The 133,184-nt window shown below is 58.6% G+C and overlaps 9 protein-coding genes and 1 long non-coding RNA gene across 30 annotated transcripts; 5 read left to right on the forward strand and 5 right to left on the reverse strand.

Annotated features, from left to right (window-relative positions):
• The first annotated feature begins 27,085 nt into the window (after window positions 1–27,085).
• On the forward strand, window positions 27,086–29,597 carry LOC125621967 (uncharacterized). 2 transcript variants are annotated; one of them, XR_012664753.1, is made up of 3 exons: window positions 27,086–27,846; window positions 27,943–28,347; window positions 28,927–29,597. It is a non-coding gene; the product is annotated as an uncharacterized LOC125621967 (long non-coding RNA). The 2 variants fall into 2 exon arrangements; XR_012664752.1 differs by having other exon boundaries at window positions 27,086–28,347.
• Window positions 29,598–37,067: 7,470 nt separating this feature from the next.
• Window positions 37,068–48,686, reverse strand: PNP (purine nucleoside phosphorylase). Of its 3 annotated transcripts, none has more exons than XM_075118892.1 (6): window positions 48,425–48,686; window positions 44,873–45,045; window positions 44,510–44,613; window positions 39,128–39,303; window positions 38,556–38,746; window positions 37,068–38,168 (listed from the first exon to the last, which is right to left on the reverse strand). In XM_075118892.1, exons 2-6 carry the CDS (start codon window positions 44,916–44,918, stop codon window positions 37,954–37,956), a joined length of 732 nt encoding a protein of 243 aa, XP_074974993.1. In that variant the 5' UTR covers window positions 44,919–45,045; window positions 48,425–48,686; the 3' UTR covers window positions 37,068–37,953. The 3 variants fall into 3 exon arrangements, with proteins under 3 accessions (XP_074974993.1, XP_048675384.2, XP_048675385.2); XM_048819427.2 differs by lacking the exon at window positions 48,425–48,686 and adding an exon at window positions 47,462–47,571; XM_048819428.2 differs by lacking the exon at window positions 48,425–48,686 and adding an exon at window positions 47,462–47,569 and having other exon boundaries at window positions 44,873–45,042.
• Window positions 48,687–49,291: 605 nt separating this feature from the next.
• On the forward strand, window positions 49,292–54,309 carry PIP4P1 (phosphatidylinositol-4,5-bisphosphate 4-phosphatase 1). Of its 2 annotated transcripts, none has more exons than XM_048819430.2 (7): window positions 49,292–49,521; window positions 49,860–50,050; window positions 50,468–50,574; window positions 50,943–51,048; window positions 51,425–51,477; window positions 51,865–51,955; window positions 52,712–54,309. In XM_048819430.2, exons 1-7 carry the CDS (start codon window positions 49,359–49,361, stop codon window positions 52,718–52,720), a joined length of 720 nt encoding a protein of 239 aa, XP_048675387.1. In that variant the 5' UTR covers window positions 49,292–49,358; the 3' UTR covers window positions 52,721–54,309. The 2 variants fall into 2 exon arrangements, with proteins under 2 accessions (XP_048675387.1, XP_048675386.1); XM_048819429.2 differs by having other exon boundaries at window positions 49,293–49,521; window positions 52,198–54,309.
• Window positions 54,310–55,588: 1,279 nt separating this feature from the next.
• APEX1 (apurinic/apyrimidinic endodeoxyribonuclease 1) lies at window positions 55,589–60,932 on the reverse strand. 2 transcript variants are annotated; one of them, XM_048819421.2, is made up of 5 exons: window positions 60,790–60,932; window positions 60,150–60,273; window positions 59,682–59,869; window positions 57,115–57,307; window positions 55,589–56,852 (listed from the first exon to the last, which is right to left on the reverse strand). In XM_048819421.2, the coding sequence occupies exons 2-5, from the start codon at window positions 60,208–60,210 to the stop codon at window positions 56,338–56,340; spliced, it is 957 nt and encodes a 318-aa protein (XP_048675378.1). In that variant the 5' UTR covers window positions 60,211–60,273; window positions 60,790–60,932; the 3' UTR covers window positions 55,589–56,337. The 2 variants fall into 2 exon arrangements, with proteins under 2 accessions (XP_048675378.1, XP_048675380.1); XM_048819423.2 differs by lacking the exon at window positions 60,790–60,932 and adding an exon at window positions 60,399–60,518.
• Window positions 60,933–61,062: 130 nt separating this feature from the next.
• Window positions 61,063–68,412, forward strand: OSGEP (O-sialoglycoprotein endopeptidase). Of its 4 annotated transcripts, XM_048819417.2 has the most exons (11): window positions 61,063–61,281; window positions 63,103–63,222; window positions 63,383–63,558; window positions 63,661–63,756; window positions 65,162–65,211; window positions 65,425–65,503; window positions 65,617–65,682; window positions 66,057–66,147; window positions 66,558–66,633; window positions 68,054–68,152; window positions 68,235–68,412. In XM_048819417.2, the coding sequence occupies exons 1-11, from the start codon at window positions 61,161–61,163 to the stop codon at window positions 68,272–68,274; spliced, it is 1,014 nt and encodes a 337-aa protein (XP_048675374.1). In that variant the 5' UTR covers window positions 61,063–61,160; the 3' UTR covers window positions 68,275–68,412. The 4 variants fall into 4 exon arrangements, with proteins under 4 accessions (XP_048675374.1, XP_048675375.1, XP_048675377.1 ...); XM_048819418.2 differs by lacking the exon at window positions 68,054–68,152; XM_048819420.2 differs by lacking the exons at window positions 65,162–65,211; window positions 66,057–66,147.
• Window positions 68,413–69,159: 747 nt separating this feature from the next.
• Window positions 69,160–81,295, reverse strand: LOC125622066 (solute carrier family 12 member 3-like). Its single transcript, XM_048819634.2, has 26 exons — window positions 80,989–81,295; window positions 80,652–80,783; window positions 80,372–80,447; window positions 80,062–80,157; window positions 79,148–79,287; window positions 77,563–77,673; window positions 77,309–77,420; window positions 77,095–77,225; window positions 76,923–77,007; window positions 76,587–76,747; window positions 76,200–76,307; window positions 75,662–75,785; window positions 75,449–75,550; window positions 74,406–74,561; window positions 74,200–74,299; window positions 73,875–73,986; window positions 73,652–73,780; window positions 72,526–72,632; window positions 72,252–72,334; window positions 71,952–72,023; window positions 71,618–71,722; window positions 71,110–71,221; window positions 70,734–70,820; window positions 70,212–70,347; window positions 69,989–70,056; window positions 69,160–69,622 (listed from the first exon to the last, which is right to left on the reverse strand). Exons 1-26 carry the CDS (start codon window positions 81,277–81,279, stop codon window positions 69,481–69,483), a joined length of 3,078 nt encoding a protein of 1,025 aa, XP_048675591.1. The 5' UTR covers window positions 81,280–81,295; the 3' UTR covers window positions 69,160–69,480.
• Window positions 71,058–88,454, forward strand: KLHL33 (kelch like family member 33). Of its 2 annotated transcripts, none has more exons than XM_048819620.2 (5): window positions 71,058–71,214; window positions 84,669–85,223; window positions 85,596–86,517; window positions 87,062–87,232; window positions 87,525–88,454. In XM_048819620.2, exons 2-5 carry the CDS (start codon window positions 84,683–84,685, stop codon window positions 88,168–88,170), a joined length of 2,280 nt encoding a protein of 759 aa, XP_048675577.1. In that variant the 5' UTR covers window positions 71,058–71,214; window positions 84,669–84,682; the 3' UTR covers window positions 88,171–88,454. The 2 variants fall into 2 exon arrangements, with proteins under 2 accessions (XP_048675577.1, XP_074975003.1); XM_075118902.1 differs by lacking the exon at window positions 71,058–71,214 and adding an exon at window positions 83,333–83,476.
• Window positions 88,455–88,540: 86 nt separating this feature from the next.
• On the forward strand, window positions 88,541–112,402 carry TEP1 (telomerase associated protein 1). Of its 9 annotated transcripts, XM_075118899.1 has the most exons (53): window positions 88,810–89,445; window positions 89,724–89,879; window positions 90,018–90,152; window positions 90,362–90,523; window positions 90,613–90,909; window positions 91,065–91,186; window positions 91,323–91,480; window positions 92,038–92,147; window positions 92,390–92,480; window positions 94,204–94,390; window positions 94,724–94,916; window positions 95,148–95,300; window positions 95,414–95,488; window positions 95,706–95,830; window positions 96,165–96,224; window positions 96,310–96,447; window positions 96,979–97,155; window positions 97,324–97,444; window positions 98,578–98,702; window positions 99,065–99,181; window positions 99,265–99,382; window positions 99,503–99,715; window positions 99,968–100,155; window positions 100,407–100,560; window positions 100,647–100,826; window positions 101,082–101,174; window positions 101,551–101,683; window positions 101,992–102,142; window positions 102,484–102,623; window positions 102,758–102,846; window positions 103,083–103,197; window positions 103,588–103,804; window positions 104,320–104,437; window positions 104,720–104,844; window positions 104,977–105,076; window positions 105,208–105,363; window positions 105,636–105,848; window positions 107,196–107,349; window positions 107,565–107,777; window positions 107,973–108,133; window positions 108,584–108,700; window positions 108,798–108,905; window positions 109,011–109,137; window positions 109,246–109,310; window positions 109,416–109,548; window positions 109,718–109,857; window positions 110,039–110,160; window positions 110,343–110,489; window positions 110,603–110,723; window positions 111,017–111,128; window positions 111,302–111,414; window positions 111,827–111,931; window positions 112,166–112,402. In XM_075118899.1, the coding sequence occupies exons 1-53, from the start codon at window positions 89,170–89,172 to the stop codon at window positions 112,358–112,360; spliced, it is 7,614 nt and encodes a 2,537-aa protein (XP_074975000.1). In that variant the 5' UTR covers window positions 88,810–89,169; the 3' UTR covers window positions 112,361–112,402. The 9 variants fall into 9 exon arrangements, with proteins under 9 accessions (XP_074974994.1, XP_074975002.1, XP_074975001.1 ...); XM_075118893.1 differs by adding an exon at window positions 88,541–88,700 and having other exon boundaries at window positions 89,155–89,445; window positions 108,798–109,310; window positions 109,715–109,857; XM_075118896.1 differs by having other exon boundaries at window positions 88,808–89,445; window positions 108,798–109,137; window positions 109,715–109,857.
• PARP2 (poly(ADP-ribose) polymerase 2) lies at window positions 112,155–121,414 on the reverse strand. 4 transcript variants are annotated; one of them, XM_075118903.1, is made up of 20 exons: window positions 121,293–121,393; window positions 119,430–119,567; window positions 119,228–119,346; window positions 118,688–118,900; window positions 118,202–118,336; window positions 117,183–117,253; window positions 116,894–116,944; window positions 116,659–116,755; window positions 116,427–116,502; window positions 116,256–116,352; window positions 115,680–115,833; window positions 115,232–115,370; window positions 115,013–115,076; window positions 114,795–114,929; window positions 114,494–114,618; window positions 114,098–114,197; window positions 113,873–113,971; window positions 113,573–113,697; window positions 112,799–112,954; window positions 112,155–112,288 (listed from the first exon to the last, which is right to left on the reverse strand). In XM_075118903.1, coding segments are annotated over exons 2-20 (2,094 nt in total). In that variant the 5' UTR covers window position 119,567; window positions 121,293–121,393; the 3' UTR covers window positions 112,155–112,287. The 4 variants fall into 4 exon arrangements, with proteins under 4 accessions (XP_074975004.1, XP_048675587.2, XP_074975006.1 ...); XM_048819630.2 differs by lacking the exon at window positions 112,155–112,288 and having other exon boundaries at window positions 112,728–112,954; window positions 121,293–121,414; XM_075118905.1 differs by lacking the exons at window positions 112,155–112,288; window positions 113,873–113,971 and having other exon boundaries at window positions 112,728–112,954.
• A 1,935-nt stretch (window positions 121,415–123,349) lies between these two features.
• LOC125622064 (uncharacterized) lies at window positions 123,350–125,923 on the reverse strand. Its single transcript, XM_048819631.2, has 2 exons — window positions 125,839–125,923; window positions 123,350–125,241 (listed from the first exon to the last, which is right to left on the reverse strand). Exon 2 carries the CDS (start codon window positions 125,219–125,221, stop codon window positions 123,848–123,850), a length of 1,374 nt encoding a protein of 457 aa, XP_048675588.2. The 5' UTR covers window positions 125,222–125,241; window positions 125,839–125,923; the 3' UTR covers window positions 123,350–123,847.
• Window positions 125,924–133,184: the final 7,261 nt, after the last annotated feature.

The raw sequence follows: 133,184 nt of genomic DNA on the forward strand, positions 1-133,184 counted from the left end.
ACAATTGTGCAAAGGGACCAAGGGATGGATTTAGACCTTCAAAATTGTTTTGCAGACAGCCTCTGCAGCCTGTTGAGGTTACAGGGACAAACCATCCCGATGAGTCGAAAGAATAGTGGCAGGCGACCAGCTTGGCTTAATGGTGAAATCCTAGCGTATCTTAAACATAAAAAAGAAGCTTACAAGAAGTGGAAGGTTGGACATATGACCAGGGAAGAGTATAAAAATATTGCTCGGGCATGTAGGAATGATATCAGGAGGGCCAAATCGCACCTGGAGCTGCAGCTAGCCAGAGATGTCAAGAGTAACAAGAAGGGTTTCTTCAGGTATGTTGGCAACAAGAAGAAAGCCAAGGAATGTGTGGTCCCCTTACTGAATGAGGGAGGCAACCTAGTGACAGAGGATGTGGAAAAAGCTAATGTACTCAATGCTTTTTTTGCCTCTGTTTTCACTAACAAGGTCAGCTCCCAGACTGCTGCGCTGGGCATCACAAAATGGGGAAGAGATGGCCAGCCCTCTGTGGAGATAGAGGTGGTTAGGGACTATTTAGAAAAGCTGGACGTGCACAAGTCCATGGGGCCGGACGAGGTGCATCCGAGAGTGCTGAAGGAATTGGCGGCTGTGATTGCAGAGCCATTGGCCATTATCTTTGAAAACTCGTGGCGAACCGGGGAAGTCCCGGATGACTGGAAAAAGGCTAATGTAGTGCCAATCTTTAAAAAAGGGAAGAAGGAGGATCCTGGGAACTACAGGCCAGTCAGCCTCACCTCAGTCCCTGGAAAAATCATGGAGCAGGTCCTCAAAGAATCAATCCTGAAGCACTTGCATGAGAGGAAGGTGATCAGGAACAGCCAGCATGGATTCACCAAGGGAAGTTAATGCCTGACTAATCTAATCGCCTTTTACGATGAGATTACTGGTTCTGTGGATGAAGGGAAAGCAGTGGATGTATTGTTTCTTGACTTTAGCAAAGCTTTTGACACGGTCTCCCACAGTATTCTTGTCAGCAAGTTAAGGAAGTATGGGCTGGATGAATGCACTATAAGGTGGGTAGAAAGCTGGCTAGATTGTCGGGCTCAACGGGTAGTGATCAATGGCTCCATGTCTAGTTGGCAGCCGGTATCAAGTGAAGTGCCCCAAGGGTCGGTCCTGGGGCCGGTTTTGTTCAATATCTTCATAAATGATCTGGAGGATGGTGTGGATTGCACTCTCAGCAAATTTGCGGATGATACTAAACTGGGAGGAGTGGTAGATACGCTGGAGGGGAGGGATAGGATACAGAAGGACCTAGACAAATTGGAGGATTGGGCCAAAAGAAATCTGATGAGGTTCAATAAGGATAAGTGCAGGGTCCTGCACTTAGGACGGAAGAATCCAATGCACCGCTACAGACTAGGGACCGAATGGCTAAGCAGCAGTTCTGCGGAAAAGGACCTAGGGGTGACAGTGGACGAGAAGCTGGATATGAGTCAGCAGTGTGCCCTTGTTGCCAAGAAGGCCAATGGCATTTTGGGATGTATAAGTAGGGGCATAGCGAGCAGATCGAGGGACGTGATCGTTCCCCTCTATTCGACATTGGTGAGGCCTCATCTGGAGTACTGTGTCCAGTTTTGGGCCCCACACTACAAGAAGGATGTGGATAAATTGGAGAGAGTCCAGCGAAGGGCAACAAAAATGATTAGGGGTCTAGAACACATGACTTATGAGGAGAGGCTGAGGGAGCTGGGATTGTTTAGTCTGCAGAAGAGAAGAATGAGGGGGGATTTGATAGCTGCTTTCAACTACCTGAAAGGGGGTTCCAAAGAGGATGGCTCTAGACTGTTCTCAATGGTAGCAGATGACAGAACGAGGAGTAATGGTCTCAAGTTGCAGGGGGGGAGGTTTAGATTGGATATTAGGAAAAACTTTTTCACTAAGAGGGTGGTGAAACACTGGAATGCGTTACCTAGGGAGGTGGTAGAATCTCCTTCCTTAGAGGTTTTTAAGGTCAGGCTTGACAAAGCCCTGGCTGGGATGATTTAACTGGGAATTGGTCCTGCTTCGAGCAGGGGGTTGGACTAGATGACCTTCAGGGGTCCCTTCCAACCCTGATATTCTATGATTCTATGATTTCTATGATTCTCAAGAAGTTAGGTACTCAGTATAGTCATCAGTAGAGCAGCCTTTTCTAACCCACCCTCAGCCACTCCTGCCCCCTCTCCAGAGCTCGTTAGCTCCCCTTAGCAAATATAGTGGCCTATCTGCTCCTCTTTGCAAGCTTTAGCTGTTTTCTAAATGCAATTTGCAAAACTAGAACCTGCTATAAACCCAGGCCTGCTCTCACCCAAAATGAGAATCCCCTAGATCAATGAACTGGAGAGCAAAGCTACAGCGAAGGGTTAGCACCATTATCCAAGGCACTGGTGAGCTCTCATCTGGAATACTGTGTGCAATTCTGGTCTCCCATGTGTAAGAAAGAGGACTTCAGACTGGAACAGGTGCAGAGAAAGGCTACTAGAATGATCAGAGGAATGGAAAATCTGCCTTATGAGAGGAGACTCAAAGAGCTTGGCTTGTTTAACCTAACCAAAAGAAGGCTGAGGGAGATACGATCACTCTCTATAAATACATCCAAGGGATAAACACCAGGGAGGGAGAGAAGATATTTAAGTTAAGTGCCAATGTTGACACAAGAACTAATGGATATAAACTGGCCATCAACAAGTTTAGGCTTGAAATTAGGTGGAGGTTTCTAACCAACAGAGGAGTGAGGTTCTGGAGTAGCCTCCCAAGGAGACCACTGGGGTAAAAAAAAAAAACTGGCTCCGGTTTGTTACGCAGAGATCAGGAGATGGGAAAGCCCCAATCCAGTTCCCTCGGGCTAGTGTAAGGGTTTTATTACTGTCTTAACAGGGTTATTTTTCACAAAGGAATAATCTCTGATTACAAACAGACAGGGCTCAGAGACAAGGCAATGGGATGGGACGGATGTCTGCATGAAGAGAGATGGAAAAGGAGACGAACGAGAAGGGATGTGTTAGGGTATGTCTACACAGGGGTAAAAGCCCCTCAGCATCGCCATGGCTGGCCTGGGTCAGCTGACTCGAGTATGCAGGTCTCCTAAGGTTTTCCTTCTGTCCACCTTTGATCTAGAGAAGTACGATTTCCATGACCTGGTGGACACTTTGGATCATGAACTTACCAATCACAAGAGACGGGCTTTCCTGCTCAGCCTGCCGAACGTTTCTCTACAGATCTTACAAAAGAAGAAGGAAGCCCTAAGACAGTAGATGTGGAAATTAGCCCTTTTATCGGGAGCTGCCTTTGGAGACGTGGCTGCAATTCCTGGTCCTCATGTCAAAAGCCTCTCTCTTACTTTTAATGTTCCCATCTTGCTGAAACGCATGCACGATTATTCCAAGAGCTTCGGCCTGGAGGACGACTCCCTTGCAAAACTCGTTCAGCATTCTGGAAAGTCTGTCAACGACCTGAAAGCCATGGTAAAGACCCCACTGGACGAAGATCTAACAGTCAAATATGCGTGGGAATTACTAAACCATTATTGTCTTCAATGGGAGCTAAATTGGAGGCCATGACTGAGACTTGGATGCTGGTACCAGATTTTAGTGAGTATTGTGGGAAAGTCCAACCTGTGTTATATGCCCTCACAGCGAAGGGTAATTATTTTAGTACTTCCCCAAATATGACCAACTGTTCCAGAGCTTAGATTGTATCTTGCAGGTTTTTTGGATTTCAGAGTAAGGAGTTTCAACAAAGAAGATAAATTGTCCCATTTGCTGTCTAAACAACTAAACATTTCCTACATAAACTTCTTCCCAGGTAGAGAAACTTGCTATTTTTAGGAACATATAATTACAAGAACACTGATATTCTTTGGGAGCGTAGATATTAAGTCTTCCTCTGACCATCCCCCATCATGAAGAGGAGGTGGTGAGACGGTTGAAGCTTGCTGGTTCCTGTCATAAATATAAAGGGAAGGGTAAACACCTTTAAAATCCCTCCTGGCCAGAGGAAAAATCCTTTCACCTGTAAAGGGTTAAGAAGCTAGGATAACCTTGCTGGCACCTGACCAAAATGACCAATGAGGAGACAAGATGCTTTCAAAAGCTGGGGGGAGGGAAAAGCAAAAGCTCTCTCTCTCTCTGTCTGTGTGATGCTTTTGCCGGGGACAGAACAGGAATGGAGTCTTAGAACTTAGTAAGTAATCTAGCTAGATATGCGTTAGATTCTGTTTGTTTAAAAGGCTGAGAAAATAAGCAGTGCTGAATAGAATGGATGTTCCTGTCTTTGTATCTTTTTGTAACTTAAGGTTTTGCCTAGAGGGATTCTCTATGTTTTGAATCTAATTACCCTGTAAGGTATTTATCATCCTGATTTTACAGAGGTGATTCTTTTTACTTCTATTAAAATTCTTCTTTTAAGAAACTGAATGTTTTTTCATTGTTCTTAAGATCCAAGAGTTTGGGTCTGTGGTCACCTATGCAAATTGGTGAGGATTTTTATCAAACCTTCCCCAGGAAGTGGGGTGCAAGGTTTTGGGGAGGATTTTGGGGGGAAAGACGTTTCCAAACAGCTCTTTCCCAATAATAAACCCGGTTAGACGTTTGGTGGTGACAGTGAAAGTCCAAGGGCAACAGGTAAAATAGTTTATACCTTGGGGAAGTTTTAACCTAAGCTGGTAAAAGTAAGCTTGGGAGGTTTTCATGCAGGTCCCCACATCTGTACCCTAGAGTTCAGAGTGAGGAAGGAACCTTGACAGTTTTGTTTTAAAGTTTCCAGTCCAAAGAACTGTGTACGCAGAACCAGACCCTATGTGTTAAGACACAAAATCAATGTGATGTGTGTCAATACACTATATGCGCTATACACAATATACCTAACACAAAGCCAAGAAAGGAAAAGTGAAGGCAACCAGACAGTACGTGCCCTACTCTGCCACCCAGAGACACACATCTCACCAGGCAGTTGCTCCCAGAATATTCTCTTTCCCCCTACATGTCCCAGTTATTGCTCATACTCTCGGCTGTAGTTTGAGTTGTTATTAATGATTTTGTAGTTTAAATTGCCTAGGGCCAAATCCTTGTCCCCTCAAAGTCAATTGATTTGGTAGAGACGGAAGTGGTTGGGCCTTTTTATTTTATGCTGCTTTCGGGTTTACTTGTTTGTAATTGCTAGGAATTTGGGACATGATCAACATTCGTTATTCAGCAGTCAGCGTATTCACATGTACCTGATCTCAATAATCTCGGCATGTATTGCTTCTGGTTTTTATCATTGTTGCTTATTGCAGAAAGAGCTTTGTAGTTCAATAGAGGCCCACAGAATCAGAACATTTGACTCCAACCACCATTCAAAGAACTCCAGTCAGGGGCCCTAAATGGAATCCAGCCCCACCTACATCTCAGATTAGTGGGAAAAGAAAGAAAGAAAGAAAGAAAGAAAGAAAGAAAGAAAGAAAGAAAGAAAGAAAGAAAGAAAGAAATGGTTCCTAACTTTCAGATAAGCTGGCTGAGTACGATAAAGCTACCCTGGGTTGTGTCTACATTAGGGTTATGATCTCAAGTTAGCTACCTTGTTGTAAACAAGGCTTCCTCCTTCATGCCCACCCCTTCCCTGCTGCCATTGAAGACACAGCCAGAGACAGGAGAGGTTTGCATCAAAATGGAAGCAAAGCCTGACTCGCCAGCCAGGAAACATGATGCATTTTCAGGGGGAAGAGGTTGCACAAGAGAAGCCAAAAGGGCACTTTTCACAGGCCTAGGTGTCAGTGCCTGGGGGTGGGGCTCTGCTGTCACACACCCCTCAAGAGGCCTCATCTTCTATTCAGAAAAGTTCCAGTTAAAGACAGCAAATTGAACTCTTGTCTCTGAGCTGGGTTGTTTGCATTAGGATGAGAAATTGAGGAGGTAAAATGGGTCTGTTCTGGGTGTGGTTTTGTATATTGCAAAGAATGCACACACAGTCCGGTTCTCTGAACACAGTGGGAGCAAACAGCAGCAGGCAGGTTCCTTGCTCAGAAATCCCCACGTCTGCACCTCCAGGTGGTTCTGTGCTCAAGAAATGCTGTCTTTCTGCTTCCTCTTCAACACACTCACAGTTCTCCTCGGGAATTTTTTACTCCAACACACCCAGCTGGCAAATCAGTATCCCAGCCCCTGTGTTTGCAATCAGCACTTGCAATATTCACACACCAGGTGAGAACCTAACCTTCAGACTCAAAACATAGGGCAGTTAAAAGTGAATAAAACCATGCCCCAATGATAACTCCATATAGTCATAGATAGAGAGATGGGTTTATACAGTTCTGTATAGAGAGAGAGATGGGAGTGCTTGGGGGTAGATAGACTACTGTATGTAGATAGACAGATGGCAGTGTGTGTGGGGACAGATAAACGGCTGTATGTAGATAGACAGATGGGAGTGTATGGGGATGGATAGTAGGCTGTATTTGGATAGACAGATGGGAGTGTATGGGGACGGATAGTTGGTTGTATGTAGTGTGATGGGGCAAGGCCAGATGGCAAAAGGAAAGTAGTGAGAAACAGGTATATTTGCCCCAGGCTAAATAAACCCCTGTTAACATGATAACCAAATAGCAGTTGCTCCAGGTCAATTAAGACACTTGGGGCCAATTAAGATCCTTCTAGAAAGCAGTGGAGACAGCTAGGTTGATTGGGACACCTGAAGCCAATCAAGGGCTGGCTGGAACTAGTTAAAAGCCTCACAGTCAGTCAGTTAGGGGCCTGTGTCAGGAGCTTTAGGAGGAAGCCGCGCTGCTCAAGAAACTGGGTAGGACAAATCCTATCAGGCACAAGGAAGGAGGCCCTGAGGTAAGGGTGAAGTAGATGTTGAGGAAGTGGGGGCTGCTGTGGGGAAGTGGCCCAGGGAATTGTGCTCGTCCTGTTTCAAAAAATCAGCTACCAATAGCTGCTACTATTAGGGTCCCTGGGCTGGAGCCCGGAGTAGAGGGTGGGCCCGGGCTTCTCCACCCCCATCCCCAATTAATCACAGAGACTGTGAGACAACAGAGACTGTGTGAGGGAGAGATGCTTCTTCCCACCTCCCTTGCTGTCTTATGATGAAAATGGCTCAGTAGGCTGTGACCCTTGCCTCTAGAGAGAAAACGGCTATGTTGAGGGTCACAGTGAGCCCCTGAGGCTAGCATAATCCACCTGGAAGTGTGGGACCCACTGAGACAAGGTCGGAGCTTTGTCACAGTAGATGGACAGATGGGAGTGTGTGGAGAGGGATAGATGACTGTATGTGTATAGAGAGATGGGAGTGTATTGGGGATGGATAGACGGCGGTATTTGGATAGACAAATGGGAGTGTGTGGGGATGAACAGACAGCTATATGTAGATAGATGGGCGTGTATGCGGATGGATCGAAGTCTGTATGTAGATAGACAGATGGGAGTGTGTGGAGAGGGCAAGACGGCTGTATTTGGATAGAGAGACGAGAGTGTATGGGGATGGATAGATGGCTGTATTTGGATAGACAGATGGTAGTGTGTGGAGATGAACAGACGGCTGTATGTAGATAGATGGGAGTGTATGGGGATGGATAGATGGCTGTATGTAGATAGATGGGAGTGTATGGGGATGGATAGACAGCTGTAGTTGGATAGACAGATGGGAGTGTGTGGGGATGGATAAATGGCTGCATGTAGTGTGACGGGACAAGGCCAGATGGCTAAAGAAAAGTAGTGGGAGATAGATATATTAGCTCCAGGCTAAACAAATCCCTGGTACCAGGATAAGTTAAATGGCTGCTGCTCCAGGTCAATTAAGACACCTGGGGCCAATTAAGAACTTTCCAGAAGGCAGGGAGAAAGCTAGGTTGATTGGGACACCTGAAGCCAATCAAGGGCTGGCTGGAACTAGTTAAAAGCCTCCCAGTTAGTCAGGTGGGTGCGGATGTCAGGAGCTGTGGAAGGAAGTTGCGCTGTTGGAGAGACTGAGCAGTACACACCATATCAGGCACAAGGAAGGAGGCCCTGAGGTAAGGGTGAAGTGGAGCTTGAGGAAGTGGGGGCTGCTGTGGGGAAGTAGCCCAGGGAATTGTACGTGTCATGTTTCTAAAAGGTCAGCTACCATAGCTGATACTATTAGCATCCCTGGGCTGGAGCCCAGAGTAGAGGGTGGGCCTGGGCTCCCCCTTGCCACCCCCCACCCCCCCGATTAATCACTGAGACTGGGAGACAACAGAGACTGTGCAAGGGAGGATTGCTTCTCCTCACCTCCCTCGCTGGCTTATGATGAAAATGGCTCAGTAGACTGTGACCCTTGTCTCTAGAGAGAGAAGAGTTATGTGGAGGGTCACAGTGAGCCTCTGAGGCTAGCGAACTCTGCCAGGAAATGCGGGGCCCACGGAGTCAAGGACAGAGCTTTGTCACAATAGATAGACAGATGGGAGTGTATGGAGACAGATAGACAGCTTTTTGTAGATAGGAATCATAGAATCATAGAATCATAGAATATAAGGGTTGGAAGGGACCCCAGAAGGTCATCTAGTCCAACCCCCTGCTCGAAGCAGGACCAATTCCCAGTTAAATCATCCCAGCCAGGGCTTTGTCAATCAATGATAAGACATAAAGAATCCTATTGGTTTGGAGTGTATGGGGATGGATAGATGGCTGGATGTAGATAAGACAGATGGGAGTGTGGGGATGGATAGATGGCTGGATGTAAATAGATAGATGGGAGTGTGTGGGGATGGATAGACAACTGTATGTAAATAGATCAGCGGGCGCCATGGTGCCTGCTGGGGCATTTATGTGCACCCACTTAGTGACATGGTGTGAAAAATAGTGCTCAGCACCTGCTGGGAACAGAGAACTCCGGGGCTAAAGGCTGCGGGCACCGGTGTTCTCTGTCCCTGGCAGGCGCGGGGCTGTGGCTTCTCTCCGGCTTCTCTCCGCGCTGCCCAGAACTGCAAAAAAAAATAAATAAAAAAAAAGCGGCTCGGACTGCCGCCGCCCGAACTTCCAAAGTGCAAAAAAAAACCAAAAAACAAACTGCTCGGACGCTGCCGCCAAAAGAATGGATGGAATGCCGCCCCTTAGCATGTGACACCCCAGGCATGTGCTTGCTCCGCTGGTGTCTGGAGCCGGCCCTGTAAGTGAGTGTTCTTCCGCTGCACTGATACTGCTGTTTTCTTGTGCTTTGCAATTTATTATTTTTTTAACATTTTGCCCCAAAATGAGTGGTTCAAATAAAAGACAACATACATAGTATATCAATGCAGACTGGGAAGAATCCTATTGGTTTATTGAAAATAAAGGGAAATGTGTTTGCTTATTGTGCGATGGAACTGTTGCAGCGCTGAAAAAACATAATGTCGAACGCCATTTCCAAACTAATCATGGCTCTTTTGACATTAGCCATCCACTTAAATCTGAGTTGAGAAAGAAGAAAATTAATCAACTCAAATCAAACCTACCTGCCCAGCAACCTGTTTTCACCAGACAAGTGGTAAAGTCTAAAAATGCTACTATTGCTTCCTTTAAAATTGCTCATCTGCTCGCAAAGAAGAAAAATCCCTTCCAAGATGGCGAATTGCTGAAGGAAGCATGTTCGACTGGTGCAGATTGCCTGTTTCAAGGATTTCCTAACAAGCATGAGATTTTGTCGGCAATACAAGACTTGCAGTTATCAGACAACACAGTTACGAGGAGGATACATGCAATTTCAAGCGACATGCAAACTCAGCTAAAGGATGACTCGGAAATATGTGACTGGTTTTCACTGCAGTTCGATGAGTCGACAGATATATCGGATACAGCGCAGTTGGCAGTTATGGTGAGGAAGGTATTCAGTGACTTCCCCGTAAAAGAAGAGCTACTAAAAGTATTGCCTATGAAAGGGCGAACAAAGGGTGAGGACATCTGTAATTTATTCAAATCATACGCAACATCAATTAGCATGCCACTACACAAGCTGTCTGCAGTCACCACTGATGGGGCACCAGCAATGATGGACAGCGCCTATGGATTCATTGCACCCTGCAAGAAGAATGAATCCTTTCTGAACTTTATGTCTTATCATTGCATTATCCACCAAGAAGCTTTGTGCGTCAAAGTTCTTTCTTTTCAACAAGTCATGAATATCGTTATTAAAATAATTAATTCTATTCAAGCAAAACCTTTGCAACACCGACTTTTTAAGGCCCTGTTGGAAGATGTTGATGATAAACAATCTGACCTTATCTTGCACACAGAAGTACGATGGCTGAGCAAAGGTAAAGTTCTTGCATGTTTTTTTAAGCCAAATTGAAGAGATCAAAGAATTTCTGAAGTCCACAAATCAGAACTTCGAGCAACTAGAAGACTCCAGCTGGTTAATAGATTTGGCTTTTCTTGCCGACATCACTGACAAATTGAACATTTTAAATCTTGAGCTCCAGGAAAAGACAAACATGTGGCTCAAATGATAGGTTCTGTAAAATCATTCAAAGCAAAACTGATCTTGTGAATGTCACATATGAAGACGAAGTCTCTCATACATTTCCCAAGTATGAAGAAAATGGTATGTGACAGTGATTTTAACCCATCACCATTTGTTATCCACATTCAAACGCTTCTGGAACAATTTGAAAAGAGATTTCAACAGTTCACCATCACTGAGCCTCTAGTTGCCTTTCTTGTGAATCCTTTTACTTGCCAAATAGAGGTAACACAAATGGCTACATCAGCCTGCAGCCCCGGAGTTCTCTGTTCCCGGCAGGTCCAGGGCCACGGCTTCTCTCCCGTGCTGGGCATTACTTTTCACACCGTGTCACTAGGCAGGCACACATAAATGCCCCGGTGGGCGCCATGGCACCTGTGGGCACTGTGTTGGGGACCACTGGTTTAGACAGTCAGGAGTGTATGGGGATAGTTTCCATTAACCTGAAATTTTCAACCAAAAAAAATTTCGTTTTTTTCAAAGGAACTGAAACATTTTCCTGACAAAGTTTAGTTTTCACCCCACAAACCAGAAAGCACAATCCTGGCTTTTGGGGGGGGGGTTCATTCTATCAACGACACCCTGAAAAAATTGCAATACATTTATTTTGCACAAAACGAAAAACATTTTTCAGGCAATTCTTTTGTCAGAAGAATTATCCTTTGCTCCTAAGCTGCTGGCGACATTGCAGACAAACCCCAGAAGTTTCAAGAACGAGATGAAGAAATTTGGTTTAAAAAATTCCTTTTACATTTAGAATAACTCTGGCTCTTTCGAAACTCTTGACATGTGAGAAGAGAATGGTGCCCACTTTTACCAGGCACACGAAGCCAAGTTGACTTCTTTAATAGCCGCCTCCGCCCTGCAGGCTCCGCCTCTCATGGGTGTGTCCAGTGTTGGTTTCAGCCCATGGAGCTTCCTGCCACTGGATGTTACTCAGGCTGACACCTCAGCCTCAGGCTGTCTCTAGTTATCCACAGGGTCCTGCTCGGCTCTCTCAGGATGGTTCACCAGCTGTACTAAGGCTGTGGAGGGTTTCCCTGCCTCTGTTCAGGGCTGGCTTCTTGCCAGTCACTCTGCAAAGCGAGGTTGTTCCATAAGTGGCAAATTGAACAATATCATCCTGTCACTGGGGCAACCTGTGGGCTTATCTTGCCTTCATTTGAACCTTTACATGTAATTAACCATTTTATTATTCATTAACCTTTGATACCGGGCTAAAATTGAGACTCAGAGTTCATATGGTTACTTTTGTGTAATCAACAGATCATATCACTCCTTTAGTTACCTCAGTTTGTACCATGGAATCACTGTCTTGCTTCTTTACAGTTCACATCAATGTATAGAGGCCCTGGGGGTTTTTCACCTTCCTCTGCAGTGTGGGGAACGGGTCACTTGCTGAAGGATTCTCTGCACCTTGAAGTCTTTAAACCACGATTTGAGGACTTCAATAGCTCAGACATAAGTTAGGGGTTTGTTACAGGAGTTGGTGGGTGAGATTCCCTGGCCTGCGTTGTGCAGGAGGTCAGACTAGATGATCATAATGGTCCCTTCTGACCTTAAAGTCTATGATTCTATGATTTGGTTTCATTCAGTTTCATTTTCCTCCCATAGCATTTGAATTAAACAGTTTTTATCTATTTCAAAGGAAAGGACTGGACTGGACCCTCTAGGGGGAGAACGAACCAGGCACAGAAATTAACCAATAACCCCAGTTCCAGCCTTTGTTCTTGTTTGTCGGATGAGACGCAATGAATTAATAATTCCGTCGGACAGACTGTGGTTTCTGCCTGTTAGCAATTTGGAAAATTTGGGTTTGGTTTTTCGTTTGCTACGTTCATTTTGAATGTTAAAATTCCCAGGGACTCACCAGTTTGAAGCACCCCCTTTTACCCCTCAAGGCAGGAAAGGGGAATACAAACCCACAGCCTGTGACAGCTATAACACCATCCAGCCATGTGCTGGACCAAGCTAATGGAATAAAGACAGCCATCACTGTTTTATTCCTTTGGGGGCCTCTATATGAACAATGCAATTGCGGGGGTGATTGCACGTCGTCTTGGCTACACTGAAAATACGAGAGGGTCACAGCTGTGCACACCTACGCCGCCCAGAGCGGTTCTCCCAGCAGCGTGGTTAACCACCTCCCCGAGAGCTGGGAGCTAGGTTGAGGGAAGAATTCTAACCCACCCCCAGCCTCGCCAGCACCCTTCAGTTCTGGGCCCTTCTCAAGCTCTTTATCCCACCTTTGCAACTGTGCTCACCCACACCTGTCTGCTGCTTGCCCCAGCACTAGCTGCTTCCTAAAGCCCATTTGCAAAAGGGCAATCCGTGGGCTTGTCCAGGATTTGAACCCAGGGCCTCTCACACCTGAAGCAAGAATCATACCCCTAGACCAACAAGCCCTGCCTAAAAAGGCAGTGCAGGTGCCTCACTAAGCTAGAATATGTCAGCATCTTTGCTTCTTTAATAGCTGCCTCTGCCTTGCAGGCTCCACCGACCATGGGTGTGTTTGTTCTTGGCATCAGCCCATGGAACTCCCAGCCACTGGATGTTACTCAGGCTGACATCTCACCTTCAAGTCATCACAGGGCTCCTTCCTGTATTTAGTTACCCAGTCCTGCTTGACTCTCTCAGGATGATGCATCAGCTGTAATAAGGCTGTGGAGAGTTTTCCTGCATCTGTCCAGGGCTGGCTTTCCAGTCATTCTTCCAAGTGAGATTGTTTCGTAAGTGGTGTATTAAACAGCATCCACCTGTCATTGGGGTGACCTGTGGACTTAGACTGACTTTGTGACACTGTTTCTTTAGCCTCAGTTAATCATTTTATCATACTTGATACTGGGCTGGACTTGATGCTCAGTGTTACTGCAGGTACTTTGTGTTATCTACAGATCATATCACTCCTTTTGTTACCTGCTACACTGTCTAATTCAGCTCTTTGCTCCTTTTCATCTACAGTATCCTACCAATGGCCTGTGCTCAGGTCTGATACTCAGAGACTCAGAGGATGGAAAAGCCCCAGCCCAGCTCCCTCGGTCTAATGATAGATTCTCATTAAAGAACTAACCGAGTTATTTGTCACTAAGGGTAATCTCTAACTGCAAGCAGAGAGGGCTCCGAGACAAGGCACCAGGACGGGAGAGGTCTCTATGAAGAGAGATGGGAAAGGCTGGTACTGTCATAAATATAAAGGGAAGGGTAACAACCTTCCTGTATACAGTATTATAAAATCCCTCCTTTACCTGTAAAGGGTTAAGAAACTCAGGTAACCTGGTTGGCACCTGACCAAAAGGACCAATGAGAGGAGAAGATACTTTCAAAATCTGTGGGGGCAGGGGTTTGCTTTTGTTCTCTTGGTTGTTCGCTCCGGGGTCAGCAAGGAACCAGGACAGGGAAAATACATCTCCCTAAGCCATATCATAGAATCATAGAATCATAGAATATCAGGGTTGGAAGGGACCCCTGAAGGTCATCTAGTCCAACCCCCTGCTCGAAGCAGGACCAATTCCCAGTTAAATCATCCCAGCCAGGGCTTTGTCAAGCCTGACCTTAAAAACCTCTAAGGAAGGAGATTCTACCACCTCCCTAGGTAACGCATTCCAGTGTTTCACCACCCTCTTAGTGAAAAAGTTTTTCCTAATATCCAATCTAAACCTCCCCCACTGCAACTTGAGACCATTACTCCTCGTTCTGTCATCTGCTACCATTGAGAACAGTCTAGAGCCATCCTCTTTGGAACCCCCTTTCAGGTAGTTGAAAGCAGCTATCAAATCCCCCCTCATTCTTCTCTTCTGCAGGCTAAACAATCCCAGCTCCCTCAGCCTCTCCTCATAACTCATGTGTTCCAGACCCCTAATCATTTTTGTTGCCCTTCGCTGGACTCTCTCCAATTTATCCACATCCTTCTTGAAGTGTGGGGCCCAAAACTGGACACAGTACTCCAGATGAGGCCTCACCAATGTCGAATAGAGGGGAACGATCACATCCCTCGATCTGCTCGCTATGCCCCTACTTATACATCCCAAAATGCCATTGGCCTTCTTGGCAACAAGGGCACACTGCTGACTCATATCCAGCTTCTCGTCCACTGTCACCCCTAGGTCCTTTTCTGCAGAACTGCTGCCTAGCCATTCGGTCCCTAGTCTGTAGCTGTGCATTGGGTTCTTCCGTCCTAAGTGCAGGACCCTGCACTTATCCTTATTGAACCTCATCAGATTTCTTTTGGCCCAATCCTCCAATTTGTCTAGGTCCTTCTGTATCCTATCCCTCCCCTCCAGCGTATCTACCACTCCTCCCAGTTTAGTATCATCCGCAAATTTGCTGAGAGTGCAATCCACACCATCCTCCAGATCATTTATGAAGATATTGAACAAAACCGGCCCCAGGACCGACCCTTGGGGCACTCCACTTGATACCGGCTGCCAACTAGACATGGAGCCATTGATCACTACCCGTTGAGCCCGACAATCTAGCCAGCTTTCTACCCACCTTGTAGTGCATTCATCCAGCCCATACTTCCTTAACTTGCTGACAAGAATACTGTGGGAGACCGTGTCAAAAGCTTTGCTAAAGTCAAGAAACAATACATCCACTGCTTTCCCTTCATCCACAGAACCAGTAATCTCATCATAGAAGGCGATTAGATTAGTCAGGCATGACCTTCCCTTGGTGAATCCATGCTGGCTGTTCCTGATCACTTTCCTCTCATGCAAGTGCTTCAGGATTGATTCTTTGAGGACCTGCTCCATGATTTTTCCAGGGACTGAAGTGAGGCTGACTGGCCTGTAGTTCCCAGGATCCTCCTTCTTCCCTTTTTTAAAGATTGGCACTACATTAGCCTTTTTCCAGTCATCCGGGACTTCCCCGGTTCGCCACGAGTTTTCAAAGATAATGGCCAATGGCTCTGCAATCACAGCCGCCAATTCCTTCAGCACTCTCGGATGCAACTCGTCTGGCCCCACCAATGTCGAATAGAGGGGAACGATCACGTCCCTCGATCTGCTCGCTATGCCCCTACTTATACATCCCAAAATGCCATTGGCCTTCTTGGCAACAAGGGCACACTGCTGACTCATATCCAGCTTCTCGTCCACTGTCACCCCTAGGTCCTTTTCCGCAGAACTGCTGCCTAGCCATTCGGTCCCTAGTCTGTAGCGGTGCATTGGATTCTTCCGTCCTAAGTGCAGGACCCTGCACTTATCCTTATTGAACCTCATCAGATTTCTTTTGGCCCAATCCTCCAATTTGTCTAGGTCCTTCTGTATCCTATCCCTCCCCTCCAGCGTATCTACCACTCCTCCCAGTTTAGTATCATCCGCAAATTTGCTGAGAGTGCAATCCACACCATCCTCCAGATCATTTATGAAGATATTGAACAAAACCGGCCCCAGGACCGACCCTTGGGGCACTTCACTTGATACCGGCTGCCAACTAGACATGGAGCCATTGATCACTACCCGTTGAGCCCGACAATCTAGCCAGCTTTCTACCCACCTTATAGTGCATTCATCCAGCCCATACTTCCTTAACTTGCTGACAAGAATACTGTGGGAGACCGTGTCAAAAGCTTTGCTAAAGTCAAGAAACAATACATCCACTGCTTTCCCTTCATCCACAGAACCAGTAATCTCATCGTAAAAGGCGATTAGATTAGTCAGGCATTAACTTCCCTTGGTGAATCCATGCTGGCTGTTCCTGATCACCTTCCTCTCATGCAAGTGCTTCAGGATTGATTCTTTGAGGACCTGCTCCATGATTTTTCCAGGGACTGAGGTGAGGCTGACTGGCCTGTAGTTCCCAGGATCCTCCTTCTTCCCTTTTTTAAAGATTGGCACTACATTAGCCTTTTTCCAGTCATCCGGGACTTCCCCGGTTCGCCACGAGTTTTCAAAGATAATGGCCAATGGCTCTGCAATCACAGCCGCCAATTCCTTCAGCACTCTCGGATGCACCTCGTCCGGCCCCATGGACTTGTGCACGTCCAGCTTTTCTAAATAGTCCCTAACCACCTCTATCTCCACAGAGGGCTGGCCATCTCTTCCCCATTTTGTGATGCCCAGCGCAGCAGTCTGGGAGCTGACCTTGTTAGTGAAAACAGAGGCAAAAAAAGCATTGAGTACATTAGCTTTTTCCACATCCTCTGTCACTAGGTTGCCTCCCTCATTCAGTAAGGGGACCACACATTCCTTGGCTTTCTTCTTGTTGCCAACATACCTGAAGAAACCCTTCTTGTTACTCTTGACATCTCTGGCTAGCTGCAGCTCCAGGTGCGATTTGGCCCTCCTGATATCATTCCTACATGCCCGAGCAATATTTTTATACTCTTCCCTGGTCATATGTCCAACCTTCCACTTCTTGTAAGCTTCTTTTTTATGTTTAAGATACGCTAGGATTTCACCATTAAGCCAAGCTGGTCGCCTGCCATATTTACTATTCTTTCGACTCATCGGGATGGTTTGTCCCTGTAACCTCAACAGGGATTCCTTGAAATACAGCCAGCTCTCCTGGACTCCTTTCCCCTTCAAGTTAGTCCCCCAGGGGATCCTGGCCATCCGTTCCCTGAGGGAGTCGAAGTCTGCTTTCCTGAAGTCCAGGGTCCGTATCCTGCTGCTTACCTTTCTTCCCTGCATCAGGATCCTGAACTCAACCAACTCATGGTCACTGCCTCCCAGATTCCCATCCACTTTTGCTTCCCCCACTAATTCTACCTGGTTTGTGAGCAGCAGGTCAAGAAAAGCGCCCCCCCTAGTTGGCTCCTCTAGCACTTGCACCAGGAAATTGTCCCCTACGCTTTCCAAAAACTTCCTGGATTGTCTATGCACCGCTGTATTGCTCTCCCAGCAGATATCAGGAAAATTAAAGTCACCCATGAGAATCAGGGCATGCGATCTAGTAGCTTCCGTGAGTTGCTGAAAGAAAGCCTCATCTACCTCATCCCCCTGGTCCGGTGGTCTATAGCAGACTCCCACCACTACATCACTCTTGTTGCACACACTTCTAAACTTAATCCAGAGACACTCAGGTTTTTCTACAGTTTCGTACCGGAGCTCTGAGCAGTCATACTGCTCCCTTACATACAGTGCTACTCCCCCACCTTTTCTGCCCTGCCTGTCCTTCCTGAACAGTTTATATCCATCCATGACAGTACTCCAGTCATGTGAGTTATCCCACCAAGTCTCTGTTATTCCAATCACGTCATAGTTCCTTGACATCACCAGGACCTCCAGTTCTCCCTGCTTGTTTCCAAGGCTTTGTGCATTCGTATATAAGCACTTGAGATAACCTGTTGATCGCCCCTCATTCCCAGTATGAGGCAGGAGCCCTCCCCTCACAGACATTCCTGCCTGTGCTTCCTCCCGGTATCCCGCTTTCCCACTTACCTCAGGACTTTGGTCTCCTTCCCCCGGTGAAGCTAGTTTAAAGCCCTCCTCACTAGGTTAGCCAGCCTGCTCGCAAAGATGCTCTTCCCTCTCTTCGTAAGATGGAGCCCGTCTCTGCCCAGCACTCCTCCTTCATGGAACACCATCCCATGGTCAAAGAATCCAAAGCCTTTTCTCCGACACCACCTGCGTAGCCATTCGTTGACTTCCATGATTCGACGGTCCCTACCCAGGCCTTTTCCTTCCACGGGGAGGATGGACGAGAACACCACTTGCGCCTCCAACTCCTTTATCCTTCTTCCCAGAGCCACGTAGTCCGCAGTGATCCGCTCAAGGTCATTCTTGGCAGTATCATTGGTGCCCACATGGAGAAGCAGGAAGGGGTAGCGATCTGAGGGCTTGATGAGTCTCGGCAGTCTCTCCGTCACATCGCAAATCTTAGCCCCCGGCAAGCAGCAGACTTCTCGGTTTTCCCGTTCAGGGCGGCAGATAGATGACTCAGTCCCCCGGAGGAGAGAGTCCCCGACCACCACCACCCGCCTTCTCCTCTTGGGAGTGGTGGTCGTGGAACCCCCAACCTCAGGACATCGCATCTCATGCCTTCCAACCAGCGGAGTCTCCTTCTGCTTTCTCGCCCCAGACATATCATCTGGTCCACTCTCCGCAACGGTACCTGTGGAGAGAACATGAAAGCGGTTAGTTACCTGTGTCTGTGTTACTGGAACCCGGACATTCCGCTTACCTCTTCTGGAGGTCACATGTTGCCAAGCTTCTTCACTGGCCTCTTGGCTCCTCTGTGCAACCTGCTCTATATCTCTAGAGCTTTGTACCCCTAGAAGCCTATCCTGAGTTTTGTCTAGAAAATCCTCAGTTTCTCGTATGCAACGCAGGGTCGTTATCTGTTGCTCCAGACCTTCAATCTTCTCTTCCAATATGGAGACCAGCTTGCACTTTGTACAGACAAAGTCGCTTCTGTCCTGTGGAAGAAAGACAAACATGGCACATCCAGTGCAGGTCACAACAGCTGAACCCCCCCCTTCCATATCACCTTCCTACTATGAGCTTCCTCAGAGAAGTTTGCAAGACGTAAGCCTCACTGGGCTCACTCCAGGCGAACTCCCAGGCAAACTCCTGCTGTGAGCTGCTCTGCTCACTAAGGTTTATTTATGATTTATTAGACCTCACATATATGCACTAAGCATCTAATCTTACAGAAATAGTAAGTAATAGCAAGGAAATGCGTTAGATTATCATTTGTTTCATCTTGTGAATTTTCCCTGTGCTAAGAGGGAGGTTTATCCCTGTTTTTGTAACCTTAAAGTTTTGCCTAGAGGAGAAATCCTCTGTGTTTTAAATCTGATTACCCTGTGAGATTAGCTTCTCTTCTAATTTTACAGAGGCACATCTTTTACCTTTTTTCTTTCTAATAAAGTTCTGTTTTCTTTAAGAATCTGATTGGGGTTTTTAGTGTCCTAAAAACCCAAGGTTGGTCTGTGCTCATCTTGTTCATTCTCAAGCCTCCCCAGGAAAGAGGGTGTAGGACTTGGGGGGATATTAGGTGGGGAGTAGGAACTCCAAGTGGTCCTTTCCCTGAGTTTTGTCTAATCATTTGGTGGTGGCAGCATTACCTAATCCAAGGTACAAGGGAGAATTTGTGCCTTGGGGAGTTTTTAACCTAAACTGGTAGAAATAAGCTTAGGGGGTCTTTCATGTGGGTCCCCACATCTGTACCCTAGAGTTCAGAGTGGGGAGGGAACCCTGACAGGCTGGTACTGCAAAAGGAGACGAATGAGAGGGGATGTGTTAGAACGGGACCTTCCCTTTGTAACCCCAGACACGGTGGGACTGAAAGGAGCCCTGGATTCCCACTGTACTATACACACTAGTGTGATGATCTTTGTACAAAATGTGCCTTGTGCAGTATCATTTGAAAACAAATAATTGCTGGTCCTGGTGAAACGTCTGCAGCAACATTCGATGTGCAGTTCTGCACATTGTTCCTGACAATATTAGAGCAGCTGCCTATGATAGAGAACCTGATTCAGTCTTGAGGGCCACAGAAATTGTGGATGCTTATGTGCAAAATAGGGTTTGGGAAGGATATAAGTCCCATGGAAAGAGTAATCACTTTTCACCCTAATTTAAAAGGAGGGAAGGATTTAAAAATAAACCTACCCCCAACTTTGATAAAAGAACTCATGGGAGTCCAGAGTTCATAATCTCTTGCCCTAAAGCAGGGGTCTCAAACACATCTTCCTTTTATTTGTATTAAACCTTCTGCCTATTAATTTCATTTGGTGACCCCTAGTTCTTGTGTTATGAGAAGTAGTAAACAACACTTCCTTATCTACTTTCTCTATACCAGTCATGATTTATTAGACCTCAATCCTATCTCCCCTTAGCCATCTCTTTTCCAAGCTGAAAAGTCCCAGTCTTATTCATCTCTCCTCATATGGAAGCTGTTCCATATCCCTAATCATTTTTGTTGCCCTTTTCTGAACCCTTTCCAATTCCAGTATATCTTTTTTGAGAACAAATGACCACATCTGCATGCAGTATTCAAGATGTGGGTGTACCATGGATTTATATAGAGGCAACATGATATTTTTTGTCCTATTATCGATCCCTTTCTTAATTATTCCAAGCATTATGTTTGCTTTGTTGACTACCGCAGTGAGTGGATGTTTTCAGAGAATTATCCACAATGATTCCAAAGTCTCTTTCTTGAGTAGTAACAGCTAATTTAGACCCCATCATTTTATACGTGTAGTTGGGATTATGCATTCCAATGTGCATTACTTTGCATTTATCAACATTAAATTTCATCTACCATTTTGTTGCCCAGTCACCCAGTTTTCAGAGATCCTTTTGTAGCTCTTCGCAGTCTGCCTGGGTCTTAACTATCTTGAATAATTTTGTATCATCTGCAAATTTTGCCACCTCACTGTTTAGCCCTTTTTCCAGATCATTTATGAATATGTTTGTCAAAGTTCCTTTCCAACTCTGAACTCTAGGGTACAGATGTTGGGACCTGCATGAAAACCCCCTAAGCTTATGTCATAAAAATAAAGGGAAGGGTAAAACCCCTTTAAAATCCCTCCTGGCCAGAGGAAAAATCCTCTCACCTCTAAAGGGTTAAGAAGCTAAAGGTAACCTCGCTGGCACCTGACCAAAATGACTAATGAGGAGACAAGATACTTTCAAAAGCTGGGAGGAGGGAGAAAAACAAAGGGTCTGTGTCTCTCTGTGTGATGCTTTTGCCGGAGACAGAACGGGAATGGAGTCTTAGAACTTAGTAAGTAATCTAGCTAGGTATGTGTTAGATTATGATTTCTTTAAATGGTTGAGAAAATAGCTGTGCTGAATAGAATGAATATTCCTGTCTGTGTGTCTTTTTTGTAACTTAAGGTTTTGCCTAGAGGGCTTCTCTATGTTTTGAATCTAATTACCCTGTAAGGTATTCACCATCCTGATTTTACAGAGGTGATTCTTTTTTTTTACTTCTATTAAAAGTCTTCTTGTAAGGAAACTGAATGCTTTTTCATTGTTCTAAGATCCAAGGGTGAGGATTTTTACCAAATTGGTGAGGATTTTTACCAAACCTTCCCCACGAAGTGGGGTGCAAGGGTTGGGAGGATTTTGGGGGGAAAGACGTGTCCAAACTACGTTTTTTCAGGAACTCAGATAAAGTTTGGTGGTGGCAGTGGAAATCCAAGAGCAAAGGGTAAAATAATTTGTACCTTGGAGAAGTTTTAACCTAAGCTGGTAAAAGTAAGCTTAGGAGGTTTTCATGCAGGTCTCCACATTTGTACCCTAGAGTTCAGAGTGGGGAAGGAACCTTAACAGCTTATTTTTACTAGCTTAGGTTAAAACGTCCCCAAGGTACAAACTATTTTACCTTTTGCCCTTGTACTTTATCCCTGCCACCACCAAGCGTCTAACAGATATATAACCGGGAAAGAGCCCACTTGGAAATGTCTTTCCCCAAAAAATCCTCCCCAAACCCTACACCCCCTTTCCTGGGGAAGTCTTGATAAAAATCCTCATCAATTTGCATAGGTGAACACAGACCCAAACTCTTGGATCTTAAGAACAATGAAAAAGCAATCAGGTTCTTAAAAGAAGGATTTTAATAGAAGAAAAAGTAAAAAGAATCACCTTTGTAAAATCAGGATGGTAAATACCTTACAGGGTAATCAGATTCAAAACACAGAGAATCCCTCTAGGCAAAACCTTAAGTTACAAGAAGATACAAAAACAGGAATATACATTCCATTCAGCACAACTTATTTTATCAGCCATTTAAAGAAATCAGAATCTAACGCATCTCTAGCTAGATTACTTACTAAATTCTCAGACTCCATTCCTGTTCTGTTCCCGGCAAAAGCATCACAAAGACAGAGTGAGCCTTTGTTTCTCCCCCCCCCCCCTCCAGCTTTTGAAAGTATCTTGTCTCCTCATTGGTCATTTTGGTCAGGTGCCAGCGAGGTTATCCTAGCTTCTTAACCCTTTACAGGTGAAAGGATTTTTCCTCTGGCCAGGAGGGATTTTAAAGGTGTTTACCCTTCCCTTTATATTTATCACAATGTTGAATAGGACTGGTCCCAGAACAGACCCTGCGGGACACCACTATTTACCTCTCTCCATTCTGAAAACTGACCATTTATACCTGCCCTTTGTTTCCTATCTTTTAACCAGTTACCAATCCATGAGAGGACCTTCCTTCTTATCCCGTGGCAGCTTACTTTGCATAAGAGCCTTTGGTGAGGGACCTTGTCAAAGGCTTTCTGAAAATCTAAGTACACTATTTCTGCTGAATCTCCTTGGTCCATGTGCTTGTTGACCCCCTCAAAGAATTCTAGTAGATTGGTGAGGCATGATTTCCCTTTACTAAAACCATGTTGACTCTTCCTCAGCAAATTATGTTCATCTATATATGTTCATCACTCCTTTTAGTTACCTGCTACACTGTCTAATCCAGCTCTTTGCTCCTTTTCAACTTCAGCATCCCGCCAAGGGCCTGTGCTCAGGTTTGTTACTCAGAGATTTGGGAGTTGGGAGAGTCCCAGCTCAGCTCCCTTGGACTAGTGCCAGATTCTCGTTAAAGACCTAACAGTGTTATTTGTCACTAAGGCACAATCTCTAACTGCCAAAAGAGAGGGCTCTGAGACAAGGCAGCAGGGCGGGAGAGGTCTGTATGAAGGGAGATGGAAAAGGCTGGGACTGCAAAAGGAGATGAATGAGAGAGGATGTGCTAGAGGCTAGATATGAACGACTGCTGAGGAAAGATAGAACAGGACCTTCCCTTTGTAACCCCAGATCCAGGTGGGATCGAAAGCAGCCCTGGGTTCACACCCACACCCTGACGTGTGGTTGAAGTGTGGTTACCAGCTGAGTCCGAGGACGGGGTAAATCTGTGTCTCAAAGACATAGGACAGGCTAACTCCTCTTGTCAGGTGTGATCAAAGCTGATGGGCAATGGGGCTGGTCTTTGGCAGCAGATGTGGGGGGTGGGAAGGTGGGAACAGAGCAATCTGTGTTTTGGCTAACCACAGCATGCAATGTCTGTCACCTCAAGACCCCGTGTCTCTGTCCTCGCAGCAGGAACCAACTTTATCTAGGGGTGACCCTCTGGAAACTGCATATCAAAGGGTGACCGAACTATACGAGTGAGGGCCACAAACACCCCTCTTTCTTTCTCCCTGTCTGTCTCCCTCATTTTCACCTGAGACAAAGGAACCAGCTGTCGGGCTCTGACCTGAGCATGTGGTCAGCCCCTTTGCTGGGACCATGTGGGAAGAATTTTCCCTTAAACTAAGTTTAGCTTGTTAAGATTTAGCTGCTGGGAAGCATTTTATCTTCATTTCTCTTGTGCCCATTCCTGACATTAATGCCCGATGCTCAAGCTCGCTTGAAATCTCTCTCATTGTAGTTAAATGAATGTCTTTGATTTTTTAAGCTAAACCCATACAGGGCTGTGTTTAAACCGAATCATTTGGTAACTCCAGTTAAAGTAGCAAACTGGTACATATTGAACCCTGACAGGGACAATGGCCCTCTGATGGGCCGGTCAGTGCAGAACAACCGTTCTGGGGGAATTCGGGACTGGGAATGTGCTGGGGTCACCCTGCAGGCAGTAACCAAGGCTGGTGGGGGCCAGAGCACGGCTGGTGTGTCGCTGGCAGGCTGCTGACACAGGGCTGTGGCTAGACACACTCAGGGTGTGACTTGCAGGCTTGTAGCTGGTTGTGAGCAGCCGAGGTGGGAGCCACACCAGCAAAGCATGGGGAGGCACCCAAGGTTAGAGGGCAGGTGGTGACAGCCTCTTGCTGGTTGAGATGCCACCCCGCCTCCCCCCCCCCCCCGGGCATTGAACATGGGCATCCAATTTAACTCTCTCAGGATTCGAGCCTTTGATCATTTGCATCTAAAGCACAATCCCCCCCCCACAGACCGTCCAAGAGGGAGCAGACCCATCCTGCCAATTAAAGTGATGCCGAGTGGTCTCTGGAGCTGGATTTGGGCGCCAAGATCTTTGGTGACCTCAATTCAAATCCAGCCACTGCCCCCGGCCCCCTTTCAGAGAGATTCCACAGAGCTTCACACAAATGAAATGGGCGCTGGGTTTAGACATTCAGGGCTAGACTCACAACAGCCTAAGGGAATTAAGAGCTGGCAGAGCAGGACCCGCAGCCCCTCTGGAACTCTTTAACCAGCTGTGGCCACCCAGCCTGGTTTGCTCCTGTCTTTGGCTCTAGCCTTTTTCTCCAGGCCATTTGCAAAACTCTAATGATGGGGCTTATCCGGAATTTGAACCCAGGACCTCTTGCACCCAAAGTGAGAATCATACCCCTAGACCAACAAGCCAGACACATAATATTGTTGCAGTGCCCTCTCTTAGTCAGGATGTGTCACTCTGCCCTCAGGCACATCTGGCTCTTCAATGACTGTCTCCAATCTGCAGGATCCTCCTCTCATTAGTGTCTCTGGCGTTGGCATCAGCCCGTGGAACTCTCTGCCACTGGATGTTACTCAGGCTGACACCTCAGCTCCAGGCATCACAGGGCTCCTTCCTGTCTCTAGTGCTCCTGCTTGGCTCTGTCAGGATTGGGCGCCAGCTGTACTAAGGCTGTGGTGAGTTCCCCAGGGCTGGCTTCATTCTTCCAAATGAGATTGTTCTATAAGTGGCAAATTGAACAACATTGTCATGTCATTGGGGGTGACCTGTGGATTTAGACTGACTTTGTGACACTGTTTCTCTAGCCTCAGTTAATCATTTTATCGTACGTGATGCTGGGCTAGACTTGATGCTTAGTTTTAGTGCGGGTAATTCTATGTAATCAACAGATTGCATCATTCCTTTAGTTACCTGCTACACTGTCTAACCCAGCTCTTTACTCCTTTTCATCTCCAGCATCCCTCCAATGGCCTGTGCTCAGGTTTGTTACTCAGAGACTCAGAGGATGGGAAAGCCCCAGCCCAGCTCCCTCAGTCTAATGCCAGATTCTCATTAAAGAACTAACCGTGTTATTTGTCACTAAGGGTAATCTCTAACTACAAGCAGAGAGGGTTCCGAGACAAGGCAGCAGGACAGGTGCGAGTGCCATGTCCAGAAGATGGAGAAGGCTGGGCCTGTGAATGGAAATGAATGAGAGGGGATGTGACAGAGGATAGAGATGAACGGCAGCCTGGAGAAGGGAAAACGGGACCTTCCCTGGGAGGACACCAGAACAAGGGGATGTGGAACAAGTGCAGCAGACTCAAGTCATGCAGGATTTGAGTCTGCCCCTTCTTATGGTGAAAGCAACCAGCTCACCGCAAGATCTCCCAATGGTGGAGAGACAGGGCTTGGAGCCAGTGAAGTAGCTGAGTGGTACAAGTGACTGGATTTAGGCTCGAGTGGATTTGGAGATGAGAGCTCGAATCCTGCCAATGCCATGGGCCCCTCATCAGATGGATTTCACAAACCCTTGTGCCAAGGGGCGGAGGGCTGCATTTAGACATTGAGAGCTTGTTTTCACAACAGCCAAAGGGAATTAGGCACTCACTGGTGCAGGACTTTCTAACCCCTTTGCCTGCACCCGTCAGTTCTGGGCCCTTGTAGCGCTCGTTAACCCACAGTAGTGCCTGGGGCTTCCCCAGCCTGCCGGCACCTCTCCATGGCTGGAGCCGCTTTCTAAAGGTAACTTGCAAAACTAAAACCTACAGACTTCTCAGGGATCTGAACCCAGAATCTCTCGCACCCAAAGAGTCATACCCCAGGCTAGGGAGCAATGTTCAGCCATCTTTACTAGCTGCTTTCCACTCTCATGGGTATCCCATGGAACTCCCTACCACTTGATGTTACTCCAGCTGACGATTCAGTCTGTGAAAGTGCTTTTCTACATCTGTCACAGCTCAGGGCAACTGCCCTGTCTTCTCCTACCATGGCAGGGCAGGGACCTCCACATGCAGGCTTCTCCTCTCTTGGGTGGAGACCCACGTCTCTCCCCCGTCTCCCCGGGGCCTCTCCCAGCTGCATATGAGCTCTCCCTGGCTCATTCCCAGCAAAAGACATGCTGCCCAAGCCGGTTTCTCTTGCCTTTTCCTCTGAGACTAACCCCAGAGTCATTGCCAGTGGGTCGAGTTACCACCCAGCTCAGCCTAGTCCTGCCCATGTGTTCCTAGATAAAAGCTTCACAAAGAAAACCCCACTAGTCCAGCCCTCCAAAGGCCTGGGGCAGGAATCGGCCTGCCAAGCCCCACCCCAGAACTTTCCCTGTGGTCAAAAGTTCATCATAGCTCTAGCTTGGAACAACTGGGAGGGGGCTTGAGATGGGGGGCCTGAGTCCTTCCAACCCTCTCCTATGCCCTGGGACCCTCCATGGGTCCAGCCCGTTTGCTGGCCCAGGCCCTGCGCTGGTTTAAAACCAGGCTATTGTGCTGTGGCCAGTGGTCCCTGGAGAAGCCAGTCTGCACCAGCATAGCACAATGTGGAGGAAAAATTCAGTGGACCCAAGTAGGCCTAAACTTCCCAAGTAGGCCTAAACTTTGGTCAAGCTAACTGCATATATGAAGCATAAGAAAAGAGTGTGGAAAATTCCATGGTAAGGCAATTGCAGCAGCACAGCTTAAGAAACATTAACCGCAAAAGAACACCTGTCAATAACAGGAAAAGCTTGTTTTGCTATATTCCAAATAAGGTAATTAAGACAAAAGTATGTGTAATTTGTCTGAGGTTTTAAGCTTTAAAAAACTGTGTGTGCTTTGCATCGGGGGGCAGCTACTTAGAGCTGTTACCCCTGCGCTTGTAACCAATAAAGGAGCCTCAGGCTTGGTTCTGATCCAAACACAATGTGCAGTTAATTTTTCCACCACAATAGGCACCTCGCCAAGGGGCTGGTAACTGATGGGATGACACTGGAGATGCTACGGACCATGCCGCAGCCCCGGCTGCATGTTTAATCCAACGGCCCCCAAAGGCACTCTCATAAATATAAAGGGAAGGGTAAACACCTTTAAAATCCCTCCTGGCCAGAGGAAACACCCTTTCACCTGTAAAGGGTTAAGAAGCTAGGCCCTGGTCTACAATAGGAGTTTAGGTCGAATTTAGCAGCGTTAAATCGATGTAAACCTGCACCCGTCCACACGATGAAGCCCTTTTTTTCAACTTAAAGGGCTCTTAAAATCAATTTCCTTACTCCACCCCTGACAAGTGGATTAGCACTTAAATCGGCCTTGCCGGGTCGAATTTGGGGTACTGTGAATGCAATTAGACAGTATTGGCCTCCGGGAGCTATCCCAGAGTGCTCTATTGTGACCGCTCTGGACAGCACTCTCAACTCAGATGCACTGGCCAGGTAGACAGGAAAAGGCCCGCAAACTTTTGAATTTCAATTTCCTGTTTGCATGGTCACCTGCAGCTTGCCACGCTGGTCAGAAGTCATCAGCAGAGATGACCATGCTGAACTCATCAGCAGAGGTGACCATGATGGAGTCCCAGAATCACAAAAGAGCTCCAGCATGGAACGAACGGGAGGTATGGGATCTGATCGCTTTATGGGGAGAGAAATCCGTGCTATCAGAACTCCGTTCCAGTTTTTGAAATGCCAAAACATTTGTCAAAATCTCCTAGGGCATGAAGGACAGAGGCCATAACAGGGACCCGAAGCAATGCCACGTGAAACTTAAGGAGCTGAGGCAAGCCTACCAGAAAACCAGAGAGGCAAACGGCCACTCCAGGTCAGAGCCCCAAACATGCCGCTTCTATGATGAGCTGCATGCCATTTTAGGGGGTTCAGCCACCACTACCCCAGCCGTGTTGTTTGACTCCTTCAGTGGAGATGGAGGCAACACAGAAGCAGGTTTTGGGGACGAGGAAGATGATGATGATGAAGTTGTAGATAGCTCACAGCAAGCAAGCGGAGAAACCGGTTTTCCCGACAGCCAGGAACTGTTTCTCACCCTGGACCTGGAGCCAGTACCCCCGAACCCACCCAAGGCTTCCTCCCGGACCCGCCAGGCAGAGAAGGGACCTCTGGTGAGTGTACCTTTTAAAATACTATACATGGTTTAAAAGCAAGCATGTTTAATGATTAATTTGCCCTGGCATTTGTGGCTCTCCTGGATGTACTCCCAAAGCCTTTGCAAAAGGTTTCTGGGGAAGGAAGCCTTATTCCGTCCACCATGGTAGGACACTTTACCACACCAGGCCAGTAGCACGTACTTGGGAATCATTGTAGAACAAAGCATTGCAGTGTATGTTTGCTGGCATTCAAACAACATCTGTTCTTTATCTCTCTGTGTTATCCTCAGGAGAGTGATATCATTCATGGTCACCTGGTTGAAATAGGGTGCTTTTCTTAAGGGGACATTCAGAGGTGCCCGTTCCTGCTGGGCTGTTTGCCTATGGCTGAACAGAAATCTTCCCCGCTGTTAGCCACAGGAAGGGGAGAGGGGCTAGCCACGTGGTGAGGGGAGGCAAAATGCCACCTTGGAACGAAAGCACATGTGCTGTGTATGTAACGTTAACAGCAAGGTTTACCATAAAAGAGTGTAGCCATTGTTCTAGAAAATGTGTCTTTTTAAATACCACTGCCTCTTTTTTTTTCTCCACCAGCTGCATGTGTTTCAAGGATCACAGGATCTTCTCCTTCCCAGAGGCTAGTGAAGATTAGAAGGCAAAAAAAATGCACTCGTGATGAAATGTTCTCTGAGCTCATGCTGTCCTCCCACACTGACAGAGCACAGACGAATGCGTGGAGGCAGACAATGTCAGAGTGCAGGAAAGCACAAAATGACTGGGAGGAGATGTGGCGGACTGAAGAGAGTAAGTGGCGGGCTGAAGAGAGGGCTGAAGCTGAAAGGTGGTGGCAGCGTGATGAGAGGAGGCAGCATTCAATGCTGAGGCTGCTGGAGGATCAAACCAATATGCTCCAGCATATGGTTGAGCTGCAGGAAAGGCAGCAGGAGCACAGACTGCCGCTACAGCCCCTGTGTAACCAACTGCCCTCCTCCCCAAGTTCCATAGCCTCCTCACCCAGGCGCCCAAGAACGTGGTGGGGGGGCCTCCGGCCACTCCACCCCAGAGGATTGCCCAAGCAACAGAAGGCTGGCATTCAATAAGTTTTAAAGTTTTAAACTTTTAAAGTGCTGTGTGGCCTTGTCCTTCCCTCCTCCACCACCCCTCCTGGTGCTTCTCTCCTCCACCACCCCTCCTGGGCTACCTTGGTAGTTATCCCCCTATTTGTGTGATGAATGAATAAAGAATGCATGAATGTGAAGCAACAATGACTTTATTGCCTCTGCAAGCGGTGATCGAAGGGAGGAGGGGAGGGTGGTTAGCTTACAGGGAAGTAGAGTGAACCAAGGGGCGGGGGGGTTAATCAAGGAGAAACAAACAGAACTTTCACACCGTAGCCTGGCCAGTCATGAAACTGGTTTTCAAAGATTCTCTGATGCGCACCGCGCCCTCCTGTGCTCTTCTAACTGCTCTGGTGTCTGGCTGTGCGAAACCAGCAGCCAGGCGATTTGCCTCAACCTCCCACCCTGCCATAAACGTCTCCCCCTTACTCTCACAGATATTGTGGAGCGCACAGCAAGCAGTAATAACAGTGGGAATATTGGTTTCGCTGAGGTCTAACCGAGTCAGTAAACTGCGCCAGCGCGCTTTTAAACATTCAAATACACATTCTACCACCATTCTGCACTTGCTCAGCTTGTAGTTGAACAGCTCCTGACTACTGTCCAGGCTGCCTGTGTACGGCTTCATGAGCCATGGCATTAAGGGGTAGGCTGGGTCCCCAAGGATACATATAGACATTTCAACATCCCCAACGGTTATTTTCTGGTCTGGGAATAAAGTCCCTTCTTGCAGCTTTTGAAACAGACCAGAGTTCCTGAAGATGCGAGTGTCATGTACCTTTCCCGGCCATCCCACGTTGATGTTGGTGAAACGTCCCTTGTGATCCACCAGTGCTTGCAGCACTATTGAAAAGTACCCCTTGCGGTTTATGTACTCGCCAGCTTGGTGCTCTGGTGCCAAGATAGGGATATGGGTTCCGTCTATGGCCCAACCACAGTTAGGGAATCCCATTGCAGCAAAGCCATCCACTATGACCTGCTCATTTCCCAGGGTCACTACCCTTGATATCAGCAGATCTTTGATTGAGTTGGCTACTTGCATCACAGCAGCCCCCACAGTAGATTTGCACACTCCAAATTGATTCCCGACTGATCGGTAGCTGTCTGGCATTGCAAGCTTCCATAGGGCTATTGCCACTCACTTCTCAACTGTGAGGGCTGCTCTCATCTTGGTATTCTTGCGCCTCAGGGCAGGGGAAAGCAAGTCACAAAGTTCCATGAAAAAGTGCCCTTACGCATGCGAAAGTTTCACAACCACTGGGAATCGTCCCTGACCTGCAACACTATGCGGTCCCACCAGGCTGTGCTTGTTTCCCGAGCCCAGAATCAGCGTTCCACTGCATGAACCTGCCCCACTAGCACCATGATGCCCACATTGCCAGGGCCCGTGCTTTGAGAGAAGTCTGTGTCCATGTCCTCATCACTCACGTCACCGCGCTGACGTTGCCTACTCGCCCGGTATCACTTTGCCAGGTTCTGGTGCTGCATATACTGCTGGATAATGTGTGTGGTGTTTAATGTGCTCCTAATTGCCAAAGTGATCTGAGCGGGCTCCATGCTTGCCGTGGTATGGCGTCTGCACAGAAAAAAGGCGCGGAACGATTGTCTGCCGTTGCCCTGACGGAGGGAGGGGCAACTGACGACATGGTTTACAGGTTTGGCTTACAGGGAATTAAAATCAACAAAGGGGGTGGCTTTGCGAGAAACTGAATGGCTCCCTCAAGGATAGAACTCAAAACCTCAAGGATAGAACTCAAAACTTGGTTTAGCAAGCCATTGATTTCACAGAGGGAGGGAGGGAGGAGAAAATGAATACAAAACAAATCTGGTCTATTTCTTGTTTTGAGCCACTTCATCTATCTTTATATATCTTGCTGGCAGCAGACTGTGCAGTACGACCACTAGCCATCATCAACACCTGGGTGCTCGGCAGAAGACGGTGCAGTAGGACGACTAGCCATTATCTTCTGCTGGCTGCAGGTTAAAAGACAGTGCACTGCCGGTAGGACTGAATCGCCACGAGATGAAACTTAAAAGGGAAATGACCTGGCTGAGTCACTCCCATGTTTGCCCAGGAGCCCTATTAAAAGAGCACCCAGGACTACGTTGATGACGGCTACCAGTCACACTGTACTGTCTGCTGCCAAAAGGCAATAAACTGCTGCTGTGTAGCAATGCAGTACGGCGTCTGCCAGCACCCAGGAGACATACGGTGACGGTTTGCTGAGCGGGCTCCATGCTTGCCGTGGTATGGCGTCTGCACAGGTAACTCAAGAAAAAAGGCGCAAAACTATTGTCTGCCCTTGATTTCACAGAGGGAGGGAGGGATGGAAGGGGGGCCTGATGATATGTACCCAGAACCACCCGCGACAATGTTTTAGCCCCATCAGGCACTGGGATTTCTACCCAGAATTCAAATGGGCGGCGGAGACTGTGGGAACTGTGGGATAGCCACCCACAGTGCAACACTCCAGAAGTCGATGGTTGCATCGGTACTGTGGACACACTCCACCGACTACATGCACTTAGAGCATTTGTGTGGGGACACACACAATCAACTGTAAAAATGCTTTCTACAAAACCGACTTCTATAAATTCGACCTAATTTTGTAGCGTAGACATACCCTAGGATAACCTCGCTGGCACTTGACCAAAATGACCAATGAGGAGACAAGATACTTTCAAAAGCTGGAGAGGGGGAGAAACAAAGGTCTGTGTGATGCTTTTGCCAGGGACAGAACAGGAATGGAGTCTTAGAACTTAGTAAGTAATCTAGCTAGATATGCGTTAGAGTCTGATTCCTTTAAATGGCTGAGAAAATAAGCTGTGCTGAATGGAATGTAGATTCCTGTTTTTGTGTCTTTTTGTAACTTAAGGCTTTGCCTAGAGGGATTCTCTATGTTTTGAATCTGATTACCCTGTAAGGTATTTACCATCCTGATTTTACAAAGGTGATTCTTTTTACTTTTTTTTCTATTAAAATTCTTTTTAAGAATCTGAATGCTTTTTTTCATTGTTCTTAAGATCCAAGGGTTTGGGTCTGTGTTCACCTATGCAAATTGATGAGGATTTTTATCAAACCTTCCCCAGGAAAGGGGGTGTAAGATTTGGGAGGATTTTGGGGGGAAAGACGTTTTCAAATGGACTCTTTCCCAGTAACCAGTTTTAGACGTTTGGTGGTGGCAATGATAAAGTACAAGGGCAAAAGGTAAAATAGTTTGTACCTTGGGGAAGTTTTAACCTAAGCTGGTAAATGTAAGCTTAGGAGTTTTCATGCAGGTCCCCACATCTGTACCCTAGAGTTCAGAGTAGGGAAGGAACCTTGACAGGCACTAACCCTGCTGCCATTTGAAAGCGAACAGTGAAATGGTCTTGGGCTGGTTTATGAATCCGGGAAAGGTGAAGCCGTCACAATTACAGGTGCCGGGAGCTGCAGATGAGCCAGCACGCTGCCTGGTGGAAAGGTGTCATTGTCCCAGCGCTCTCCAGCTGGGCTCCAGCATGCTTAAACAGCCAACAAATGCATCAGACATTAAATGGGGACCCATTTTCTGCCTTGGGAGCCTGTTTTACATTTGGGCTGAGACTTGGGGGAAAAGGAGTGGGGCAAATTAGCTAGCGAGCGGGTGCATCTGGGGACAGCTAGGTGGATTGATTAGCAGATCAATGCAAGAGCCAAGGTGTGTGACGCTGGCAGACCAGGTGGCAGCTCATGCCAAGGCCCCACTGACCCCTGGCAAATGCATGGCTGGCACCAGGCCGGCTCATTGGCATTAGCCGTGTTAAAATAGATGCTATATTTCTAAGGCTGCGTTCAGTGTTTGGCCTTTATGAAACGCTTGGGAGCTGCTGCCTGAATTCATCTCATGCACACCAGCTGCATCCTGTGTTATGTCCCAGTGTTTGCTCTGTAACTACAGATGTGTCTGCTAGGAAAGTGGACAGCCCCCCAGACAGGAGAGAAGGAACACCAAGAGTGAGCTGCTAGTTCACCACGAGAGGCGTCAGCTTGTGCCCAGCAAAAAAAGACCCATAGACTCCAGACGAACCATCGTGGGACACCAGTGGATGGAAGACATGGTTGATTCTTTTCCCCACCCCTTTGAAGAGGGACCTGCACAGACGCTCAAGCTCTGCAGGAAGGGCGTAAAACTCCCTTTAAAGAAGAAATTGTCATCACTTTGCTGCTGGGAGAGGGCCAGGGATCTCCAGGCTGCTTAGCCAGTGTTAGCTCTAAAGGACGTTACAGCTGCTCCTGTTACTGTCTGGACCCACAGACGAACTCATGTGTGTGTGTACTTGTTACCTGCTTTAACTGCAAATCACTTGCTTGTTCTCTTTCCCTCGTTAATAAATCTTTAGTTAGTTAATTACAGGGTTAGCTGCAGGTACTGGTTTGAGGTGAGATCTGCGGTGCACTCGACCTCAGATCAGTGACTGGCACTGGATCTTGTGTGATCTTTGGTACAATGGACCAGCTCTCGCAAAGGGGTGTCGGCCTGGGCTCTCCACATGGTAAGGTATGAAGAGTTCACACGTGATTGGTGAAATCGAATTCTAGGACCTACCATCAGTTTGGGGCTTGTGCCATCTGTCCTGAGGCTGGTGCCCCAAAGCCCTCAAATTCCCCCTCCCCCCTGCCCATCCCAGCCCCTGGGGCCGCGCTCACACAGCCTGTCCCTGTGGATCTGTTCTGCTCGGCATCAGTAATGTACTAGGAGAAGCCAGAACTCCCAGGGGAGCCTCCAAACTCCCGGCCTGCTCTTGCTGGTCCTGCTCACCGCTGGAACGGAGCCTTCTCCTAGCCATCCCAGGGATTAGCTCTGTGAGGCTGATGCCCCTTCCTGTGGTCACACGTATCTCACCGCTGTGGACACTCCGTGCCTTGGCCCCCCAGCCCGGTCCATCTGCACTGCCATTTTCCATGCAGCATCCTTCCAAATCTCTTCTGTTGGAGGGGCAGCCGGCCAGCCTCACACCTGGTGCCTTGACCCGGTCACTCCTGCAGCAACCCCGTTCACTGCTCCACCAGTGCCCCTTACTCACTAGCGGTAGGGGAACCTGGGCCCACCCACTACTCAGGGTTCCAGCCCAAGTACTCTGCAACACGCAGCCAAGGTCTGCTCAGTCCCCAACCTTGCTGCTTCCCACAAGCTCTCTTCTTCCTCCCTCCAGGCCAGACCCCCAGGATCCCCCATACTCCCAGCGTTCCCTCCTGCCCTCTCTACTACGCCAACTTTCTCCTAGCAGCCTTTGCTGCTGCCAGCTCCCTGGGTTTAGACTAGCCCAGCCCACCCCTGCTCAGCTGTGCTAATTAGGGCTTTTCCTTCCACCCTGAATTGTCCCAATTTATTGCCTGGCCCACCTCTGTGCTCTCACAGCCGGCATGGGGAGCGCACCCCATCATGCCGGCCTCCTATGTAATCCCGGGAGGTGGGAAACCCACCTGAGCATCTCTGCTCTAAACCAGAGCCCTGGAATCAGGTTTCACATGGCCCCCATAGCGTGCCCAAGCCACTGGGTGCCCAGGGGGCATCTCTCCCTGCCTGCTGAGGCTGAGCTGGCGCCAAACTCCAGGGGAGGGCTCGTGGCTGAGATCCCTGAGCGGCCTGGCAGTCGGGGGTTTAGAGGCCCCTTGCCAGTCCCATCCTGGCTGCCCCACTGCCACGCTCCTGGGCCAATCGCCCCACTGGCTTATGCACTGGCTCCTTCTGCCCCATCTTGGCTCAGTGCCAGTCAGTCTAATATTTTTCCAGCTAGGCTGATGCCCAGGGAGGTTATTAGTGGAGCTAAAGAGCTCCCTTCTTCCCTCTGCCCCCCGATAGACATGAACGAACCACGCTTTCTTCATCAGCCCCTGATGGGCACTGAGGCAGAGCTAATTGGCAGGCCCATTCCCACCAGGACCCTAAAGCCCTCCCAGAGGTCATTAACGCCAGGAAAGATTTCCTCTGCCTGGAGGCCCCTGAGACATATGTGAGGGACCTGTATCAGACCCACAGCTCCACTGCGGAGCAAGGGAGCAAGTCATGGCGCGGTCCCAGGTTGGGCCACCCTCATAGGGTGGCTGGGCCTGGGGTCAGTCACAGTGGGCCACAGAGAGGAGTGGAGCAGCCAGTGGCTCCTGGGCCTCTTTGACTCTCTCAGTTCTGGGAAACAAACCCAGTCGCCTGAGAAAGGGACTGAAATTCTGCTGACACTGGGGGCTGGGCATGGTGCCCCCACTGCCTTTGGAAACCCTTCGGGCCGGGGGTTTCAGAGCACAGCTCGAACCAGGCCCATAAGGAACTGGAGAGACCAGCCGGAGGCCTCTTGTGAGGACAGCTTGTCCCTCATCTGCTACCGCAGTGGGCCAGTGCCTTCCCCTGACTTGGCTAGCACTCTCCCAGAGGGGCCGTGGGGACCGATCCAGGCGGGCAGTTCCCCAGCGCGATGGGCTTGGCTGCATCGTGGCAGCCCCATCCAAGCACCCAAATACCCGGTCTTGGCTGACGCTTTATCATGCCAAGCTCTCCTCAGCGCCCGCCAGCCCTCTCCCCATGACTGTCTCTCTTCCGCCTACTCGGCCAAGGTCGTTGTCCCCAGGACCGGGTGCCGAGCCAGGATGCAACCCCAGGGGATAGCCACTCCCCACTCCCCACCCCAGGGACAGGCCTGGCCAGAACGGGGCTGGCCAAGGGGCCTGGGTCAGCCTGGTTTGGTTCCCATCCAGGACTCCTTTAGTAAGGCAAGGGAAAATCCGTGAGGGGTTCAGGACCAGATCTGCCAGGCTCCGCAGGGCAGGATTCGAGGACCCAGCAGCTAAATGACGTGGGTCCACTGGGCAAAGAGCACCAAAAGCACCTGGGGTTTGCAGTCAGGCCCTTCTGGCGTAGGACGTGGGGTGCTCTGCTGAGCTGGAGAGAGCTGGGTCCACCCACTCAGTGGCAGGAGCTGCTGGGTCCATGCGCCGAGAGAGGATGTGCACGGGGTGGGTCAAAGGAGATGAGAGGGGTTCAGATACTCTCAGAGGGGGCTGGCTGGGGTCTTGTAATCACAGACACAGCGGGCTGGAAGGGACCTCGCACGGTATCTAGTCCAGCCCCTGCACTGAGGCAGGGCCAAGTGACCCTAGACCAGTCCTGATGGTGGTTTGTCCAACCCTGTCTGCCACACAACGCTCCCATTAATCCAGCCATGACTCCTGCCATGACTCCTGCCCAGACTGGGAGTGGCCCAAGGAGTTCAGATACTCAGAGGGGAGGGCTAAAGGGGTTCACATGGGGATGGATGGACAGGTAACTTGGGGGACAGAGATGGGGGATGTCATGTGACAGCTGATTGGCGATAGGGCCTTCCCCCCGCCAGCCCGGATTCTGGAGGACCCCACTCAGGGGGTTTCACCCAACAGTAGCCAAGGGGGCAGGCGGCCCAGCACTGTCGCAACTGGCACTAACCGGCCAAAGACTCAACCCCTCCCTCCAGTATACAGTGGTGGAGGGTCACTGTGGAGTGGGGGAAAGACAGGAAGGGATGCAGAAATAGACCACACCCCTCACAAGCCAAGCCCCGCCCCTACAAGACAACACATCAGCCCGCCTCAAAATGCTTTCAAAGAAACTGAGCCGTGAGACCCCCTTGTTCTGTCATTGCTGTATTGTTAGCAAGGTGCAGCCGTGGAGTGGTCCTATGATAAAATGCAGCAGGGCAGGGAGGGGCAGAGCCGCCTGGTGTGGAGGGGAGCCAAACCCCCAGTTCACTGGGGGCTCCCCATTTCTGTGGCAGCTCTCAATCATCCCAGCTGCAAACTGAGCATTGGTAACAAAACACATCACTGCAGAAGAGCCAGAATGGTCCAACGTGGGAATGTGAAGAGGGGGCCGGCTCCTGCCTGCACCAAACATGGCTTGGTGCCTGGACAGGGTTGGGCAGCCATCCCCGCCTCCTCGGCGCTGAGCCGAGGGTTGGTCCCTTCCCAGCTGTGAGAAAGGGGGTTCGGATAACACCCCCGAGACGTTCCCCCGCCTGTGAGCAGGCGGCACAGGCTCAGGCGAACCGCCCAGGGGATTTAAGAGTGGCGTTCGCCATATCTCAGTCTACGCGGCCGAATGCAGGGTCTTTTGTGGGGTCACTAGCCAGGTGACACTCCCCAGTAGCACCAGCAATTGAGGCAGGTGCTTTCGGGTGGAGCATCCCAGGCTGCATCCCTGGAGGGGGGCATTAGTGGGGGTTGGAGCTGAGACATGGGCTTGGGCAGGCATCCCATGGTCTGCGGGACTCCAGCAGCCACGCTGTGAGCACCACAGGACACCAGGCTCGGACGCCCCCCCATGGGGGAAGGGATGGGGTCAGGGGCTGCCTGAGGGGGGCTCTGAGCTGGGATCAGCGTACATGGGAGCTGGGAGCAGCGGCCACAAAAATCAAGAGTGGGGAGCAGGCTGGCAGAGCAAGCCGTGGGGGAGCGGGCAGGGCAGCAGTTTGCAGTGGAGGCAGGTGCCAGGGGAGGGGCCCCTCCCCCGGCCGGCTACACCAGGCCATTGCCCTTCATGCGCTCCACCAGCATGGAGACCAGGCGCTCCAGCTTGAGAGCAGCTTGGCGCCCGGCCTCCAGCACCTCGGCATGGTTGGCCTTCTCCCGGGTCCCGTACTCCAGCACTGCCTTGTTGGTGATCAGAGAGAAGCCGAAGACGCGCAGGCCGCAGTGCCGGGCCACAAGCACCTCGGGCACCGTGCTCATCCCTGGGGGCAGAGCCTGTGTCAGTCTGCAGGGGGCGACAGAGAGCCGGCGATGCCCAGCCCCCGCCCGCAGCTGCTTGCCCTTCCCGTTCCCTCCTAAGCTCTGTTTGCCTCTTTCCCTCCCTCTCCTCCCTCCTATCCCTTCCTTTGCTACCTCCCTCCCTGTTCCTTCCCTCCCCGTTCCCTCCTCTGTCCCGTCCTTCCTCCCTCCCTTCTTTCCCTCCCTCCCTGTTCCCTATGCTGCCCCATTCCTTCCCGTCCCTCCCTCCCTGTTCCTTCCTCTGCCCCATTCCCTTCCTTCCCTCCCTCCCTGTTCCCTCCTCTGCCCTGTTCCTTCCTTCCTGTCCCTCCCCATTCCCTCCTCCTTTCCACTGCCCTCCCTCGGCTCACCTACGGCATCGGCCCCAAGCTGCTGCAGGAAGCGGCACTCAGCGATGGTCTCGTAGTTGGGCCCCCCCACGGTGCAGTAGACACCCTCATGCAGGCTGGGGCCATAGCCCAGCTCCCTGCCCACTGCCAGCGCCAGGCCCCGTAGCTGCTCGTCGTAGGAGTCCGACATGGCTGGGAAGCGGGGCCCGAACCTATGCAGGCAGGGGAGGGGAGAGAGCTCGTGGGGGGGAAGGAGACGGAGGCGCACCCCCATCCCTTCCCAGAGCAGGGAATGGCCCTGGGGTCCCTTGTGCTGGGCTCTGGCCAGGACTCAGGGTCCTGTCCCCACCCAGGGGCGCCCACCCATTTCCCGGGCTTTACACTGCTGCCACTACTGGCCATGGCAAGGGAGGAGCTGTAGGAAAATACTGGGGGGTAGGGGGCAGCAGGGAGGGAGGGCACTGGGTGCCCAGGGCAGCAGGAGGGGGCCGGGTGCCTGGCAGTGCAGGGCAGCGGGGGGGCAGAGCAGCACGGGGGGCAGGGACGGGAGGTGCAGGGTGCCCAGCGGGGGGGGTGGGAGGGGCAGCTCCTACCTCTCATCATAGGGGCCGCTCAGCGGGTTGGTGCCTGCCAGTCCGGGCATGTTGATGTGGTCCCGGATCACCATGATGTCACCCACCTGATACCCGCGGTTGAGGCCACCAGCCGCGTTGGTGACAATCAGGGTCCCTGCGCCCAGCAGGCGGAAGATCCGCACCGGGAACGTCACCTGTAGGGGGGGAGGGGCATCCAATGCCAGACGCTACCCAGCCCTGGGTACCCCAATACAGCTCTGCTGGTGCCCCTCACCCCCAACCCGCAGCCCCCCTCCTCTCCCCTTTCCCCATGCCCCCCATTCCTGAATCGCAGCCCCCCTTCCCTCCTCCCATGCCCCTCACTCCTGAACCACAGCCCCCGCGTGTCCCTCACTCCTGAACTGCAGCTCCCTTTCCCTTCCCCCATGCCCCTCACTTCTGAACTGCAGCCCCCTGTGTCCCTCAGGGCCGGCCGTAAGGAAAATGGCACCCTAGGTGAATTTATATTTTGGTGCCCCATGAGTTTAAGGATGTAGTACTTTCACGACAGCGTGTTGGGGGGTGGGGCTGTAGTGAAAACTCTACGGTTTTTTTGCGGATAACTTAGAAATTAGCTGTTGATTTCACTGTACACACACAAATATTTCCATCAGTAATAAATTTACAAATAGGGAAAGCAAGAAAAATGCTGCTTGAAAACTTGTTAGAGTCAAAATTCAGTGATCTAAACTTCTGAATTGGGCTTGTTACAAATGGACTAGTGAATGAATAGTTAAATCAACAAATCCTTTCTGGTTTTCGGATAGTTATTTTGTATATTTTGACATGTGATACTGACACTTAGTGGGTTTTGCTGTTTTGTTGTAGTCATGTTGGCACCTGGATATGAGAGCCACAAGGTGGGTGAGGTAATATCTTTAATTGGACTGACTTCAGCTGGTGAAAGAGACAAGATTTCAAACCCCACAGAGCTCTTCTCCAGGTCTGTGAAGCTCAAAAGGGCTTCTCTCTTTCACCAACCAAAGTTGGTCCAAACAAAGATATTACCTCAGCCACCTTGTCTCTCTGTGTTTTAACAGCTTTAAAGCCTGAACTCTTTGAATCTCAAGTTCTACTGTTATTAAAAAGTTATCTGACCTGCCCCCGATAATTTCCCACAACTGTGAAAATTACAAACTATAAAAAGACAAAAAAGCTTAAAAATAAAGTTTATATTACACATCAACGTTATAAAAAAATAAAAAGTGCATTCTACCAAGCCTATTTATAAGCCAGAGCAGCAGAGTTGAAGTGTGTGTGTGTGGGCGGGGGGAGGGGGGGGGGAATGGGAAACACTTATGCCCAAATACATCTGTTAGTCTCTCAGGTGCCACAAGGACTAACAAATTTATTTGCGCATAAGCTTTCGTGGGCTATAACCCACTTTCTCAGATGCATGGAGTGAAAAATACAGTGGGCAGGTATAAATATACAGCACATGAAAAGATGGGAGTTGCCTTACCAAATGCGGGGTGAGTGCTAACGAGGCCAATTCAATTAGGGTGGATGTGACCCATTCCCAACAGTTGACAAGAAGGTGTGAGTATCAACAGAGGGAAAATTATTTTTTGTAGTGATCCAGCCACTCCCAGTCTACAAGCTGTCAGGAACAGTATCCCCGATAATGTCACAGCAAACCTGGTAGCTGAGCTTTGTGACTTTGTCCTCACCCAGAACCATTTCAGATTTGGGGATGATTTATACCTTCAAGTCAGCGGCACTGCTGTGGGTACCCGCATGGCCCCACAGTATGCCAACATTTTTATGGCTGACTTAGAACAACGCTTCCTCAGCTCTCGTCCCCTAGCGCCCCTACTCTATTTGCACTACATTGATGACATCATATGGACCCACGGGAAGGAGGCCCTTGAGGAATTCCACCAGGATTTCAACAATTTCCACCCCACCATCAACCTCAGCCTGGACCAGTCCACACAAGAGATCCACTTTCTGGACACTACAGTACAAATAAGCGATGGTCACACAAACACCACCCTATACCGGAAACCTACTGACCGCTGTACTTACCTACATGCCTCCAGCTTTCATCCAAACCACATCACATGATCCATTGTCTACAGCCAAGCCCTAAGATACAACCGCATTTGCTCCAATCCCTCAAACAGAGACAAACACCTACAGGATCTCTATCATGCATTCTTAAAACTACAATACCTACCTGGGGAAGTGTGGAAACAGATTGACAGAGTCAGAAGGGTCACCTACTACAGGACAGGCCCAATAAAGAAAGTAACAGAACACCACTAGACATCACCTACAGCCCGCAACTAAAACCTCTCCAGTGCATCATCAAGGATCTACAACCTATCCTGAAGGACGATCCCTCACTCTCACAGACCTTGGTAGACAGGCCAGTCCTCGCTTACAGACAGCCCCCCAACTTGAAGCAAATACTCACCAGCAACTACACACCACACAACAGAAACACTAACCCAGGAACCAATCCGTGCAACAAACCCCGTTGCCAACTCTGTTCGCATATCTATTCAAGGGACCATCATAGGACCTAACCACATCAGCCACACTATCAGGGGCTCATTCACCTGCACATCTATTAATGTGATATATGCCATCATGTGCCAGCAATGCCCCTCTGCCATGTACGTTAGCCAGATTGGACAGACTCTACGCAAAAGAATAAATGGACACAAATCAGACATCAAGAATTGTAACATTCAAAACCCAGTAGGAGAGCACTTCAATCTCCCTGGACACTTAATAATAGACTTAAAAGTAGCCATTCTTCAACAAAAAAACTTCCAAAACAGACTTCAATGAGAAACTGCAGAACTGGAATTAATTTGCAAACTTGACACCATCAAATTAGGCCTGAATAAAGACTGGGAGTGACTGGGTCACTACAAAAAATAATTTCCCTCTGTTGATACTCACCCCTTCTTGTCAACTGTTGGGAACGGGCGATGTCCACCTTGATTGCATTGGTCTCGTTAGCACTGACCCCCCACACTTGGTAAGGTAACTCCCATCTTTTCATATGCTGTATATTTATACCTGCTTACTGTATTTACCACTCCATGCATCTGATGAAGTGGGTTTTAGCCCACAAAAGCTTATGCCCAAATAAATTTGTTAGTCTCTAAGGTGCCACAAGGATGCTCATCGTTTTTGCTGATACAGACTAAGGGTATGTCTACACTACCCACGTTACGCAGCAGTGCCCCCACGCTGTGCCGTGGGCAGTACAGACACGCTTTATCGCGGGAGTGCGATGGTAGCTTTATCACCAGGAGTGCGGCTCCCGGTGATAAAGCGTTGTCTATACTGGCGCTTTTCAGTGCTAAAACTTTTCACACCCCTGAATGTTTTTTCACACCCCTGAATGACAAAAGTTTTAGCACTGAAAGTGGAATGCAGACACAGCCTTACACAGCTACCCTGCTGAAACCTATCCCCACTAGAGTTCTCTCTCAGCTTAAACGCCTGATTGAAACTGTAAATCACAACCACCACACAGGTTTCAGAGTGGTAGCCGTGTTAGTCTGTATCAGCAAAAACAAGGAGGAGTCCTTGTGACATTTTAGAGACTAACAAATTTATTTGAGCTTAAGCTTTTGTGGGCTATCACACATTATCCTCAGTTCCATCCTCACACTAACAGCAGGAACCCGTGACTTCCAGAGGATGAATTAGGTTTGCAGGATATGGGATTAAGATGGGAGTAAAGAAAGGAGTTTCCTTATTCTTAATCTTGATGCAGCATTGAAATGTACACAACATTGTGCTCAACAGTTTAGACCAGGCCCTGCCCCAAGGAATTTCAGTATACTGTTAAGTACAACTTGTAGTGGAAACAGAAACTGTTGAAAAAAGAAAGCCTGAGGGTATGGGTAAGCAATCAGGGATTGAATGAAAGGTAAATGGGTTTCAAGGAGGTCACAGCAGGCAGGCAGACACCACCCACTGTGATTCCCATACCCACTCCTGTTCAGGTTGGGGGTAGGGGAGGAGGCACATGGGGGCGTTGATCTCAGTGTCACACTCATTTATCTCCTATGCACCTCCCTGCCTGACTCTGGGGAGGCAGCAGCCCCCCTGGGACCAAGAAAGTGAAGCCTCTGAACCAGGGGAGCAGGGAGGACAGGACCTTCAGCTGCTGACAGGGGGGAGAGGGCACAATTTAAAGGTCCCTCTCCATCAGCTGGAGTGTCATACAGCGCTCTCCCCAGGCAGCCCAGCCTTCCCCCTTGCCCTCAGGTCCCCTATGGGAAAACAACTGTTCCCTCCTCCCTCCCATACCTAACCTCTCCCTGCAGAGCTGAAGCAGCAGCCCTTCCTCCCTACTGCTCCCCGGTGCCTCCAGCAAGCAGGGGAGGGAGAGATCAGCAGACAAATCCTGGCAGAAAACTGGGGAGGAGGGGTAACATGACCCCGCGCATGCCCCCCCATGTGTCAGCTCTCTGCAGCGAAGGGATGGGATGGGAGCAGGCAGGCTGCAGCAGCGCCCCTCGTGGTGCTCACTGTGTGGAGCTAAATATGCGCTCCAGTCCTGCGGGCAATGCCAGGGGAAAGAGCAAGCCCTTCCCTGGACAAGTGGGACTCTTAGTGGGGAAGGGGAAGAGAAGGGGGGGTGGACCCTGGCCTGCTCTACACTAAAGCACAACCAGAGAGCTGGACTGCTGCAAGCCCCCAGTCAGCCAGAACACACAGAGACAAGCTGCACACACACTCCTCCTTCAACACCATCCCCCCACCCCCGACATCAGGCAGGACCCAGCACAGCCTGCCCATGGTGTCTACAGGGGGCCCCCTGTGCCAGGAGAGTGGGGGGACCCCACCGGGCACCCACCCCTGCTCCTGCTCCTCTGGGTGAGTGAGTGCCTCAAGCTGCAGCTTGGATGTGTGTGTTTTTCTCTCTCTCCCCGCCCACCCTGGCTGGGCTGGCAGTAGGGCTTCCCCTCCTTAAGCCCAGCTGGCTGGCCACAGGTAAAGTCACAAGGGACCTATCAAATGCGCCCCCATCAGCACCGTCGCCTTGGGCAGTTGCCCTTATCGCCCTGGTCAAAGGCCAGCCCTCACTCCCGAACCGCAGCTCAGCTCCCCTCCCCTCCCCCCATGCCCCGCAATCCCGAACCACAGCCCCCCTCCCGTCCCCCCATGCCCCTCACTCCTGAACCGCAGCCCCCCTGTGTCCCTCACTGCCGACTCGCAGCTCCCCTCCCACCATGCCCCTCATTCCCAAATCGCAACCCCCTCCCCTCCCCCCTGACTCCCAAACCACAGACCCCCATTCCCCTGTGCCCCTCACTACCGACCCACAGCCCCCTGCTAGCCCAGCCCTGGGCTCCCCCCACACCACCTTCCCCACAAGGAGCCACTCACCTTCCACAGTGGGTACCCCTCATACATGTGGAACCGGCCCTTCATCACCACGCAGCTTACCCCCGCCAGCATCCCGAACACCAGCTTCCCAGCATGGCCTGCCACTGCCAGAGACGGGAAAGGGTTAAACGCCGGCCCCAGGGCATCTTACACAGTGTAGGTCCTGCCTCGCCTCTGCACCCCCTGCCCCTCACGCTCTGCACCCCCTCGCCCGCTGCACCCCCGCCCCCACCACTCGCCCTCTGCACCCCCCTGTCCCTCGCCCCATATTGCCCATTATACAGTATAGCGGCCCTTTCCCCTCCCGCACCCTCTTCTGCCCCTTGTGCCCATTGTACAATATAGCTGCCCCTCACCGGGTACCTGTGCTCTGGGGAAAGTTGGGAATGTCCGTGTAGTTAAAAACCATTGGATCCTTCACCAGGTCAGCCAGGCCCCCAAGGCCAGAGCCACAGATAATGGCCAAGCTAGGCCGGTGCTTGGTGTGATCTAGCAGCCATTCGGCTGTTTCCTTGTGCTGCTCATACGTGTACCTGCTGGGGGAGAGAGACGCAAGAGAGTTAAAACGAGTCATGTGTTTACACTGCAGGGCCAATCCCCTCCAGCAGGGGGCGCAGGGATATACACACACACACACACACACACACAGAGCAAGTCCGATCCCCTCCAGCAGGGGGTGCAGGGACACACACACACTCATTCACACATATATACATACACAGCAGGGTTGATAACCTCCAGCAGGGGTGCAGCCACACACACAGAGAGTAGGGCTGAATCCCTCCAGTAGGGGGCGCAAGGACACACACACACACACACACAGCAGGGCCGATCCCCTCCAGCAGGGGTGCAGGGACACACACATACTCACTCACACATATATACACACACAGCAGGGCCTATCTCCTCCAGCAGGGGGCGCAAGGACACAGGGACACACACACACACTCATCCAGCTCCCAGCCCATCTCAGCGGCCTGGCAGGGGCTGACATGGGGCGGGAGCGCGGTGCAGAGCTGCAGGGGTACAGGGGGCTGGAGCCGGGCTGGGCCAGAGGGAGAACACCAGGGTGGGAGCAGTGGCCACGGTAGGGCAGGACGGAATTGCAGAGCAAGGGGAAGAGACAGGGCCAGAGGATGGGCGAGGCGCCAACCCCAGGGAGGCCAGGGCGAGGGCAGGGACCTCTGAGCTGCCAGGCTCCTGAGCTGGTCCCGCAGGGACCTGCCTCCTCTTTGTCCCTAGGAGAAGGGCCCCAGCCTGGCAGGACACGGCACTTTACCAGCACCATCCACCCTGCGTGGGCTAGCGTGGAAATCTCCCCCCACCCCAGCTTTGCCGGTGCCCCTCACTCCAAACCCGCAGCCCCCACTAGTCCGGGAGATAGCCGGGGCCTGATCTCCTGTCACTGGAGGGTGGAGAAGGGTGCTGGGGGTAGGCAACCTGCACAGTCAGGCAGGCTGGCCTGGGATTGCTCCCTGGCCTGTTGATCGTTAACTAAGGGGTATGTGGGGAGGGGCGGGGAGCAGGGTCAGCTCAGGCCACTGAAGGGGAAGTGGCTGCCCCAGGGGCCCATTACTCCGCAGGACCGGGCGCTAGCAGGGCACCACCTGGGCGGTGGTTTCCCAGAAAAGAGAGACGTCTCTACCCCGATCCCTGCCGGTCCCCCCTCAGCCATTATTCTGCAGGGCCCTGCGCTGGCAGGCTGCCATCTGGGCGGTGGTTTCCCGGAATAGAGAGACGTCTCTGCCCCGATTCCTGCCGGTCCCCCTCCTACTCCCCCACAATTGAGTCATACACTGGGTTTTGGAGGGAAATGTGTCAAGCTGGCTGTTTGGGTCAGGCGGCTTTGACTCATCCGGGTGCTGGGGGAGCCTGGAGGCGCCATAAACATGAGAATCTGGTCTTAGCAAGGGGTGGAATAGCAGGGCGCCGTGGGTTGGGACTGAGGGGCACCAGTAAACTCTCCTTGCAGCTGCCAGTGGCTGGATCAGAGCCAGCACCCCCTGGACTGGAACAGCCCCATGCCTCATTCCCCGCCCCCCTGAGCCAGCCAATTCCCCCCCACCCCACCGCCAGCAGGGCATTAAGGGGTTAGGGAGAGTCTCACATTCCCTGCAGGAGCAGATGGCCCCTCACCCATTACGAGTGGGTCAGAACTAGCCCTATTGCACCAGGCTGGGGTCACTGTGCAGGGCTCCGCACAGCTAGGGGCCCTGGGCTGCAGGGGGAGTACAGCAGGGGGCGCTGGGCAACGGGGGGATATAGCAGGGGGCACAACAAGGGTGCTGGGCTGGGGGGCCGCAGCCAGGGGAGTACAGCGGGGGCGCTGGGCAGTGGGGGGGCACAGCAGAGGGTGTTGGGCTGTGAGGGCACAGCAGGGGGCACTGGGCTGGGGGGTGCAGCAGGGGGCACATCAGGGGGCTCTCTCCCCAGGCAGACCATTTGCCCTAGAGCAGTGGTTCTCAAACTTTTTTACTGGTGACCCCTTTCCCATAGGAAGCCTCTGAGTGCGACCCCCCTTATAAATTAAAAACACCTTTGTATATATTTCACACCATTATAAATGCAGGAGGCAAAGCAGGGTTTGGGGTGGAGGTTGACAGCTGGCGACCGCCGATATAATCACCTCACGACCCCCTCAGGGGTCCCGACCCTCAGTTTGAGAACCCCTGCACTAGAGGATCACCTCAGACCCTCCCTGGGGTCCTGGCCCCAGTGCCAGCCGCTGTCAGTGCCAGGGCTAATTAAGGCTCCCCCAGACTGCCCGGCACACCCCACAGCGCCAAGACACCCCCTCAGGGCATCAGTGACAGAGATCCCAGGCGACCTGCTCCCCCCCCCCCGTAACCACTAGACAGCACTCCCCTCCCATCACTGGGGATGGGACCCAGGAGTCCTAGTTCCAGCCCTCCTGGAGAGGACCCAGGAGTCCGCCCCTCCCCCCGCGCACACCTGCGCTCCTCAGACGCTGCCGGCTCCATGGCGGGTCCGGGCGATGCTGAGCCGGGCGCGGCCGGGCCCGGGTGACTCCGCCTGCTTCGCCCCGCCCCCAGCCCGGCCCCGCCAGCCGCAGCCCCGCTCTCTGCCCCGCTCCGGCAGAGCCCCCCACCCCGCCCGCCAGCCAGCAGCCGGGGAGACCCCCCCCCCACCCAGTCCCCCAGCACCGGGGAGAGACCCCCATTTTAGCCCCCCATTCCCAGCGCCCAGGGGAGATCCCTTATTCTAGCCCCTCAGCGCCAGAGACACCCCCCTTTCCAGCACTCCAGCATCAGGGGAGATTCCCCCCCTACTGCCCCACCATTCCTAGCCCCTCAGTGCCCAGAGGAGACCCCCCCATTCCAGCCCCCCAGCATCGGGGGAGACCCCATAATTCTAGCCCCTCCCCATTCCCAGCCTCCCGACGCCAGAGACACCCCGCAATCCAACCCCACTACTCCCAGCTGGCCGGCAGCAGACACCCCCCCAATCCAGCCCCCCGGCGCCAGAGACACCCCCCTTTCCAGGCCCCCTACTCCCATCCCCGCAGCACCAGAAACACCCCTTTCCAGACCCCGTACTCCTATCCCCCCAGCACCAGAGATATCTCCATTCCAGCCCCACTATTCCTAGCCCCCCAGCACCAGAGACACCCCCCAATCCAGCCCCCCTACTCCCAGTCCCCCAGCGCCAGACACCCCCCTTTCCAGACCCCGTACTCCTATCCCCCCAGCACCAGAGATATCTCCATTCCAGCCCCCCAGCACCAGAGACACCCCCCAATCCAGCCCCCCAGTGCCAGAGACACCCCCCTATCCAGCCCCCCAGCGCCAGACACACCCCTTTCCTGCCCCCCTATTCCCAGCCCCCCGGCGCCAGAGACACCCCCTAATCCAGCCCCCCTATTCCCAGCCCCCCGAAGTCGAGGAGAGACCAGACCTCCCGATATTCGGGGATTTCTCTTATACATGTAACTGTAACATCCGCCGCCCCCGATTGTTCACCCTCTCCCAGCGCTGGAGCGACCCCCCGACCTCCCGCAGAACGCCCCCGCACCCCACTGGGGCCGGGGGGCTCGGCCACAGGCTTCCCAGGCAGTAAACGGCGGGCTTTTACAGCGGGGCTGGGGCCAAGCTGAGGGCTCGGGGGGTGGCCCCTGCCCCCGGCGTGCTCAGTCCCGCCCCATAGGCCGAGTTCCCCCTTCCCCCGACAAGGAGCCTGGAGATTGCGGAGGGCGGGGCTATAAGGAGGGTCGTTGACAGGCAGTGGGAGGGGCCCTGGCAGGGAGTGGGTATGGCCAACGGGGTGAGGCCCGGCTCAACTGACAGGGGAAACAGCCAACGAAGCGCACTGCGCCTGGAAGGCGGGAGCGGAGCAGCTAATGAGGGCGGGGCTTGGTGGGTCGGGCGAGTTCGACGGTAGCCAATGGGCGGGGGCCGGAGGGGTCGTGCGAGATGTAGTTGCTGCTTCTAGCCAATCAGACGGCGTGAAAGCGCTGACGATACGACGGGCTGAGCGATTGGCCAATCAGAGTTTTCATCATGTGGGACTGATGGCCAAGGTCCAGCCAGTAAGAGAAGCCCCCGGGATCATGTGGGGGAAGGCGCCGTTAGTCGAGCCATTCAGGGAGCCCAGTTCGAGTCACATGAGAAGGGTGACGAATCCAGCCAATGGGTGAGGAGCATTGATGTCACGTGCTGGCAATTGGCAGCCGCCAGTCAATGAGAGAACGGCTTGAGCTCACGTGATGTTGGTGTCACATGACTGCTACCCGGTCGCCTCTTGGCCAATAGGCGGCCGTCTCCCTCTCACGTGACTCAGGACATTGCTGCGGGGAGCCGGGGACGGGCGCTACGGCAGCCGGGAAGCGGCGATGTCGGGGGACGGCGAACGCTCCCCGTTGCTGCCCGCGGAGCTCGGCGAGCCGGGCACTCCCGGGGCGGGCGGGGTCCTGGCCGGGCCTGGCGGGCTCGTGCCCTCCGCGCCGCTCCCGCCCTACGGGGGTCCCGCCGCAGAGAAGCCGGCCCCGCCCCATGGTGATTGGCCCCGCCCCCACGACCTTGCAGGGGAGAGGCTAATGGGCGTGGGGGAGGGGCGGTGTGGGCGGGGCTAAGGCTGAGTGGGCAGGGCTGTGGGGTCTACAAGTTCTGGGGAGGGGTTAGGGGTCTTGATCGATGGGGCGGTAGGGGGCTGCAGCTGTCAGGGAGGTCTTGGTGGGCGGGGCTAAGGGAACTGGGAGGAGCTATGTGGTTTGTTGGGTGGAGCTAATGGCTGGAGGGTGGGACTGGGGAGGAGCTTTGGGAGGAGAGTGGGGCTAAGGGGCCTAGGGCAGGCTGACTTGCAGGTGGCTGTAGCCTATGGTTCCCGCACCCAGGCTTCCCACCATTCCTGGATGGGCACCCAGCTGTGCTGCATGGCGAAGACCCCCCGCCCTACTCACCCATGGCCAGCCCCGACAGTGGCAGCACCCCCATGATCACCTGCCGCGTCTGCCAGAGCCTCATCAACGTGGAGGGCAAGATGCACCAGCATGTGGTGAAGTGCAGCGTCTGCAACGAGGCCACGGTGAGCTGGGCCCCACTGATTTCACAGTCTTCCTGTGGGGGGCTGGATCTCCCATTCACCTCCCCGTGAGGTCCCACTACCCTCTTCCCCCACCATATGCCTGTCTCTGTCTCTCCAGTGAGCCCGGCAGGGGTCCCTGAGGGGCCCCCCAGGAATGGGAGGGATTTGGGGGTTGTCTGTCGGCCCCTGGCACGAGGTGTCAGGGGATGGTCTCTCTGTAGAGCTGGAATGGCAATTCTCAGCTCTGAAGACTCCCTTGGGATCTGGCTGGAGCTGGGAGACCCCGAGGCTTGGACCAGGGGAAGTGGAGCAAAAGGCCTGAGATTGCTGTGCCCCCTCCAGAGCCAGGGGTGGAACCCAGAAGTCCTAGCCTCCAGCACCCCCCAGGCTCATGCCTCCTCTCTGTTTCTGCCGCAGCCGATCAAGAATGCCCCCCCGGGGAAGAAGTATGTGAGATGTCCCTGCAACTGCCTGCTGATCTGCAAGGTGACATCCCAGCGCATTGCCTGTCCCCGGCCCTACTGGTGAGCCATGGGGGGGGTCCCAAGCCGTGCTGGGCAGCGAGGAGGGGTGGCACTGAGGGCACGTTGGGCCTGGGTGATGCTTCCCGGGGTACCTGAGTGGGAGGAAACCTGTCTGTGCCCAACTGGCCTTAACTTCAGGAATGCAACTTCCAGTGTAGACACAATCCTCTCGCTCTCAGCCATGCAAATGTCTCACATGGTGAATTAGTGTGCAGCTATCTGACCCCGGGGATCCCTGTAACCTCCTGGCCACACTCTGTGCCCCCTACCTGTTGGCACCAGCGGTCCCTAGGTCACAGCCTGGCTTGGTACCCAGGACAGGGCAGGGCTCCGGTTTCATCCCTGTTGCTTTCTCTCACCTGCTGCAGCAAAAGGATCATTAACCTGGGCCCAGTGCACCCGGGGCCTCTGAGCCCTGAGCCCCAGCCTGTGGGAGTGCGGGTCATCTGTGGACACTGCAAGAATACTTTCCTGGTAAGCAGGGGCAGCCAGGACTCCTGGGTTCTGTCCCTGGCTCTGGGAGGGGTGTGGGGTGTAGTGGGTTCAGCACGGGGGCTGGGAACCAGGACTCCTGGGTTCTGGCTGTGGGAGGGGCGTTGGGTCTAGTGGGTAGAGTAGGGAAAGCTGGGAGCCAGGACTCCTGGACTCTATTCCAGCTCTGGGAGGGGAGTGGGGTCTAGTGGTTAGAGCAGGAGACGGTGAGGCTGGGAGACAGGACTCCTGGGCTCTGGCTGTGGGAGGGGCATTGTGTCTTCCTGAGTTCTGGCTGTGGGAGGGGCATGGAGTATAGTGGGTAGAGCAGGAGGCTGGGTGTCTCATGTATGTTTCTTTCTGGTTCTCATTCTTCCAGTGGACAGAGTTCACAGACCGCACCTTAGCCCGCTGCCCACACTGCCGCAAAGTGTAAGTTTCTTGCCCTGAGACCCATTGCCCCGGGCCACAGCTACAGGACAGAGAGAGACCTGGTCCTGGGGGTGGGGCTGGGCCCATGTGGGCTGGGGAGGCTGAGGGGTGGAAGGGGCTGTGAAAGCGAGGCCGAAGTGTGGGGTCTAAGGCCATGGGGAGTGGTTGAGCTCAGAGGCAGGCCTTCTGGGTTCTCTCCCCAGCTCTGGGGAGGGGTATGGGGTCGAGTGGGGCTGGGGGCCAGGACTCCTGGTTTCTCTCCCTGGCTGTGGGAGGGGAGGGGGCCAGGACTCCTGGGTTCTCTCCCTGGCTCTGGGAGGGGAATAAGGTGGCAGGGGACCAGGACTCCTGGGTGTCCATGTCTGACTCTGACTCTCTCCCCCGCAGCTCCTCCATCGGGCGCAGGTACCCCCGGAAGAGATGCATCTGCTGCCTCCTCCTAGGTGTCCTAGTGGCGGTAGCTGCCACAGGCCTAGCGGTGAGTGTGTGACCGGGGCAGGGGCAGGGGAGCGGGCCGTGCTGACGGAGCCTTAGGACGGTCTAAGTCGCCGTGCTGCCCTGGGAGAAAGGGGGCATTGAGTGGGGAAGGGTCTTTTGGACATAGAACCCAGGAGTCCTGATCCCAACCCCCCTGCCCCCTCAACCATTAGACCCCCCCCTCCCCGCGCAGAGCCGGGCTGGAACCCAGGTGTCCTGACACTGCTGTCTCTCTCTGCGCAGTTCGGCACGTGGAAGCATGCCCGGCGGTACGGTGGGATCTACGCCTCCTGGGCGCTGGTCATTCTCCTGGCTGTGCTGTGTCTGGGCCGGGCCATGTACTGGGCCTGTATGCGAGTCAGCCATCCCGTCCAGAACTTCTCCTGAGCCGCCCCCGGCCCCTGCTGTGGGGAGCCCCGCCCATCTCAGCCAGCTTCTGCCCAGCCCCCTGGTCCGCTCCTGTGCCCCTCGCCTTGGTCCTGCTCCCCTCCCATCCCGCCTGAGCAGGAGACCCCCACAGGACGTGACCAATGGAGGCAGCTGCGGTGGTATCAAGGGCAAGGGGCCCCACCAGCCCAAGAGGGCAGTTGGACTATGGTAGCTCTGTCTGGACCAACCCAAGAGGGAGTTGGATTACAGTGGCTCAGCTGGGACCTACCCAGCCAAGGGACGCTGAGTGACAGAGATGGGACCTGACACCCGCCCCCCAGCCAAGAGACACTGGGCAATGGAGATGGGACCCCCTTTCGCCCCCAAGGGACACTGAGCGATGGAGCTGGGACCCACCACCCAGGAGACTTCACGCACCCGAGGGACGCTGGGCGACGGAGCTGGGACCCACCACCCCCACCCGACGGACACTGGGCGACGGAGCTGGGACCCATCACCACAGAGACCTCACAGACCCAAGGGACACTGGATGACGGAGACGGGACTCTCCACCCTTGAGACCCCGCGCACCCAAGGGACACTGGATGACGGAGACGGGACTCTCCACCCTTGAGACCCTGCGCACCCAAGGGACACTGGATGGTGGAGCTGGCACCTACCAGCCCCGACACCCTGGGTAACAGAGCAGCGACTCTCTGCCCAGGATGAGGTGGCCAGAGGGAAGAAGGAAGCCCCCATAGCTGCCAAGTCACTGGGGGTCCCATATCCATCCTGATGGGGACACTGCCACACCCAGCACCCCCTTGGCCTGCAGGGAAGTGGGGCGGGAGGGGGGCCCCCCAGCTGTGGGGGCATTGAGTACATTCTGGGGGGGCTGGGACCTACTGGGGACGGGAGCTGACACCAGGGACAGGGGTGATGAGTAGGATTCAGCTCACTGCTGCTTCATGGTGGGTTCATCTCTTAGGCCACTGTTCACCCCACTGATCTGTGCTCTGTCAGGCCTGCCCCCCAAACCAGCCAGTCCTCTGCCCTGGGGCCACATCAGAGCTGGTGCTCTCTTGAGGGAACAGACCCCATGTCCCATTCCCTTCCTCCCTGAAGCAGCCAGTCCCTGCCCTGGGGCCAGATGGGAGCCGGTACCCCCTAGAAGGGAAAGGCCTGTGCCCTAGCTCTGTTTAGGGACCAAAGCTAACCTTTATTTGGGTGGGAGAGCTGGAGGGGAGCAGCCCCTGCCCTGATCCTCCCCCACCCCACCCCGATGCCCGGGGGGAAGCTGCTCTGGGTTTGCTCTCTTCCCCCCCCCCCCCCCCCCCCAGCTGCTCTGGTTCTTTGCACATTCCTGCAGGGGAGCCAATGGGTAATGCCCCTGTCGCATGGGGCCCCTGAGCCTTCCCAGCATGCCTCCGAGCTCCCCCACAGGGCCACCCCTTCCCATCCAGCCCCTGCTCCGACTGGGCTGATCGCTGCAGCCTGGGGAGCAGAGCGCTGCCCCTGTTGCCGCACGTGGGGGGTGTGATCCTAACTCAGCCCCCTAACTCCTCCCCTCCCTGCACGGCCCAGCACCAGCTCCCTTGGTTGGGGACCCTCAGGGGGATGGGGTAGTGGGGTGGAAAGGACTGGGGGTGATCTGCCTGGAGGGTTGGTGATGAGGGGAGCCTGGTGCTGGCCTCCCCCTCGGGGAGGGAGAGCAGAATGTCTCCGGCCTCGGTTCTTCAGGGATCTTTGGGGGGCTGGGAAATAGGGTTCACCCCCTTTCCCAGGACTCCCTGCTGCTCTGGCTTGTACATACTGACCACTCCCCTGTACATAGCTATTTAAATCCAGCCCCAGGCTTCTTCCCCCATTTCCCCTCTGCCCCCCACCCCGTGCAGTGCTACTTTAAGCCGGTGTGTCTGTCCCGGGGGAGGGCTGGCCCAACTGATGGATGCCCTCACAGTGTAAATAAAGAGATTCCATACGGCACCTGCCTGCCTGGCTCCATCACTCTGCCCCATGGTGACCCTGGCGGGGGGGGGGGGGAAGAGGGCTAGGTCTGGGGGTCCCATTGCCAGCTTGAGAGCCCGCCAACTCATTACACCACAGGGGCAACAACAGCCAGGGACAGCCACTGTGGTTGGAGCAGGGGGGCCCCATACTTCTGAGCCAGCCAGCCCGCACTGTGGGGCCTGATCTGAGCTGGTACCCCCTAGAGGGGAAAGGCCCTGTGTCCCATTCCCTGCCCCTGAGCCAGCCACTGCCCTGCCACAGGGCTGGATCGTGGCCGGCGCCCCCTAGAAGGGAAAGGCCCCATGTCCCATTCCCCACCCCGAGCCAGCCAGTCCCCTGCCATGGGGCTAGCGCCCCCTAGGTTGGCAGTGGTTGAAGGTATCTGAGGTTTCCAGCTAGGGGGCTGATTGGAGCTCAGTCCCCTGAGTGCTGGCAACCCCTAGAGCCTCCTGCTCCTGGCTTGGATGGGGATTTCTGGGAGGGGAGTGGGGTCTAGTAGTTACAGCAGGGGCCTGGGAGCCAGGACTCCTGGGATCTCTTCCAGCTCCGGGGGGTGGGAGGGGCAGGGTGTGTAGCAAGAGTCCTGAGAGAGAAGCGTCCTGTAGACAGGCTGGTGTCTCCACCAAGCCAGGGCTGGATCCACCCCTTTGCTGGAGACGTGGGGGGGCCCCCTGAGGGTGTCCCTCTGTAGGACCCCAACTCCTCCTCAGCCCACGTATGGCTGAACCAGCTGCAGGTGGATTAAGGCACCCCCTGTCCATGCCTTCCTCCCTCCCCAGGGCTCTGCTCACCAAACCTCTCCTTCAGGTGTGGAGTTGGTTCCCCCAGAGCAGTGGGGCTGGGAGGGAACACCCCATTGAGATGTATGTAACAGTTCCCCCTCTCCCATCAATAGGTTCAGGCTCTCGGCAGAACCAGGCAATGTCAGTCATGCTCATGGTTGCTTCCCCCATCACCCAGCAATGGGCTCAGGCTGTCGGCAGACCCAGGCAGCATCAGTCACACGCAGAGCAGCTCCCTCTTACCCAGCCATTATTTCTGTAACTGGAAGCTGAGTGTCTGCGGGGATCCCTCCGTTCTAGGCTGTGATGTCCCAGGCAGGGCCTTCAGTCCAACTCTGCTTCCCCACAAAGCCCCCCTTCACTCGCAGCTGCCTTCTGCGGGACCCCAGCTAGAAAGGCCAGTGGGCAGCATGAGGGTGACTGTCTCCCAGCTCTGCCTCACTCTCCCCCAGGGCGAGATGAAACACAGCATCTCCTTTCAAAGCCTTTAATCAATGCTCCTCACAGCTCCGTGCCCCCCCGCAAAGAATGGGGGGCTGGTTTAAAGGCAAGGCAGCAGCTTAGTTCTACAGGTAAAAAACAGTTCCTGGGGTGAGGAATTCTCTGGAGGCTAGGATGGGGGGAGGTTGGTATAAGGGGGGTTGCTTGGATGGCCCTCCAAGTTCAGGGGCCTCCTGGCCTCAGACTGGGGGTCACTGGGTGAGTTTGGGGGTTCAGGGCTGAATTTGGGAGGCTCATGGTCTTTCAGATGGGGAGGGATCTGCTGATATTCTGGGATTTACTGCACCAGGGCCCACAAGTTGGGGGGTTGAATCAGGTCTCATTTGGGGGGAAGTCACCCCTGATCTTGGGGGCAGGGGCTTTCCCTCTACTCTACCCGGCCTCACAGGGACGTATAGGGGCATGTGAGTCCAATCCTTTCTTGCTCACAAAGCCATAGAAGTGTACGGGCCACCCTGCTCACAGGACTAGAGAGAGAGAGAGGGTGCAGGGCCACATACGGCCATATGGATCCCCCACCTCACACAGGGCCATAGAGAGGTGTATGGGCCCACTCCCACAGCTATAGAGGGGGTGTTGAGCCCATATCTAGCTGTATGGCCCCAACCCCCCCGTCATAGGGCCATACAGGGGTGTCAGAGCCATAGCAGGCTGTATGGCCCACCCTCCTCCCGCCCTCCTCCCAGGACCATACAGGGGTGTTGGGACCATATCAGGCTGCTCACAGGGCCATGTAGAGGGTGACGGGGCAGTGGTCACTGCCCATGGCCTGGGAGCGGATCTTGCTGTCGCACAGCGCCCCCAGCAGGCGCATTGAGACCAGGAAGTAGTCAAGGCGCCAGCCCACATTCTTGGCGCGGGCATTCATCATGTAGGTCCAGAAGGTGTAGGCGTGGGGCGTGTCAGGATAGAGGTGGCGGAAGGTGTCAGTGAAGCCGGCTGCCAGCAGCTCCCCAAAGCCCTGGCGCTCCTCGGGCGTGAAGCCTGCCGACTTCTTGTTGCCCTTGGGGTTCTTCAGGTCGATCTCGGCGTGGGCCACGTTGAGATCCCCGCAGAGCACCAGGGGCTTGCGAGCATCCAGCCCCTGCAGATAAGCCCGGAAGGCGGCATCCCAGCGCTGGCGGTACTCCAGCCTCACCAGCCCCCGGCCCGCGTTGGGCACGTAGGCCGTCACCAGGAAGTGCGAGGGGAACTCGGCCGTGATCACACGGCCCTCCTGGTCGTGCTCCTCCTCGCCTGCCGAGAGACAAGGGGCTTGCGTCAGAGGCCAAAGGGGAGAGGCCCTGGGCATAGGGGGCATGGCAAGGGTCAAGGGAAAGGGACAAGGGGAAAGGCCAGAGGGCCTGTTTGAGGCTGTAGGTGGCACAGAGAGGGATTGGCAGGCAGAGGGCCTGGCAGTGGGCAAAGAGGGGTCTGCAGGCAGAGGTTGGTAGGGGGTGTGGTGAGCAGGGAGCATGGGCTCAGCAGGCAGAGGCTGGGGGGTGGGGCAGGTCCCTACCAATGCCATAGGTGATGCTGAGCGGTTCTATCTTGCAGAGCAGAGCCACCCCGCTGTAGCCCTCCTTGGTGCCGGCGCAGGCCCAGTACTTGTGGGGATACTCGGGCATCTCCCGCATCTCGGGGGGCAGCAGCTTCTCTGCACACTTGGTCTCCTGCAGGCACAGTACATCGGGGTCCTCCTCATGCACCCACTGCAGGGGGAAAGCGGGGTCAGCGGGGCTGGGAGCCTTTCTCTGGGAACCTCATAGGATGAGGAAGAGAACCCAGGTTTCCTGCCCCACAACTCCACCCCACTTCCCTCCGGCTCATCCCCTCCCTCGGAGCACCTGTGTCCTCCCTGCCCCTGGCCGTGGATTTCCGGTGCTGGTTGCTGGGGACCAGCCGGACCAGTGACAGCACTTTCAGGCCAGTAAAACCACTTCCACGCTACGGACAGTCACAGATCCAAGGCCAGAAGGGACCAGTGGGATCATTTCGTCCAACTGCTTGGATAGCACAGGCTGGCGAACCGCCCCGCAACAATTCCTAGCGCAGAGCTGTTCAAAATTGCCAGGGATGGAGAATCCACCACGACCCTTGGCACATTGTTCCAATTAGTCACCTTCATTATTGTAACCCTTATTTGTACCCCTTATTTGTACAAAAATGTACCCCTTATTTCCAGGCTGCATCTGTCTAGCTTCAATTCCCAGAAGTAAAATAACCTCTCTGCACCTACTCCAGATTTGCCTGTTTCTTCATCCCGGAGTCGTATGACTCCAGCGGGCCCCAGCAATGCCCTACGAGCTCCTACCCAGCTGCTTATCCACCCTCATCCCAACCCCCAAATCTTTTTCAGACTTCAGACCCATTTGAACGATCCCACTGGAACCAAACTGGGTACAAATCCAGTTGTGGACCAGGCTCGAGGGAATCAGCCATTCATGAACCCAAGTTAACTGCTTCAGTTTTTTATAGCGGCATCATTTTCCCCCTGTCCAGCAGGATTTGGGGGATGACGAATGTCAATTTTGAGTTAAAATTTCATTCTGGGTTAGGAAAAGCAAACATGTTTGGAAATTTAGGACACCCCCATGCTCCAATCCCCATTTACCAGCCAGGAAATGTAACAGAGGCAGGATGCCTAGGATTCAAATTGCCTGTTTTTCCCCTATTCTAGGATGTCTCCAAGAGTCTCTAATTTGGAGAAGAGTTAGTGAGTGCCCAAGGGACCTAGGAGTCCGGGGCAGTAGAGCGGGAAGGTCCACTAAGAAGCTGTGCGTCTCTGCCATTACGTGACTTTTCCAACACAAGCCAACATTCCCACAGCCCAGCCGTTGTTCACTGCGCTCAACTTGGAGGCACAAAGCAGGAGAGGAAAATGGAATAAATCTAAAAATCCAAAATTTCTAGATTTGCAAAAAAATCCTGAAGTAGTGAATGTGGGAATCCAAACTCCAGGTGGAAAATCTGACCCATGAAATACACTGCGAAATCCCCCGCAACCTGGAAGATTTTTTCGGCAGGGAAAAAATCCCAATCCCTAACTCGGCTAGAGCACTTCTCAGCAGAGCTCAAAGCCCCTTCCAAAGGAGGTCAGAATCCTTATCCCCACTGCATAGGTGGGGAAACAGGCATGGGAAGGGGAAGGGACTAGCCGAAGGTCACCCGGCAGGTCAATAGCAGAGCTAGGGAGAGAACCCAGAAGTCCTGGCTCCCAGCCCCACTGCTCTGACCCACTAGATCCCACTCCACTCCCCTCACCTAGCTGGGATAGAACCCAGGAGTCCTGGCTCCCAGCCCCCTCTGCTGTAAGATCTCTAGCTGTAATCACAAGGCCACACTGCAGCCTCTGCAGGGCAGGGCCGTCCTTACCCATATGCAAATTTCCTGGTGCCTTACGCAGCTGTGTGCTGCTCCAGTGGCAGCCCATGCCAGCCAGGAAAGCTGCTCCTGCCCTGCTTCTTCCCCATGGCCCCCGCCCCTGCTCTGCACCAGCACCACCCCCACTCCACCCCTTCCCCTAAGCAACATCCCGGGGGACTACAGCAGGGGTCAGGTACGCCCTACATTCATGGGGTAGCAGGAAATGGAGCGACCCAGCCACAGCTCGCTCTGCATCGCTGGTGTGTTCTGGGGGGCAGTTCCCCCCTTCCCCTCAAGTCCCCAAGGCTAGGAACCAGGGGAGCAGAACGGAGCGGGCTGGGTCACTCCACTTCCCACCGCTCCTGGAGTGCGGGGTCGGGCCTTCCCTGCACTCACCGGGCGGCAGGAAGTGGAGCGACCCGTCCGCAACCCACTCCGCCGGCTCGTGCTGGGGGGCGGTTTCCCCCCTGCCCCCCGAAGCCTGCTCCTTCCCCCCCGCGGAGGCCTGGGGCCAGCCCCTCCCCCCGTGGGGGGGCTGCGTAGGGCACCAAAATGTCTAGGGACAGCTCTGCTGCAGGGACAGGGGTGGCCTTAGCCCCTGGCACCTTGTTACTACCAGGTGTAGACCAGGGCCCCAACACGGGTGGTCCAAATCGGGGAGGAGCTGCCTAGCCCAGCGAGGACTGGGAGAGCTCAGCGCCCTGAGAGAGCTGCTCCTACCTCCAGGCCCTTCTTCTTGACCCAGGCCCGGAGCCCATCCACGTTCCACGATGTGACCTTCAGGGTGTACTTCTGCCCACCGGGGGAGGTGAGCTTGTCGGGCGGATCCTGGTACAGGATGGGGCCCTCTGCCACCTTCTCCTTGGGGCCCTTCGCTGCCCCCTTCTTGCTCTTCTTTGCCCCGGGCTCTGGGGAGCAGGAGAGAGAAGGAAAGCTGGGACGTGGTGCTGAGCAGCTGGGGGGGTGCCAAGAACATAAGGACGTAAGAATGGCCCTAGTGGGTCAGACCAAAGGTCCATCCAGCCCTCCTAGCATGATACACAAGGAATGATGAGGGAGTGCCATTCCGCATGGACTGGAGCGGGGCTCAGAAGGGGACCCGTGCCGCGAGGAGTGCAGTGGGGAGCACAAGGGAGCACCAGGGAGCAGGGAGGGGTCGCCGTGCCACAGGGAGCGGGCCGCGGTTACCTGTGGCCTCGAACTCGTCCGTGCTGTCCACATCCTCTGCCTTCTTCCCCCGTTTGGGCATCTCACTCCACCAGCTGAGGAGCCGACACTGCCAAGCTGCGAGCCGCAGGATCCTGAAGGCAGCCTGTGGGGGGAGAGGGATGGGCACAAGGCAATCAGCACCAGGGGCACAGGCCATGGACCCAGCAGTCCAGAGAACCAGGGAGGACAGGCCAAAAGCCCATTCCTGCTCCCCAGCCAATCACAAACCTTCTTGCGTTATAGTCGCCCCAATCCCTGGCCAATTACAGAGCTCCTTGCACAATAAACCCCCCGCTCCCCGGCCAATCCCAATCGCAGTCCTCCTTGCACAATAAACACCCATCTCCCCTGCCAATTAACACCCACCCCCCGGCCAATCATAGCCCTCCTAGCATGATACACACCCACCCGCTCCCGGGCCAATCACAGAGCTCCTCGTACAATAAACTCCCTGTTCTCTGGCCAATAGCAGCCCTTCTTCCACACCAAACACCCACCCACTCCATGGACAATCACAGAGCTCCTGCCACAATAAACAACCAACCTCCCCGGCCAATAAACACCCACCTCCCTGGCCAATCGCAGCCCTTCAGCGCAAGAACCCCGCCCCCTCTCTCACCGTCCGGCTCCCGACCACTCAGGACCCGCTCCGAGCCCCGCGCGCCGCACAACCCGTCTGAGGACAAAGCGCCGCAGGCTCCGAGCGGGACACGTGCGGGCACGGTCACGTGCAGGGGAAAGGGCGGGGCTAGAGCGCCGCGCTGTCACGTGCTGGAGCCCTGGGGCTGCGGCGGACTGTGGGGAGCGGACGGCAGTGGGCGGGACTCCCGTGTCACGTGAGGCGGGAGCGGCCAGGAACTCCGGTGTCACGCGGGGCGGGAAGGAGAGTGGTCCTCGCGCTCCGGTGTCACGTGGGGTGAGACGGGCGGGGCTGCGTTGTGACTTGGCAGCGCGAGGACGCCGGGCTGCAGGCGCCGCGCCGGACCCGCCATGCCCGCGGTGACGGTGCTGGGGCTGGAAGGCAGCGCCAACAAGGTGGGGACGGGGCTGGTGCGGGACGGGCAGGTGCTGAGCAACCCCCGCCGGACCTTCGTGCCCGCGCCGGGCCAGGGTGAGTCGGGGCCCCCCCGTCCTTACCCATCCCCCCCCGGGCCTCCCCGTCCTTACCCATCCCCCCCTGCGCCCCTCCCCTTCCCCGGGCCCCCCCGTCCTTACCCATCCCCCCCCGGGCCTCCCCGTCCTTACCCATCCGCGCCCCTGCGCCCCCCTGTCCTTACCCATCCCCCCCTGCGCCCCTCCCCTTCCCCGGGCCCCCCCGTCCTTACCCATCCCCCCCGGGCCTCCCCGTCCTTACCCATCCGCGCCCCTGCGCCCCCCTGTCCTTACCCATCCCCCCCTGCGCCCCACTGTCCTTACCCATCCCCCCTGCGCCCCGCTGTCCTTACCCATCCCTCCCCTGGGACCCTTCCCCCCCCCCCGGGCCTCCCCGTCCTTTCCCATCCCCATCTTCCCTTCGTCTGCCCCCCAGCCCCCATACACATAGACAGAGACACACACACACGCAGCCCGGGCCTCCCTGTCCTTACCCATCCGCCCCCCATTCCTCCTGCGCCCCTACCCTGCTCTGGGACCTCCCCCCCACAGGCCTCCCCGTCCTTACCCATCCCCATCCTCCCTCTGTCTGCCCCCTATCCCTCCTGCGCCCCACCCCGAGACACTCCCCCCCTTCTCCCCAGGCCTCCCTGTCCTTACCGGTCCTACCCTGCCCTGGGACACCCCCCGCCCCTTACCCATTTCCCCTCCATCCACCCACCAGCCCTGACACACACCCCCACACCCCGGGCCTCCCTGTCCTTACCCATCTGCTCCCCATCTCTCCTGTGCCCCTACCCCTGCTCCAGGGCACCCCCACACCCCCCACGGGCCTCCCCATCCTCCCTCCGTCTGCCCCCTATCCCCCCTGCGCCCCACGCCGAGACGTGCCCCACCCCGAGACACTCCCGGTCCTACCCTGCCCTGCGACCCTCCCCCCACCCCCCGGGGCTTCCCTGTCCTTACCCATCCCCATCGCCCTTCTGTCCGCCCCACAGCCCCGATACACACCCACCCCGGGCCTCCCCCAGGAGCTCCCCGTTGCGAGCCTCCCCGGGACCCCTGCTGGGACCCCCAGTCCTTTACCCATCCTCCCTCCGTCCGCCCCACCCCAGGACCCCCAACCTCTCCCCTGATCCCCTCCCCCCCCGGGGCCTCCCCATCCTGGGCCTCCCCAGGACTTCCGCTGGGACCCCCCCATCCTTACTCACTTCTTCCTCCATCCGCCTCCCCAGGACCCTGCCTGGGCCTCCCAATCCTGAGCTGCTCTGGGACTCTCGCTGGGACCCCCCCCCCCATCCTTACCCATCCACCCACTGTCCACCCCCCCACCCCGGGACCCCCCAACCTCCGCCCCGATCCCATTCCCCCTGTGCCCCTACCCTGCCCTGGGACCCCCCACTGGCCTCCCCATCGCGAGCCTCCCCGGGACCCCTGCTGGGACCTCCTTCGTCCTTACTCATTTGCCCCTCCATCCCCATCCCCACCCCGCCTGGGCCTCCCCATCCCGAGCCTCGCTGGGACCCCTCCCTTTCCTTACCCATCTTCCCAACGTCCACCCTCCTACCCCGGGACCCCCCCAACCTCCCCCCGGGCTGTCTCTCCTCCCTGAATCTGGCCTCCCATTCAACCCCCTCCCCATGACGGACACCCCACTCCAGGCCAGAGTGAATCCAGGCTTCCTGACCCCCCATATCCCCCTTCCCCATTGCTCTGGGCCAGGATGAGTCTGGTTCTCTTCTCCAGGCCCCTCCATCTGATCCCTTTTATTCCCCCCATCCAGCCCTCCCCCATTTGGTCCCTGACAGCTCCACCCCTTGACGCTGTCTCTCTGGGGCAGGGTTCCTGCCGGGGCAGACAGCGAGGCACCACCAGGGCTGTGTGCTGGCCCTGTTGCAGGAAGCTCTACAGGAGGCAGGGCTGGAGTCTGCAGATGTGGACTGTGTGGCCTACACCAAGGGTGAGTGTGAGTGGGGCAGGGGGCGGAGGCTACTCCCAGGGTGAGGGGGCAGGGCCTGTGCCCAGGATGAGTGGGGGTGTGGGTGGATGCCCAGGGTGAGTGGGGGTGTGTGTGGGTGGCTCACCGAGGGCCCCGTGCTGACCCAGTGCTCTCCCTATAGGCCCCGGCATGGGTGCCCCACTGGTGACTGTGGCCGTGGTGGCCCGGACATTGGCCCAGCTCTGGAACAAGCCCCTGCTGGGCGTCAATCACTGTGTGGGCCACATTGAGATGGGCCGGCTGATCACAGGCGCCCAGAACCCCACTGTGCTGTATGTCAGTGGGGGCAACACCCAGGTAGGGCTGGCGCTCCCCCTCCCCACCCAGCGCTACACTGGGCCCTCACCCGGGAGATCCCAGCAGCCCTGCACATCCCACCGCTCTGCTCCTCTCACCCAGGTCATCGCATACTCGGAGCGCCGGTATCGCATCTTCGGGGAGACCATCGACATCGCCGTGGGCAACTGCCTGGACCGCTTTGCCCGTGTGCTGAAGGTGAGAGGGCAGTGGGGAGCCAGAGGGCTGGGAGTCAGGACTCCTGGGTTCTATCCCTGGCTCTGGGAGGGGAGTGAGGGTCTGGTGATTAGAGTAGAGGGGGCTGGGAGCCAGGACAGCTGGGTTCTGTTCTCATTAAGTGAATCACCCAGAGTTTCTCTGTTGCCTGATTGTGGCACTTCAACATTAACCAGTTTTTTGGTATTTAATTTCCTCGCTTTTTAAAAAGACAAGGTGACAGCCCTGAGAGAAAACTTCCCCAATCCCCCTGGTTCCTTCCCTAGCAACGTTTAGCGACAGCAACTTTGGAGAAATACTGCTTCAAGAGTCACATGACTCCAAGTTCTGGTGTGTTTTAGGGTGAAGTTGTTGTTTTTAAATGTAAGGAAATTTCAGATTAGTGTTGGTTTTATGCACACGCTCGTCAAAAAATACTCAGTGCGATTTGAAACTTAACCTAAGATTTTTGGAGTGGAATTTCCTTGCTTTTTTTCTAAAAACAAGAATTTTCTTTGTTTAAAAAGCAACCAAACTAACTCACAATTCTATTCTCTTTATAATCCAAGAATACTATACAAAATCCAACAATATTTAGCTTTTTCTCATGGAAAATAGGACTTGAAATCAATCTCTATCACAAACATTCTATATCCTTCCATTTTTTAAAAACCTCAAACCCAATTTCCTGTATTTCTTGTAAAATCCTTTTCTTCCCTGTGGCAGGAGTAACTGAAGATGAGATTTTCTGGCATGGAATTTCTTTGCTTTTTAAGGAAAACCATAACTTTTGTTCTCCTTCTCCCTGAAATTGGGGAAATTAAATGCCAAAATCTAAGGTTAATGGTAACTTTATAGTCAGACATTTCCAACTAAGGCTAGTATAAAATTAAATACTTTTGTCAATCTGCACTCACTAAGTTGGAGACTTTGCATGGATTTTAACCTTAATCTAAGATTTTTGGCATTCAGTTTTCTGCTTTTAAGAGCTAGGAGTGGGCTGTGGGAATCTTCAGCACTAACCGAGGTTCTTGGCCGAGAATTTCCTTTTTTGTTTGCAAGTGAAGTAGAAAATGATTGAGATTTAGCAGTAAATCTATACAGAGCTTTGGCAAAGGGGCCCCAGGCTTTGTTCCCCTCCCTGTAGCTCAAAACGGCGGGGACTGATTTGACCAGAATCCTACCCGAATACCCCCCTACCCTGAGCCCCGCTGTAGGAAAGGTTTTGGCCTGAAAGGAGTTGGTGTCTTCAAGTTACACGCCCCCCCCCCCACGCCCCCGAATGGACCAAAGCGGGGGGAGGGAGGGGTTGGTCACCGTAAGGTCTGGGGGGCTCAGAGGTTGGGATGGGGCCTTCTGGTACCCCCACATCCAGCCTGACCCCCCCCTTGGTGTCTCCTCCTCCTAGATATCCAATGACCCCAGCCCTGGCTATAACATCGAACAGATGGCAAAGAAGTGAGTAGGACCAGCTCCGGGAGGGGAGTGGGGTCCAGGGAATTGGAGTGGGGCTTGGAGGCAGGACTCCGGGGTTATATCCCTGGCTCTGAGGGCAGTGGGATCTACTAGTTAGAGCAGTGGGAGGGGGCTGGGAGTCAGGACTCCGGGATTATATCCCTGGCTCTGGGAGAGTCTAACAAAGTCTTCCCTCCCCCCCCCCCCCTCCCCCAGGGGACAAAAGTTGGTGGAGCTGCCCTACACAGTGAAGGGAATGGATGTGTCCTTCTCAGGGATCCTGTCCCACATAGAGGTGAGGAACCCAGGAGTCCTGGCTCCCAGCCCTTGCTCTACCCACTAGCCAGCACTCCCCTCCCTGAGCTGGAAGGGATCCCAGGAGCCCTGAACCCTCTCTCTGCCCTGTAGGAGGTGGCTCACAAGATGCTGGCATCAGGAGAATGCACCCCAGAGGATCTCTGCTTCTCTCTCCAGGTGAGGAACAGCCCAGCTCAGGGCCGGGAGAGCAGGGGCTGCAGGTTGAGAGTTACGAGCACCATTCCTGGATATCAGAAGGTGGGGACTATGGGTTGGGAGTGAGAAGCACCATGGGAGCTGGGGAAGGGGGCTGAGAATCTGGAGTGAGGAGCACTATGGGAGTTGTGGGGCTGGAGCGAGCAGCACTGAGGCAGGGGGGCTGCGGGTCGGGAGCGAGCAGCACTGAGGCAGGGGGGCTGCGGGTCAGGAGCGAGCAGCACTGAGGCGGGGGGGCTGCGGGTCGGGAGCGAGCAGCACTGAGGCGGGGGGGGGGCTGCGGGTCGGGAGCGAGCAGCACTGTCCTAGCTGCGCCGCCCCCCCTCTCCCCCCAGGAGACGCTCTTCGCGATGCTGGTGGAGATCACGGAGCGGGCCATGGCGCACTGCGGCTCACAGGAGGCCCTCATCGTGGGCGGTGTCGGCTGTACGTGCCAGGACCGTGGGGGATGCAGAAAGGATCACTGCATGGGAACCCTGACTTCCCCCTGTCCCCATACCTACCCCCCCCACTTGCCCCCTGCCTCCATCCTAGTGCACCCAGCCTCCCCCACAACCCCCACTGGGTTCGCTGCCCTAGGGCAGGGGCTTTCTAGGCTCTCCCCCACAGTCCTGGCAGGCGCAGCCTGGGGCTAGTGCCCCAGGCTCAACTGAGGCCATCGCAGCTTATGTCACTTGTGACCTGAGACTGGGGTCTCGGCTTGAAACCTGCCCCCTCCCCAGGTGTCACCCACCCCACCCCAGCGTGTGCCCTCCCAGCTCTAATCCTGCCCCCTCCCCCAGTGTCTCCCCCAGCCTCTGCCTCCCCCCCAGCTCTAACCTTGTCCTCTTCCTCAGGTAACATGCGGCTGCAGGAGATGATGCAGATCATGTGTGCAGAGAGGGGAGCCAAGCTGTTTGCTACAGATGAGAGGTACTGACTGCCCCGCCCGTCAGCTCGCCCTGCAGAGCTAGGGTCCCAGCAACCCCTCAGTCTGCCTTAGCTTGGTGGGAGAGGTGGAATTATCCCCTTAGACAGGAGCTCTGGGATTCCCCATGAGGATTCTGGACTATGGTGCTTTAGGGCATTGGCACCCCTACCCCGGAGTCAGGAGAGAACCCAGGAGTTCTGGCTCCCAACCCCCCTCCTCCTGTCTCTAACCACTAGACCAGGCCTGCACAACTTGTAAAGCGGCTAGGGCCATATTACTCCAAAGAAAACAGCTGAGGGCCGAACCCCCCAGCGCTGCCCTGCCGAAACAGCTGTGGGCTGAAAAGGAAGGGGGGATGATAATTTAAAAAATTGTTTGATTTAATTGAAAAATTCTTAATAAAGTGTTTTAATTTTTTTAATGAATCATGGAATTTGGGTAGGGGGAGGAGGTCTGGGGTGCAGGGCCTGGGTTGGGGCAGGGGATTGCGGTGTAGGACGGTTGAGAGGTTGGGCTCTGGGATGGAGTCTGGGGTGCAGGCTCTGGGATGGAGTTTGGGTGCTGGGTGCAGGCTCCGGGCTGGGGCACAGGGTGGGGTGCAGGATGGGTGGAGGGATGCAGGCTCTGAGAGGGAGTTTGGGGGCAGGGGAGGGGGTGGTGGGTGCTGGGGGCGGGAGGGGAGGACTGCCATCACATGTGGCTTCCTTCCTCCCCTGCTGCCTCTCACTGTAGCCTCACTGGGGGTGGGGGATGAGGCTACCCCTTCCCCAGTGTTGGGCAGGAGTGGGGGCTGGGGGGGCGGATCACAGGGTCAAACACTCACCGAAGCCCCAGCAGCTGCTCAGGTGAGTCACAGATCCACTCCAGATGTCTCCCACCGCCGGAAGCCCCCTTGGGGTCTGGAGCTGGGGGAGGGGAGGGCTGCCAAGCATGTGTGCCCCCTCGTTCTCCCCCTCCCCCTCCTGAGGTGCGGTAGCAGCAGCAGCAGCCGCCTCAGCCTGCTGCCGGCCTTGCTCTTGTGCTGTGCTGTAGCTGCCAGCAACGGAGGCGAGGGAGAGCCGTGCTGCTTTCACTCGGGCAGGGGTGCTCCGAGGGCAGGCGGAGGCCTGGGACGCTCCAGACAGGGCCGGTGGAGAGACGCAGCTCCAAACATTGGTGGAGCAGGGCTCCCAGCCCTGAATATTCCTGGAGCCCAGGCACCGCTAGAGGATATAACTCGCTGCCCCTACTCACCCCCCATGAGCTGCACAGTGAGCCCACACGGGCCGCATGTTGTGCAGGCCTGCACTAGACCCTACTCCCCTCCCAGAGTTGGGGATAGAACCCAGGGGTCCTGGCTCCCAGCCCCCTGCTCTAACCACTAGCCCCCATGCCCCGCTGCCTGCAGGAGGTCTCATCTCCCTCCCCCACCCCCATCCCCAGGTTCTGCATTGACAATGGGGCCATGATTGCACAGGCCGGCTGGGAGATGTTCCGCACGGGGCAGGTGACGCAGCTAGAGGATTCATGGATCACGCAGAGGTAGAGAAGGGGGGAGTGCGGGGGGGGGGGGGGGGAGGCCTCAGCAGTGGGGCAGCCCCCTGACTCTCTCTCCTCCCCACAGGTACCGAACAGATGAAGTGGAGGTGACCTGGCGCGATTAACCCCTTCCCTCCCACGCAGAGGATGGGCCCCAAAGCGGCTGCTGCGCCCGGCCTGCGCAGAGCAGGGCGTCCGCGGCTGGAGGGTCCCGCTGGCTGGAACTCAGCCCTAACGCACAATAAAGACTTCGGCTTTTGTAACTGGGATTCCTTTCCTGAACCCTGGGGGCTGGGCAGGGAGTGGCTTCTGGGCCTGGCCCCAGCACCACAGCGGGCCCCACTCAGCCTGAAACCTGCCAGCGGGGCAATGAGTTGGGGTACTCAGCCTGCCTTCCTAGCTACCACGGGCTGGGCTAGCATGGGCTGCAGGTCAGGAGTAAGGAGTACCAGCAGAGCTGCGGGGGAGCCCAGGGATGGGCTAGGAGGGGGCTGGGGGTCGGGAGTGAGGGGCACCGGCAGAGCTGGTGTGGGGGCAGGGTTCGGCTAGCATGGGCTGCAGGTCAGGACTCAGGCACTGGCAGAGCTGCGGGGAGCTGGGCTAGCAGGGGCTGCGGGTTGGGAGTGAGGGGCGCTGGCAGAGCTGGGGGTGGGGGGGCCAGGGGCTGCAGGTCAGGAGTGAGGGGCACCTGCAGAGCTGGGGAGGCGGGACAGGGCTGGGTAGCAAGGGACTGCAGGTTGGGAGTGAGGGGCACCTGCAGAGCTGGGGCGGGGCTCGGTTAGCATGGGCTGCAGGTCAGGACTCAGGCACTGGTAGAGCTGTGGGGGGGCAGGGCTGGGATAGCAGGGCCTGTGGGTCAGGAGTGAGGGGCACCAGCAGAGCTGGGGGGGGACAGGGCTGGGGTAGCAAGAGACTGCGGGTTGGGAGTGAGGGGCACCGGCAGGGCAGGAGTGAAGAGCATCGGCAGGGCTGGTGCGGGGGATGGGTGTCAATTGACGGGGTGTCAGGTGTTGTGTAAATAACAATATTTAATATTTACAGTGCGGCGCGGTGGGGGTCGCCCCCGGGCGGGGGCAGAGCACAGCAGGCTCCACCCCAGGTTGCGTATGGGACCCAGGCGTCTGAGTCCCTGTGGCAATGTCGGAGGGGACAGTTGAGCATGCAGAGATGGCAGCACCAGCCCCCCGCCTGGCCCGGAGCAGGGCCACACTCCCAACTGGCACCGCGGGGCATAGTCCGTCTAGCAGGGCAGGGCCGGGGCTGCTGCTCCACTGCTGGGGAGAGAACCCAGGTTTCCCAGCTACTCCCTTGGGCTCAGCCCACGACGCCCCCTACTGGCAGTAGAAGGTCAGGGCATCTTGCTGGTTTCCCCGGATGAAGGCAAGGGGCGGGCGCAGATCCCGGGACAGGGTCTCCAGCCAGGCCATGTAGAGGGCACTGGGACAGGCCCCCTTGCGCACCACAGGCAGGCTCCTGCAAGGAGGCATGGGGGTCAGTGACGGGGGGGCACGGGGACAACCCTGAGGGCTCCCATTCCCCCACCCCCAAGGCAGGACCATAGGGCAATCCCCCAGAGCAATGATCACATCCCATCCCATCCCCTCCCCTCCCCCCAGCCAGGGAACCCAGGGCACAGCCCTTCCCCTATGGTCTGTTCCTTCTGCTGCCCTGGCGCATGCAGGCCGGCTCCCCCACTAGCCGTCTGGTCTACCCACTAACCCCCATGACCCGCTGCCTGCAGGGGGCCTCTCCCCCATCCCCGGTTCTGCACTGAGACAGGGCCAGGATCACACAGACCAACTGGGCGCTGTCCCACATGGGGATGGAGCCAACACTCACATGACGATCAGGGCGGCGTTCCGGGAATTCTCCTGCAGGATTTCGTGGAGCCGGACCTGCTGCTCCGACTGTGGGGGGAGAGTGAGAGGGGGTGGCGGTGTGCCCAGCCTCCCCTGAGCCAGGCCAGAACCTGGGAGTCCTGGCTCCCAACCCATCCCCACTCCAACAACTGGACCACATTTCCCTCCCAGAGCTAAGCTAGAACCCAGGCATCCGGTCTCACCTTTTTTCTGTAGACCCGCAGATCCTCGTCCGACACCTTCCAGGGCATCTCCCTCCGCAGGGCCTCCATTGCCTCGGGGCTGCGCTGCCCTTCATTGAGCCGGAATGGGGCCACCAGGTCCTCAAACTCCTTCAGGCTGGGGGCAAAGCACAGGGCTTGGGACAGCTGGACCCACCTGGAGGGCTGGGCAGAGGCTGCCTTCTCTGGGGTAGGGAGTGGGGACTGGGAGCCAGGACTCTTGGGTTCTCCTCCTGGCTCTGGGAGGGGACTGGGGTCTAGTGCGTTAGAGCAGGGGGGGTGGGAGCCAGGATTCCTGGGTTCTATTCTCCTCGCCCAGAGAGCTGTAGGGATCCTTCACTGGGGGTGGTGCCAGGGAGGTGGAGTGCATTTCTCTTAAGCCCTGGGAGCAAGCCTGGTGCCTTTCCCCGGCCCCCCAGGCAGTGGGGAGCCCAGGGAATGGGGGCAGGCCTGAGGTGCCCCCCGGAGAAGTGGGGGGTGGGGAATCGCGGTGGGGGGACTCACCTGCTCTCCTCCGGCTGCCAGGCCACGTGGGGCAGCACCAGCACCTCACTGAAACCCAGGCGGAACTTGCTGAGCAGCAGCTGGATCCTGTGAGGCAGAGGGGGAGCGATGGGCCTGTGGGCGGGGGGAGGGGAATGCAGGGGCTCCCAGGAGAGGGAGGAGCGGGGGAAATGCGGGTGGCCAATGTCGGAGGTGGGAATTCAGGGGGCCTGTGGGAGGGGGGCCACGGGGGGGGAGGGAATGCGAGGGGTGGGAATTCAGGGGGCCTGCGGGAGGGGGGCCACGGGGGGGGAGGGAATGCGAGGGGTGGGAATTCAGGGGACCCGGGGGAGAGGAGAATGCGGGGGGCCCGCGGGGCCGAGGCAGGTTCCCTTACTCCTGGCGCTGCTGCTCGGCGCTGCCCAGGTGGCCGCTGACGAAGACCCGGACCCGGCAGCGGCTCCAGCGTTTGCGGCGGCTCAGCAGATAGGGGACCAGCAGGGTGAGCCCTGGGGGGAGACAGCGTCAGGGGGAGCCGGCCAGGGGTGAAGGGCGGGGGGACTGGCAGGTTGGAGGCAGGCTCTTGGGGCCTGGGGGCTGCCAGGAGGTGAGAGGGCTGAAGAAATGATGGGGGGCTTTCAAGGGATGGGCGGGGGCTGTTAGAGGCTAGGGGTCTGGGGGGGGTGGAAAGATGGCAGGGGAGGGGGGCTGTAGGAGAGAGGGCTGACAGAAGAAGGGACTTGACAAGGGGATGGGGCTGGCAGGGGTGGGGGTCCGATGGAGGGAGGGGGTTGGGGGGCTGGCAGAGGTGGTGGGGGTAGGGGGGCTGCCAGGGGAGGGGGCTGGGGGGTTTGGGGGAGGGAGGAGGTTGGGGGGCTGGTAGGGGAGCTGCGGGGGGCACGCACCCCCATCGTCAAAGAGCCAGTAGACATCCACACATCTCTTCTTCTGCTGGGCCTGGAAGTGGGTCTCAGTGAGCTCGTCCGCACCCAGCACCTTCACGCTGCTGCCTGTAGGCACATGGGACAGGTGGGGCAGGGCGACCCACAGGCTCGGGTCAGGATGGTGCCCCAGGGCCTCGCCTGGCCTGGCGTGGGCCCAGTGCCCCTGGCTGCTACCCACAGCCCCCTCCCTCACTGCCCTGCCCCCAGCTGCTTCAGTTCCTGCCCCCCTACACAGCCCCCTCTGCCCCTCATCCCTGTCCCCCTCCATTGCCTCCCCACCTACTGCCCCCCTCACCTGCATTGCCCAACTCCTGTCTCTGCTTCTCCCCCTGCAGCGCTGCCTCGGGGTCCTCAAATGTGGGGTTCACTGGGGAGAAGGAGGTTAGACAGCTGAGGAGAGCCACAGGGTCCCCAGCCCCCCCGGCAGCATAGCCGGCCCTCCCCTGCCCCCGGCCGCACAGCCCCCCCCAGGGGAACAGGGCAGGCAGAGTGTGCTGGTGGAGGTTACTGCTGCCCCCTACTGGCAGGGCCCTGCCCAGGCATATCCATGGGTCTGTGTCCATCTGCCCTCCCCCAGCCCACCCCCGATACTCACCATAGGCCCGCACCGTCTGTGACACATCCAGCCCATCCTTCATCCTCAGCACACACACCCCGGCCTGGCCATCGAACGCATCACTGTGGGCACAGAGTGGGGTCAGGAGGTGTTGCTGGGGGTCCCAGGCCCCTCAAGGGCCTTCAGCCCTGCTACTACCTGGGAGGAGCCAGAAAGGGGGTGTTGCCCCCACAGGGAGTCCCACTCTGAGGCAGCCACCCCAGCCCCCCACTCCACTGCTACCCCCCAGCCCAGCCCAGCCCAGCCCCCTTACTGGATGGTGGCCACATAGTTCTCCAGGTTGTGGGGCGAGTCCGTCTGCCAATTCTGCTTGTAGCCCAGCACGACCGTGTTGGGTTTGAGACGCCCCAGCCCAGACACCTGGGGAAAATCACAGGTGAGCCTGGGGCAGTGCTGGGGGGATGACACACAGTGCAGCAGGGCAGGCTGCACTCGCTACGAGGCAGTGTGGTGCATGCACACCACAGCGCTCATCTGCTCCAGCAGGGGGCAGCGCACAGAGCAGGGCCTGTCCCCTCCAGCAGGGGGCACTGGGAGACGCGCACGCGCGCACACACACACACACAGCAGGGTTCAGCCCCTCCAGCAGGGGGCACAGGGACACACACACACACACAGCAGGGCTCAGCCCCTCCAGCAGGGGGCACTGGGAGACACACACACACACACACACACACACACACACACACACAGCAGGGCTCAGCCCCTCCAGCAGGGGGCACAGGGACACACACACACACACACACACACAGCAGGGCTCAGCCCCTCCAGCAGGGGGCACTGGGAGACACGCACACACAGAGCAGGGCCTGTCCCCTCCAGCAGGGGGCACTGGGAGACGCGCACGCGCACACACACACACAGCAGGGTTCAGCCCCTCCAGCAGGGGGCACAGGGACACACACACACACAGCAGGGCTCAGCCCCTCCAGCAGGGGGCACAGGGACACACACACACACACACACAGCAGGGCTCAGCCCCTCCAGCAGGGGGCACAGGGACACACACACACACACACACAGCAGGGCTCAGCCCCTCCAGCAGGGGGCACTGGGAGACACGCACACACAGAGCAGGGCCTGTCCCCTCCAGCAGGGGGCACTGGGAGACGCGCGCACACACACACACACACACAGCAGGGTTCAGCCCCTCCAGCAGGGGGCACAGGGACACACACACACACACACACACACACACACAGCAGGGCTCAGCCCCTCCAGCAGGGGGCACTGGGAGACACGCACACACACACACACAGCAGGGCTCAGCTCCTCCAGCAGGGGGCACTGGGAGACACACACACACACACACACACACAGCAGGGCTCAGCCCCTCCAGCAGGGGGCACTGGGAGACGCACGCACACACACACACACACCTGCATGAGGCTGTGGGCTCCTCTGCGCAGGTCCGGGGCGGTGATGAGGGTGTAGAAGGATCGCACCTTGCGCCTGTTCAGCCACTCGACGTGCTCCTCTGAGTCGCTGTCCCCCGGGGTGTCCTGTGGCTGGGAGAGGCAAGGGGAGGGTTAGGGGGCAGGATCCTGGGCCTGCAACTCCCCTCCTTGAGGCTCCCCCTCACCCCAGCATCCCCATACTCACCCCAGCCACGTTCCCACAGATCATGAGGCTGACCCCCTTGGTGAAGGCACTGACAAAATCCACCAGAGCTGGCCGGAAGCTGGGGGGACCCGTGAGCACCAGGCACTGAGGGCTGGAAGAGAGGGAGAGTTGGGACACTCCAGAGAGGGACACTCTCCCCACAGAGAGACTGCTGCCCGAAATGCCCAAGAATTATTCTCAGAATTTGTTATAGAGCCTAGCACCACCTGTTCTAACCATTAGACCCCAATCTGCTCCCAGAGCCAGGCATGGAACCGAGGAGTCCTGGCTCCCAGCCCCCCAGCTTTCAGCCATCCAGGCCTACCGGAAGTTCTTGACATGCTCCTCCACTTGAGTGAGGCTGACGGAGTAGGACAAGGCCATGCTGTAGGTTCCGGCCTGCACGGAGGAGCCCCAGTTGACGTCTGTGGGGAGGAGCAAGAGGATGCAGAGACGCAGAGGAAAGCTTGTTCGGTCTGGCTGACACCCAGGTCTTCCTGTCCCCTTCCACCGCCCCAGTGCCTCTCTTACCTGGCTTCTTGTAGCTGACGTAGGCCAAGCTGACCAGGATAATGCCCACTACGATGAGGGCTGCCCACCAGGTCAGCAGGAACATGATGACCACGGAGACCACGGCCCCAAAAAGGGCGCTCCACTTGCTGAAGTAGCGGAAAGAGGGTCGCCAGCCTGGGGGGAGGGAGAGCGAAAGGCTGTGCCCAGCCCCACATGTCAGACCCCCCAACCCAGCCTAGCTCCCCACATGGTCAGGGCAACAGTAACCACCCTGCCCAGCTCAGCATGTCCAGCTCAAACCACTTGGCCCTACACTGCCTAGCTCCTGCAACTCAACTCAACTCAACCCTCCACCGCCTGGCTCCTCCAACCCAACTCAACCCTACGCTGCCCAACTCCTTCAACCCTACACTGCCCAGCTCCTCCAACTCGACCCTATGCCACCCAGCTCCTTCAGCCTAACTCAACCCTACCCTGCCCAGCTCCTCCAACCCAACCCAACGCTGCCCAACTCCTCCAACCCAACCTGCTCGGCCCTATGCAGCCCTCCAACTCTCTGCTCAACCCAACACCCTTCCAACTCAGTCCAACTGTATTCTACCCATCTCTAACTCAACTCTCCTTCCTGCGCAACTCCTCCAACTCAACCCAGCTCAATCCTTCCAACTCCTACACACCTCTACACTACTCAGCCCAACCCTTCAAACCGAACTCTGCCCTTCTCACACCAACCCTTAGAACCAATCTCAGCTCTCCCCTACCCAGCTCCAACACAACCCACTCTGCCCTACGTCAATAAGCATATCCCTTTCAACTCAACACCAATCAACACATAACCCATCCAATCCAACCTCACTCTACCGACCCTCCCAATTCAACACAAACAACCTATCTGATCCAACTCAACCTGCTCCCTCCTACTCTGCTCAAGAATTCCCATGCCAGACAGCCAGCCTGAGCTTGGGTTGATCCCTGGTGCCAGACGTGACAAACCTCAGCTGAACACCTCACCCAAGCCCTCTGTGCCCCTGCCCCTACAGCTGCTGGGGCTCCTGCTGTACCTGGGGAGCTGGTGACTGTGGCATGGAAGCAGCTGAAGTTGATGAGGGCGTAGGAGCAAAGGAAGAAGTTGGAGATGATGGGGGCGATGGTGTTGAGCTCAGCTGTGGGTGCAATGGAGAGATGGGTCAATATGGGGGTGCATTCCCATCCCACAGCAGGGAGGAGATGGTCCCCTTCCACTTGGCCCAGGGGGGGAGAGTGACCCCACTCACCAATGAGTATGAAGGCGATGGCCAGGACAAAGGTGAGCATGTAGCCCCGGAGCGGCTCGTTGTTCTTGCCGTAACCCTTGGCGAAAAAGCCGATGACGGGGTACAGCTTATCTTGGCACAGGCACTGAGGGGGACAGGCACAGGAAAGGCGGGGCGTTCAGTGGGAGCAGAGCTACGGGTCACAGAACGGGCACAGGGCCAGGGTGGGAAGTGGGAGGCTGGGTTGGGATGAATTTGGGCTGCGATGATCCGAATAAGAGGTGAGGACTAAAGAGTTGTTTGGAGGGATAGTGGGGGCGCTCTTGGGGTTTGGGTGTGTCACTGAAGGTGGTGGGGTTTTCAGAAGTATGGGTATCTCTGGCAGTGATTTTGGAGCATTGCAGAGCACGTCATTGAGGGTGGTGTTGGGTGGGCCACTGTTGCGGGTGTGGTACGGATGGAAGGGGTATGTTTGGGTGTCAGTTGGGGTGCTGCAGTTACTGAGGCTGTAGCTGGGGTGTTCTGTTGTCGGGCCCCCTCCCCTGACACCCAGACTCACCTGGAAGACCTTGGGGGCTGAGACCAGGCAGGCCAGGGCAGAGGAGAGGGTGGCAGCGAAGATCCCAGCCGTGATGAGGGGACTGAAGCCGGACACCATGCTCATGGTCTGGGAGGGAGACAGACGCCAGGATGGGGGGAATCAGAAAGAGACATCCCCGGCTTGCCTCTCCCATCACCCATAGCTCCCATCCCATGCTCCAAATGCTCCCCATCCCCATCGGTGTTGGCTCCTCCCCCTCAATGCTCCTCCCCCAGTCCCACCCCCTCAGTGCTGGCTCTTCCTCCAGTCCCACCCACTCAATACTGGCTCCTCTCCCAGTCCCTCCCTGTCAGTGCTGGCTCCTCCCTCAGTCCCACCCCCTCAGTGCTGGCTCCTCCCCGCTACCTGATAGTTGTTGGCCAGGCCGTACTCGCAGGTGCCGGCCTGGGCGCACTCGGTGAAGTTCCAGCCGTAGCCACACCCGAGGCCCAGGCAGCCATCCGTGGCGTTGGGGGAGCCCAGCGTGTCGTTCAGACTCCCGGACGCATCACGCACCATGCACGACCCTGTGGGGATGAGGCAAATGAATGACCACCTCCCCAGGACCTAGTGTCCCCCTCAGCAACTCTCGGCAACCAAGTACCGCCACAGTGACCTCCCACAGGATGTAGACCCCTGTCCACTCCCCCTGCAGCATGGCACCCCCTAGAGAGCCCTGCCCCAAATTCCCTGCCCTGTTACCTATGGTAGCTGAGATGGCCAGGTAGGAGAGCGTGGTCCAGAAGATGGCCAGCAGGGTGCCCTTGGGGATAGCTACAGCGGGGTCCTACAAATGAGGATAATGGGATGGTTATTGTGGTAACTCTGCGGGGGCCCTGGTGGAGCTGTTGGGCCTGGGGGGCCAGAAGCTCACCTTGAGGTCGCCTGAGATGTTGGCACCAGCCAGGATACCAGTGGCTGAGGGGAAGAAGATGGAGAACATGCCAAAGAAGTTGCCTGATTCGCCCCGCCACTCCGGCCCGATGTTCTCCAGGAAGATGTCCCCTGTGGGAAGGGAGAGGGCAAGGTTAAGAGGGGCTGTGCTGCCCAAGAGGGCCTCCAGTGGTGGGTAGTTCCGTCAGCCATACCTCGGTAACTGAAGTAGCCTTTGGACATCTTCTCCTCCGTGGCTGGAATCAGGGTTCCCACGAAGTAGTTGATGAAGGAGACCATGATGACGAAGAAAAAGACAACCTGGGCCTGCAAGAGGGCAGGGAGAAGGGCTGAGAACCCAGGGGTCCTGGCTCTCAGCCCCTCCCCCGCTCTAACCCACTAGACCCCACTCCCCTCAGAGCTGGGGATGGAACCCAGGAGTCCTGGCTCCCAGCCCCTCCCCCAGTACCTTGGCTTCCCACTCCATGCCAGCCAGCGCGATGCCCAACAACACTGTCACCGTGATGACGCCCACGATCCGGATGTCGTTCACGGGGTCTGTCATCACTGCATCGAACTCCTGGGGGGCAGGTATATGGAGACGAGTTTGTGGGGGCCAGGAGGGGAAAGGGCAGGGAGTCAGAGAAACGAGTGGAGGGGCCCAAGTATGGGAAGTGGGACAGCTGGGCCCAGCGTGGGGTGCGGGAGAGCAGACAGAGACCAACAGCAGATTGTGGACCCCGGGGGTTGGGTAGGGCAGGGCTGGGGGCTCAATGGGGCCCACGTACCAGCAGCTCGTAGTGCATGCTGTAGATAAGGTCACCCTTCTCGCAGAAGACAGGTGGGTTTGGGGGTGGCAGGGTGAGGGGCAGTAGAGCTGGGAAAGGGACTTGTGCAGGTGTGTGGCAGGCCGGTATGGAGGGGTGGGGTAGGGATGGGGCTAAAGCTAGGATTAAGGTTAGAGTTGGGATTGAGGTCAAGGGTTAGGTTAGTAGTTCTAGGGTTAGGGCAGGGGTTAGATCGAGGGTTAGGATTTAGGATTTGGTGTAGACTTAGCTCTAGGGTTAGATCTAGGTGTATGGGTGGGTTAGGATTAGAGTTTAGGGTTAGGGGTTAGGGTTAGCATTCAGGGTGAGGGTTTAGGGTTAGGGGTTAGAGTTAATGTTCAGGTTTAGGGGTTAGGGTTAGTGTTCGGGGTTAGGGTTGGGGTTAGGGTTAGGGTTTAGGGTTAGCGTTCAGGGTTAGGGCCAGGGTTAGACTTAGGGTTGCGGGTTAGAGTTAGGGGTTAAGGGTTTGGGGTTAGGGGTTAGGGTTAGCATTCGGTTTAGGGTTAAGGGGTTAGGGCAGGGGTGGACAAACTACGGCCCAGGGGCCAAATCTTCCCCTTCAGATGTTTTAATCTGGCCCTTGAGCTCCTGTCGGGGAGTGGGGTCGGGGGCTTGCCCCGCTCCACGCATGCTATGGCTCCCAGAAGCAACAGCATGTCCCTCCTCCGTCTCCTAAGCATAGGGGCAGCAAGGGGGCTCTGCACACTGCCCCCACCCCAAGCACCGCCCCCACAGCTCCCATTGGCCAGCAACCACAACCAATGGGAGCTGCAGGGGTGGCATCTACAGATGGGGCAGCGCGCAGAGTTGCCTGGCTGCACCTCCACTTAGGAGCCAGAAGGGGGACATGCTGCTGATTCTGGGAACTGCTTGAGGTAAGCACCGCCCGGAGCCTGCACCCCGAGCCACCTCCCCCCACCCCAACCCCCTGCCCCAGCCCTGATCCCCCTCCTACCCTCCAAATCCCTTGGTCCCACCCTCCTGCACCCCAGAGCCCACACCACCAAGCCCTCACCCCACCACCCACAACCTTGCCCCAGCCCAGAGCCCCCTCCCACACACTGAACTCCTCATTTCTGGCCCCACCCCAGAGCCTGCACCCCAACCCCCAATTTCATGAGCATTCATGGCCCACCAGACAATTTCCACACCCAGACGTGGCCCTCGGGCCAAAATGTTTGCCCACCACTGGGTAAGGGTTATTGTTCAAGGCCAGGCCCCACCTACCAGCAGTAGGTCACGCACAGTCTCGGCGAAGCCCACCACATGCATAGCCACAGCCACAGCATTGGCGAAGGAGAAGAGCAGCCCGATGGATCCGCCCAGCTCGGGACCCAGGCTGCGCGAGATCAAGAAGTAGGTGCCCCCTGTGCCCAGACAGACAGAGGAACAGCCCGGGGTCAGCAGGGGAGTCGGGACTCTAGGGGCTTGGGAACAGGCAGGACTGTTGGGAGAGCCTGGGGAGAGTGTGTGCGTATCTGTACGTGTGTGTGTGTATGTGTGTGTGTCCCTGCTGCCCCCTGACGTTGGGAATGAGCCCTTGTGTGTGTGTGTGTGTGTGTGTGTGTTCCCACACCTCCTTCTGGAGGGGACGAGCCCTGCGCTGAGTGGGTGTGTGCGCGCAACCAGTGTATAATTTTAAGGATGTAACTGTGTGTGTGTGAAGTTTTGCATGTATAACTGTCCATATGTGTAGCTAAGTGTGTGTGTGATTTTGTGCGTGTAGTTGCCTATCTGTGATTTTGCGACTCCGGGATGTAGAATTTCCTGTGTGTAACGCTGAGCTGTGTGGAGCATTGTGTACATACCAGCAGGTGTGTCCGCTGCTGTGTGTCTGATTCCCTGACTCTAGCAGCATATGGCCGTGGTTCAGTCTAACTGTGTGGGCCTGGGGCTAGTTTTGTGTCCACACACCTGTGTGTTTCTGCACTTGGGTCTCGTTCTGTAGCACTGTGTGTGTGGGGGGGTTGTCTGTATCTTCCCCCTGGCCAGGTTGAGATAACAGCCCGCCTACTTCTGCCAAAGGGGAGCGCTTCTCTGGCTTCCACGGCCAAGCCCTGCTTGTGTGGCAGCCCCGGTTTGAACCCGCCTCCCTAGCCCCACAGCGCCCCCGGGACGTGGGGCCTGGCCCCGGCTCTCACCTGCCTTCACCTTGCCGTTGGTGGAGATGGCGGAGATGGACAGGCCGGTGATCGTGGTGACCACAGCCGACATGAGGATGATGAGCCATGTCAGCCCTGGGGGGGAGGGGAAGATGGTGAATGGGGGTCTGCGGGCTGGACCCACCCCCTGCCCCCCACTTTACCCTCCCCCATGCTGGGCACCCTCCTGCTCTCATCGGGGAACACCAAGAACCCACCACAAGCTCCCAGCCGGCTTCTTGCTCCTACCCACAAGCAGCTGGTGGTGTTGGAAGGGCCTAGCTGTGGGGCACCCCCGTCCCCCCATTACCTATCCCAGCCTGGGCCGTGATCCAAGGCAGCCGGAGATATAGGATCACGCCCCAGATGTTGAGCATGCACCGGATCTGGGGAGAGAAAAGGGAGGCAGGTGAGATGTGGAACCCAGGAGTCCTGGCTCCCAGCCTGCCCCCCCCCCCCCCACGGACCCACTGGACCCTGCTTCCCTCCCCGAGCTGGGGAGAGAACACAGGAGTCCTAGTTCCCAGCCTGTCCCCCTGCTGACCCACTAGACTTTACCCCCCTCCCAGAGCCGAGGGGTCGCAGTTTACCATCACGCCAGTCACCCAGCCGAACCGGACTGGTTCCGCTTCAGGGCTTGCTGCATCTGGATCCTCCTCATCCCCCTCCTTAGCCCTGGATTCGCCGGGGTCAGGAGCGCCAGGGAACCCGGGCCCATCCTCCTGCGTGGATGGGGAAACAGCGTTAGAGCGCCCCCTTCTGAGCCCCCTGCAGCACAGCGCCCCTGGCCGAGCTCCCTGCAGCACAGCAGCCGCTGCTGAGTCCCCCGTGCCCTGCAGCCCCTGCTGAGCCCCCCACTCCCTGCAGCATGGCATCCCCCAGTGGGCTTCCCTCTCCCCACTCCACACAGTGCCCCTTAGTTCTCACCACATTGCGCAGCACCTCCAGCGAGGGGCGACTCTTGCGGGCCCGCCCAGGTGGGGCTGACTGGGCGTAGAACTCATAGCAGGGGCTGACGTCCATCATGGTTGCGTAGTCCGGGGGGGCCGAGAGGGACCCACCCTCATTCGCCTGGCCAGAGCCCTCCATGGACGGGTCTGAGGGGCATGGCGGGGAGCTTGCCCCCTCCTTGCCTTTGTCCGGGGCAGGGCCCGTCTGGAGCTTCCGCACCTTGAACCGACCCAAGGCCAGAACCGTCTTGTAGGCTGGGGAGTCCATGGGGGTGCCGGGTCCACCTGGGGGTAATGGGGGAATCCAGTACTCTGGGCAGGAAAGGGTCAAACTCACCCCACCCCACCCACTGAGCAGGCCCCGTCCCCACCAGCAGGGGGCAGCAGGGTCACACACACACTCTCTCTCTCTCTGAGTTGTTCTTTCCATTTTAAAGATTGTGAAACTGGGGACAGAACACAGGAGTCCTGGCTCTCAGCTCCTTCCCCCCCCCCCACTCTAACCACTAGACCCCACTCCCCTACCAGAGCAAGGAGAGAACCCAGGAGCCCTGGCTCCCAATCCCCCACCACCGCCTCGCTCTAACCACTAGACCCCACTTCCCTCCCAGAGCTGGGGGCTGGGGGGTAGAGAGCCAGGACTCCTGGGTGCCCTGTCCTCAGGGTGGTGGAAGACGCAGATGGACAGACAAACCACCCCCCACCCCGCTGTCCCCCAGTACCTGCTGCCTGTCTGCTGGCCCTGAGTTCAATCCTGTGCCCCTCTCCCTGGCCCCTCCTTGCCTTATAAAGGGCCCAGGCTGAGAGGCTGGGCCAGGCCTTCCAGAACTGGCCCAGGCAGCCCCCGGCCGGCCCCACCACCCTGCCCCTAACACCCCCCCCCCTTCTCCAAACACGGAGACTTTCCATCAGCCCTGGCCACCCTGTTTGCTCTGCTTATCAGCCCCGCGTTCTTTCCACTGGGGCCCACTCTGCCCGGGCATGGGGCAGGGGCACGGCAGAGGGGCCAGGGGACAACACCCCCCCTGCATGTATGGTGCATGGTGGGGGGCAGCGAGGGCTGGTCTGGAGGCCCAAGGGAATTGCCACGAGGAGGGAGCTGTGTGGGGGACAGGAGCCATGAGGGAATGGGCAGGGGGTGGTGTGGGGGTCAGCACAAATACACCCGCCAAGCAGGGCTTGTGTGTGCATGCGTCCCCTGATGGAGGGGATGGGCCCTGCTTGGGGTGTGTGTTTGTCCCTGCCTCATACTGCTGAGGGGGATTCTCCTCGGTACATGCTACTCTGAGGGCAGGCCGAGCAGAGTGCCAGGCCTTCATAGCCTCCACGGGGACCCTTGACAATGAGGAAGGTTTGTGTCCCCCCGCAAATATCCTTACCCCCTCTCCAAAATGGCTCTAGGTGCTCGGCTGGACACTAGCCCCAGGGGATCGCACGAGGGTGGGGAACCCCCACAGAGATAGCAGGTGGGGCAGAAAATTAGGAGCACCCCACCCACAAATCCCATCCCCATATCTCCCCACCCAGCCAGCTCATCCCCTCATCCCCCAGCCATCCTGTACCCCCCACCCTATATACCCCATCCCCCACCCATCCTGTACCCACATCCCCCACCCAGCCATCCCATCCCCCACCAATCCTGTACCCCCTATCCCATACTCCACCCAGCCCTCTAGTCTCTCGATCCTCAGCCATCATGTCTCCCCATCCCGCCATCCCCCCACCCATCCTGTACCCCCTTACCCACTCCATTTCACCTTACACACACCCCCACAACTGTCCTTCCACATCCACCCCCCCATCCACTTCCACCTGTCTGTCATTCTGAACTCCCCCTCCCCACCCCCTTTTGTTCTATTCCGGCTCTTTACACTCCGATGGAAAAACTAATTTGAACAAACTTTTCCGACCCCAGCTGGGAAAAGTGCCTTTAATCCCCTGGCAGGGGTGGGGTGGGGTCAGACTCTCTAATGAGGATCTAACCACTAGGCCCCACTCCCCTCCCAGAGCCCAGGATAGAACCCAGGAGTCCTGGTGTCCAGCCCCCCCTCTAACCACTAGACCCCACTCCCCATCTACCCCCTGAAGTCCCCTGTACTTTGGACTCCTAGACACCAGCTCCTGGGAACTTCTATCCTTCCCCACTGGTGAATCCCCTCAGGGGGGTGGGGGCAGTAGAGGGGCTAGGACATCTCTCCCTGCCCCCAGGAATCCAACCCACACCCCACAGCCAGGGGCCTCCAGGCTTAGGGCTCCTGGCCAGAAGCTTCCAGGCCACAGGGCTGCAGGCCAAGGGGAGGGCAGTACGGGGCCAGGACATGCAGGGGGCTGGCGGGGAGCCCGGCCTGCCCAGACCTGGCTATAATTAACCCCTGGGATTGGGGCCAACGCTCCCCCGCAGCTGCCCCATCTCCAGGCCTCGGGAAGGGTCATCCCACAGCCCACCCCACAGCAGGCCCCAGCAGGTAGGGGGCAGGGCTGGGGTGGGGTGTGGGGTGCGGGAAGCTGTGGGACAGGAACTCTGGTCCTGGATGGGGGAGAAGGAGGGGCAAGGGTCTGTGTCAAGCCCATACACCCCACAGCAAATGCAGACACAGATACAGTAACTACACACACACAATAAGTACACACACACTGCAACCCCCCCACAGCAACCACACACACGCACACTACAGACAGGAACTACATACACACCGCAACCCCTGCAGCAACTACACAAACACACTCGACACAGACAGGAACTACACACACACACCACAACCCCCAACAGTAACCACACACAAGCACACACACACACACACAACACAGATAACAACCATACACCAACCACAAACACCCCCTACAGTAACTACATACACACACACCACAACCCCCACACAGCAACTACACACACAACACAGGCAGCAACTACACACACACTGCAACCCCCCCCAGCAACTACACACACACCCTGCAACTCCCCCACAGCAACTACACACACACACACAGCCTGCAAGACACACACACCCTGGCAACTACACACACAGACAGGAACTACACACACACAACACAACCACCCCTCTCACTCCCCAGAGCAACTACTCACAGCAAACACACACCCACAGAGTGAACACAGGCACATGCAAATACCATACCCACACACACCAACACACACTGCACACACCAGAAAGTTAATGACACCACACGGCCATACATCAGACACCCCCACACTTCACAATGACACATGGAGACACCACAGATACTCCCACCCAGCACTCAGGAGCACAGAGACGCCCCCAACATAGTGCACAAGACACACGTCATAAAATCCCTCAAATACGCAACTCAACACCCACAGCTCACAACTCCCCAACCCTGTTACACAAACACCACATTGCAATCATGCACACATGCCACAAACACCCCCCCCCCAGTTACACACACACACACAAACACTTGAGTAGCTGTTGAATGGCATAAAGAAAATGGGGCATGGGGCTTGTCCCCTCTAAGGGCCACCAACTCCCATCTGGCCCCAGGGTGGGGACTGGTTGGCTCAGGGGGGTGGGAAATGGTGCATAGGACCTGCCCCTCTAAGGGGCGCTGGCTCTCATCTGGCCCCAGGGCGGGGGGCTGACTGGCTCAGGGGCCAGGGCCTTTCACATCCTTTCCCGGCAGGCACCCCCAGGGCGATGTGGCCAGGCAAGGGGTCGGAGCCGGCTGAGGAGCCAGGTGAGGAGGGCGATGTGCCTGAGCTGCGCTGGGAGCTGCGGAGCGAGTGCCACGCCCGGCAGTTCTTCGAGGCAGCGTTGGAGCTGCGCAGGCAGGGCCAGCTGACGGACATGACAGTGACAGCTGGCGCCCGGAGGTACCAGGCCCATGGCGTGGTGCTGGCTGCCATCAGCTCCTTCTTCTGCCAGCGGCTGGCGCGCAGGGCCACCGGGGAAGTGGACGTGAGCCCACTGGCCACACCGTGTGGCTGGGAGGCCATGCTGGATTTCGCCTATACCGGGGCCTTTGCGGCCATGCCGGGCACGGCCGGGGAGGTGGTGGCTGCAGCTCAGGCCCTGGGTGTGCCTCGGGTGGTGGAGATCTGCCGGAGGATGGGGGACGGGCTGGAGGCCAGGAGCCTAGACGAGGAGCAGTGGGAGACGCTGCGGAGCATGGAGGAGCTGTACCGAGCCGGGGTGGGCTGCGACCTGGTGCTGACCACTGAAGGAGAGACCTTCCGAGGTGAATGGGGGCTGCAGGTCAGGAGTGAGGAGCACCGGCAGAGCTGGGGAGGGGGCAGGGCTGGGCTATCAGGGGGATGCAGGTTGGTAGTGAGGGGCACTGGCAGAGCTGGGGGAGCGCAGGGTTGGGATGGGCAGCACTGGGGGCAGGGCTTGGGTGCAGGGGGCTGTGGGTCGGGAGTGAGGGGCACTGCCAGTGATGCAGGGGAGCCCAGGGCTGGGTGAGCAGGGGTCTGCAGGTCGGCAGTGAGGGGCACTGGCAGCCCTGGGCAAGGAGAAGCCCAGGGCTGGGGTGGCCGGCACTGGGGGCAGGGCTGGACAGCTTGGGGCTGCCTTTGTGATCTCCGTGCCTGACCTCCCCCTCTCCCCACAGCTCACCAGGCTGCCCTGAGCTGCGGCTGTGAGTACTTCCGGGCCATGTTCTGCAGTGGGATGCGGGAGGCGCGTCAGGGGGCCGACCCCCTGCCCACACTCATGGCCCCGGCCGACCTGCGCCTGCTGCTGCCCTTCGCCTACTCAGGGACAGTGGTGGGCAGCTGGGCCGAGCTCCTGGGTGCGGCTGAGACCGCCCTGCAGTACCAGGCCTCGGGGCTGCTGGTGCTGTGCCTGGAGGCCCTACAACAGAAGCTGAGCCCGGCCCGCAGCCTGGATCTGCTGGCTTTCGCCCGAGCCTACGACCTGCGCCCGCTGGGCACTGCTGCCCAGGCCTACGCCCTGGCCAATTTTGACGGGGTGGCGCGGTGCCCTGGCTTCCCGGCTCTGCCGCTGGCCGAGCTGCTGGCCCTGCTGGGCTCGGACGAGCTCTACGTGGCCAGCGAGGTGGACGCCTTTGAAGCTGCCCTGCTCTGGCTGGACGCCGACCGCACCCGCCGCCTGCCCCACGCTGAGGCCGTCCTGGCCCGAGTTCGCTTCTATCTGATGGGCACGCGGGAGCTGCGCCGGGTGCGGGCTGCGGACCTGCTGGCGCCGCCGGGCCGGCTCTACCAGCTGCTGGTGGCAGCAGTGGCGGACGAGGGGCCCTGCCGTGTGCGCACCCCGGCCGGGGCCCTGGTGATCTGCGGGGGTGACGGGCTGGCGCCCAGCCTAGCCACCCGCCGCCCAGCCCGGGAGCTGTTGTTCGCCCACCGGTTCCACAGTGGTGTGGGGCTGGTCAAGCAGGTGGAGTGGAGGCGGCTAGGCCAGTTCCCAGACGGGCCACGGTTCCGCCACGCTGCCGCTGTGCTGGACAACGCGCTCTACGTGCTGGGCGGGAAGCACTACTACGGGGTGCGGGACACGCTGGCCACGGCGTTCCGGTGAGTGGGGCAGGTGCTGGCCTCTAGGGGGTACCAGCTCCCATCCTGCCCTGACGGGGGAGGCTGGCCAAGGGGGGTGGGGAATGGGGCACATGGCCTTTTCCGTCCAGGGGGTGCTGGCTCCCTCCAGCCCCAGGGTGGGGGTCTGACTGGCTGGAGTCAGGGGAAGGGATCTGTGGTGGGCGGGGAGATGGCCAGCCCAAGGGGGCAGGGAATGGGACCTGGGGCTGGCTGGGGTAGGGGTGGGGCAGGGAGTGTGATTTGGGGTGTGTGGTGCTGGCCGGCCCAGGAGGGCAGGGAATGGGACCTGGGGTGGGCAGGGAGCTGGCTGGCAGGGTGGGGGAAGGGATCTGGGGTTGGTGGGGGGCTGGCCAGCCCAGGGGGCAGGGAATGGGACCTGGAACAGGCGGGGGGCTGGCTGGTGGGGTGGAGGGAAGGGATCCAGAGTGGGTGGGGGGGCTGGCTGGCCCAGGGGGGCAGGGAATGGGACCTGGGGCAAGCAATGGGGTCCATATGGGGAGTGCCCACCCCCATCCCATTGCAGGTACGATCCCGCGCAGGACTCCTGGCAGAGCCTGGCTGACATGCCCAGCGCCCGCAGCTCCTTCCCAGCCGTGGGAGTGGCCGGGCGGATTTACGCCCTGGGGGGCAGCTCTGAGGACACCTACTGCACGGATGGGGTGCAGTGCTACGACCCCCCTGCCGACACCTGGAGGTAGTGCCTGCTCCTGCTCTGGGAGCCCTGGGTCCCCTTTTCCCTCCAGGGCCCCCACCCCCGCACGCCTGAGCCAAAGTACCCTAACCTGGACATCTGGGGTCCCATTGGCACCAGGGTGGTAGGGGCCAGGAGGGTGCTATGGAGGGGCTGTGGGGGTGCCACTGGGGGCTGCCATGGGCAGTGGTAGGGGCCATGAGGGGCTGTTTGTTTCTGCTTTTTCCTCTATTTCATTGGCTGATTTTTCTCTTTTCCTTTCTTTTCTGTGCCCCCTCCCCGGCTTCCCCCCCAGGCCGTGCTCCCCCCTGCCCGCCCCGCTTTGCGGCCACGCCGCCTGCACCTTGGACGGCAGCATCTACGTCTCGGGAGGCTGTGACGACTCCAATGAGGGCCGGGCCTGGCTGCTGCGGCTGGGCCCGGGGGGCCCCCCAGCCCAGCTGGCCCCCATGATGGAGGAACGGGCTGGCCACATCATGGAGGCGCTGGGGGGGCGACTCTACGTGGCTGGGGGCTTGCGCTGGCACGATGGGGGCTATACCGACCAGCTGGCCTGCGAGGTCTACAGCCCCAGTACGGACGCCTGGGTCCGGCTGAACCCGCTGCCCCAGGCCCACGTGGGGGGCGCCTCGGCCGTCCTGCAGGGGGAGCTGTATGTGCTGGGGGGCTACAGCCAGGAGACCTACCGGGACAACCACCTGGTGCACGCCTACCAGCCGGGACGGGGGCGCTGGGTTACGCTGGGCACCCTGCCCCAGGCCTGCGCTGACCTGCGGGCCTGCGTCCTGCTGCTGCCGCCTGCCCTGCGGGGGGACCCGGCCCGCCTGGTGCCCCGCCACGGGACCGGCCAGCCCCTGGCACCTCCGCACGGGGTGGGGACCCGGCCCCCCACCGAACAGGGGACCCCTCTGAGTCCCCCATGGGACAGGGTCCCCCTCTAACCTCCCCCGATATCCTCATGGGACGGGGCCCCCTCTGACCCCCCACAGAACAGGGGACCCCTCTGACCCCCCTATGCAACAGGTCAGCCCCCAACACCCCTCAGCGGTATAGGGGAGCCCGATTTCTCCACATGGGGTGGGGGAGCCTCTCTGACAAGGACCCGACACCTCTCCCTGGGACCCTCCCTCGGACACCCCCCGGGGCCCCCTGAGGAGGGAGGGGGCCAGGCGGTGGGCGCTGGCTCCTGGGGCGCGAGTCGGGTCAATAAAGAGGGTTCAGCTCCGCCCCCGTCTGGTCATTCCCCCCTCGCGGGGCCGCCACGGACCCCACGCGGCGCTTTGGGGGGCCGGGAGCAGGATACCCGCCGCGCGCGCGGACAGAACCACAGGGGGTTGGGAACTCGGACTCCTGGGTTCTCCCAGGGGCGGGCTGAAATCTGAGCCCGGCTCTGCGGGCGGGTCAGGCAGGCCCCTCCCACCAGTGATCCGGGCACCGGCCGGGCTGGGTGCGGTCACTGCGGTGCTTCCTGGTGCGTGGCCGGGGGGCCTGTGGGGCGGGGGCGAATGCAGGGGGAAGGCGCAGTGCAGAAAGGGGGTTGGTCTCGGGGGCTCCATAGGGGAAGGGCTTGGGAGTCTCCCAGGGCCAGGCAGCCCTGCTCTGTGACACACAGCCCCATCCACTTGCGAAGCCCCCTCCCTATTCCTGACCCTGTGTTGGGGGAGCCGGGGCAGGTCTGGGGCCAGGGGGACAATGTTCTCCTCCGCCCAGAGTGCATTGGAGGCTGAGAGGCCGGACTCCTGGGTTCTCTCCCGGCTCTGGGAGGGGAGTGGGGTCTGGTGATCAGAGCAGGGGGGTTGGGAGCCAGGACTCCTGGGTTCTCTCCCAGCTCTGAGCAGGGAGCGGCACTTGCTGTCTTCAAGCAGGAGCGTGGCCTCACTGGGCTCTTGAACTCCTGGGTTCTCATCTCACTCTTCTCTGTCCAGGTGTTGCAGGCAGCCATGAAAACTCCAGGTCCCGACCCCCGTCCAAGCCCTGCCTCCTGCTGGCTGGAGAACCCTTTCCTGGGGGGCCAGAGCCCCCTCCTCCCAGCATGGGTAGAGGAGATCAGGGCCCGGCTTCTCCGCCCTCTCCCGCCCCCTGCCCCGTGGCTGAGCTCCCTGACTCCCACAACCTGGCTGGCGCCTGCCCCCATCTCTGCACCCAGCCGGGCGCCCCTTGCCCCTGGAGGTGAGGATGGGACCCCGGCCCGCAGCGAGGAGCTGGAGCTGCCCTGGGTAAGATGGGCTGAGACTGGGCACCAACTCGTGGTAGCTGCGACGCACAGCGGCCTGCAATTCCCAACCTTCAATCCCGGGGGAAGGACGCTGGGAGCACTCAGAGGGAGGGGGCGAAGTAGTGGTGGCATTTGAGACAGGGGAGATGCCGAGGAGGGCTGTGGGGGGGCTGTAGGGGGTGGCAGTTGAGGCAGAGGGTCACTGAGATGGGACAGTTGGGGTGGGGGGCACTGTGTATGGTCCCCAGCCCTGTGGGTCACCCCCTGCTCTCCCTGCAGTGGGCCGACGCTGCCCCCGACCCCTCTAGCTCGCTGCCCCAGTACACCCTGATGGAGCTGCCATCCAAGCCGAGCCTGGAGCCCCCAAGGCAGAGGGACCCTAGTGCCCAGCAGCCCCCTGGGAAGGGTCCCCAGCAACACCTGAGAGAGCACAAGGTAAGAGATGGGGGTGGGGGGGTCTGGACTCCTGGGTTCTCTCCCAACTCTGGGAGGGGAGGGGGGTCTAGTGGATGGGTGGGGAAGTGGCTGGGAGCTGGGACTGCTGGGTTCATCCCTGCTCCCTGTTCCCCCCAGCTGGCCCTGGTGAACCTGGCGTGCTGCTCCCTTGTGGAGGGGCCTGATTTGGGAGCCCCCAGTGACCCGATGCATAGGTGCCTGGTGGATCTGTGTGAGGAGCTGGCCCAGCTGGAGCCTGAGTTCATCCTTAAGGTACTGGGGGGTGGGGCTGCTGGCCAGGACACCTGGGTTCAATCCTCCTACCTAGGGGGTAAGGGACAAGCAGTCCGAGTAGGTGGGGGGTGGTCTCAAGTGCCCTATGCCAGGGCTTGGGGAGGGGGAGTGAGCTTTAGTGAGTTAGAGCCGGGGTGCTTGGATGCCTGGGTTCTCTCCGGGCCTCAGTTTCTCCTCTCTCCCCACAGGTTGCCCTGTATACACGCCAGGAGCTGAACATCCGGGGAACGGCCAACTTCCTGCTGGCACTGGCGGCCCGGCTGCCACCCTGCCGGCCCCACCTGCGCCGCTACGTGTGTGCCACCCTGCAGCTGCCCTCCGACTGGACCCAGGTGGTCACGCTCTTCCAGGTACCCAGCTTACCCCAGTGGCGGGTCGTTCCGCTGGCCAGTGCCACCCCCTGCTGGCCAGCACTGACCCGTCTCCCTCTCCCTCACAGAGCCTGGCGGGCGCAGGGCGCCCCCTAGCCCCGCTGCCCCGCTGCCTCCGCACCGGCCTGGCGGACAAGTTCCAACAATTCGATGCCTACCAGCTGGCCAAGTACAACTCGCGCAAGAGCCGTGGCAAAGCCAGGGGACGCCCAAGGCCCCGCCAGCTAGGGAGGGAACCCAGGAGTCCTTCTCTCAGGCCCCAGCCCTGCCAGCCTATTCTTCCTCCCGGAGTCCCCCCACAGAAACCTCTGCCCTGGACGAGGAGATTCCGGCTGTGCAAGGCGTTCGGCAAGCTTCAGACAAAGGTGAGAGGACTGGGGTCTAGCGGTTAGAGTGGGGGGCTGGAAGCCAGGACTCCTGGGTTCTGTCCCCTGCTCTTTGAGGGGAGTGGGGGCTAGTGAGTTAGAGCAGAAGGGCTGGAAACCAGGACTCCTGGGTTCTCTGCTGATGTCTCCTGCAGTTTGAAAGTGGTCAGCCATCCCAGGAACTGTGCGAGACGAAGCCCTTCTCCCTGAAGGCACTGATCCGATGGCTGCATATCTCCAAGCCGGCCCAGCATGTCATGAGTCTGCTGGGCTGCAGGTGAGAGCCCTGGGGAGGGACCCAGGTGTCATGGGTCCCAGCCCCTCCCCCACTCTATCCCCTAGACCTGAGAGCTGGCACAGAACCCCTTGTAGGCCCTGCTGGGACCCACCCTGTCTCTGCTGCCCCCCCTCAGGTATCCCTCGGACCTGAGCTCCTTCTCCCGGAGCCACCTGCCAGGGCCCTGGGACCCCGCCCGTGCTGGGACCCGAATGAAACTTCCACAGCCCCAGACCTGGGACCGGCAGCTCAGCCAGCGCGGGAACAAGGCTGTGGTCTGGGAGGAGCTGATCGGTAAGGAGGGTCTTCATAGGGGGCTGTGCTTGCCCCCAGTGGTGCCCTGAGTGTGTCTAGGTGTCACCAGGGGGCACTGTTAGTTCTTTTCCCAGAGGGTGCGAGCTAGTGTTGAGTGCAAGGAGACAGGGCATGTGTGGGACCAGGTGGGCTCTCTGTGGGGCAGGTGGCTGGCCTACCTGGAGCAGGGTTTGCTCGGTGCTCTAACACCCCCAAGGAGAGTCTAGCCTTGGGGCAGAGTGGGAGGCATGGCACCGGTCTCTAATTGGCCCATGGGCTTGCTGGGCACAGCTGTGGCACAAAGAGACTCCATGAGGAGCTGGCCTCTGCCCCCCCTCGGCAATGGGAGGCTGACTTGGGGATATGGGCCCCCCTGGTAGCCACAGGTCTCCCAGCGCCCCCTGGGGGCTGCAACCGGCCCAGCACTCATATGAATGTGGCTGGTGGGTCCCAGCGCCCCCTGGGAGCAGCAGCCAGCACTGCACCCTTGTGGACACAGCGCCCCCTGCCTGTGGGTGGGGTTGTCTCCTAATCCTGAGCTGGGCTCTGCCTCACAGATTCGGGGAAGCTGCCATTTATGGCCATGCTCAGGAACCTGCAGAACATCATCTGGGCTGGGGTGAGCGAGCGGCACCACCAGCGAGTGCTCAGCCGGTTGCAGAACAAGGTATGGCCCCGGGGACCCTGATTCCCCCATTCCGAGTCCCCAGAGCAAGATACGGCCCCGGGGACGCCGAATTCCCCCCTCACAGGTCACCAGAGTGAGGTATGGCCCCGAATTCCCCCCCCCCTTGGATCTCTAGAGTGAGATACAGCCCCAAAATCCCATCCCCCCAAGATGGGATGGCTGGAGTGGGGTGGGGGGTTGCTGGGATCCTCACCCTGACACTCCTCCGCCCCAATTTCCAGGCGTCAGTCGTCCACAGCCGGCAGTTCCCCTTCCGGTTCCTGGCGGCAAATAAAGTCATCCAGGACATGGAGGAGGAGCTGAGGAAGAAAGGTGAGAACGGGGCTGCCAAGCGGTGACACAAATGAATCGCGAGATTAAAAAAAAAAGTCGCCTTTCATAGCTGGTCGAATCGCACCGTTACCCTATCGAATAGCAACTGAAACATGCCCTAAATATCTTCAGCTGTTTTCCTCCTTTTACAAATCCAGCGATTGCACTGACAATGCAGAAGACGAAGTGTCCGGGGCTCATGTGAGATTATTAGTTTGGATTACAAATATTTGCACTGTAGAAAAAGCTACGTGTCTCAGCATGAAGGGGCATACAGATGTTTAGTGTATCTGGCACATAAATACCTTGCCATGCCATGCGAACACCTGTTCTCACTTTCAGGTGACAGTGTAAATAAATGCACAGCATTATTTCCTGCAAATGTAACACCCCTGTTTGAGCGATCAGCTGAACGAGAAGTAGGACTGAGCAGACTCAGGTTCTAAAGTTTTTACATTGGTTGGTTTCTGAGCGCAGTTATTATTCTCCATTCGTACAGAGATTGCCTGACAGCACTTGTATGAGGTGAATGGAAATATTTGTAATAGAAAATAATCATCACTTTGTATTTTCCATGTGGTAATTGAAATTGATAATTTGAAAATGTAGAAAAGCAGCCAGAAATCTTTGATACATTTCAGTTGCTACTCTACTGTTGTTTAACGGTGCGATTAAAACTGCGATGAATCACAATTAATTTTGTCAAAAAGAAAAGGAGTACTTGTGGCACCTTAGAGACTAACACATTTGCTAATACGGCTGCTACTCTGAAACCAGTTAATTTGTTTTGAGTTAATCGCGTGAGTTAACTGTGATTCATTGACAGCACTGAGACCCCGAACAACCAGGGGCAAGAGCAGGGGTGGGCAAACTTTTTGGCCTGAGGCTCACATCTGGGTATGGAAATTGTATGGGTGTCCATGAATGCTCATGAAACTGGGGGTTGGGGTGCGGGAGGGGGTGCGGGCTCCAGCTGGGGGTGCAGGGTCTGGAGTAGGGCCAGACATGAGGAGTTCAGGGTGTGGGAAGGGGCTCTGAGCTGGGGCAGGGAGTAGTGATGCAGGTGTGTGTGTGAGGGCTCCGGCTGGGGGTACGGGCACTGGGGTGGGGATGTGGGGTTGGGGGTGCAGGAGGGTGATCCGGGCTGAGACCGAAGGGTTCGGAGGGCAGGAGGGGGATCAGGGCTGGGGCAGGGGTTGGGGTGCTGGAAGGGGGCAGGGGTGCAGACTCCGGGCGGCGCTTACCTTGAGCAGCTCCCGAAAGCAGCGGTATGTCCCCTCTCTGGCTCCTATGCGGAGATGCAGCCAAGCAGCTCTGCATGCTGCCCCGTCCACAGGCACTACCTCTGCACCTCCCATTGGCTGTGAGGGCAGCGCTTGGGGTGGGGGCGGCATGCGGAGCCCTCTGGCTGCGTCCTGTGCATAGGAGCTAGAGGGGGGACATGCCGCTGCTTCTGGGAGCTGCGCGGAGCCATAGCATGCACAGATTGGCCCATGGGGGGGCAAGCCCCAAACCCCGCTCCGCAGCTAGAGCACGGGAACGGGGCAAGACCTGGATCCCGCTTCCTGGCGGGAACTCAAGGGCCAGATGCGGCCCCTGGGCCGTAGTTTGCCCACCCCTGGGCAAGAGGCACTGGCAGAGCTGTGGGGAGCTCAGGGCTGGGCTAGTAGGGGCTGCGGGTCAGGAGTGATGGGCACTGTGTCTCTACCGCTCACACTTCCAGACAGCCCCCTCCCCTCTAACGTGGAGCTGCTGCGGGCGCTGCTGAGGCGTGGGAAGAAGCAGCCGGGGGGCCTGCCTGGGGTGCGGGGGCGGCCGTCCTGGACACGCCGGGAGCTGCGCGCAGCCTTGTCCATCCCAATCCTCTTCCGCGCTGTGAAGAGCGAAAAGCAGCGGCTGCGGAAGGCCAGGTGAGGGCCCCATGCTGGGCTCCTGGGCATGGCCACAGGGGGGCAGCAGGGAGGGGGAGGCTGGGAAGGGGTGGGGTGGGGGGGCTGGTCAGGTCGGGTGCCAGGTTGCAGGGGGAGCTAGGCAGGGGGCAGAAAGGGGGAGCTGGGCAGGTGATGCCAGGCTGTGGGGAGGGCAGGTGGGGTGCCAGGTTGCGGGGGGGCTAGGCAGGCTGTAGGGAGGGGGTCAGGGGATGCCAGGCTGTGAGGAGGCAGGTGGGGTGCCAGGTTGCAGGGGGTTCCAGGCTGCAGGGCGGGGGGCTGGGCAGGGGCTCAGCAGCGGCTTCTGTCCCCCAGGGAGCTGCGCCCGGACCCTGCCCTCCTGCTCCGCTATCGCTGGGCCCTGGATGCCGCCATCCGCATCTCCGCCCGGCACAACCTGCCCCCCCTGCCCGGCCGCACTCTCATTCTCTGCTGTGCCTCCAGGGCCATGGTGACGCCCTACCACCGGGCCCGGAAACTGCGTGGTGCCCGCCCAGAGCCCATGACTGTGAGTCGGGGCGGGGGGAGAGCTGCGCTCACCTCCTGGCAGTGCCCTGTGGGAGTGGGGGGTCGGGTGCTGCACTCACCTGCTGGCAGTGCCCTGTGGAGGTGCGGGGCGTTGCGCTCACCCCCTGGCAGTGCCTGGGGGGGCGGGGGCAGGGCAGGGTGCTGTGCTTGCCTCCCTGCAGTGCCTTGTGGGTGGGGCCGTGCCTGGCTCACAGCCCCCCATCTCGCCTAGGTGCTGGAGGTGGCTCTGCTGCTGGGCCTCATGGGTCGGGCTGTGGCGGAGCAGGCGCGCCTGGTGCTGTACGGCCGAGGCCACTGGGAGGAGGTGCCAGCGCTGGCCGGGTCGCTGCTGGAGAACGTCCAGAGCCTGCTCCAGCAGGTCCAGGTGGGAGCCCCCCGTCCCTCTTCCCCGCCTGTCCCCTAACTCTTCCCCATGCCCGCGGGGAGTCCCCCGCCGGGCCCAGCCTGGCACCACATCTCACCCCATCTCTTTCCCAGGCCACAACGCAGCCGAGCAGCAGCTCTAGCACCGTCAGTGACATCCTCTGGGACCTGGTGGCTCGTGGGGAGCCGGTGAGTCTGGGCTGTGGATCTAGAGTCGGGCACTGGCAGAGCTGGGGGGGCAGGGCTGGGTTAGCAGGGGCTGCGCATCGGGAGTGAGGGGCACTGGCAGAGCTGGAGGGGCTTTGGGCTGGGCTGGCAAAGGGCTGCGGGTCGGCAGTGAGGGGCAATGTTGAGGGTGGGGGCCCACGGCTGGGCGCAGACTGACAGTATCCCCTCCCCCCCACAGGTGGACACCCTGCTCGTGCTGAGCCCCAGCTCTGAGGCCCCCCTGGCCGGCCCTGCCCTGCGACTGATGCGGGATCGTGTCGCCCCCCACTGCCTCTTTGTGAACCTCTGCCTAGTTCCCTGGGGGTATGACCCCGCCCCTCCCCCTCCCCCACACCCCGCTGTATCCCCTTGGGGGTGAGGACACCCCCTTGTTCCCTGCCTGTAGCCTGCGGGGTAGGGGGTTCTAGGGCCTTGCCCAGGCTATGCCCTGGGGGTTTCCGGGAGGGGAGGGGGGATCCCTGGGACTCCAGGGGGCTGGGGCCAGGGGCCTCTCTGTGGGGAGGGGAGGGAGCATTCCCTGTGGGCAGGGGTTCCCTGTGGCTTGGGGAGGGGGCGGGGCTCCCTGTGGCTCCGGGGGGGTCGGGAGAGTTCCTCGGGGTGCCCCACGGCTGAGGCGGCCCCGCCCATGTCGTTGCAGGCTCCAGAGGACCCCCGCGGATGAGGTGGAGCTGGCTGGGTTCAGTGAGCAGGTGCTCAGGTGAGTCTCAGCCTTACGAGGTGGCGGGTGGGGGGGGTCATGTGAGCCAGGTGTGTAACTGCCCCGCCCCCCCCCCCCAATGCAGGTTCCTGGCCGTGCGCAGCACCTCCCGTCTGCTGGAGCACGTGGGCAGGATGGACGAGATCCACGGGCTGCCCCCCCAGCCGGGGGCGCCCTGTGGGCACCCAGAGCTTCCTCCCGCCTCCCCCGCCCCCCGGAGCAGGTGAGAGGTCAGCTGGGCCTGCGGGCAGTCAGGGGGCTGGGAAGAGAGCAGGCAGGGGACTGATTCTCTGGGGTGTGGGAGGGAGTTGTGGGGGGGGCCTAGGGCTGAGCTGGAGAGGGAGGGATCGGGTTGGGTGGTCTGGGACTGGTCCAGGCGAGGCGGGAGACAGTGGGGCCCATCTGGTGGGGAGGGACTGGGTTGGTGGGTCTGGCTCTGGACTGGGAGGGGCCACCGGGCTTGGAGGACAATGGGGCCTACTGGGGGGGCAGGGGCCGGGGAGGGGAAGAGGGGCCTATTGGGGGGTACAGGTACTGGTGGGGGGCAACAGAGGGACCCATCATGGGGCAGGGGCCAGTGGGGTGGTGACAAAGGGGCCCATCGGGGGGCAGGGACCGGCGGGGGCTGGGGCCGGTCCAGGAGGGGAGTAGGGACTTGTTAGGGGACAGAGGGGCCCATCGGGGGGGCAGGGGCCGTGGGTGGATAGGGCCCGGCCGGGCTCCCCCAGCTGGGGTCTGATGGGTCCCTCCCCAGGTGGCGCAGCGTCCGCGTGTTCATCTCGTCGCCAGTGCGGGACATGCAGGGCGAGCGGGACGTGCTGCTCCGGGCCGTGCTGCCTGCCCTGCGCGCCCGTGCCGCTCCCCACCACTTGGCACTGCAGGAGATCGACCTGCGCTGGGGCATCACCGAGCAGGAGGCGCGGCAGGAGCGGTAGGCGCTCACCCTGCGGGCGGAAGGTTCGGGGCGGGAGGGGGCACTGTGCTGAGGGGAGTCTGGGGGGAACTGGGCTGAGTCAGGGAGCTGGGTGGTGCCATGCCGGGGTGCGGGGCTCGGTGGGGGGCCCCCTTGGTGCTGACCCTGGTCTCTCTCCCCACACAGGCAGCTGGAACTGTGCCTCTCGGAGGTGGCCCGGAGCCAGCTCTTCGTGGGCATTTTGGGAGACCGTTACGGCTACGTGCCCCGCGAATACGCCCTGCTGGACGCCCCCCAGTACGAGTGGGTGAGCACTGCCAGCACCCCGTCAGTTGTATCGGGGTGCAGGGGACAAGAAGACGGTGCCCCTCGCACCCAGCTGGTGGCTGACACCGCCCTGCAGCCCCCTTGCCTGCGGGAACCTGGCCTCTGAGCCTTCCCTCACAGTTGGTGGAAACAGTGGGATTTTGCTTTATTTGACTCTGGACAGTCGAGTGTAGTGCTGTGGCCTCCCTCACCCAGCCTGCGGGACGGGGCACCCTGCACAGTGGCCTCTGGTACCTACTGGCATTGGCATTCTGCCACCCCACCCACGTCCCTGTGATGAGTCACCCCTCTCAGGATTGGGCAGCCTGGGAAGTGGCTTGCGATACTGGGCACGAGGCACGGTGTTGTCTTTTCCGTGGCCAGATGATGTGCTGCTCTCATTACGCCAGGGAGTGGGCAGTGCTCCCTGTGCCAGAGGGTTCCAGTAGTTGATGAAATTGGTGTAGCAGTGGCATCACTCCCACTAGGACAGTGTAAAGTCACTGGAGGGGTTATTCTGTCAGCCCACGCCTGGCTTCATAGCGTGTTGGAGCCTGCCAGGGTGTCCTGTACCCCAGGGGTAGAGGCAGAACTTGGGTGTCTCAGAATAGCGTTGGTAGGAGTGGTGGGATCCCTTCTGGTGATGGGGTGAAGCACAGAAGAGGGGCTCTGGTGCAGGCCTGTAAACATGCTGCCTAGCTTCATGCTCCAGAAGTTTTGCGTCCAGGGACAGGAGCCTCTGAGGTGGCCAAGGACGATGGGAAGTCCCCAGTTCTGCTGAGGTTGGTGGGTGAGGTGGGATCCAGGCTCATCTCAGCACAAAGCTCTTTGTGGCTGGCGCTGGCCTAGGCCTGCTGGCCGTGTCCACACAGCATGGAGCTCACAGACGCAGGGACCCATGGTGGAGACCAGTTGGGGGAAGCCGGGCATCCCACTTCACAGCGGCCCAGGTGTGTTTCTTCCCCATGATGCCTGTTAGTCTAACCCTGCCTGAGAGGCGTTCTGCCTGTGGGCTGGCGTGGCTGGCCTTTGCTTTGTGGCTCAATTGGTGGGAGTGGTGGGATCCCTCTGGGTAACAGGATCGATCCCACGACGTGGGGGCTGATGATGGAGTCCCGTGTGCCATCGCTGCAGGTGAAGTCGTACCCTCGGGGCCGCTCCATCACCGAGCTGGAGGTCATGCAGTTCCTCAGCAGCCAGCGCGACTCCGGTTCTGCTGCCCAAGCATTCTTCTACTTCCGCGAGCCAGATTTCCTTGGGTAATTGTGCACCTGTTCCCCTCCTATCCGGCCCCATGGCAAGGACTGGCTGGCTTGCGGGGGAGGGAGGGAATGGGACATGGGGCCTTTCCCCTCTAGGGGACACCGATCCGGCCCCATGGTGGGGGGCTGCCTGGCTTGGGGGATGGGGAACAGGGCCTTTCCCTTCTAGGGGGTGCCGATCCAGCCCCAGGGTGGGGTACTGGTTGGCTCAGGGGGCTGGGAAACGGGACATGGGGCCTTTCCTCTCTAGGGGGTGCTGATCCAGCCCCATGGCGGGGGGGCTGGCTGGCTCGGGGGGCTGGCTGGCTCAGGGGGCAGGAACAGGACGCGAGGCCCCTGACCTGTCTGTGGTGGGGCAGGTCCGTGCCAGAAGCCTGGAGGGCGGATTTCGTGGCAGAGTCAGAGGACGCTCGTCACCGAATGGAGGATCTGAAGGGGCGTCTGGGCCAGCACCTGGGGGTGGCGTCTGTCAGCAGGTAACAGGCCAGGAGATTGGTGGGTGTGGTGGGATTGCTGGGCCCCACAGTGTCTCCCTCATGGCCTTGCTCTCTCCCCCTAGGTACTCCTGCCAGTGGGGTGGCGTGGCCCAGGGCCGGCCGTATGTCAAGGGGCTGGAGGAGTTTGGGGCCCGGGTGCTGCAGGATCTGTGGGGCGCCCTCCAACGCCAGTTCCTTCAGGTAATGCGACTTGCTGTCTCTGGCGGGGAGGGAGTGGGGCCTAGTGGTTAGAGTGGAGGGTGCTGGGAGCCCGGACTCCTGGGTTCACACTGATACCTGTGTCTGCCCCCGGCCCCCCAGGCTGAGTTGGAGCCCCCCGGGGGCGAGGAGGAGGAGGGGCAGGAGCTGCAAGACGCCTTCCAGGACTTCCAGCAGCGCCAGTTCTGTGCCCGGGGAAAGCTGCTGGGCACCGTGACCGGGTGGGTGCGTAAGGGTCAGCCCCCCCGCCGTGGGACAGGGGGCAGGCTCTACGTGGTGACAGGCGAGCCTGGCGATGGCAAGACTGTCTTCATGGTGAGGCTGGGGGGGGAGCCTTGGGGCATCCAATGGGCAATGGGGGGAGGAGTCTGGGGGCAGAAAGTTGAGGGGCTTGGTGATGGATTGTAGGCAGGGCCTGCAGGGGGCAGGGTCTGGGTCTGCTTCATAAAGCCTGGTGGGAGGAGCCTGGAGGAGGGGGGAGGAGCTTGAAGGCCTGGAGGGGATGGGTTGTGGTGGGAGAGGCCTGGAGAGACCCCACCCCCAGCTGACCCACTGTCCATTCCCCAGGCGGCGCTGGCGCGGGAGCTGAGTACCCATCCCCCGGCCCAGGACACCTCCCCCACCCGCTGCCTGGTCGTCTCTCACTTCACCGGGGCCCGGCCAGACCAGGCCAGTGCCAGGGTGATGCTGAGCCAGCTGTATGCCCGCCTGAGCCACCTGCTGGGCCAGCCGGCCCCACCCCCTGCCAGCTACAGGTCAGGATGCCTGGGTTCCCTCCTGGCCCTGGGTGGGAGTGGGATCTAATGGTTCCCAGAGCGGGGGAAGGGGAGGTGGGTCTGGGAGCCAGACTCTTGGTACTGGGTGGGAGTGGGGTCGAGTGGTTAGAGCAGCGGGGCTGGGACCCAGGACTCCTGGATTCTCTCCCCGGCTCTGGAGGGAAGTGGTATCTAGGGGTTAAAGCTGGGGGCTGGGATGCCTGGGTCCCATCCATGCCTGTCCCTTGCAGGGGACTGGTATGCTGTCTGGAGTCCCTCTTGCCCGCAGTAGCCGGGTCACTCCGGGGAGCTCAGCGCCTGGCCGTGCTGCTCGACGGGGCTGACCAGATCCACGGGGACAGTGGACAGCCCGTCTCCGACTGGCTCCCGGCGCGGCTACCCCCGGTAAGTCCAGCACCCCCGCCCATGGGGACCCCCCCCCCAATCCCGCTCACCTCACCATCTGCTCAGCCCCTCTCTTCTCCCCGCAGCGTGTGAGCCTGGTTCTGAGCATCGGCAAGGACTCCGGACTCCTGGGTTCCGTACAGCAACGGGCAGATTCAGTCGTCATCCCCCTGGGATCCCTGGACCCCTGCGACCGGGCTGGGCTGGTCCGCCGGGACCTTGCCCTGTACGGCAAGAAGCTGGAGGAGACAGCGTTCAACAACCAGGTGGGGAGGTGCCTGGATGCCTGGGTCCTGTGGCAGGGGCGTGGGGTCTAGTGGTTAGAGTGGGGGAGAGGCTGGGAGCCAGGACTCCTGGGTTCTATCCCAGCACTGGGAGGGGAGTGAGGTCCAGTGGTTGGAGCAGGGGTGGGTTGGGAGTTGGACTCCTGGGTTCTCTCCAGCTCTGGCTGGGTGGGGTGGGGGCACTGGCTGTCGCTCAGGGGCTCCCTGCCTGCTGTGACCCCGTCTGTCTCTCTCCAGATGCGGTTGGTGCTACTGAAGCGTGGTGCCCGGCAGCCCCTCTACCTGGCTCTGCTCACCCAGGACCTGCGAGCCTTCACCCTCTATGAAAAGGTGCCTTAGCCCCGCAGGGGGACCCAGGCTTCTGGGCTGGTGGCGCAGGGCTCCCCCTTCTAGGGACCCTAGGGGAGGGGCTGGGACAGAGGGGGATCCAGGTTTGTGACACAGATCTGTTCCGGCGAGGGACCCTAAGGGAGAGGTCAGGATGGAGGGGGATCCAGGCATCTGGGCCACCGGCATGGGTTTTTACCCTCTAGGGACCCCAGGGAGGTGCCAGGATGGAAGGGGACCCAGGCGTCCGGGCTGGCAGTGCAGGACTCTCCCCTCTAGGGACCCCAGGGGAGGGATGGGGACAGAAGGGGACCCAGGCATCTGGGCCGGCAGCACAGGGCTCTCCGATCCCCTCAGGGTCCTGTGTCCCTCCCTCCAGGTCTCAGAGAGGATCCAGACACTGCCCCCAGCGCTGCCCGCCCTGCTCCAGCACATGCTGGGCTGCCTGGAGCAGGAGCATGGGGCCGAGCCGGTGGCCATGGCCGTCACTGCCCTCTGGGCCAGCAAGGACGGTAAGAGACAGCTGGGGGTGCTAGGCGGCGTTAATGGGCGCTGCTACCAGGCACTGCGCTCCAGAGCTGGTTGCATCTCAGCGCCTGTTTTTTTGAAGTGTTATATGTGGCTGTTCCCCAGCTGCCCTGCCCCAAAGCTGGTTGCATTTCAGCACCGGGCGAGCTGTCCGTTTGCCGTTATATGCAGCTGTCACTGAGCCGCCCTGCCCCACCCCAGAGCTGGCTGCATCTCAGCACTGGGTGAGCCATCCCTGGAGTAGGAGTCCCTGGAGATGAATCCCTGACCCTTGCTCCTCTGTCCCCCACAGGCCTGCTGGAGCGCGATCTCCTCGCCGTGCTCACCATGTGGAAGGAGCTGGGCGGGACACCCATCACCTGGGAGGGAGGCATGGCTGCTGGGGGCCACGCGGCGACCATCCCCAAAGCCCCGATCTATTCCCTGATGAGGAGCCTGAGGGGGTGAGTGGAGGCCAGGATTCCTGGGTTCTCTCCTGGCTCTGTGAGGGGAGTGGAGTCTAATGGTTACAGTTGGGTGGGTGGGGCTGGGAGCCCAGACGCCTGGGTTCTCTCCGGCTCTGGGAGTGGAGTGGTGGCTAGTGGTTAGAGCAGGGGGGGACTGGGAGCCCGGACTCCTGGGTTCTCTACAGCTCTGAGAGGGGAGTGGGAGTTGGGGGGCTGGGATCCCGCATGCCTGGGTTCTCTCTGGCTCTGGCAGGGCCCTGGGACCTCGCCCTGAGTTCTGTTGCAGTCCGTTGATGGCCAGGAACCAGTGTTCTCTGTCCCCTGTCTGTCCCCCCCAGGCTGGCGGGGGTGTGTGGGGCCCCCTCGGAGGCCCCTGGCTCGCGGCTCCACCTCTGTGGTGCTCCCCTGCGGACGGCGGTGGAACGGCGCTACCTGAAGGAACCGGGCCTGGAGCGAGCGGCTCATGCTCTGATAGCAGGTCAGGGAGTCGCCCTGTGGGGTTCAGAGCCGGGGGAGGCCCCGGGGGGGGTGTGGGCCGGGCCTGTGACACCCCCCTCCCCCGGGCCGGGGGGTGCTGAGCATTCTGGGTGACAGTCTCTCCCCCACCCCCAGCTCATCTCTGGAAACTCTGCGACCCGTACATGCCCCGGAGCTTCCAGGGCAGCGAGGCCGGGCCCCTGGTGGCTCTGCCCTACCACCTGGTAGGTATGGGGCACTGGGGGGGCCTCGGCAGTGGGCAGGGTGGGGGCTGGGTGGGGGGGGCAGGATTGGGCAGATGGGGTGAGGTGGGGAACTCGGGAGTGGCTGGGCAGGAGCTGGGGTGGGGCAGGAGGGGAGGGTGGGAGGCAGGGGATGGGGCTCAGTGTGGCAGGGGCTGGGGCTTGGCGAGGGTGGGCTGGGTGGGCAGAACCCCTGGGTGACCCCGCTGTCCCGGCAGGTCTGCGCTGGACGCCCCGACCTCCTGGGCTCCCTCCTGACCAACCTGCACTTTGTGGCAGCCCATGTCCGGCTGGGGCTGCTGCCCGCGCTGGGCCGTGCCTACGCTCTGCACGGTGAGCAAGGAGTGGGGGGCACTTCTGGGGGCTGCTAGTCAGGAGCCAGCCCTGTGCGGAGGGGGGGCTGTCCACAGGGGCATGGGGAGGTGCCTTGGTGTAATTGTGGGGGGGCTGCTGTGGGGTTCTGGGGGGCTGGAGCTGCAGGGGGGGAATGGGAGGCATGGGGGGGCTGCAGGGGGCTGAAATGGGGAGGTTGGGGGCTGCCGTGGGGGGAATGGGATGTATGAGGGGGCTGCTGGAGGGCTGGGGGGAGTGGGAGTCATGGGGGGGCTGCCGGGGGGAGGATGGGAGGTGGAGGGAGCTACCAGGGGCTGAAGTGGGGCTACCAGGGGGCTCCCAGGGTGCTGGGGGCTGTTGTATCCCCTGACACAGACGTCTCCCCTGCAGCGGGCAGTGCCCAGCCCCCGGGCGAGGTGGGCGCATTCCGTGCGATGGTGCAGGCGGGCGCGGCCCTGCTCTCCCAGAACCCAGCACTCCTGCCCCAGCTGGCAGCCAATGCTCCCGACGGCTCCTCGCTGGGCGCCCAGGCCCAGGCCCTGGCCCACCCTGGAGGGCGACTGCTGCTCTGGCATAACAAGGCCCAGGACACCCCCCACCCCGACAGGTAACGGGGCCACCATGGGTGGGAGGGCCCCTGCCCCTCCCCCTCTCTCTGGATGCCTGCCCCTCCCCCCGGGCACCCACCTGCCCCTCACCACAGTGTCTGGGCGCCCCCTTTTCCGCCCACGCCCAGCGCCCACCTGCCCCTCCTATGGGCCCTGGCCCTGCTCCCCCCCAGGGCGCCGGCCCTACTCCTGGCTGAGTTGCTCCATGGCCTGGGGCACCTGTGCTGGGTTGGAGGGACCCTTCTGTGACCTGGGGGGATGAGGTATGCAGGTCACATGGACTGGGGAGCGCTGCAGGGCTGGGAGCCTAGCTTGTGCGGGCTGCACATCTCTGCCTTCGGGCTGGGTCCCTGTGGGGTTAGGGAGCTCCATTGGGGAAGGGGAGGGGTCCCTGGGGGGCATGATGTCCTGGGTGGGGGGGCTGCCTGTCTCCAAGCTCGGGGGCTGGGCAGTGCTGGGTGCCCGGCCATTCCAGGGCCTTGTTCCCCCCCTGATCTCCCCCCCACATCCCCAGCATCGCCCTGGCCCTGCCTACGTCCCCCACCTGTGTGGCTGTCTCCCACTGCGGGCGCCAGGCTGCCGTGGGCAGCACCGATGGGACCCTGCACCTGCTGGACATGCAGAGCGGCCAGGTACCAGGGGTGGGGTGCAGGGCAGATTCAAGGGATCTCTGGCCATGGGAAGACGCTGGGGCTGGTTGGTTTGGAGGCAGGGGCAGAAGGAGCTGGGGGGGGCAGGAAGGGGAGGGGGGGCTAGGGAGCAGGAGGGGAAGCTCGGGGGGCAGGCTGAGAGGCAGGGGAGCTGGGGAAAGGCCAAGGGGCAGGCTGGGGAGTTGGGGATAGGCTGGGGTCAGGGGAAGCCGGGGGGGCAGGCAGGGGGCTCTGCAGGTTCACACCACCCCACCTTGCTCCCAGGAGCTGAAGACCCTGCTGAGCGGCGGCACTGGGATCTCAGCCTGCGTCTTCCTGGCCGACAGGACCCTCTGCCTGGGCACCTTCGCCGGGGGGCTGGAGACCTGGGCCCTGCGTGAGGGCAGCAGGTACTATCAGGGTGTGGGGGGAAGGGCTGCCCCTCCAGGGGGCGCTGGCCATGATACGGCCCAGGGGATAGTGGGGGGAGCTGGTTTGGGGGATGATGGCGGAGACATCACATGAATCTCTCTCCTTTCCAGGCTCCTGGCTACTGATGCTCACCAGGGCCAGGTCACGGGCTGTTGTGTCAGCCCTGATCGCAGACAGCTGGCCAGCGTCTCCCTGGACGGGCACCTGAAGGTACCAGCTACAGTCACCCCCCCCCCCCCGACCTCCCTGTTCTAACCAATAGCCCCCACTCCCCTCCCCCAGCCAGGAGAGAATCCGGGCGCCCAGCCCTGGTTCTGACCCGCTGTTCCTGTCTCTGCCAGCTGTGGGACTCTGCCCAGGGGCACCTGACCTGGGAGCTGGATCTCTCCTGCCCCTTGAACTGTGCCGCCTTCCACCCTGATGGGCAGCTGGTGGCCACCGGGGGCTGGGATGGTGCCGTGACCATCCTGGGCCTGCAGAACCGGAGCGTGAGCTTGGTATGGGGCACAGAGGAGCGGGGCTGTGGGTTGGGAGTGAGGGGTAGTGGCAGGGCTGGGAGCCCAGGGCTGGACTAGCAGGGGTGGCGGATTGGGAGTAAGGGGCACCAGCAGGGCTGGGGGTGGGGAGGCTGGGCAAGGAGGGGCTGCGGGTTGGGAGTGAGGGGCACCGGCGGGTCTGGGGCCCCAGGGCTGGACTGGCAGGGGCTGTGGGTCGGGAGTGAGGGGCACCAGCGGGGCGGGCTGGGCTGTGACTCTGGCTCCCCCTGCAGGTTCTCTCGGGCCACGATGCTTCCGTCCGTGCCGTGTCCTTCTCCCCTGCAGGCACCGTGCTGGCGTCTGGCTGCCTGGCCGGGACGGTGCGTCTTTGGTCCTGGCAGGAGGCCGTGAGCCTGGCCACATTCCCGGCACACCGGGGCTTCGTCTCCGAGGTCAAGTTCCTCTCCGGGGGTCAGGTCCTCCTCACGGCGGGCGAGGACACAAAGGTGCTGCGGGTTGGGACCGGCAGAGCTGGGCGGGGGCATGGGTCGGCTAGCAAGGGGCTGCGGATTGGGAGTGATGGTCGTCGGCAGGGCTGGGCTAGCAGGGGGTCTGGGTCGGGAGTGAGGGGCGCTGGCAGAGCTGGGGGAGGGGGCAGGGTTGGGCTAGCAGGGGCTGCGGGTTGGGAGTGAGGGGCACCAGCAGAGCTGGTAGTTGGGGGGGGGGGCATGTAACGATGCTGGTTCTGGTGGGACTCAACTGAGAGTGCCAATTCAGGACAAATTGCTCAAAGCAGGGCAGTTATAGCCCAAGGCTGGGCTTTCTGTGCACACCAAGGCAAACCAAACCAGCCAAACAGAGAAGACTTTGGTTTTACCCCCCTGGCTAACCACAAGTCACACAAGCAATTCCCTAGACACTTCAGTTTCCCAGTATCCCCACCAGTGCCCCTCGTTATGGGGACAGATGGTTATGAAAACTAATACCGCAGGGAAAGAAAAAAGGTTCTCCCAATCCCAGAGGACCAAGCCCCAGACCCAGGTCAATATACAAATCAGATCTTACCCACAAATCACGCTGCTGCCAATCCTTTAGAATCTGAAACCTAAAGGTTTATTCATAAAAGGAAAAAGCTATAGATGAGAGCTAGAATTGGTTAAATGGAAACAATTACATACAGTCATGGCAAAGTTCTTGGCTCAGGCTTGCAGTAGTGATGGAATAAACTGCAGGTTCAAATCAAGTCTCTGGAGCACATCCACCGCTGGGATGGGTCTTTCAGTCCTTCGTTCAAAGTTTCAGTGTCGCAAAGTCCCTCCAGAGGTATGAAGCAGGATTGAAGACCAGATGGAGGAGCTGCAGCAGCTTTTTATAGTCTCTTGCCATGTGGTCTTTCTTTCTCCCAAAGACAAGCTGTCCCTCACATGGCCTGGAAACACCTCAGAGTTCTCTCCATAGGCAGGTCCCTGCACACCTTGCTGAGTCCCAGGCGTGTCTGCCTTCTCTCAATGGGTCAGTTGTGTCGCTGATGGTCCTTAATGGGCCATCCAGCAGGCTAGGCAGAGCTGACACCAACTTCTCTGGGGTGTCACCCAGAAGCATAGCATACGTTTGAACTACAGACAGTATAGAGCCAATACTTATAACTTTAAATACAAAAATGATACATGCATATAGACAGCACAATCCTAACCAGCAAACCATAACCTTGTCTTAGACACCTTATTTGACCGCCTTTATACAAGATTTGGTGCCACTACAGGACCTTGGTTGCAACCATGTTCTATATGGTCTCAGTTGAAGTCCATAACACGACTGGGGGGCACAGCACTAACTTCTGATCTGTGGCCTAGGTCCAGCTCTGGCCGGGGCACCTGGGCTGTGCCTGGGGCGCTCTGGGCTCGGGGCCACTTTCTCCAGCCCTCTGCGTGGCCCCCAACCCCGCCGGCACCCTGCTCGCTGTGGGGCACCATTCAGATGATGTTTGGGTCTACAGCACCCCCTGGGGTAAGCGCCCAGATGCCTGGGCTCTGTCCCAGCTCAGGGGGGGGATGAGGTCTAGTGGTGTGGGGGGGTGCTGGGAGCCAGGACTTCTGGGTTCTGTGGTTGGGTGGGGGCTGGGAGCCAAGATTCCTGAGTTCTGCGGTGGGGTGGGGGGTGGGAGCCAGGACTCCTGGGTTCCCTGTGGTGTCAGCCCCACTCACTCTCCCCTCTCCCCGCAGGCTCGGCCGGGCGGCGCTGCCCGGCGGGGGGGGTGGCGGTGCCCAGCCTGGCCTGGCTTGGGGATGCCGTGCTGGCCGGAGGCAGCGGGGATGGGACCCTACGTGGCTGGGTGTTGGAAAGCGGCCCAGCCTGCCCCCTGTGGGAGCTGCGGGGGCACGAGGGGGCTGTGCTGGGCCTGGCCGCCTCACCCCAGCTGCTGGCATCTGCCTCGGGTAAGGCTGGGGGCAGAGGGGGCGGATGTGGGGAGGGGCTGGGGGCAGGGTGTTTCCAGAGCAGTGTGGGGGAGATTCAGCGGTCATTGGCGGGGCTGGGAGAGCCCAGGGACTATAGGGTGGGGGGCAGTATGGGGAGGGCAGGGGTGGGGCATTGGGGCCCAGAGTCTGACCCTTCCCCCCCCCCCCCCCCAGAGGATTTCACCATCTGCCTGTGGCTGGCTGACACACTGAGACGGGCCCTCCTGGACCCTCCACCAGCCCCCCTGGCCATCCTGAGGGGCCATGCGGCCGCTGTCACCTGCTGTGCCTTCAGCCCCGACGGCCAGCACCTTGCCACAGGGGGCAGGGACAAGGTGAGGGGCATGCATGCTGTGAGATGGGCACTAGGGGGCGGTGTGGGGCAGCTCTGCTGTGAGATGGGCGGTGTGGGGCGGCTGTAATGTGAGATGGGCACTAGGGGATGGTGTGGGGCAGTTGTGCAGCGTCCGTGCTGTGAGATGGGCACTAGGGGGCGGTGTGGGGCAGCTGTGCGGTGTCCGTGCTGTGAGATGGGCACTAGGGGGCGGTGTGGGGCAGCTGTGTGGTGTCCGTGCTGTGAGATGGGCACTAGGGGGCACTGTGAGGCGGCTGTGCTGTGTGATGGGCACTAGGGGATGGGGTGGGGCAGTTGTGCAGCGTCCGTGCTGCGAGATGGGCAGTAGGGGGGCGGTGTGGGGCAGGCATGTTGTGAGATGGGCACTGGGAGGCGTGGGGGAGCGGAAGTGCTGTATCTGTGCCTGTCTAACCAGCCCGTGTCCCTGCAGACCCTGCTGTGCTGGGATGTGGGAGGCCCTGCGCCGGGAGCCCCCGCCCTCTGGCGCTCGCTCCCGTTCTGCCACCGTGACTGGCTCAGCGGCTGTATCTGGGTTGGGCCCCTGCTGGTGAGTGGGGGGTGGGGGGGTGTAGCTGGGAGGGGGATGAGTGGGGCAGGCCTCCCTCTGTCTCTGCCTGACCCCTGCCCTTCCTCTGCCCCCACAGCTGTCCTGCTCCAGCGATGGCACCGTGCGGCTCTGGGACCCGGCAACTGGCCAGCGGCTCCGTGAGTTCCTGCCCCACTGCGGCCCTGTCAGCACCGTCCTGGCCACGGTATGGACCCGGGGGGTGGGAGCGGGGGCACGGTGCCAGGCATGGGGGGCACTCTGTCCGTTCTCCTGGGCACAGGCCCATCCCTCATCCCCTCTCTCGGTGCAGGCTGGGCGTGTGCTAGCGGTGGGCCGCGACGGGACTCTGGCAGCGTGGGACATGCTGGGCGTGGAGCTGACCTGCTTCCTGGCACACCCCGGGCTGGTGAACCAGGGCGCCAGCTTTGTGGGAGCAGGTGAGCGGCTGGGGATGGGGCACTGCCCCCCCCCCGGTGCGGGTCTGACCTCCAGTGCCCCCTGCCCTCCCCCAGTGCCCGTCTCTCCGTGTCTCTCTTCTTCTGCAGATGACAATTTCATGGTGGCCACGGCTGGGTGTGACGGGCGGGTGCAGCTCTGGAGCCCCTTTGAGGTGAGATGGGACCCGGGAGCTGTTTCCCTCCCATGGGGACCCTGCTCCAGGGCACTGGCTGCCCTCCACCCCCACCTCCCGCTAACTTCTCTCTCCTGCCTGTAGTTTGGCCGCCCGCGGGCATTGGTGGGGCACAGTGCCCCGGTGTGTGGCGCTGCCGTGAGCCTGGCTGCTGCCCGTGTCCTGACGGTGTCGGGGGATGGTTCCGTGCACATGTGGGCAGCACCATGGCAAGCGGGTAAGAGACTCCTTCACCGGACACCCCACCCCTCCTAGAGCCAGGGAGAGAATCTAGGAGTCCTGGCTTCCAGCCCTCCCCTGCTCTAACCTACCAGATCCCACTCCACCCCCAGAGCTGGGGAGAGAACCCAGGAGTCTTGGCTCCCAGCCTGTCTCTCTCCTAGCAGGAGGCGCCGAGGGGCCTGGCTGGCACCGTGGGGCCGTCTCTGCCCTGGCCTGGTCTCCCGACGGGACGCTGGCAGTGTCGGGTGGGGAGTGTGGGGAGCTGATTGCGTGGGGGGAGGCAAAGGCCCTGGCTGCAGTGCAGGTAGGTTGGAAAGGGGGATGGGGAGACAGCAGGGGTAAGGGGGCAGTGGGAGGCTGATGAGGGGAGGGGGGAAGGCGGATGGAGTGGGCAGGATGGGGGCAGGAGGAAGGTTGTCAGGGTGGCGGGGGGAAGGTGGGAGGGGGGCCTCAGTCCAGCCCCCGCTTACCCCCCTCCTACACAGGCAGGCTCGCGTGGTGTCTGTGCTCTCGGCTTTGCCTCCTCCTGTAGCCTCCTGGTGGCATCGGCGACCGGGAGCATCTGGTTGTGGGGCCTGCACGGCGACCCCCGTCCCGGGGCCCTCAGGTGAGCTGCAGGGGGTTGGGGGAGTGGGGCCGAGCTGGATGCCTGGGTCCCTTCCTGGCCCTATCTCTCCCTGGGGGGCAGGGAGGGGAAGGGCCGGGCCATGCCCTACCAATCCCCGTTTCCTATACCAGTCTCTGCAGCTAGCCTGGGCCATGCACTTATCGCCTCTCTCTCTCTCTCAGCCTGGAGCGTGAGCACCCCCTGTGGGACGGGGCAGTTCCTGTTACCTGCATGGGGCCGGCCGGGGCCCCTGGCTCCCTGGTCCTGGGGCTGGCGAACGGGGAGGTGCTGCTGTTCAGAAACCACTGGACAGCACTGAAGTGCCTCTGGTGAGTGAGTGAGTCGGGGGGGGGGAGCCTGCAGCTCCTTTGGTGAATGGGGAGTTCAAGAGGGGAGCAGTCTCTTCTGCTGCTGGGTCTGACCCTCGTCTCTGCCCCTGTAGCTTAGTCAGCCCGGATGCCTGGGTTCTGGACCCCCCCGAGTACCTGTTTGACGTGGCTGTGACCCCGGATGGGCAGCTTCTTCTGTGGAAGGGGGTGAGAGAACCCACCCTGTACGAACTGGTGAGTGACTGGGGAGAGAACCCAGGTGCCCAGCCCTGTCCCGTCCTCCTCCCCCACCCCCCCCAATGCACCAGGCCCCACTTTCCTCCCAGAGTCAGCAGAGAACCTAGGTATCCCAGTACCCAACCCAGCCCCCCTCCCTGCTTCCCACCAACACACTAGCCCCCATAGCAGAGAACCCCTGAGTCCAGGTGCCCAGTGCCCCCCCAGCGCACTAGGCCCCCACTCCCCTCCCAGAGCTGGCAGAGAACCCAGGAGTCCAGGTGCCCACACCAGTGTTGTTTGCTCTATAGAGGGTCGGGGAGTCAGAGGAACTGGAGAAATCCTGGGAGGCCGAGATCCGCCTCTGGGATCGGGACACAGATGCTGACTCCAGCTGGTTCAGCAGTGCCTGGCTCAGCCCCGGTGAGTCCCGGCTCAGGAGCAAGGGGCACCAGCAGGGCTGGGGGATGGGGCAGGACTGGGGGATGGGGCAGGACTGGGCTAGTAGTGGGTTGCGGGTCGGGAGGGCAGGGCCAGCAGGGGCTTTAGATTAGGCGTGAGGGGCAGTCGGAAGTTTCAGCTCTGTTCCCTTGCAGACTCATCCCTGCTCCTCGCCGGCTCCGACGGGATGCTCTGGACTCGGGCTCTGTGGAGCAAGGAGGATGATGCAGCCGAGTCCTGGAGCAGCGAGGGGTGGCAGCAACAGCGGGTGAGCCTATCTGCATTGGGGGCCCATTCCTCCTTCCCTGCTGACAACAGCCCGCTCTGCTCGGCAGTGTGTGTGTCTTCCCTCTGCGGCCGTTGTCAGCCCAGCAGATGTTTCCCTCCTTGCGGGTCAGTAGGGTCCAGGGTTAACTCCCAGCACAGCCAATGACAAGAGAGTTATCCCCATCCTTGCGAGGGGCTGGGCCTAGAACCAGAGCCGTTCCTGTCTGGCCACTGCTGAGCCCGGTGCAGGCCAGCTGCAGCCTCAGGTCAGCTTGTGGGGGCTGGAGAGTTCGTTCTCTTCCCTGGAAGCGGCAAGTCTGGGATAAACCCTCAGGGCAGCTGATGGCACGACCCCTTTGGGCTGGGGCAGGGGCCTTCTACATGTTAACCCTTTCATGGCCTGTGCCCCTCAGATTCACAGCGCCAAGGTGACGGCGCTGCACAGCTGTGGGGACATGCTAGTGACGGCAGCGCTGGATGGAGATGTCAAGATCTGGGAGCGCGCCACGGGGAGACTGGTAGGTGGCATGAAATGATGATGTTCCTCACTCCTGATCCGCAGCCCCCTGCTGGCACAGCCCTGCCCCCGTCCCCCCAACAATGCAGGTGCCCCCTCACTCCCACCCCGCAGCCCAGCCCTGCCAGTGCCCCTCAGTCCCATCCTGCAGCCCCTGATAACCCAGCTCTGCTGGTGCCCCTCACTCCCAACCCACAGCCCCAGACTCTGTCTGACCCCGGTTCTCTCTCTGCAGCTGGGGCAGTTCCGTTGCGCTGCTCCTGTGTCCTGCCTTCAACCCCGGCCTGGTCCAGCCTCCCAGCTGCTCTTGGCTGTGGGCGACATCCTGGGCAACGTCTATTTCCTGGAGTGGGCCTGTCTGCAGGGGGACGAGGAAGTTGGCCAGGGCCTGGCCCCCCTGGGTGACAAGGCTGAACCCCAACCCGTGTGAGCACCAATGACACAATAAAGCCACCAACTGAGCTCCAAAGAATGCGGCCTTTGTTCAGCTGTCCCGTCCAAGCGCCGGCCCCAGAGCGAAGGGGGACTAAGAGGCCAGAGACCCATCTCTCCCCGCCCCCCCACCGGGTCCCTTGAGAAACTTGGTAACTATCAGGCCCCGGGCCCCCACCCTTGTGTTACCGCTTCTGGCCTTTCCATAGGGCTGAATGGGGGCAAGAGGATCGCAACATTGTATCTCAAGCCCCCATGCCTGACTGGGGGGAGAAACACCCCCTGCTGGGCTTAGCCCTGTCCCCCCTTTCCAGCACACTGCCCCCTAGTGGCTGCAGCTAGAAATGCAGCAGGGTGCAATCAGGGACGGGTACCAAATTTATTGCAGTAGGAAGGCAGAGGGACATTTCCCCAGGAGGCACCCAGGGCCCCTTACCACAGCTGCACGAAGTTGAAGCGCACTTGGAGCAGGTAGCGCATCCGCACCTGGCCCGGGTCGTAGACGACAAACTCGTTGTAGTTGAGGGTGTAGCCATGGGGGTTTGTCACGCCCGTCTCCACTGCTGGGCCCAGGGGCACTGCAGCCCCATCCCTAGGGGCAGATGAGCCAGGGGTCACAGCAAGGGAAGCTCAACCCCGCCAGCTGCCCAGTTCTCTCCCCCTCGGCCCCCATGGCTCCTGGGCTGTATGGGTTTGCTGCTCTTTCCCCTGAGCCCTCTGCTGGCTGGCACCAAGCAGCAGCTGCGAAGGGCACCTGGCTCCGCTTGACCCACTGCAGCAGGCTGGGTTCTCCCCTCGCCAGCCTTCACCCACTGCCCTGAGCTGGCAGCTGGGTCAGCCCCCGGCTGGGGCTGAGCTGTTCAAATGCGACACAGCAATTTCTCCTCTGGGCCTGGAACCAAACCAGGGGGGGTCCAGGCTGGCTCTAAGTGTCCCCATCAGCTTGCCTGGGGGCACAAAATAAACTGGGGGGGCCCTGCAACAAGGAGCCCCAGGAAAGCTCCCCAAAGCAGCCTCTCCTGGGGCCAAGCGAGTCTCTAGGGTGAGCAGGGGCGATGGTGCCCCCCTCTAGCACTGTGCCAAGGCAGAGGGAGGTGATCCAGGCTGGAGCATCGTGCCACAGGGCAGAGTTTCCCCTCATACCGTCCCTACTGGGCCCCCATCACTCAGGGCAAGCGCGATGGGGTACCAGCCCTGCCCCGGTACTCACAGCATGACACTGTTGGCGGGGGCGGGCGCTAGCTTCCCCAGCCCCTTGGTACTGTGCTTCCCAGGTGGCAGCTTCCTGGCCTCAGCATTTGCCTCCAGCAGCTCCTGGCACTCGCCCAGGGCCACCTGCAACAGGAGAGGGGCACCAAGTTCACAGCTGCCCGTCCACCCTGTCCAGAGCGGGGAGAGAACCCAGGAGGCCGGGCTCCCAGCCCCATCCTGTTCTAACCACAGGACCCCACTCCCCTCCCAGAGCCAGGCAGGCTCCCCGCAATGTAGCTGGCTCTGGGGTGGTGCTCACCTCGCACAGCAGCAGCAGGCCCACGTCGCGCTGGCGTGAGGCGAAGCAGTAGTTGGCGCTCTTGGACGACATGTCTGCAAAGTAGATGCCCTTCCCGAACTGGGGCGGAGGGCAGGGGGCAGTCAGGGATCTGAGTGGGAGGGGGCTCGGAAAGGGCCGAGGGGGGATAGGCAGGTGGCAGGGTAGGAGGGTGGGGAGATAGCTGGGGGCAAGGGGGAATCTCACCATGTAGCCGGTGACAGGGGCCTCAGGGGGCGCCACTCTCAGCCCCTGGCTCAGGATCCCCACCCAGTTGCCCAGCCTGGAGCCATGCCACAGCAACATCCTGGGGGGAAACAATGGGGGGGGGTGAGCCCCATTCCCAGCCCCCAACCCTTCCCTCCCATGCCTAGCCTCCTGCCCCCTCCCCTCCCCTCCCCGCACCCAGCCCCTTTGCTGGCTAGGATCCAACCCCTGCCCCACCACCTGCGCCCAAGCATGAATTGTCTCTAGCGCTCAGCTCGGAGGGCAGACAGACGTAACCCCCCAGGCCCAGGACAAATTACCTCTCCCACCCAGTGCTCGCCCCAGCTGCTCCTGCCCCCTGGATTACTGGCCCCAGGACACCCCCCAGCCCCTCACCGGTTGGGCAGGCTGGTGCAGAAGGGGGGCTCGCCAGCCCGGCGCAGGGCGAAGGCCTCCAGCAGCTCCATGGAGTAGTCACGGTGGGTGGGCGCATGGGTGGAGAGCAGGTACCGCTCCAGCACCTGGGGGGAGCCATGGGGTCTGAGCCAACCCCAGCCCTGCCCCCCTCCCTACCTGCCTGGCCCTCTTCAGCCCCACATCTTCAACCTCCCCTCACCAGCCCCACACTGCCCCCTTTGCCCAAACCCCGTAGCTGCCCCCCAGCTTCCCCACTGCTGGGCCCTCCCAGCCCCCTGACCTGGAAGTGGGCGGAGTCCCGGTCCAGGGGGCGGAGCTCGCAGCCCAGCTTGTGGTAGTTCTGGTCCAGGGGATGCTCCTGGCCGTGCAGCTCCAAGTGTGCCAGCCTGATGGCAATCTGGATCTCACCCAGGGCCTAGGTGGTGGGGCAAGTTGGCGGGTCAGAGGGGGATGGACAGAGAGATGGAGGGACAGATCCTCACCCCCCTCCCAACTCACCTCCAGCAGCTGCACCTTCTCCTGAAGCTCCTGCCGTGTCCGGATCAATGGGGGCGTCCGGAGCCTGGGGATGCGGGGCAAGGGTGTTTGTTTTTTTGGGAGTAGAAAGTTGCCAACCCTAGGCAGGGGGCACTCAGCAGGGTGGGGCATGCTGGGAAGGGTGCCAGGGGGCATGAGCAAGGCAGGAGCACTTGTGGGAGGGTAGGGGGGGGCACTGACCCAAAGTCATGGGGCACGCGGGTGTAGAACTCGTTGCAGGCCTCCAGCAGGGCCCGCCCGGTGTCCCCGGCTCGCAGAACTGCCTCCACCTTCTGCAGTGACTGGAACCCAGCACGGATCTGCTCTGCCGTCAGCTTCCCTGGGGGGAGCGGGTCAGAACGACCAGCACCTGGCACCCCCCCAGGGGTCCCTGAACTACCCCCAGATCCCCTGCCCCCCAGAGCCCTCCCCAACCAAGCCCGGATCTGCTGTCAGCTTCCCTGACAGAAGTGGGTCAGAACCACCAGCGCCCATGGGGGGGGGTCCTCCAACTCCCTGCAGATCCCCTGACCCCCAGAACCTCCCCAACCCCAGCCTGGATCTGCTGTCAGCTTCCCTGGGGGGAAGTGGGTCAGAACTGCCAGCCCCTACGCCCCCATCCCTTCCCCCACGCCCATGGGGGGCTCACCAAGAGGGGCCTTCTTGGTGTCATACTTCATCTCCAGCACCATCTCCTCCATGGCCTGCAGGTCACAGACCAGCTCCAGCAGCGCCTGCACTCGGGGGTCTAGCTGTGAGGCCAGCTGGGGCTGGGGGGCCCCCGCGCAGCTCAGCTCTGTGTCCTGCAGGGGAGTGGTTACTGCATCTCCCAGCAGTGCCCGGAGCACCCCCCTCCCGTCACCTCCCAACGCTCCCACGGAGGTGGGACACAGGGCTTACTGCTTTCCCACGCCAGCTGGGGGATCTGCATGGGGGTCACGGGTCCACGTGCAGGTCGTATGGGGCAGGGGGTTGTGTGTGGGGGGGTCACACTCACAGGGGGCCGGCTGTCTATGTGCAGCTTGCATGGGGGGCCTGTAGGGGGACTGGGAGATGATGGGGGGCTGTGGGAGGGGGTCACACTGGGGGTTGGCTGTCCATGTGCAGATCTCAGGGGGGGGCTGTAAGGGAACTGGGGGCTGTAGGGAGGGTCACACGGGGGGTCGGCTGTCCATGTGCAGGTCATAACGGGGCTATGGGGGGCCGTGGGGGGGGTCACACTCACGGGGGGTCGGCTGTCCATGTGCAGCAGGTCGTACTTGCCCAGCACTTTCTGGAAGTTGCCCCGCTCGGCCCAGTGGTTTTTGGTCTTGTCGAGGAACCTGGGGAGAGACCAGAGAGGAGGGCGAGGAGGGGGCAAGCTCCAAGGGGTTTGGGGGAGAAGATAGGGACTTACTTCTTAGTGAAGATCTCCTTGGCCTGGGCGAGGTCCCCAGCGCAGGACACCAGCATGTGCTGGCCTGGCCGCCCCACTGCAGGGACAGGACAGATGTGGTGATGGGGGGGCACTGCCCCGCTACCCCAACCCCTGCCACATCCCAGCCCCTGGCCACACACCCCCAGCCCTGTGCCCCATGCCTGGTGTCCACGACACTCACCCAGCCCCCCATGGCCCCCGCCCCGCTCACCGCGCCCCCAGCGCATCCAGACACTGTAGCTCCGCGACCCATCGTCCTCCAGCAGCTGTAGGATGTAGAACTTGTTGTTGTTGAACTGGAGGTTGGTCTGGGGGACGGACGGACAGACATGGGGGCTGAGCGTCAGGGACAGGGCTGGGGGCATCTCTGCCCGCAGCAGCCCTCCTTGTCACAGATCCTGGGCAGGTGGTGCCCCTGGCCAGCAGGGCCACAGTGCCGCACTCACCTGGTTCAGCATCACGTCGTAGACATCGTCCCCTTCGCAGTAAACATGGGCCTGGGGGAGAGATAGGCACTTTCTGAGCTGCAACTGACCCTCAGAAGGGATGGGATGAGGGGCAGTCCCTTCTAAGGGGCGCTGGCCCCTATCCCACCCCAGTGGGGATTGACTGGCTCAGGGGTGTGGGGCTTTTCCTCTCTAGGGGGCGTTGGCTCTGATCCCGCTCCAGGTCAGGGATTGGCTGGTTCAGGGGGGTGGGGACTGGACAGCCCTGGGGCAGGAGGTCTTGCGTTACCTTCCCCAGTTTAGCCAAGCACTCGGGATCCACCGGCGCCTTCCCCTTCACAATCAGGGTCTTGATGACCTCTGGGGTTGACAAACAGAAAGGGGGAGGGGTTAAGAGATATCAGTGCAGGGATCCTGGGGACCTGAGCCAAGGTAGGGCCTGGCGCACGAGGAACAACGGAGCTCCAGCCATGCCACCGGCCCCTTCCCAGGCAGCCACAACGCCGATGTCTGCGCGACATTTGGAACAAGGCCGGACCATGCACTCCTAGCGCAGGATAAGGGAGGCGCTTATAAATCACACCCATTTCTAAATCAGCTTGGCTGCCTAACTCGCACCCAAGAGTTGCAAAAGAGCTGGCCGAGATAATCTCTGACCTGCTGGCATTCATTTGAAATCAACCCTGGGATAGCGGGGACATTCCCAAAGAGCAGACGGGTGCAGCGCAAGTGAGTAACTTTAGGCTGGTTAGCCTGACGAAAAGCCTGGGCAGAATAACACAAAAGCTGACACGGGATTCACACGATCCAGGTTAAAGCACAGGAACCTCAACAAGGCAGGCAGGTTTCACAGAAAACAAACAAAGCTGATCTCATCTATTAGTGGCATTACGGGTTTTGTCGATACAGGGAACTTTATATGGTGTGCGACTTGACACTGTGTGACCTGACTGAAAACCAAGCACTGCGGGCTAGTGACAAAGTGCCCGAAACACGGATTAAAAACTGGCTAACTGACAGATCCCCACACATCATCGCCGTTGTAGCCAGGACACTTTTGTCGGTGATGCCGGCTGGTGGAGGGGGAAGTGACGCCAAGACGGCTACACAGAACGAGGCTGAGCATGGACCAATGCGAAGTGACTCCTCCAGGAGCAGTGAGGTGGTGGGGGACAGCTGGGATTCCTGGGCACACATTTTAGATGCTAAACTATTGGAAGGGGGAAGAGCCATAAAACCAGGGCTGGAGCAAACAGCTGGCAGAGAGAGGCTGACAGAGCGTGGGCGCTGTAGTTCGCCACCCCTCACCTGTGCTCTCTCCCCCGGCTCCGGGGTTGGGGCTGGCCCCACCATCCCGGGGTCTCTTTGGTGCTGAGGGCCGTTGTGGGGACGAGAAGCCAGGGATGGAGCTGGGCTCAGATGCCCCATCGTCATCCACAGCATCTGTGGAGAGAGGCCACAGGTCAGAGGGGGAGGGGAGGGTGCCACACCCCAGAGCTGGCCGCATCTCAGTGCCAGGCGAGCCACCCTGGGCGTCGTTGCTATGACCCAGCTATGCCTAGCATCAGATTCTCCGGCCAGCTCCCTGGGGGATGATTAACGACTAACGAGCTTACGCTCTGATAGCGAGGCCCGCCCCACTCCGGGTACCTGAGACCTGCTCACCAACCGGAACTGGGCCCTGGGAGCCTGAACGCCTTCCCCCAGCTTCCCACAGAGCCCGCTCTACCCACTAGGCCCCACTCACCTCCCAGAACCAGGGAGAGAACCCAGGAGTCCTGGCTCCCTTCGTACCTGACTCCCTCCGTTCCATCCGGCGCTGGTATCCGGTTCTGACGTTGGTCTGGGTCATCTGGGCCGTGTCCAATGTGTAGCGAGTCCGGCTGAACGTCACCTCTAGGCTGGGCCCCCCGTTGCCACGCCGCACACCCTCCAGCGCCAGGCAGGTGTCGGCAGGGTAGGGCAGCCACTGCCCCTCTTTGTCCCCCTGCCAGCACCACACGAAATCTGGGCCGCGGGCACCCTGTTAGCTCCCTGCTGGAACTAACCCCTAGGGGGCCCTGCAGCTCCCAACCTCTGGGGCAGTGACTGTGACGGGGCATTGAACCCAGGTGTCTAGGTGGCTGTGCAGGGTGTTCACCCCGGGGGGCCCCCCAGCTCCCAGCATCTGGGGCAGTGACCGTGACTGGGCATGGGACCCAGGTGTCCGGATAGCAGAGCAGGGTGTTCACCCCTAGGGGGCCCCATAACTCAGGGGAGTGATCAGGACAGGGCATGGGACCCAGGCGTCCGGGACAACACCGCTCCCCCCACCAGGGGTCCCTGGGCACTCACAGGAGTCCTGGTCCTGGATGGCTGCTGCCACGCATCTGTCCTGCCCCGTCTGTCCGTTCTGCTGCACCATCCGCCGCAGGTCCACACAGGAGCCCACAGTCACGCTGGGCTTCCCTGCCCTGGGGGGAGATGGAAGCAGCTCAGGGCCTGTGACTCCCCCACCACAGCCCAGGTCATGACATGCCCCCGCCAGGGTACTCACCTGGCCGCCTGTGTCAGTACCTCGCTCTGCTCAGGCACGAAGCAATGCCAGGTGCCGCCAGGGTCCTGCCACTCCCAGCGCAGCTCCAGTGCCAGGCCCACGTCTCCTGCCTCGGCTGCCCTCCGCTTCCGGCTCATCCTGGGAGTGACAAGGGGGCTGGTGAGCAGAGAGAAGGGAGGCAGGGATCCACAGACTGTGATCCCCAAGCCATATAGCCCCATATGGACCATTCTACTGCAATCCATACAGCCCTGTATGGACCAGCACCGCTCCAGGCCATATAGCCCTATACAGACTATCCTACCGAAATCCATACAGCCTGTATGGACCAGCACAAACACATCCCAGGTCATATAGCCCCATACAGACCATTCTACTGCCATCCATACAGCCATGTGTGGACCACCCCCCCTTCCAGGCCATATAGCCCTGTACAGACCATCCTATCGAAATCCATATAGCCCTGTATGTACCAGCACAACCCCCACCCCCAGGTCCTAGACCCCAGATGGGCCATTGTACTGCAATCCACAGAGTCTCTTACCCACCCCTCCGGCAATATAACCCTATATTGACCAGGCTACGGCAATCCATACAGCTTTGTGTGGATCAGCGCCCCCCCCCCATTTAACCCTATACAGACCAGCCTATGGAGATCCACACAGCCCTGTATATACCAGCAAAACCCAGCCCTGTATGAATGAGCATGTCCCCTCCCGTCCCCTGGCCAATCACACAGCCCTATATGGACCATCATAATCTACGGAGCGATCCATGAACCAGTTCCCTCCCCTGCTGCAACTCTGCAATAGCTCCGGACCCCACTGCGTCCCCCACCCCCAATGCAATCATAGAATCATAGAATATCAGGGTTGGAAGGGACCCCAGAAGGTCATCTAGTCCAACCCCCTGCTCGAAGCAGGACCAATTCCCAGTTAAATCATCCCAGCCAGAGCTTTGTCAAGCCTGACCTTAAAAACCTCTAAGGAAGGAGATTCTACCACCTCCCTAGGTAACGCATTCCAGTGTTTCACCACCCTCTTAGTGAAAAAGTTTTTCCTAATATCCAATCTAAACCTCCCCCACTGCAACTTGAGACCATTACTCCTCGTTCTGTCATCTGCTACCATTGAGAACAGTCTAGAGCCATCCTCTTTGGAACCCCCTTTCAGGTAGTTGAAAGCAGCTATCAAATCCCCCCTCATTCTTCTCTTCTGCAGGCTAAACAATCCCAGCTCCCTCAGCCTCTCCTCATAACTCATGTGTTCCAGTCCCCTAATCATTTGTGTTGCCCTTCGCTGGACTCTCTCCAATTTATCCACATCCTTCTTGAAGTGTGGGGCCCAAAACTGGACACAGTACTCCAGATGAGGCCTCACCAATGTCGAATAGAGGGGAACGATCACCTCCCTCGATCTGCTCGCTATGCCCCTACTTATACATCCCAAAATGCCATTGGCCTTCTTGGCAACAAGGGCACACTGCTGACTCATATCCAGCTTCTCGTCCACTGTAACCCCTAGGTCCTTTTCCGCAATATCCTAACCCTCCGTGCAATCTGCCCAGGACCCTTACTCCCTGCGCCCAGAACACTCCACCCCCCGACTCCCAGAGCACCCCCTCCCCCACGGCATGCCCCCAGGCCGCCACTGCAACCCCAGCCCTGTTGCACCCCCTAGGGCCGCCCTGCATTCCCCCTCAACCCTCCCCCACTCCAACCCCAGCTCCATGGCACCCCGTAAGGTCCCTCTGCACCCCTCCCTCACTGCAAACCCACCCCCTTGCACCGCAACCTCTCCCTGCACCCTTCCCCCAATGCTCACCCGCCCCATTGCACCCCCTTAGGGTTCCCCTCCCCCCCACCTGGCGGCGGCGGCGGCGGCGGCTCCCACCCGCGCGCGCGCTCCAGGGAACGTTCCGGTAACCGAACTCTCGCGCAGCCCACCCTCATTTGCATATCGCTCATTTGCATTAGCCCCGTCCCCTGCCCCTGTGGTCGCTGGCGTGGAGGGGCCCGAGCCCCGCCCCCTAAGCAGTCGGGCGGGTTGGCGCGCAATGCATTATGGGAGACACACACCTAGCTCACCCGATCGGCGACACTCAACGGCGGGCGGAGCCCGGTCATTTGCATAGCGGGGGTGGTGCATGCTGGGAGTTCGCGCTCCCCCTTAGACCCTTCTTCTGTGCAGACGTGGAAGGGGTGCGATTTGCATACGCCATGGCTCATGCCGAAAGTTGCTCCACTCGTTCACCGTCTCCTGTAAACTCATGTATCAGGGAGCGTTATATAGCCCCTAACTCTGCAGGGGCTGCCGCTCAGAAGGTGACCAATTCATACGCCCGTCTCCAAGGCCATACAGAGCTATATGGGCCCCGCAACCTCCCAACAGCCAGTGGTTCAGTGCAATGGGCCTGAGGGGGTCCCCAACCCCACTCAGCCTGCTTCCCCTCAGGTGGACAATGCTGTATGGATCCTGAACCCTCTGTACAGCCACCCTGTATGTGCCTTGCACCCTCCTTGCTGCCTGCCATAGGTCATATAGACCTGTATGGGCCCTGCAGTCTCCCCACAAACTCATGCAAACCAGCTGTCAGATGGGATAAACCCCCCTGCCATTCCCCCAGAGCCATGGGGAAGATAAAGTCACTGACAGTTGTGATGGGCTCAGATACTACTGTGAGATCCGGATCTGTGAATACGGCCCAGAGCTGCCCACCGACTGATATTGACCCAAGATATTGACCTGCTGCTTATTCCATGCAACCAAAAAAGGCAGGGACCGGGTGCTGGACACCACGCAACCCTGTTCTTAGGGCTGTAGGGTGATACAGCCCGCATCGAGCCGCTGGCTATGTTTTCAGCAATTGACCTTGCGACCTTCACGTATTCCCCCTTTGGATGCAACAGATAATTACATCAGGGCAATACAGCTTTGTCAGTTGGGATTGCTCTACCCCAGGCCATATATTCCAGTACAGACCAGGAGGTAATTGTATACGACCCTTCCGTCAACCCCTTATATGGTTTCACAACCCAATTCAGAACATTCTCCTCCAAACCCTTTTACATCTGACCTCCCTCCACCCAGGCCTTATAATCCCATATTGACCAGCACCCCTTTGTGGGCTCTTACAGAATAAAACCATCTCACCCACTACAGACACATGCCAGGCCATATATCCCAATCCAATCTGGTCCATGCGATCAGGCATAGCTTTTTAATGAGGAGAGTAATTAACCACAGGAACAATGTCCCAGGAACCGGGTGGATTCACCATCGCTGACAATTTCTAAATCTTGCTCAGATGTTTCCCCAAAACACCCGCTCCAGGAATTGTTTGGGACTGTTCTCTGGCCTGTGAGATACTAGGTCAGTCAAGAAGATCACAATGGTCCCTTATGGCCTTGGAATCTATGAAGCCCCCTGCCTGGGCCAATATAGTCCCATATGGACCACAGGGACTCGTAGCCCAGTTCAGATCACTGGAACCCTCCCCAAGATCCTGTATAGATGGCCCCAGTCTGGTTATTATAACTCATCCAGACCAGGACTCGGGCAGTTTCGCTAATCCAGCCTATTTCAGGCTGGCCCATAAAGCCACTACAGACCAGCCCCCCACTGTCCCAACTATGGGCCCTTCTGCTCCTCCCCCCATGCAGATTATTTTCTTCCTCTCCCCCCAGATTTTCAGCTTGCCTCCTCTCACCTGGGTGCTCCAGACCAGGGGAGAGCATTACGCTCACAGTGCATGCTGGGACCATGTGTCCTGCCCCTCCTCCCCACCCATGAGCTCTAAGGCTGGGCGTGACCCAGGTGTGGGTAGGATTCCACATACCATTGGGGAGGGTGGCTTCCCAGTGGGACGAAGGCCCCTGGGTCCAAGCTCCCGGCCCCTGAGGAAACAGGGATTGTCTCACAAAAGGGTACAAATGCTTTATTTCAAAACAGAAGCATCTGCCCATCTGAACCCAGCCCCAGCTTCTCCTCCTCCCCACATGCAGCCTGCAGCCCACAGCCCATCCTCGTCCCCGTCCTGGCGGTAGCTGGGCCCTGAACTCCAGAGCCGGGAGCTGGCAAAGATCCCAGCGGCCACCACCTATCTGGTGGTGGAGCTAGCGCCTGGCTCCCAGCACAGTCTGGCTGTAACGGCACAGGGCAATGGAGGGGGCAGTTCCCCGGCTAATTGCTCTCGAGGTGCAAACACGGCCCCTGAGCTCCCGGCCGACTTTGTCTCACTGCTGCTACTGCAGCTGGGCCTCGTGGCTGGTCAAAGGGGCCGTGCCGAGCACTCTCCCTGCCAGGCTGGTGCCAGCCTTCTGCCTGCCCCGCCTCACTGAGGGCCTTTTGGGGGCGCTGTGCCCGGCACGGGCTGAGGAGAGCACAGCGTCCAAGCATAGCTCTAGGGCCAGGACAGGGCTATGTAGTCCCCGTGGCAGAGGGCACAGGGCTAGGGCTCTCTGTCTCCAAGGACCCCCAGCGGGCAGCATCCCCGGTGGCCGGCGGGCAGCGCCCCTTGGCCCGGGCGTGGGTGCGCTGGTGCACCACCATGTTGGAGCGACGGTGGAAGCGTCGGCCGCACTGCGGGCAGGCGAAGGGGCGCTCGGCCGTATGGGTGCGCTGGTGACGGATAAGATTGGAGCTGCGGTGGAAGCGTCGGCCGCATTCGGCGCAGGCATAGGGCTGTTCGCCGGTGTGGGTGCGCCGGTGCACAGTGAGGGCCGAGCTCTGGGCAAAGGCCTTGGGGCAGTCGGGGCAGCGGTAGGGGCGCTCGCCGGTGTGGCTGCGCCGGTGGGTGGCCAGGTGGGAGCTCTGGGCAAAGGCCTTGGGGCAGTCGGGGCAGCGGTAGGGCCGCTCGCCGGTGTGTGTGCGGCTGTGCACCACCAGGTCGGAGCGCTGGGCGAAGCTGCGCCCGCAGTCTCCGCAGCGGTAGGGTGACTCCTCCAGGTGGGCCCGCTGGTGGCGCCGGTGCACTGTGCTGTGGGCGAAGGCCAGGCCGCAGACGCCGCAGTGGTAAGGCCGCTCCCCGGTGTGGGAGCGCCAGTGGCGCAGCAGCTCCGAGCTGCCAGGGAAGCCCTTCCCACACTGGGCACAGCGGTAAGGCCGATCAGGCTGGTGCGTGCGCCGGTGCTGCGCCAGGTTGGAGCCGGTGCTGAAGCCCTTGCCGCAGTCGGCGCAGCGGTAGGGCCGCTCCCCGGTGTGGGTGCGGCCATGCACAGCCAGGTCGGCGCGCCGGGCGAAGGCCTTGGGGCAGGAGGGGCAGGGGAAGGGGCGCTCACCGGTGTGGGCCCGCCGGTGCACTGCCAGGTTGGAGCGTTTGCCAAAGCGCCGGCCACACTCGGGGCAGGGATGGGGGCGCTCGCCCGTGTGCACCCGCCGGTGCTTGGCCAGGCCCGAGCTCTGGGCGAAGGCCCGGCCACACTCCTCGCAGGCGTAGGGGCGCTCGCCCGAGTGCGAGCGCCGATGCACGATCAGCGTGGAACTTTGCGAGAAGGCCTTGCCGCACACGCTGCACCCGTAACGCCGGGGGCGCGCCAGGACAGCCTGTCCCCTGGCCCTCGTCTGCTCCCCCTCCCCCACGGCCTGGCTCCCGTGGTCCCCCTTCCTTCGGCTGCCCAGATCTGAGAGCGTCCCCGTGTCTCCATGCGCCTCTTCCCGCCACACATCCGGCCCTACGTCTCCACTAGCCTGGTGCCCGCTGTCCCCCTCCTGCTGGGGAGCACTGGCTCCACCCCGCCGCAGGGACGCGAGCCCAGCTGGGGTCAACATCACAGGAGGGGTCCCCTGGGCCATCCTGCTCCACGTCCCAGCACCTGCGGGAGGAGAAACATCAGGGAGATGGACAGCACACCAGGCCGGCCTGTCGCCACTCGGGGGTGGGGAGTTAGGTGTAGAGTGGGCCAGTTGGCAGTCCGGACTCCTGGGTTCTATCCCAGCTCTGGAAGGGGGGGGGAGTGGGGACTAGTAGCTTGGGGCGTTGTGGGGCTGGGAGCTCAGCCTCCTGTGTTTTGCGCCCAGCCCGGGGAGGGGGGTCTAGTGGCTGGCGGGGGAGGGGGCCGGACTCCTGGGTTCCGAGCCCAGCCCGGGGTCTGGTGGCTGGCGGGGGAGGGGGCCGGACTCCTGGGTTCCGAGCCCAGCCGGGGTCTGGTGGCTGGCGGGGGAGGGGGCCGGACTCTTGGGTTCCGAGCCCAGCCCGGGGTCTGGTGGCTGGCGGGGGAGGGGGCCGGACTCCTGGGTTCCGAGCCCAGCCCGGGGTCTGGTGGCTGGCGGGGGAGGGGGCCGGACTCTTGGGTTCCGAGCCCAGCCCGGGGTCTGGTGGCTGGAGGGGGAGGGGGCCGGACTCTTGGGTTCCGAGCCCAGCAGCCGAAGCGGCCCCCGCCCCCACAGCGCTGGCCCGGCTCAGCTCTTACCGCAGGGGGCGCCGCGCTCCGCCCAGACACCGCTCAGAGCCAGTGTCCCCGGGCTGGACTACTACTCCCGGCATGCCCCGCGCGGGCCTGCAGCTCCCGGCATGCACCGCGGGGCCTCCCCGCCCCTGTGCTGGGAGGGTGTATGGCCCTGTACCCCTAGACCTGCCAGTGCACCCCAGCTCTCCCTGTGCACCCTCAAACCCTGTATCCCCAGCTCCCCGTGCACCCCAACTGTGCACCCCCCATCCCATACCCCCAGCTCTGCTGTGCACTCCAGCCCCTCAGTATCGCAGCCCTGCCAGTACACCACAGCTATCCCCAGGTAACCCCAGACCCTGCACCCACATCTCTGCCCCTGCATCCCAGCCCCTCTGTATCCCAATCCTACCAGCGCATCCAGTCCCTCTTCACCCCAGCTCCCTCTGTGCACCCCCAGACGCTGTACCCCCATCGCTCCCCATGCACCCCCAGACCTGCCCCTGGCTACACCCCAGCCTACTTCACAGCTCAGCCCCTGCACCCCCAGCCACTCTGTATCCCAGCCCTGCAAGTGCACCCCAGCTCTTCTCATGGACCCCCACCCCTGTATCCCCAGCTCTGCCACTGTACCCCAACATCCCCCTTCCCGCACTCCCCAAAGTATTTGGGGGAAAATCTCCCTGTGAGTGGATCCTGGGAGGGGAGGGGCATTGGGAGCAGGGGGTGGGGAACAGGAGGAGAGGGATTTGTGGCTGCAGTGAGGAGAGGGGGGCTATGGGGAGGGAGATAAATGGGGTTGGGTGGCAGGGGAGGGGAGAGAGGTGGGGTTGGAGGTGTGTGGGGGGGACACTGGGGAGAACAAGAGCAGGGGCAACTGTCAGTCCCACTTGCTCTCCGCTCCTGTGTGTGCTCCCAGATCTGAGGGGTCCAGCCCCTAGGTGGGACGGAGCCCCTCTCCCTGCCCCCCGACCTGTGTGTGCGGGGATTTGGGGCCCCCTTCACCCCTTTCTGGCCCCTCCCCCAGTGCCCTTTCCTCCCAGCCTGCCCGTTGAAGGGCCCTGAAGTCCCCATGCTAGGCTGGGTTTTCCAGCAATTTACCATCCTCATCTCACCGACAACTGCTGCCACCTGCTAGCGTGAGGCTGCCCACCGCCTGGACTGCGGCCACATAACCCCCGTTGCTACAGCCTGCTCCAGGGGGCTGGAAGGAGGGTGGGGTGGGCAAGCTTTTGGTCTCTTCACCATGTTCCAGGACGCCTGAGGGCACAAGAGGGCTGGGAAAGGAGGGGAAAAGCTTTGTGCATCTCAGCCACCACGGGGCTCATGGCGGAGCACTACACTACCTGTGTTCATGGGGAGTCACAGAATGAGGGCAGAGTTAAGGTGACACAGGCACCCTTAATGGTGCATTTCCTGCTTTGGCTAGGTTTCGTTTGGCATGCTTCAGCATTCTGCAAAGGGACAATGTGCTGCCAAGCAGCCTGAACTACGTGTAGATGCAGATTACAGAGAGCCTGGTGTGTGTGCACGGTGATGACAGCAGTGCAGGAAAGTCGCTACTCACAGTTCTTCCCATAGTCCAACCCATTCCCCTCTGGGCTGCGATGAACAAAGGGTTAATGGCCAGCCTAGCCCATCCACGGCATGCTGGGAGGAGTAGTCCACCAACAGCAGGGATGCTGGGAGTGATAGTTCTTGGCCACTTTCCTATTAGGGTTAGGGTGTGTCTTTCCAGGACACCCCTCTTCACATTGCAGGTTCGGGGTGGAATTCAGTCACGGCACAGGGGCTGGAAGGGAGATGCCAATTCACCCAGCCCCCCACTCTAGCCACTGCACCTCACTCTCCTCCCTGAGCCAGGATAGAACCCAGGAGTCCTGGCTCCTGCCCCCCCCCCGCTCTAACCACTAGACCCCACTCCCCTCCCAGAGTTGGCATAGAACCCAGGAGTCTTGGTGCCCAGCCTCAACTTCCATTGGATCCCAAAGCCTAGAGTGGATTTTGGGGACGAAGTGCAGAGGAGCCTGGGACACAGGTTATGTAGCAGCGGGGCCGGGGGGGTTGCCCATCCCTGGGGGCAGGGAGAGTACTAGCCACTCAGGGCATCCCTGGGTCACTGAGCCACCTAATTCCCTCCCCCCATAGGGACTGGCACTGGGCAAGCCATGGGCGCAGGAGACTGGCGCCTCCTGCTAAACCAGCTTCGCTGAAACCAGAGCTGTGCTCTGGGCCGAATCCAGGACCCAAGGCGGTGCTGGGCCTGAGGGGTGCTGAGCCTGGGGACCAGGGCAGCCGGACTGAGACCCAATCTGCCTCCCTGTGGGCTGAGCTGTAGGGGTCCCTGGAGGGAGGGGTTGTTGGCTACCCAGCCAGATCTCTGCCTGTGGGGCTGGGGCAGGTGCCAGATCCGCTTCAGAGCAGCTTTCGAATCCCCATTGCCTGGAACCTTGGCGCATATCTTGGGGGCACTGGGTCTGGTGCATGAACCCAATTGGGGCCATTTGCCCAGGTGGTGCCTGAACTGCAGCCCCACCCCCCAAAACCAGCTTCTCTTACATTCCCAAGCTTTTCCCAGCATTGCTGGGCTGGGAGTTGAGGAGGAAACCTGGGCATTGCTCCTGGCATGGTGGGGACCATGGCACGGAGGTTGCAAGTTGAAACCTGCCCCTGGGTGGAGATCTGCCCGGGGATCTTGGTGAATATTTATTCCGGGGAGATGTAAGCTGCACCCAGCGGGCAGTTCAGACAGGGCTCAAAGAGCTTTTGGGAAGCAATTGAAATGCCCCATGTGACCGCTGGCCGGGAGGGGGAGGTGAATTAGTGGGCAGAGCCCAGCCAGACCATCTCTTTCAATTCCCAACCTTGGGAATCTCTGTGTGGTGTTATGTGCAGCTGTTCCCCAGCTGCCCCACCCCAGAGCTAGCTGCATTTCAGCATGGGGTGAACCACCCTCACACAGGAATCCCAAGCAAGGGGACAGCGCAGGGGACTCAGGGTGGCTTGGTGGGCTGTGATTCCTGCTCAGCGAAGCCCCTTTCCACACACGGTCTGCACCCTGCCCCTCCACCATCCCAGACACGAGTAGCAGTGAGTTCCACAGTCACACAGACTGATTTCCCCCTAAAACCTACGGGCTCTCCTCTCCTGCATGAGAGTAATACCACATGGATCCCTGGCACTGGCTGATGGCCTATGGGGTATTGGGGTCCAGCTGCTGGGGTCCACACATAATACCAGGAGGGGGCAGTGCCAGAGGACTGCCCCTGATCCGAGTGACACCAATGGCCCAAAATTCCCCCTCTGAGCCTGGCTGATAGCTCCCCCCTTGGGCCCTGCCTGCTGGGTGTGGAGGGTGGTGGGTATGGCAAATGTAGCCCAGGAGAGAAGATGGAACACCTGCCCCTGAGATGCAGCCAGCTCTGGGATGGGGCACCTGGGGAACAGCCACATATAACACTGCACAGGGATAGGATGACTCCCACCTCCCCCCCACCCCCCCAGGTTGTGGGCAATAAATCCGGCCCAACTCTGGCACATCCATCCACCTGCAACTGCCCAGCTGACTTCCCCAGCTTCCTTCTCCATCCCCTGCTCCAGCGCGCATGCCCCCCCAAACACCCCCGGCATGCGTGGCTGGCCAGCTGCTGGTACAAACCAGCATCACCCTATTGGCTGAAATGCTGCACTGGCCACAATCCACCACCTGGGCACCTGGCTCCATTGCCTCCAATGGAGTGACCCCATTGCAGGCAGGGCGTGACTCCGGATTGAGGCCATGGGGCTGGGAGCAGAATCCAGCCCTGTCCCACTGCTGTCGGGAGTAACTCTGGCTTGACCCCGGAGGCCTGAGATCAGCATTCAGTCCTGGGCACAAGGAGATCTGGCTGGTGTTTGTGAGTCGCTCTGCAGACAGATTTCAGCTACACCCTTTGGCCCATTGTCCAGATTTGCTCTGGATGTGCCCAGCCCGGCGGGTGATCCCTCCACTTGGCTTCCCAGAGCCCCTGGCCTCTCCAGCTCCACCTCAGATGTGTGGCTTCTCCCAGAGCCGGGGCCAAGGCCTCCCCGCCCCACCCACGAGAATGAAACTCACCAGCACTGGGGAGGAATGGAAAGTGAAACCCAGGTGGGGGAACCTTCACTCCCCAGCTGGGCACCCAGGGAGGTTTCAATCTGCCCTGGCAGCTCCTCTGCCCAGCCGGGGAGGTGTGCGAGCCCAGAGAGGGCCGTGCGGGCAGAGGCTGGTGCAGCAGGTACGTGGGAGCGCCCGGGGTGGAGGGGGATTGGTACCCATGGAGCAGTGGAGCATCCATTAGGGGCTGCTGGCACAGCCAGGGGCCAGGCACAGCGCTGGGGTTGGCACTGGCCACCCATTTCAGGCCCAGGGCAGAGGCGGCACTGGCTGCCAGCACCCTGTGGAGGGGACATCTCTCCTCGTGCTCCCAGCCCCCCCACCCCGGCTCTAACCACTAGACCCCACTCCCCTCCCACACTCGGGGACAGAACCCAGGAGTCCTGGCTCCCAACTCCCCCCGCTCTAACCACTAGACCCACTACGCTCCCAGAATCAGGGATAGAACCCAGGAGTCCTGGATTGCAGCTCCCCTGCTTGAACCACTAGACCCCCACTCCTCTTCCCGAGCCCAAAATAGAACCCAGGTGTCCAGGCTGCTGGTGCCCGCTCTACCCACCACCTGGCACTGTCTCTAGCTGAGCTCCAAGACCAGGCGTGGGCCCTGAGCTGTTCCTGGCCCCTCTCCGCTGCTGCGGGCCGCTCTGTCAACCTGTTGGGCGCTCCGAGCCACAATGGGACCTGTCTTGGCCGTCTGGGGACGATTCTCAAGCAAGCTTGGTGCACCGGTGGTCCTCGGGGGCAGAGCTGGTAGGTGCCTCCAGCCCCCCACCAGCGACACCAAGGCCCGGGGGGGGGCCAAGCTGTGCCCTGAGGGGCCTGTGGCGAGGACGGAGCCAACCCCCCACCGGGGCCCACAGGGAGCTCCCTTGGGAGACCGATGCACAGAGACCTTGTTCATCACACTGCCAGAGATGGACCTGTGGGAGCAGCTTTTGGGGATGTGATGGCCAGAGGGCACTGCCAGGTGGATGCCGGCAACCTGGCCCTCTCTGGTCCCCAGGAGGCAGTGCTGGCCGCCAAGGTGGCCATCAGTGAGCTGCTGATCCTGATGGGCAGGGCAGTGCCCTCGATGGGCTGGTTCTTCTGGCCATGCCCAGGGCTCAGCCTGTTCCTCGGGGAGGGAGATGGCACCGGGCTCCGGGCCGGCGCTGTGGAGAGGCTTGGTGGCAAGTCCGGCCCGGACAGCGGGGCCAGTGTGGTGACCCGGAGGGTGCTGAGCCGGTGAGGGGCTCCTCACACCTGCCTGGAGGTCTGCTCCCCGCCAGGGGCCATGGGACTGGCAGCCGGGGCGGTGCTGCTGACCCTGGAGGCCGTGGCCCGGGCGCAGGTCGCCTCTGTGGCCATCTGCATGGACTTGGAAGGCGTGTGCCTGGTGGAGGCTGTGGCTGAGGCCATCGACACCTTTGCCCGAGGCTGTCCCGCCGCCCCCCTGAGCAGTGTCTTCATGGTGGCTGCCGACGGGGCCCTGGTGGCCACCTTCCATGGGGCGTGTGCCAAGCGGTGGCCGCCTGGCGAGAGCCGGCAGGAGCTGCTGGGGAATGTCCTCCGGGCCCAGGAGAAAGTCAGCACCCAGGTGGTCAGCGGGTCCCTCGCCAGCCAGAAGGTCAGTACCTTGGTTAGAGTGGGGGCTGGGAGCCAGGACTCCTGGGTTCTATCCCTAGCACCTTCTCTCCCAGCTGCTCTGTAGGAAGACAGTCTCTCTAGGGCTCATCTTGTTTGGAGCCTCCCGGGGCTGTTGTCCCCAGGCCCAGAGGGGGGAGCGGTGAGCCCCCAAGGAGGTGGTCCGAGCGTCTGTTCATGCTCCTTGGCTCTGTGTTGGAGACAGACAGATGCGGTGGTGCTGCCAGTGGTGCTGGAGACGGATGGGCTGGAATGGTGCCCTCAGGAGGTCCAGGCCCTGGCCGAGAGGGCACTGGGAGCTGCAGGCCACAGCGGGAAGCTCCAGCCAGGGAAGGTGCGGACAGTGCTGGGCACGGCCCTCCCGGATCTCCACTGCAAAGTGTTGTACCTTGTGCAGCTGGATGGCGAGGCACTGCAGCAGCAGAGGGCACCTGAGGTAAAAGGGGGGGGCACCCCATACCCCACGGATCCCTGCTGCAGCCCCTAGATCTCCCCTCTCCCTCTGCTACGCAGCCCCACTAGATGCCTGGGACAGGACGTACCAAGGAGTTTAGGTGCCTAGACAGGCCTTAGCACATCTAAAGAGCCGATGAGGCGCCACTTTATCTTTAGGCTCCTAAACCCCTTGGTACACCGGGCCTTTATGAATATCACTCACTAGAGCAAAAAGAAAAGGAGGACTTGTGGCACCTTAGAGACTAAACAATTTATTAGAGCATAAGCTTTTGTGGGCTACAGCTCACTTCATCAGATGCATAGAATGGAACATGGAGTAACCAAACAGCGTCCTGGAGAAATTGATGAATTTCAGTTTTCATAGAAAAGCCCATAAACTGTAAAGTTGTGGCAAACATTTTCCATCCACCGTATCTGGTTTGTTAGGGAAATTCAGAATCTTTTCTCTAAGTCCTAGGAAAATCGGAAAGTCTTTCTTCCTCCAAAATGGATTTTTCCCCCCAAACTGAAAATTTTGGCCAAAACCTGAACACAAGACCATAAGAACGGCCATACTGGGTCAGATCAAAGGTCCATCCAGCCCAGTATCCTGTCTTCCAACAGTGGCCAATGCCAGGTGCCCCAGAGGGAATGAACAGAACAGGCCATCATCAGGTGATCCATCCCCTGTCGCCCATTCCCAGCTTCTGGCAAACAGAGGCTAGGGACCCTGTCCCTGCCCATCCTGGCTAATAGCCATTGTTTTACCATTTTGTTTTAGCATCAGCAGGTTTTGTAAACTGAACGTTTGTGCTAAGCCCCCAGAGATGTCACTGAAAAGCAGCTGGTTTGCTGGAAGCAGTTTCTGAAAACTAATTTTTCCCTGCCAAAAATGAAACTTTTTACTGAAGCTGTTGCCATGGGCAGTTTCCGAAAAGCAAAAATATGTCTTGAAAACCAAAAGAACTTGCCAGTGGGCTCCTGGTTTCCCTGGCATCCACAGAGACTTCCAGGGGAGAAAAGCCCGGGAGTTCTTATGGGTTAACCAAGCCGGGGGAAAAATGGTGTTAGGTCATCCTCGAAACTAAGATAGCTGAGAATCCTAAATACCTTGTGTTTCTCAGCCTCTGTCGCCGGCTAGGTGCCGATAATTGACAGACATCGCCCGTCTGTCTCC

This window comes from Caretta caretta, chromosome 13 (assembly GCF_965140235.1).
Source record: "Caretta caretta isolate rCarCar2 chromosome 13, rCarCar1.hap1, whole genome shotgun sequence".
NCBI classification, from domain to species: Eukaryota; Metazoa; Chordata; order Testudines; family Cheloniidae; genus Caretta; species Caretta caretta.

Excerpts from the sequence above, each read along its gene's own strand:
- PNP (XM_048819427.2), bottom strand. The coding sequence starts at position 47,490 with ATGGAGCCGGCAGCGTCTGAGGAGCGCAG. Across the intron at positions 45,046-47,461 it reads GCAGCGTCTGAGGAGCGCAG|CAGGTACACGTATGAGCAGC; the intron begins GTGTGCGCGGGG and ends TCTCTCCCCCAG. Across the intron at positions 38,169-38,555 it reads GCTTGGGGCCGATGCCGTAG|GGATGAGCACGGTGCCCGAG; the intron begins GTGAGCCGAGGG and ends CTCTGCCCCCAG.
- KLHL33 (XM_048819620.2), top strand. The coding sequence starts at position 84,683 with ATGTGGCCAGGCAAGGGGTCGGAGCCGGCTGAGGAGCCAGGTGAGGAG. Across the intron at positions 86,518-87,061 it reads ACGCTGGCCACGGCGTTCCG|GTACGATCCCGCGCAGGACT; the intron begins GTGAGTGGGGCA and ends ATCCCATTGCAG. Across the intron at positions 87,233-87,524 it reads CCCCCTGCCGACACCTGGAG|GCCGTGCTCCCCCCTGCCCG; the intron begins GTAGTGCCTGCT and ends CTTCCCCCCCAG.
- PIP4P1 (XM_048819429.2), top strand. The coding sequence starts at position 49,359 with ATGTCGGGGGACGGCGAACGCTCCCCGTTGCTGCCCGCGGAGCTCGGC. Across the intron at positions 50,051-50,467 it reads GCGTCTGCAACGAGGCCACG|CCGATCAAGAATGCCCCCCC; the intron begins GTGAGCTGGGCC and ends TTTCTGCCGCAG. Across the intron at positions 50,575-50,942 it reads GCCTGTCCCCGGCCCTACTG|CAAAAGGATCATTAACCTGG; the intron begins GTGAGCCATGGG and ends CACCTGCTGCAG.
- LOC125622066 (XM_048819634.2), bottom strand. The coding sequence starts at position 81,279 with ATGGACTCCCCAGCCTACAAGACGGTTCTGGCCTTGGGTCGGTTCAAG. Across the intron at positions 77,674-79,147 it reads CTGTGCGTGACCTACTGCTG|GAGTTCGATGCAGTGATGAC; the intron begins GTAGGTGGGGCC and ends CCTGCCCCCCAG. Across the intron at positions 74,562-75,448 it reads CACAGTCACCAGCTCCCCAG|GCTGGCGACCCTCTTTCCGC; the intron begins GTACAGCAGGAG and ends CCCTCCCCCCAG.
- APEX1 (XM_048819421.2), bottom strand. The coding sequence starts at position 60,210 with ATGCCCAAACGGGGGAAGAAGGCAGAGGATGTGGACAGCACGGACGAG. Across the intron at positions 59,870-60,149 it reads GGACGAGTTCGAGGCCACAG|AGCCCGGGGCAAAGAAGAGC; the intron begins GTAACCGCGGCC and ends CCTGCTCCCCAG. Across the intron at positions 57,308-59,681 it reads TCAAGAAGAAGGGCCTGGAG|TGGGTGCATGAGGAGGACCC; the intron begins GTAGGAGCAGCT and ends TTCCCCCTGCAG.
- OSGEP (XM_048819417.2), top strand. The coding sequence starts at position 61,161 with ATGCCCGCGGTGACGGTGCTGGGGCTGGAAGGCAGCGCCAACAAGGTG. Across the intron at positions 65,683-66,056 it reads ATCTCTGCTTCTCTCTCCAG|GAGACGCTCTTCGCGATGCT; the intron begins GTGAGGAACAGC and ends CTCTCCCCCCAG. Across the intron at positions 66,148-66,557 it reads CATCGTGGGCGGTGTCGGCT|GTAACATGCGGCTGCAGGAG; the intron begins GTACGTGCCAGG and ends CCTCTTCCTCAG.
- TEP1 (XM_075118893.1), top strand. The coding sequence starts at position 89,170 with ATGAAAACTCCAGGTCCCGACCCCCGTCCAAGCCCTGCCTCCTGCTGG. Across the intron at positions 100,156-100,406 it reads CCACCCCCTGCCAGCTACAG|GGGACTGGTATGCTGTCTGG; the intron begins GTCAGGATGCCT and ends TGTCCCTTGCAG. Across the intron at positions 107,350-107,564 it reads GGTCTACAGCACCCCCTGGG|GCTCGGCCGGGCGGCGCTGC; the intron begins GTAAGCGCCCAG and ends CTCTCCCCGCAG.
- PARP2 (XM_048819630.2), bottom strand. The coding sequence starts at position 119,566 with ATGAGCCGGAAGCGGAGGGCAGCCGAGGCAGGAGACGTGGGCCTGGCA. Across the intron at positions 116,945-117,182 it reads GCTTGGCTAAACTGGGGAAG|GCCCATGTTTACTGCGAAGG; the intron begins GTAACGCAAGAC and ends TCTCTCCCCCAG. Across the intron at positions 114,930-115,012 it reads AGAAGGTGCAGCTGCTGGAG|GCCCTGGGTGAGATCCAGAT; the intron begins GTGAGTTGGGAG and ends CCCACCACCTAG.
- LOC125622064 (XM_048819631.2), bottom strand. The coding sequence starts at position 125,221 with ATGGCCCAGGGGACCCCTCCTGTGATGTTGACCCCAGCTGGGCTCGCG.